Here is a 144,179-nt window from a genome sequence, read left to right on the forward strand (position 1 = left end):
CAGGCCTTCAGATCGCCCCAAGGGCCCCACCGCCGCTCTGGCGCCTCGAAGCTTCTGCCGCCTCTCCTCAGCCACCGCCATGACGACCGCCTCCCGCTCGCGGGTGCGCCATCAACTGCCGGATCAACCTGGGGCTCTATGCCTCCCTCCTACGTCTACTCACTTGTCCTTGTCTTATTACTTTGACCGCGATGTGGCTTTGAAGAATTTTGCCAAATACTTTCTTCACCAATCTCATGAGGAGAGGGAACGTGCTGAGAAACTGATGAAGCTGCAGAACCGACGAGGTGGCCGAATCTTCCTTCAGGACATCCGGAAACGAGGCCATGATGACTGGAAGAGTGCGCTGTACGTGATGGAGTGTGTGTTACACTTGGAAAAAAAGTATGAATCAGTCACTACTGGAGCCATACAAAATTGATAAAAAATGACCCTCACTTGTGTGACTTCATGGAGACTTTACTTGAATAAGCAGGTGAAATCCTTGAAAGAATTGGGTGACCATGTAACCAACCTGAACAAGATGGGAGGGCCTGAGGGTGACCATGTAACCAACCTGAACAAGATGGGAGGGCATAGTGGAGTATCTCTTTGACAAGCACACCCTGGGAGACAGTGGTAATAAGAGCTAAGCCTTAGGCTAACTTCCCCATAGCCAGGGGGTGACTTCCATTGTCCCCCAGGCATTGCATGTATGTTGGAGTTTCCTTTACCTTTTCTATTAGTTGTACCTAAACATCCACTTAAGTTCTTTCATTTGTACCATTCCTTCAAATAAAGAAATTTGGTACCTCCCCAAAAAGAGAATATTTAACTCCTACAGTTATTTACCATATTATTTATCAGTTACCATATTATTTATCATATTATTTAGCAGTTACATTGCAGAAAATATTTAAATCTCTCATGTGCTATTGAGCCAGTACTCAGGAACTTAACCATTGCAGTTCTGTGAACTGTTGTCAGAAACATATCCCAATTTGCCCTTCCATACAGCAATTCTGTAACTACACAGTGGTACAGGGTATTTTTGTTTTATGTATGATTTTTGATCTCAGGGCTGAGACAGAATTATTTTTGATCAAGAAAAATCTCTGTCAACTATCACTATTGAACACTAAATGGCTTTGGAAATTAGCTCTTGTTATAAGTTTGATAATGCTTCTTGATGAATTCAACCTAAAATTACAAGGTGAACAGTGCTTACATATGAAACTTCTACTGTGGCAAAGTCATTTCAATGGCAACTATTTAATAACATTGCTTGAATCAAAGCCATGTTAGGCTGCTTTATGTGCTAACAATGCTGTCAAAAGATAAAATAAGGAGAGTCTCCACTCTTGCAGAAACGTGCAGTAGATGTGTTATCTGAGCTCAAACTAAAGTTCTACCAGCTTTTTTCCCAGAACTCTATGCAATTGCACAGGAAATGTTTACATTTCAAACTCACTTATTAATTGTGCATTTGAGGAGCTTCCACCTAAACTTTAACTGGAAGTAATTAATCTGCAATGTAATAACATGCTAAAAGGCAAAGACCAAGAGAAGACTCTAATTGAATTCTACAAATGCCTTCCAAGAGATGAATATGCTCAATTAAAATCATATGCTTGTGGATTGATATCAGTATATAGAAGTACCTATCTCAGAGATTGATAACAGTATTTGCCCATATCTATATGTGTGTAAAGATATTTTCAAAGATGAACTATGTAAAACCTTATAACAGATCAACAGATGAACATTTAAAATCAATTTTGATGACAGAGAACACTAACATTGGAATACTAATTAAACAAAATGTTATCTTCCCCAAAGAGCACTATTTTTCTCATTAATAGACTTATATTATTAAAAATTATATGTATTTATTATATTTTTAGTTTCAATAATAAAATATCTGTGGAGATTTGGTTTTTCTCTTTGTTATGTACTTAAATAATAGCCTTGATATTGCCAGTTGTCTGCACAGAACCTAAAATGTTTACTCTTTGTCCTTTATAGAAGAAGTTTCCCCAGCCCAGCTTGCCTTCACATTGGGCCTCTATACTTTTGCCAATAATCGTAAAATTAAAATGGTAGGACTTGCATGGACCTTAAGGGTAGTGCTGGTCACTACGGCCTCACAGAAAAGGTAGGTGAATCTGGATTCTAAGTAGTTCTTTGTGTTAGGTTTATTCCAGGTGGGAACTCAAAAAGTATGTATGTGGTTGATAGAAAACTGAGGTTTGTGAAACAATAGCCTCAGGAGTCTGAGAGTCCCAGGAGACTGTGAAATCTAGCAGACAGCTGGGACACTCCTATCCCCACTGATAAGGAGGGAACTACCCCCCTCCCTTACCTCTACAGGATGAGACTGAGGCAGGGGTCCCAGTAATTGGTTGTTTAAAAAAAATTTTATTGCAGCTAGCTGTTCTGGCCCAGGTACTCTCTCCCCCTTGAGAAACCCCCTATACAACCCAAGGCTTTCCCCTCCCTCAGGGTGGATGCTCTTTTGCCTCCACCCATCTATATCCAGATGCTCAAAATAAATAGCATTTTGCTACACATGAGGCTTCGTGTGTGTCTCTCTCTCAGCTCCAGACCTAACACCTTGATCATTCATTGGAAATTCAGAAGAGTGGAGGGTGGGAGGGGGTTTAGCGATGAAAAATTACCTATTGAGTACAATGCAAACTATTCAGGTGAGGGGTACACTAAAACCCCAACTTCACCACTATAAAATTCATCCATGTAACCAAAAACCACTTGTAACCCTAAAACCACTGAAATAAAAAATTTCTACATTGCCTTCCAGATTCAAATCAATGATATATGACAACACCATGCTCTATCCTTGAGGTGAGACCAGAAGAAAAATAAAAGCATTGAAATTTGATTGAGTTTAGGAAAGGGAAAAAATCCTTGCCTAACTTGAGGGAGTTAATGGTATATTTTTTCTAAATGTAATAATCTGAAATATGTTATTTGAAAATTTTTTTCAAAACTAGTTTTAGTGTGCCAAAACATTTTTTATAGAATGAATGTAAACTGGCAGTTGATTTCTCCAAAATTTTCAGAATTAGTTACACTTGTCGTCTTGATTAAGAGGGTCTTGAAACAAAGTCTTGGGCTGTTGCCTCAGAAGCGTCCTCGGAGGCGGCCGTGTTGTCTGTCGCCGCCGGCGCCATGCTTAGCTCTTAGGGGGCGACCTCATCCGTTATGAAAAAGTCTTTTTTTCCTTCTTGGGGGCTTGTGGTGAATTTGGCAGGGCTCATTAAACACCTTCCAACGCCTGTCATTTACCACCCATTTAACACTCACATCTGAATGCAGCCAATTCAACTTTGCCCATTGTTTTCTAAATAGTTCTAACCAAGTTTAATTGTCAAAATTCTTCTCTCTTCTGGGGAGGTTTTACTAGTGCTTAGCTCTGAGCTGTATCACCTTTTGATGACCCTATCTCTACTTGCATGAGCCACTACCAGAGGGAAATCAGTAAACTCTGAACTCCTTGCAGTTCGCACACCCCAGGGGAACGCCACAGTGGCCCCGATACTTCTGTCAACAATCCTGACATTAAAAGGGCACGACATGCTTGGACCTAAAGGGTAGGGCGGGTCACCAGGGGCTCCTAGGTGATCCCGGATTCCGTGGAGTGCCTTGATCATTCCTTGGACGTGGGGCATGTCAATCTCCACCTTTCAGCAAATGAGCTTAGAGCTCGCTACTAGGGGACACGGCCCTTAGTTGACCCTTCCGGTCCACCTCCCGTCAACGGTCACAACGGAATCTTTCCCGACTCGTCGGAGCCATCTCAGGTGCGGTCTGGGTGGCGGGCCACCCCTGGGATTAGACCCCTGCCCTTCCTGTCGCGGGACCTCCTCAGGCTCCACTATAGACTCTTGTCCCCTCAACAGCTGTCCCTCGGCCACCCCTCTGCCTTTCCTCAGGCCGCTCTGCCAACGGCCTCCCCTCAGCTGCAGCCGCCTCAGAGGCCACCATCTTGGCCGTCGACGCCCCAGCGCGATCGCCGCCCGCTGAGGTACCAGCTGTTGTCATGTCCGCCTCAGGGGATCGAGACGCGACCCCAGAGGGCCAGGAAGGCCCCGTGAGCCGGGCGGGAGCGTGGGCAGGAGCCGATGACGGGGTGGGCGGCCACTCCGGCCCCCACTACGGCGGCGTCATGGCGCCTGTGGTGGAGGCGGCCGGAGTCGCACGGTCCGCGGGAGGCCTCGGGGAGGAGGAGGGTGGCCAGGCGGCGGCCATGGCCGTGGCCGGAGCCCCGGAGATCGGCATAGCTGAGGAAGATTCCGACATCGGGCCGGCGGAGGAGGAGGAGGAGGAGAACGTGCCGCTGGTGGGCCTGGATCGGGTGGTGGACGCCCGTCATTTCCCCATGGCGGGCTTTCGCTTCATGTTCCTGGATCTGGTCCACTCGCTTCTGCACCGCATCTACTACAACCACCACATCCTGACCCGGCCCAGTGGCCGCCGCGTCCTGGTGGCACACCGCCGGCTGTCACCCAACCGCGACGGCGGCGAAGGCGGGAGCGAGGACGTCCCGGTGGTGCTCCAGGTGCCCGAGAGGCCCCGCGCGAGGGTCGCGGCCCTGGAGGGCGAGGGCCTTGGCGAAGGCTTCGGCCAGGGCCCCGACGTCCTCCCGGCGGGCGCGGCAGGCGGAGGGCCCGAGCTGCCCGGGGAGCCGGCGGGCGGGGCCGCAGCGCAGGTAGAAGCAGCCCAGGAGATCATCGTGACGGCCCACGGTGAGGAGCGGGCCTGGGGGCGACCCCGGGCGGGCGGGCGGGCTCGGCGGGTCCCGGGGATGGAGCGCGGGGGGGTGGCGGCTCTGGCGGGGTGAAGCGGGTCCCCCTCTCCCCGCCTGGGGCCCAGCGTGTGCGAGAGAACAGGACAGAAGCCCAGTTCCTAGTGACCTTTAGTGTCGCACAGGCATATTCTGCCCTCCACCACCTGTGTTTGCCGGGAGATCCGAGGTCATCCAGGCCTTTCGTGAGCCCACAGAGGAGTGTCAGGGCAGGCAGGTGTCAGGGCAGGCAGGTGTCGGGGCAGGCAGGTGTGTGTGTGGGAGGAGCCTGGGAAGACGTGGAAGGGAAGCCTGAAGGAAGGCAGCCAGCAAATGGCACACCTCATTTTCGGCTCACAGCTTTTAAAAGTGTAAAGATTCTTAGAAAGTTGATCCCTCCCAGATGATGAACCGAGACAGGAGCCTTTGGTAAAATGAAATATTCAGGGGGTTGAGGATCCAATGAGCATCTACATACAACTTGTCTTTGAAGCAAACAACCATTTTCCCAACAAAGTTCTGACCAAAACATGTAGAATGGATCAGACCTGATGATTCTGATCTCTTCTTCTCCAAAGGACTAGAAGTAATTGGCAGCTTTGGGTGGGGGAGTTACTAGGAAAAGGGAAATAGTGTCACTGTGGAAACCATTAAGCAGCAGAAATTTGAGAACCATGGAAGTGTTGTATCAACCAGTAGGAAGGTGCCCAGCTATTCTTTTCTTAGTGCCCAGCTATTCTTATTCTTTTCTATCCTCCTACTTCTCCTGAGGGTAGAGGACTAGATGTCATTATTGTTTCTAAATTGGGCTATTTTTCCATGAATGAATTTTCCCAAAGTCTGTGTTATTTTTCACTAAAGAAGTAACTAGATATCAGTATGAAAACTGGGAAGACGAAGACACCATAGATTATGTAGGGGGGGTAGAAAAAGAAGCAGCAGAAGAAAACGAGAATGAAAACAAAGAAGAGGAAGGACCTCCAATGGACGTGGACCTGGACCCAGGAGAGGCGAAGCCCACAAAATCCAGGTATCCGTGTATAGCTTTGAGTATCTCTCGGCTATTCCTGGCATTTACTTCTTACTGACAGTTTGTTTTTTTAATTCTTCCAGTAAATTAATTAAGAAAAATGTTGTTCAAAATTAGTTTAAAAAATCGATTTAACTTACTTAGAATCCTACTGGAATATTCATGTACCTAATAATATAAAAATGCAGTATGTACTTCATGGCTACTCATTTGTTCTTGTGAAGTCTTTTGTCCTCTAGCCGTAAGACTACTAACAAGTGTTAAATGTACAGACCTAGTACCTGAGACCAATATTTGTGTGGAAAACAGTTACCAGAAGCAGCAGCTAACATGGCCTGGGTCATGCACTAGTTGGGCCTTCATTACTTGGCCACGGAAATACAGTCTCCTGTACTAACTAGAAGACAACACAACACCTTTTAGAATGTTATTACTTACAAATAGCAAAAACTTAGGATTTTCAAGTAGGACCACATTTAGTGATGAGTACCTAAATATTTGTTTAGTTGTAGATTTTTGTATTTTATGTGACAGGCAAAAGTAAAGAAACTTAGTCATAGTATAATTATCAATTGATAATTAAGTCTTAAGGTATATCTTTGAGTATGTTGAAATGGTAAACTAATGTTTTTCTTTTTTCTTTTCCTTTTTTCCCCCTGCATTTCATGGCTGTGTATTTCATAATAACATCCTCATAACCACATGGTAGATATGGAAATCCAGGGACCAGGAGGGAGGGAGTATTATCTGTGGAAGGAGCACAGGCTTTTAAGTTAGAGAGATTTATTCAAATCTCTCCAGAATGGCCTCTCGAGAAAAAAAGAAAAACAACAAGCATTTCTGGTGTTAGGCAAGAGGGAAACAAGGTTGGTGTGATCACATGATTGAAGCCATTGGTCATCAGCACCTTGATATCCAAGGATATAAGTTACAAAAGGAAAATATATTGTTCTCTACATGTTCAGATATAACACACAAATGCAGCAGATATACAAAGGGACTGACAATTTTCTTAGTTTTAGAAAGCAGGTTAATATTCTGTAAGTGTTAATTTTCTCTCATTTTATTCCATAGTTTGGAGGAATAGAAAGAAAAGAATGGAGAGAGAAGAAAGAATCTGTTTTTCACTCTTTTTAGGGTGCTCATTTTTCAGAAGCCCAAGGGATTTTCATCAATACTGATTTCATTCCAAAGTTCATCACTCAAAAAGTGATACCTGAGTTTTCTCTTACCTTTTACAGATATATTTGACAGAATTTGCTCAAGTTAAAAATAAAAGTTTGTTTTAGATGAATAAGTTGAAATATATACAGATGTTTTCAAGATAAATAACACTCAAATCTCTGTTTTACCTCTTTTTGTTTTGGCTCACTTTAACTTCAGTTGAAAGGGATCATTTGTCACCATTTGTAAACTTATTTTAAATGATTTTATTGCAGCCAAAATAATTAAAATATCAACTTTAAAACAGTTTTTGTAAAGAGAGAGATGAGTTGGAGTTCAAGCTTTTAGTTAATGCTGCGCTGTCTGCTACGTTAGTCACTAGCCATGTGTGGCTACTGACCACTTGAAATGTGGCTAGTTCGATCTGGATGTGCTGTAAATGAAAACTAATGTAAAATAGCTCTGTAATAACTAATTACATGTTGAAATGATAATATATTGGTTTAAACAAAATATGATATTAAAATTACTTTCACCAGTGCCTTTTCTCTTTTTTAATTCGGTCACTAGAACATTTAGATTACACATGTGACTCATGTTATGTATTTATTGGCCAGCACTAATCTAGAGAATGGTTTCAAAGGAAACCTCATAGATGGCCCAGCTTGCCTGGAGGTCAAGTGGTGCTGCTGAGCCCGGGCCAGACTTTAACTTAGGGCAGTGGTTCCAAAGCGTAGTCTCTGCACCAGCAGCACCTGAGAACTTGTTAGAGATGCAAATTCTCAGGCCACAGCCCTGACCTCTGAATCAGAAACTGATTCTCTGGGGTGGGGCCAGCAATCTGTTTTAACAAGCCCTCCAGGGGCTTCTGATGCACGCCAAGGTTTAAGAACCACAGGTTTAGAGCAGTAGGGGAAGATGAGTTTCACCCACTGTCAGACCAGCCTTAATTCCCTGGCTTGGGACTGTTGCAGGTAAACTGAATGGGACAGCAAGGACTAGGCTGGGGAGGGGACTAGAACTCACAGGGGCTGAGACACAGAGGGGCAAAGACAGGGTGATGACAGCATAAAAATGCATAAAGGAAAAAGCTGGTTCCAGAAGGATACAAACATGATACCATGTATATGAAGTCTAAGAAAACATACAAATGATTGCCACATTTGTGGGTACATACAGAGAGACTAAAAGGCATGCATGTGAGAAATGTATACAAATGTAGCATGTGTAAAGGTGTGATTGGGAAAGATAAACACATCATTTAGGATGGTGGTTACCTCTCAGGGAAAGAAAGGGAGGGGGATTCTATTAGAGAGGGATCCACAGAGGGCTTCTACTGTTTGTAATGTTATATTTCTTAAGCTGGGTGGTGGATACATGGATGTTTATAGCAGTATTCTCTATACCTTTGTGTAGATCTGAAATATTTCCTAATGCCCAATGAGACAAGTAAAAAGAGGAAAGGGAGACAATGGGCTTGATCTCTAGACTCTGTTTAAGGGGGGGGGGGGAATGTGAAGTCATATGTGACCAGAGGAGAGGATCAGAGAAGGGGAGGGGTGCAGAGGTTGAGGCTAGACAGCTTCATTTCTGCATGTAGTGAAGGCTTCCTAGGTGTTCTCTTGGTAGCACTGATACCTTCTCTTATATTCTGTGGTAGCACACCTTATATTCAAATTTATACTACCATTTTTTAAATTGAGGTGAAAGTCATAAAGCAAAATTAACGATTTTAAAGTGAACATTTCAGTAACATTTAGTGCATTCATAATTTTGTGCAACCACTTCTATTTAGTTCCAAAACACCCCAGGGTTTTTGTCACCCCAAAACCCGGTATCCAGCAAGCAGTCACTTTCCCATTTTCCCCTCCAACTGATGGCAACCACCAATTTGCTTTCCATCTCTATGGATTGACCTATTCTAGACATCTCACATAAACAGAATTTGTGTCAGGCTTCTTCACTTAACATAATATTTTCGAGATTCATCCACATGTTAGCATGTATCCATACTTCATTCTTCTTGAAGGCTGAATAATATTCCATTGTATGTATATACCACAATTTGTTTATTCATTTTTCTGTTGATGGACACTTGGTTGCTTCCACCTTGCAGCTATTGTAAATAGTGCTACTATGAACATTTGTGTCCAAGTATTTCTTTGTGTATGATTTATATATGTGTGTATTTACTCCCCCTCCCCTACTGTCTGCATTGTGAACTTCTGATTTGTTGGGACATTAAAGAGTTTTATTTATCTTCCTTTCTCAAAGCCCTGGGCACTGAGTTTTCCACATAGTAGGTGCTCAATTAAAGTCTGTTAAAGTGAAGTAAACTTACCACTTCCACAACCTTCTTTTTTGCACCAGTATTAATGTTTCAACATGTACTATCACATAGTATTCCTTATGGCTAGAACCACATCGTGAGATGGAGGCCCAGGGCCCCTTGTTACCATTACCTAAACTGAAAGGGCAAGCTAATACAGATTTCCATATAGTGTGATTTGAGGGGCTTCAAACTGGATCTGATTTGTTAGTGTTTATGTTGCATAAGTTGTTAATATAGTACTGCTCTTAGATTCGGGCAAGAAGGACCTCTGTCCTGAGATCTATGCTTCAGAGGCCCTACTTTGGCCCTCTTCCAGCCACACTTCTCCCTAAAGGACCAGGAACCTGTAGGAACAAGGGGTAGCTCCCTGCTAGGCCATGTTCCAGGTACCTGGGACCCCTGAACAGTCCCAAGTCTGCTGCAAGGGCCTGCATGCTCCTCTTGGGGCTGTCCTCAAGAGGGCTGTCCTTGGACGGGCTGACTGTCCTACCAGGATAGGTGATCCCAGGCCTAAGGGGTAGTTGTATGGCCAGGACAGGGCACGAGGCCTGGTATAGGAGCCAGGCCAGGGCCAGGGGGAGGGAAGAAGAGGTTCAGCTCTTTTCACACCATTCGGACAGGACTTAGAGAAGTCTGAGAATTCTAAATTCTAACCTTGTCTTTCAGGTCATTTTGGAGGTGCATTTGTCATGGAAGAACATAAACCAGTAAACAAAACATGTTGTATGAGTTCATTTAAATATGTCAAATATTTGGACATAAATGTCCCCAACTGAACTCTTATTCTGAACCCTACAAATGTTACAAATGTCACAGGAAGGCCAGGCTACATATCTGGTCTATAACCCCTTTCTCTTCCTCTCTCTGTGTCACACTGTGTTACCTGAGCACAGGGGAGCCTCTTGCTTCTGAAAAGGCCTTATTCTGGCGGCCCATCTTGCTATAGGACTTGGACCCAGTCCCTGAGCCAGGCTGGAGTACAACCACCAACCACCTCTTCACTTCTATTCACCCCCAGGTGCACCCCTCCACCCAGATGTCTTTGCTGCCACAAACCTCTTCAATACCGCTTCTGGTACCAATGCCCACCTGGAGGCCATCAGCTCGGCCAGGCACACCTGTGCGGAGGCCCTGCCTGAGCAGCACAACCACTTAAGAACATTCTGCTTCTCTGACACCCTTCAGGTCTGAGTTGTCGATAGCCTGTTTGATGTCCCTGCGCAGGTCACAGACTGAGACAGACTACAGAACAGGCTTTATTCAATTTATTTGCTTTGCATATATCAAAAATCAAGAAAGTGAAAAGAAGCAAAAAACTTGTCAGAATGTGCCTTTAGGCATTTAAAAAGAAGTTAACCTCTTCATTTAAAAAGCTTTATTGTTAACTGTGGAAAAGAAATTATTAATGGAGAGTTCTCAGAGTGAGAATAACCTAATAGAAGTCCACTGTGAGAAAAGGGGGAAGGGAGGTGTAGCAGTTAATCTACCAGGATTACCTGGGTATAGGGCATCTACCTAAATGAACTGTTCACTATGGGAATACAAAGGAAATAAAATTCAGTCAATTGAAAATCTAGCATTATCAAAAAGACTAAAATACTATATCAGGAAAAATAAATGTTTTATAGAGAAAATGGAAAATCCAGCATGCGATTGTACAGTGTCACATTATACCATCATCAGCAAAGCCCAGCACCAAGTGTTTAGCTCCAGCCCCTCACTGCCTCTCTGGGCGTTTTTGCGTGTGGCGGCACCCCACTCAGAACACAAAGGCACAGTTAGGTGCCCAGGCCTGTGTTTCTGTTTTAGCAAAGTAGCCCCGAGGAAACAGAGGCAGACACAGGGATAACTACACTGAGAAATCACCCTGGGTCTCCTAGGAAAATGAGCTAGTTTTACTGCCCAGGCATCCAAAGGGAGCCTGCCCTTAGTGTTTGGTGGGTTTAGGGAATGGAATAAAGGGGAGGACACAGAAAGGAAGATTTAAGTCACTTCCAGTGAACCTAGATGAGAATCTCTGGTGGTCTGCACCTCGGAAAGCCAGCCAATTGAGGAACTGACTCTGGGGGTAAAGGTGCCTATGTGATCACTCCACAGCCTGGGGGTTTCACTGGAGGCAGTGCTACAAAAGAAAAAGACTGCGCGGCAGGATGGAAAGGAAGGAGTCAACATTTCCTGGGACTTGCCCTCTCCCCTCACAGCTGATCATCCCTCTCATCCTGAATCTTCCCCTCCCACTCTCCCTTTTTGGCCTTCCCTCTTCCCATGGTTGGGGGTGAGTGGGTCACAGAGAGGTGGGGGCTCTCCAGCCTCTAGGAATGAGGGCGGGGAAAGACTGACTTGATCACTGCAGGCTTCCAGTTAGCAAAAAGTTCATTTCTCTGTGGCTGTGGGACTGCGGTCTTACTTTGGGCTAAAACTTGATGAAGCAGAGACCTGAGGGGAAGGGACTAGAAGATGGGCCACATGGAGTTCCCCACCTGAAGGCGGGAGCCAGAGGGAAAGGGCGCTCCCTAGTGGCTCCAGACTTGCATCAGGGCGGTGAGCTTGCCATCTGCCCGATGGAAAGGACAGCTTTTGGTGTCTGTAGAACAACAGGATATGTTCAACAAGGAGTGATTTCTGGGCAATTGGAGAGGGTCACAGTAGTGTTGGACCAAGAGGCCAAACACTGATGGACCATCCGTAGGAGTACAATCATGCCCAGGAAGCATTCTGTCTCACAGGGAGGTGCTCACTGCTGCCAGGCCAGCAGCAGGTTGTCATGGGGCATGTGCAAAGAGGGCACTCTGTATAAGTGCTGTGTGTTATTGTCACCCAAGGTGAAAACATTGGAGGGGGGGGGAGGCTCCCAGGGACTCAGGGAAGGTATTTCAAGCAGTAGTGAACTGATTGGGGAAATGGCTGTGCAAAATTTTTCTTGGAGACCCAGAATTTTCACTTGCACCACCTCTTTTAGGAGCCTTTGCAAAGCTTGGAGCAACAACTGAATAACTGAAGCATTTATCTAGGCTTATAAAACTTAAAAGCCAATCCTTGAGCCAAATCATCTGGATGTTTCCATCAGAACTGCATCATTTGGTCAAGGGAAATGACAACCTTTTAGTTGCTCTGACAAAATGTTTTTTGATTTCTCCTTTCTAAAGCACATTATCCAAAGCTGAAGATTTTGCAATTCTACAGCAGTGCAAACACTTGCCATGGTTTTTTATCGAGGAAATGCTGGGTTTCCTGATGGTGGTAGTGACTGTACTGAAGGTTAGGCATTATAGCATTTATTTCATTCAAATAATTATGTTTTAATTCCCATTTCTAAGGCTTTTTTGCTTAATAAAAAATGGTAACAGTAAAGAGATCACTATTAATACAGCTATTGGCAATTATCATTTAAAATGCTGAGACTACACCCAGGAACTACTTATTGCATGATATCTGCCATGTGGCTCCATGCTTTGGCTTTCTTCTTGGCCATGGAGAACCAGACAGGTTCAATCGGCTCAACAGACTTATCCAGCTTAACCAGCTGTTGGAATGTAGTTGGGAGAGTTGAAGATCGTTTGGTTTCTTTCCCCATGGTAGGTACTTGTGGTATCTTCTGATCTTCAAACTCAACTGGAACCACAGCAAATAACACACAAGCAGTGAGAAACCGCAGATATACTGGGATATGTTGTTTATGGGATGCAATAAAATGTTTCCTCCTCTCAGCTTTCCTCTGATCCCTCTACTCTTAGAGATTTCCAACTCCTTTTCCCTTCATTGCCAGGCTTCTAAAAGTCAGTGCATGGGCAATGTCAAATGGGTAAAATCAACACAGCTATGGCCATAGGGACCTGAACAGAGGAAGGCCTGAGAGGTAATACCTATAGCTGGAACTGCCAATCTTTGGGTAATTACTACTGGATTGTCTTACACTTTTGAACTGAGACCAGAGGGGAAACATATTGTATCTGCTCATTTTCTAAAATTTCAAATAAAGCAATATTATTTTTGCTTTGCCAATCCATAATGTCATGTGAAATGAAATGACCAAGTGACTGAGTGAAATGAAATGACTCAATAGACACACCCAGTAAAAGTCGATGCTAAACAATATTGTACCAACTACCTCGGCCAAGTTGACTACCATCCTATTCCCCAATTCCACTCCCTCCCCCTCATCCTGCTTTATGGTTGATTTACTCAGTGGCTCATACTCAACCAATGGTTCTCAATCCTGGCTATGCATTAGAAACACCTAGGGCTCTTTTAAAAATAACATGTCCCCTACATTTCCTGAAGCAACTGAATTAGAATCTCTAGGGATGGAGCCAGGGCCATAGGCACTTTTTAAAAAGCTCTAATTGCTTTTAAAATCACTGTGATTCTAATGCACACTGAGAGTTGAAAAACAACAGGAGTAGAGTGCCTATGAGGCCATTAATAGTTGTAAGCAGGTCAGCTGCTGCTATTTCATATAATGGGTTCCTGAATTCCTAGTCTAATTTCTTCCTGAGAGGGATAAAGGGGGAGGGAAAAGATGATTCAATATAAATCCATCCTGCCCTCATCACTGCTCTGGGTGAAAAATGTCCCTCTGGCCCACAACTCTTACTGATAAGATCATATTCTATTATATCTCAGCACAGTATTTTTTCAGCCATCAACATTTCCCCACCTCTCCACATCCCTGCTCAGAATACAGAGGGGCTAAAACAAGCTTTTTAAATAATTAAATACAATTCAATACCATTGGGACTTTAGAGTGAATTATTTTCAACAGCTTCATTGGGGATGTAGAAGGTGAGAAAATACTGCTTTGCTATGAACTGGAAAGTGACTTGGTATTTTCCTCTTGCTTACCCAGGCATAAGAATGTTTTAGTGAGTGACCACGGTTTTGTGCCTAGACAGCTTCTTTGATGAAGTGAAAGACTAGAAAACCCTCCGAAGGCTACACACTAGACACTTAAATTAGTCATAATAATTGGATTTTCCTAAAACAAGCTGATATCTGTAGCTAATGAATGAGCCATTAGAGATTAGTGAAGCTGATTTGAGGGGTAAGAGACATGTATTACCTTAGCTTGAAAGTGCTAAAGTTTCATAACATTATGCCAGGGCTGTCCTTTTTTCTGTGTGTGTGTGTGTGGGGGGGGTGTCAGGGTGTGTGCTTTTACCTGATTTGGTAGACTTAGGTAGCTTCATCTCTGCTGCTTTCCCCTGTTTACGGACATCAGCAGTTAAAATCATTTTTGGTTGGTTTTCATTGGCAGGGCCAGTTCCCTTTAACACAAAAATGAAAACAGAAAGCTTGTAAGTCCTGACATTAAAACAGCAAATTGGCCGGGCGCTGTGGCTCACGCCTGTAATCCTAGCTCTTGGGAGGCCGAGGCGGGTGGATTGCTCAAGGTCAGGAGTTCAAAACCAGCCTGAGCAAGAGCGAGACCCCGTCTCTACTATAAATAGAAAGAAATTAATTGGCCAACTGATATATATATAAAAAAATTAGCCGGGCATGGTGGCGCATGCCTGTAGTCCCAGCTACTCGGGAGGCTGAGGCAGGAGGATCGCTTGAGCCCAGGAGTTTGAGGTTGCTGTGAGCTAGGCTGACGCCACGGCACTCACTCTAGCCTGGAAAACAAAGCGAGACTCTGTCTCAAAAAAAAAAAAAAAAAAAAAAAAAAAAAAAAAAAAAAAAAAAAATAAATAAAACAGCAAATTATTCAGAAGACCATAGGTTGTAAGCCCTGTCCTGGGTATTATGAGTTCAACAGCAACCAAAAGGAAAGAGATTAGATACAGATATAGTAAAGGAAAGAAATAGCACTGAGCCCCTTGGTTGGGAATTTAGGTTCACAAAACCTAAGCTAGCTCAAGTTTATCACTTTTCAGGCCTGAAAGAAAAAGTTGTCTAATTATACAAACAGTGTAAGCAGGTTAACATGACAATTAGTTAACTTGAAAACAATCTTTTCCCTAGCACTTTACCAGCACTTAATAGCAAGCTAACAGAACGTGGTGGTAATAAACAAATCTGATAAGCTCATTGATGTGAGTTCTATGGGGTTTCTACTTTTCAAAACTTTCAAAACATACGATTTGAAGCACTGCCTATATTAGAAAGTGATATAACTGTAGGTCTTTTCAAAGTTTTAGTTTAGGCTTTTTCAAATTAACCTCTCCATAACTGGTCTGAATTCATGAGTTTATGTACACTAGTGTATTTCCTCCTGACGAAAGCTTTAACCAAGGTGGACCTTATCCCTGTATGATCCTGCTCCCATGTAGATACTAATGATGAAAAAGAAAAGATCTTTGGCTGGGTGCGGTGGCTCACACCTACAATCCTAGCACTCTGGGAGGCCGAGGAAGGAGAATTGCTGGAGCTTAGGAGTTCGAGAACAGCCTGTGCAAGAGCAAGACCCCCATCTCTACTGAAAATAGAAAAATTAGTTGGGCACAGTGGCGCGTGCCTGTAGTCCCAGCTACTCTAGAGGCTGAGGCAGGAGGATTGCTTGAGCCCAGGAGTTTGAGGTTGCTGTGAGCTAGGCTGACGCCATAGCACTCTAGCCAGGGAACAGAGCGAGACTATCTCAAGAAAAGAAAAGAAAAAAAAAAAAGAAAGAAGGAAAAGATCTTTAAAAGCAAAGAATTAAACAGGTCCTCACAACAAACGGAGGTCCCTCAACAAATTTAGTAAGCACTTAAAAGTACAGGAACTTAGACATATCTCTTGATATGTATATGTCATGTTTTCTTGAGTCAATTTTCTGCAGTTTTGGTAAGAGGGGAGCAAGGTATCATCCCATCATCCCTGACCTACGTGTGGTACTATTAGCCTAGTTCACCACGGAACATCTTTTTAACCTATAGGTAGGTGCCACTCCAAACCAAATCCAAACATCAAACAGAGAAAGGGATATTGTTATGTACTGAAATGGAAAGGTGACTCCTTATTTCTCAACCAATATCATGAAAGCCTTCCCTAGAATATTTAGGACAGGCTTCGATTTACAGACTCTCCATATTCACTACTTTTTACAAACCCTTTAAGAGCATAAAGTGGGGCACATTTGTATAAGTACAAAGCAAGTCTTTTCCCCCGAAGAGTCCTCCTGCCTTGATAAATGCTCCCAAAGAGAGGGGGAGCTGCATGTCTCGTAAATTTCCCAATGGAAGCTTAATCAGTGGCTCCAGCAACCTTTGGGAGTGTTTTCTGCACTGCCCCAGGTCCTACCCCATGTTTAGGCTCCTTAGTCTCAGCCTTGGCTCCAGCTGTGCTCTTGGTTTTTGGCTCTTTCATAGGAATATGGGCCTGGAAACTCCTCTGCTTCTGCATTGCCATGGTTATCCAAGCTGGCTCTGAGATGGCATCATCTGGCTGACCAGGATGGTTTTCTGAGAAAGGAATAAAAGGAGATAGAACTGAAGCAAGGTAGGCAGGGTCTTTTTGTTGTTGTTGTTGTATTTGACTATTGTTTAATTCCTATGGTAGTCGAAAGAAACATGCTCTTCAAACACACTTTGGGAGGAGGTAGGCAGGGTCCTGAGCCTGGCTGGGGCTTACCAATAATAATGTCCCAAATGGAATCCTTGTTAATTGCCAAATGAAAATAAACAGATATTAAGTAGAGAAGGGCCCCCTTCTTTTGTGCTCCTCCCACACACCTTGGAAAGGTAGGGGTTCCTTGAGTAGTTAAGAAGCTGTACTTTAAAGTGAGTATACCATCCCCTTACTGGCCTTTTCCTTTCCTTGTCCATCCCTCCTCCCACTCCCAAATCAGGGTAGGACAAAGGTTGCTAGGTGGCTGGAAAAATTCCTAGGAGGTCAGAGGCTCAGTCCGTTGATGTCATTCCTCTAACTCCAAAGAAAATCTTGGAGTATTTTTAACATCGCAGTGTCTCATGCAGGTGTGTGGCTACAGAGTGTGGTTACAGGCATATATACAAGACTATGTGATGGTGAGTGTGAAGGTAGAAAGGTTTTGGAAGGGATTAGTGCCCCAAAGATCACCTAGCTCTGGACTCTTAGATATTTCAGGTAAATGAAGAAACTTGAGAGTACAAACATTTACAGTAAATTAAGATTTGAGGCTGAGAGTCTGAACATAATGCTCTACTAATGAGTTGGCTTTAAAAATCCACATAGTATTGGGTAGGAGCACAATACTTGTAAAAGTATTTTGAGAAAAGCATAAAATTCCATCCAAACGTAAGGTGTACACACAGTGGGAGAAGAGGGAATGGGGAGATGGTCATGTGTCCATTATGGAATGTGGATGTGTGTTTAGAGGGGAAGACTCAAAATTAACTACTTCCAAATCTATTAACCTAGAATGGGGCATTATCTTGCCCCCAAATCCACAAGCTAGCCCTATCAAAGCATCAACTTACTAGGCGAGGCTAGAGCAAATGTTAAGGCCTGTTTAAGGCTTTGTTTCTAGTTCTTCCTTCCACTTGGTACCTACTTGCCATCTGCAAAGATAAAAGTCTCACCTGAGGTCTTATAAGCAGGTTTCTTCTTGGCCATGCCTTCAGATTTGGAGCTGCTATTTTGCTTCTCTGCAGAGTCAGATATTGCGGTGAGGTTCTCTGCAGTGTTCAGGAGCCCCTGGGAAGTGCTTCTTTTGATTTGAGGTTCTCTACCTGCATAGGGTGAGATTGGGCCCAAGGGCAAGGAAGGAAGCTGGGTAAAGTAATCTTGTTGCTCACTCTTATACTTCTGTGAGGAAGAGATTCTCTTCAGTCGAACTCCAAAAAGGTTTTCAACATCACCCTCATTGCGTAAATCTGAATGCCAGTTATTCTTTTTACCATCACTCTCAAGAACTTCTTCCTTAGTGTAAGTGCCCCCAGAAATGGATGTTTGCCCTGCAGGATCAGTGGTAAACTTCCCAGGTTTGGTAGCAGGCGTCAGGCTGCTCTTAATGAGGTCTTCAGAACCTTGACTGTGCTTCTTGGTTTTGTTTGGAGCAGCTGGGACTCTTGGTGGGGACCAGCTGTCAGCATTGCTCTCGAAAATGGTTCCCTCAGCAGGAGCAGAACTTGAATAAATGTGTTGCTGATATTCAGGGTCTCCAAAAGCCTGGAAAGGGTCACTGGGAGGCAGGTGCCCCGCAGGACTGCTCCACTGTATAGGTATGTTCGCTGAGCGCATTGGGACAACCTGTGGCTGTAATTCAGACTCATCCAAGGCTTGGGAAGGACATCTGGAAGGCATCCGTTCTTCAAATTTCTTGCCCTCTTCAGACAAGCTGTCAGAAACTGAGGAGACTTCTCGCTGGTACTCAAGCTTCCCCAAGTCCTGGGAAAGCTGTTGCAGAGGTGGCTGCTTTTTAGAATCGCTCCACTTCTCAGGAGCACTCTCTGAATATGAGAAACCTTCTTGTGGTTCTTCAGACTTCCCTGCAGGCTGTAAAGGATGCTTCATAGGCAGCCTCTTCACAGAAATGCCTCCCTCAGGGTCAGCACTCTCCCATTCTGAGAACACTTGGTGCTCGACTTTAGGCCTGGTGGAAGATTTAAAAGGATCTTGAGGCAGAGGATCCACGTTGCCTCCCTCAACAGCAGGGCTCTCTGAAAAGATTTGCTGCGCCATAAACTTCACAAACGACTGGGAAGGACGCCTGGGACCCTGTGATTTCTTAGAAATGCTTTCTTCAGTACCAGTGTTGTTTTCTAGACGTGAGGACATTTCCTGAACTCTAGACTTCACCAATAACTGGGTAGGATATTTGGGAGGCAGTGGCCTCCCAGAACTGGTCATCTCACCAGCAGCATTAAAACTTGAGGACATTTGCTGGATTTTCTGTTTCACAGTGGACCGGGATTGACGTCTGAGAATTGGCAGCTCTGAAGAAATGCTCTTCTCAGTGGCAACATTCTCTGAACCTGCAGAGACTTGTTGCTTGAATTTAGGGTTCACCCAAGGCTGCACAGCGTATCTGGAAGGTCTTGGCTCCACAGGATCGGTGCTCTTTCCTGTAGAAGTGCTCATTGAGCCTGAGGAGGCTTCTTGCTCAAACACTGATCTCATCCGGGGCTGAGAATGATGTCTGGGAGGCCTCGACTCCATAGAAATGCTCCCCTCAGCGGCAGAGCTCTCTGAACCTGCAGAGATTTGTTGTTTGGATTTTGGGTTTGCCCAGGGCTGGAATGGGCATCCGGGAGGCATGGGCTCCATAGAACCGCTCCATTCTGCAGAAGCACTCACTGAACCTGCAGAGACTGGTTGGTTGACTACTGATCTCGCCTGGGGCTGAGCAGGCATTCTGGAAGGCAGTAGATCCATAGAAATGCCCCACTCAACAGCAGTGTTCTCCGAACCTGCAGAGACATGTTGCTCAAATGTAGGGATCACCCATGGCTGGAAAGGGTGTCTGGCAGACATTGGCTCCATAGAAATGCTCCCCTCAGCTACAGCACTCTCTGGACTTGCAGGGACTTGTTGCTCAAATGTAGGGTGCACGCATGGTTGGAAGGTGTGTCTGGAAGGCACTGGCTCCACAAGACCACTCCATCCTGTAGCAGTGCCTGCTGAGTTTAGGGTAATCACCTGTGGTTGCAATTTGGACCTCCCCAAAGGCTGGGAAGGGCATCCAGGAGGCAGCAGCTCCACAAAAATGGCTTCCTCGATGGCAGTGCTTTCTGACATTTGCTGGACTTGAGGATTTGTGAAGTGCTGGGTAGAATATTTGGAGAGAAGAGGCTCCCCAGCAGCACCTTCTGAACCTAAGAACATGTTTTGTTGAACGTTAGGGTTTATCATGGGCTGGGAAAGAAGATTAGGAGACAGAGGCTTCATAGAAATGCTCCCTTCAACAGCCATACTGTCTGGAAATGAGGAAACATTTTGCTGCACTTTAGGGCTCACCCATGGCTGGAAAGGGTGTCCAGGAGGGCTCAATGCCATAGAAATGCTTCCCTCAACAGCGGCACTCTCTGCTTCTTCAGAGACTTGTTGCTTGACCATTGGTCTCACCAAGGGCTGGGAAGGACATTTAGGAGACAGCAGCTCCATAGAAACAGCCCCTTCTATACTTGTAATTTCTGGACCTGTGGAGACTTTTTGCTCAACTTTAGATCTCATCAGGCGCTTAGAAGACATTCTAGGAGGCAGTGGCTCCACATAAATGCCCCACTCCAGAGCAGCGCTCTCTGGACCTGCAGAGACTTGTTGCTCACATGTAGGGCTCACCCATGGCTGGAAAGGGTGTCTAGAAGGCATAGGCCCCGCAGAACTGCTCCATTCTGCAGCAGTGCTCACTAAGCTGGTGGAGACTTGTTGCTGAACAGTAAGCCTCACAGTGGGCTGAGAAGGGCATATGGGAGCCAGTTGCTGCACAGAAACATTCCCCTCTTTGGAAGGGTTCTTTGAAACTGAAGAGACTTCTTGTTGGTCTTCGGGCTTCTCTAAGGCCTGGGCAGGGTGTTTGAGGGGCAGATCTTCCTCCGAGCTGCTCCAATCCTCAGCACTGTTGTACTTTTCAACATAACTATCAGATTCTGTGGAGATTTCTTCATCTTCAGGCTCTTGTAAGGACTGGGAAATGCATCTGGGGACCAGCTGCTCCTCAGAGCTGTTGAAGCCCATAACAAATTTTTGTGATTCTGACAAGATTGCTTGTTCATCTTCAAGCTTCTCCAAGGAGTGAGAAGAGTGACTGTGAGCCAGTTCCTCAGAACCGCTCTCCTCCTTGGGGCTACTCTCTGAATCTGAGGAGACTTCTTTAGCTTCAGGCTTCCCCAAAGACTGGGGAGAGTATCCAGGAGACACCTGCTTCTCAAAATGGCTTAATCTGACAGCTAAACCTTCTGATTCTGGGAAGACTTCTTCTTCATCTTCAAGCTTCCACGAGGACTGGAAAGTGTGTCCAGGAGCCAGCTGCTCCTCAGAACCACTCTCCTCCTCTGAAGCACTCTCCGAATCGGAGGGGACATCTTCAGCTTCAGGCTTCCTCAAGGACTTGGCAAGGCTTTTGCGAGGTAGCCTGTGGGCAAAAATGCCTCCCTCGGCCGTATTACTAGTACCACCCATCATACCCCAAACGCTTGCTGCAAAGGCCTGGAGAGCATTTTTAGGAAGCTTTCCTTTGTGGGTAGTTGTGACACTGTGGGCTGACTCCATTTTGGATTGGACATTTTGTGAACAAACACTGAAAGCTTCTTTCTCTTCCAACTGGATATGAGAAGGATCTATAAACATCTGAGCCTCTGCTGCCACTGAGAGAATGGACTCTTTTTGGGTTGTAGAAAGGCTTTTCACCATTGGTAAATGAGAAGCTCTGGTTTCTGTCTTCACAGCTCCAGAAGCCTCCTCTTCATGGCATGGTAGTGGACCACTAGCCATGGACTCTTCCCCATCTTCAGGTATGGGTTGTGCTGATGCTTTTCTGGCTTCGAAATCTATGCCAGCATTTCTCTTGCCTGTGTCACCTTTATCTGAAAGAAACTCCTGAGAAGTGGTGGTTTCTGCTTGTATGGTTGTTTGCTGCTCCATGACTTGCTTCTCCAAGGACAGGTGCCAGAAATTTCTGTCAGTCTTATCAGTAGGTGAGTACCCAGCTCTGTCGCCCAGGCCACGCCCTCGACTGGATTGTTTAAAGCTTCTTCCTTTGGATCCAGACTCACTCGTCCCGGAAGTACTTGATCCTTTTCTTCTCCGTCTTCTTCCATGTGATGCTAATGCTGGATAGCCCAGACGTGCAGCAGCATTCGTGTTTAGAGCCTGATCTGTTGTCTTCTTATCATAAATCTCAGTTTTGCTGTTCTGTTCCTGGCTTGAGAAACCTGTACCAAAGACAAATAAGGAAAGGAAAAACATGTGTGCTTTTGACTTCCTAAAATAAGAGTACTATGCCCTGGCCTAATGGGTACCTATTTGCTACTGAATTCCCTAGTATGGAGAACTGGCTGTTCAGAAGACAGAGAGCAACTTGGTCACCATTAGCTTTCTGCAGTTCAGACATTTTTAAATCAGAAGGAAATGCCAGTTTTATGAACTGATTCCTAGGTTGGCTCATCACCATTTCATTAATAGTCTGGTCCACCATTGGGTGTGAGACATATCAAAAGGCGAAATTTGAACTTATAACAATGATTACCTTTGAGGAAACTGGGGCAGGGGGAAGGGAAATTTTTACTTTCTAGGTAGCTTTTCTATTTTCTACTTAATATTTATCTGAACTGCTTGAAATTTCATATCGTATACATGTATTGCTTTTATTTTGTTTTTTTATAAAGGTATCAATAGGAGTTATCTGGGAGGTTGAGTTATGGCCCTCTTTTCTTCTAATTTCTCCTCTCTTATATTAAAACAATCCTATGCAATATACATGCAAAGCAATTCTTGGAACACCTTAACAGGCCTCTGGTCAAGCACAAGGTAGTAGTTATATAGATTGCTCCTCTCCTTTCCAGTACTTTCTAGTACTTTCCAGTACTTTGTCTAAGTAACTTAATTTGATCCCCAGGTGAAAGGACTCCTTGCTGCCTTTCTTCCCTCACCATCTGTTGTATCCCTAGCTCCATCTAGTGGCTTCATATCACATCCAGCTCACATCTCACATCCAGCATACAGTGCTGGAATTGCTGATTGTGCTCCAAACCACTCCCATTATATGGAAAACCAACCAAAGTATCTGCCCCCAAGGGTATTGACTTGGTTCTAGCCTCTGTGTTTAAAAGAGACAACTATTAAAAAAATAAATCTGAAAACAACATAAAAGATTACTCATTTAATCTTTCTATTTTTTTGCAGGATAGTTTTGTGGTTTTGTTAGTTTTCATGGGAAAATGTATTTAGGAATATCCTGTCTTTGAACCCACATGTGAAATCCTTTGTGGCAAAAACATGAATAACTGTGCCACTTAATTTGTGGAACTGCATTTTGTTTTATCAAATATTGCTTGAAATTAGCTTGCCTTCAGCTGGAGCCAACATCCACATATGCACACACACAAACACACAGAGAGATTTTCACTCGGATGATATTTGTTGTTTGGGAATTTGACAGATGTTGGCTGCCAAGGACAGCTGTTTGCAGCTGCCTGAGTTCTCTCTGCCCATTGATATGGGAAATGGTCTCACTGTTAACACAAGATCTTTTCTCTCTATTGGAAGAGAAAGGCTACTTTAAAAAATGATTTTAGGGGCCAATTCTATTATTCTTGTCTGGTTTTGCTGTTGAAGATGAATGCTAAAGGGCAAGCACTTTCCTATCTGGGCTCATTGAGGAACTCAGCATGTACATTAGCCTCAGAGAGGATTAAACACATTTACAAATGAAACACCTCTTTGGCTGGAAATTCATTTAGATAAAATAGGAATCCAGCTATGACCCTTTAACCTAAATCCCACCCAAGTGGCAACTGCACTAATCTGGCAGTTTAGATGGAAAAACCTGGACCACTTTTATCTGTATCTTAAACGGAAAGCTCTGAAGACTGAGGGTAGCAGTCCTGGCTACTTCTTGTGTATAGCTCCTGTCACATAGCATTGTACAATGAAGCCTGTCACACGTGTTTCTGGGTGAAAGTGAAGATGTGCCAACCTGCACTGCTTTTTTTCAGCTTCTTTCGGGTGGCTTCTTTTGGTTTGGTTGTAATCTTTTCTTCTTCAGACTCCTCCTGCTTCAGTTTCCCCTAAAACATGGAAAGAAAGAGCTTGAATCTGGCTGACGTGCCCTTCGCCTATCCCTTCGTGGTTGTGAAAGGGAAAGAAAAAAAGTAGGAAAAAGGTACTTGATGCTGGGTGCCTAATAATACCAATAAAGATGGAAGTTATTTCCAATGGCATCCATCATTGACACATCCCTGGGAATCATTCTACTGATTGGAAGTTGTTCATCCCCATTTGGGGTTTCTAATCTCTGTGAACTAAAATCCTCAACCCCTACCAGCTGACTGAATGGACCCCCTCTTGGCCAGAGGAATATTCAAGGGCAAAGTTGCCTGCCAGGAGGAGGGAGGTCAGACAGGCCTTATCATGCCCCCCTCCCTTCTTGGAGACTTCCTTTGTAACCCATTAATAGGCCTGAGGGTATGCAAGACAAACCTGCAGGCCTTCTATTTGCAACAAATGGTGGCTTACCTCTGGTAAACAGTTTATGTTAAAACATTCCACCTCTTTAGACAAAGCTTCATGTCTTTAGCCAATTACAATCTAAAGAATCTTTAAACCCACCTATAACCTGTAAGCCCCCGCTTCGAGATGGCCCTCCTTTTTGGGCCAAACCAATGTATACCTCCCACACATTGATTGATGGCTTTACCCATAACCCTTGTCTCTAAACTGTATAAAAACCAAACTGTAACCCAGCCACAGCGAGTCCACTTTCCCAAGGCCTCTTGGCAGTGGCTCCGGGTCATGGTCCTCAAATTTGGCTCAGAATAAATCTCTTTAAGAGATTTTACAGAGTTTGGATTTTTTTACATTAACATCTCTGAGTGACAGGCTGCAGAGATCTCTCTGAAACACCCCAGAAACTACTGAACCACACTGGAAGGCCAGAAATCTGAAAATAGGGTTGCTGGGCCTGATGGCAATCCTGCCCTTGGCGACATTGGAATTCTCAGATTTGCTTCACCGGCCCTGGAGCCAAATTCAAATCCTGTCTGGCTTCTTTTCAGGGACTTTAAAGAAAGCATAAATTATGTCTTTCCAGCTCAAAAGAAGAAAGAGGATTGGGGTTTTGTTGGGAGGGAAGAAAGGAAAAGATGAAGGGCTCAGCCCTTACAGTGAATGAGTTGAAATTGGTTTAGTCTAAACAAGGTTTTTAGATAATTGCAGTGCAGCTCTGGAAATGTCAGAGGAACGCTGCACTGAACAGTGTCTGGAATTTGCTTAGTGTGATCCCTCTATGGCACACATATAAAGAAACACATACAACTCTATACTCCCACTTGAAGTGCCTGTGCAAACAGACTTAGCTCAAAATCATTTGCTTTTGAGTAAATGAGGTCAGATAGACCTGGGTTCAAATCTCTTCATCATTTACTTGCCGTGTGACCTTGGACAAGTTATTCTTTGAATCTCTGTGTCCACATCTATAAATGTGAGATGAGGAGAAGCCACCTGTGGGACTTGCAGATCTAAGAAATTCCAGAGCAGGAAAAAAGTGGTAGAAGCCCCTGTGTCATAAATTATCTCAGACCTTTTTCTATTCACCTATGTGGCAGGGAGAGAGCGACAGGGAAGAAGTAGCTGTCTCAGCCTTCTCAGAGGATGCTGCCCAGGCCTTTTCTCAACTAGGCCATGCATAAGGGAGAAAGTCAACATTCCCCATCTCTTAGGCTTGCAGTGAGGTGTCCAGGAGATAATGCATGTATAAGCTTTGGCACCTAGTAATTGGTCACCCCTTCCTTGACACCAAACTAAGGAGATCTTCCCAGGACCACCAGAGGGCTTCCCTCAGCCTCCCTTGCTTCTCCAACTATTCAACTTGTATTTTGCTCACTTTCCAAAGTGAAATTGAGATGTGCAAGCTAGAGGCAATGTGGTGGAGTGAAAAAAGTACTGGGCTAGAAGTCAGAAGACTGGATTCTGACCCTAGACCTGCCACCACCTGGGTGTTTGACTTTGGGGATGTACTTGAATTATTTGTGCTTTAACATCCTCCCCTGCAAAATGCTTGTACTACACAGTCATTTATTCTCTACCTGCTCTGATTTACAGCCTCTTCCTTTTAGCCCAGAATCACTGGAGAACTGGAGAACTGGATGTTTTTGTTTTTTAGATCACTCCTTGATAAGCTAGGGAATTGGGTGTTTGACCAAAGTGAACTCTCCAGCTGACACATCCTTTTCAACACCAGCATCTTTTAATTCTTAACTTTTAGTAAAAACCTTTTTCAAAAGCATTACTTCTCTATCTTCTTAAACGGGGATCAGGGAACATAATCCACCTTTTCTTGACTCAGACAAATAATGAACATGATCCTTTACATTGAATTATGATATAGTGAGGCCCTGAGGGACCTATCGAGGTGGGCAAAGTTCTTGAGCCCCAATACTAAATGGCCCCAGATTGTTCCTGTCTTCTCTCTCTGTTATCATATGTCACTTGTCTTTACTGTCGAGTCTCTGAGTGTGATATGTGGCCATGCTTTATTTGTTCATTCGTTTGTTTTGAGACAGGGTTTTGCTCTGTTGCCCAGGCTGGAGTACAGTGGCATGATCATAGCTCACTGTAGCCTCAAACTCCTGGGCTTAAGTAATCCTCCTGCCTCAGCCTCCTGAGTAGCTAGGACTACAGGTGCACACCATCACACCCTGCTAATTTTAAACATTTTTGGTAGAGATAGGGTCTCACTATGTCGCCCAGGCTGGTCTCAAACTCTTGACCTCAAATGATTCTCCTGCCTTAGCCTCTCAGAGTGTTAGGATTACAGGCATCAGTTACCACACCTGGCAGTAGGTCTGGTTGCTAGAAAGTCATATGGCAGAACTTTGTGACATCTATTTGGAGATCTCTGGAGGGGCTAACAACTGAGCTTTGAATGTTTGCAGTTGCTGGAAGCCTGACCTCCAAATGAGTAGAAAAGTGCTACAATTCATCAATAATGGGTCTCATCTGATTAATAACGAAAAGAATCCTGATCTGGGGTGAGGGTTGAATATCCTCTACAAAGAGGGCTGAGTGAATTCCCAGATGCTAAGCCAATTGGCAATTTCTGGAGGTTTAAGTGACTCACTGTTTCTGCTGTCTTTAGTCTCTTTTATAGAAGTTCCAAATGGATAGGACACCCCACTCGATGGATGCAAGCTTGCTCACCCTTCTGAGGGTGTCAAGCCCAGGATGCTGCCCTCGACTTTGCCATCTCTAGTTAGGGTATGGGTCTCCTAAACCATACCATTTCCCTAGGAACAGTTTGCAAAGGCTGGAATTCATCTTTATTTTTTTATATATAGGAGTTTATTCCTGGGTCTCTCAAGGACTTATACTCACTTGAAGGTTCTTTTTCTTCTTTTGTTTCCGAGGATTTAAAGCCATCTTGTGTCGAGCAGCCGAAGAATCCAAACAGCCCTTGGTGGTGGGTGGGGTGCTGAAACCCATGGGCAGCTGGGTGCTGCCGGTAGAGGCAAGCATGGCAAATGCAGTGAAGGACTGGGAGTCATCAGGTCCGGATGGTGGCTCAGAGCTCTGCAGAGGGGAGGAGAAAATAAACAAGTCAACCCATATGCCATATGCAACCACTGCTCTCAAACTTTGGAAATTCTTCTGGCTGAAGAATTCCTAGATAAGAAATCCTTCCTGAACCACTGTTCCCTTTTCCTGCATTCCCAGTCAACAGGCTCATACATTAGAGGCAAGCTCCACACTTTTACTGGTTCCCTTGCAGATGAAAACAAGAAACAGGAAGAAGGCCGTGTTACTCTACTGCTTAGAAAGCATTCAGGGGCATCCCATTGCCCTTGGGACAGGATCACAACCACTTAATGGAGTTTACAAGGTCAGAGGGAACCCCGCATGTTCTCTTGTCCTACACCCCCTTCTTATTGACAGGAAGACATCTGGTTGAGGTGAGAGGCACAATCTGTGTCAGTGGAACCCAGCACGGCTCTGCGATTTCTACATGGAAGGGTTGGGTGAAGAGAAGAAAATCAGGTTGGAAGAGGGCCTATGTGCAAGCTGCATTTTCATAGAGAGCACACGGCCTTTATTTATAATTACTATTCCTGAGAGCAAAGCTGGTGGGAGGCCCCTCAGAAGCTGGGTGCTCCCACCTCAGTGGGGTGGGGATGGAGCCTGGAACCTTGCCCTCCTTATGGCTGGCCTCCATCTCTCCAAACTATTTGGTTCTGGGATATCTAGTTGAATTCCTCTGCAGGAACTTCAAAATAGTCTCCTCTGGGATTCTGGGCAGAACACTTTCCACATCTCAGAAAGCCTTCTCAGAGCTCCTTCCATCCCTAAGAAGCTTCAGAATTCTGTTAACAGAAGCCCCTTTGAAGACCAGGTGATAAATGTCTCTCTCCTGGATGCCAGTAGCAAATGATGTAATTTAGTAGGTAGACAGAATTTCCATTTGTGTTTACCCACTAAGTTCTTTTCAAACTGGCTTTGCAAAGTGCCAGGGATCCCTCTGGTACTTACAGCTTTCACATTTCCCACCACCACTGTATGCTGATCCAATGATTAACATACAATGGAACTTTAGCTACTATCATAGTTCCAAACACGTCCTTTTATGACCTGTGATTCCAATGCCTGGGGACTTAACATAGTGTTAATGGGTCAGGCTGATGATAAATCCAGCTCACCATTCTTTTCTTGATTCTTGGAAAAGTTAGAAATGCTACAGTTGTCTTTTGTGGGGTCAATCATACAAAATTAGGAGTAGTCCCAAACCTTCCTTAACTTCTTTATGTAACTATCATCCATGAATTTTTATACCACCTCTTCCTGATATTGTTTATTTGACTTGTGTTATCTATTGCAATTGTAAATTTAGCCTTAGAGTAAAAGCTCTCGTTTTATTGTTCTGAACCTCTTTCGTGCTTCAGGGTAGTCTGGTCTTTTGGGACTGGATGATGGCATCTATACTCCCACTAACCTCATATGCTTTGTCTCCCTATTGTCTCTGACCATATCACCTGCCATTTTCTGCTCCAGACACACTGCTAGTTTGCTGTTGTTCAAACACTCTAGGTATGATCTCGCCTCAGGGCCTTTGCACTTGCTGTTTCCTCTGCTGGCCATGCTCTTCCTCCATGTCCATGCAGCTCCCTCACTTCCTCAGGGTCTTGATTCAAAACCTACCGTTCTCAGCGATGCCTTCCATGGCCAACCTATTTAAAATGTGTAGCTCTGACACTTCATTATCCCCTTCCCTGCATTGCTTTTCTCCTGGTCACTTTTGTCACTATCTAACATACTTTATGTTTTCCTTATTTATCTTGTTTATTGTCCGTATCCCCCACTACAATATAAACTCCAAAAAGAAGGGTTTCCATCTGTTCTGTTTAGCACTATATCCCCACCACCTCAAACTGTGTTTGGTACACAGTGGTTGCTCAATAAATGCTTTTGAACTCGTGAATTACTTATGTTAAAAGCTTCCAACAGATGTTGTCTTTCTGAAGGGTCATCCAAACAAGCCCCTCTATTCCCTGTATCATTTTAGTTATTCCTTCTAAGCCCTCACAAGCTCCAGCCAAAGGTCAAAGGAGAAGGAAAAGGAGGTCTTTGGATCTGGAAATCCTAAGAGGAACCACCCAATCTGCTTTGCATGAAAGCTAACTTATGATGCCTACACAGCAAGGAAATATGCATTTAATAAATAAACATTTTCAATTCAGCTGGCACCTCAAATCTTGTGGTATGAACACTATAGACAATAGCATTGTTTACTTTAGTGAAACTCATTCTATAGTATAATAGAAAAATCAGGCTCAGCAAATATCCGGCAATTTCTAGATAGGATATGTGCAGGAGAGGTCTTATCTGTTTCCAATCCCAGCCTAAGCCATGAGTCCCATCAGACTTAATAATGGCCACTAGTCCCCCTGCGTTAGCTTGACCCTCACTAGGGAATCTCTAGACAACAATCTAAACACAAACCCACAGCTACCCTCAAACCTGGGCTAAAAATTAGAGAGCAAAGTCATCAAGCAATATCCCCACCTGACTATGGAGCTCAAGCTTTGATGTGTGATTTTAAAACAGCCCCAAGAGGATCTCTGTTCCTGGGTTTAAAGTATTTTGTGTGGGTAAAGAGCACATGTATATTTTATGACTTTCCTTAAACTTATCAGTGAATTAAATAAACTATACACTCTCTGGAACTCTGGGTACTATTTCTCAATGTATTGTCTAGGAAGGCCCCAGCATCAAAATCACCTGGAATGAGTGTTCAAAAAGTGAGTCTGCCAGGGGCTAGGGTTGAGAACTACTGCTTAGACCTCAAGCATGAAGAGAAAGCTTCCTATTTTCAAACAGTGCAGAAAGATGCTAAATAATCCCATCAATTCCCTTAGAAGAGGAGCCAGAAATACATAGATTCCCTCTGGGAAGTGGGGCTCCCTCTTAGGCCCTGCTCTTTCCCTCAGCCCTATTTGTTAGGAGCAACCTAGAAAAGTTACCACTGAGCCAACCACAGGATTTTATGGGTTACCCAGAAAAAGCAAATCAAATCCCTTCCTGGCAAGATTCTGTAAGAAAAGTGAGTGGAGGAAACGGGACTCTTTCTCTATATCTGCTTCCTCACCCCCTCCAAGCCCACTCCTCCTTCTTGCACTCTGAGAGTCAACATGCCCTCTCTGAACCCAGTGTGCATATTATTAAGGAAGGCTGAGATGTTTTCATTTCTTCTCCTGTGTTTTAGAGGGAGTTTTAGCATAGTTTCTGATTAACACCTGGAGTTAAATGGGCTCCTTTTGCCTCAACATCTGGGAGATACACCAGGCCTGGTACCTACTAACCTAGAATCTTCCTGGGGAAGGATCCTGGTTTGGGCCTTGGGCCAGAGAAGGATCCTTTAGCATTTGTTAGTAGGGAACTAGACATGCCTTTGCTGTTAGCAGGGTTAAGGGGTGCTCTTTGGAAAATTAAAACACATTTTAGGTTCTTTTTTTTCCTCCTCTCAAGTTTCTAGATCCAGTGCAAAGTAGTTTAGTCAAAAATGCACCTTTTCAGCCGGGCTCGGTGGCTCACGCCTGTAATCCTAACACTCTGGGAGGCTGAGGCGGGTGGATTGCTCGAGGTCAGGAGTTCGAAACCAGCCTGAGCAAGAGCAAGACCCCGTCTCTACTACAAATAGAAAGAAATTATTTGGCTAACTAATATATATAGAAAATTAGCCGGACATGGTGGCGCATGCCTGTAGTCCCAGCTACTCGGGAGGCTGAGGCAGAAGGATTGCTTGAGCCCAGGAGTTTGAGGTTGCTGTGAGCTAGGCTGACGCCACGGCACTCACTCTAGCCTGGTCAACAAGCGAGACTCTGTCTCAAAAAAAAAAAAAAAATGCACCTTTTGATCACCTTTTTGATGATTTCTTTTTCTGTTGTTTGATGCTAGGGTTTCCCACTTTTGAGTAGGAACAGAGCAGTTTGGCTGCTGATTTAGAGCAAAGGAAAGCCCTGATTGTTATGTCTTAAATAAGAGTAGGACCTGGTGGCTGTTTAGGCCTAGATTTCATCAAGCATTTGGCCTGGAAAGCTGTCACCCTGGGGAAATAATACACTCGGAAAGTGTCTGGGAGGCTTTGACACTGAGATGCTAGGGAGTTGGGCTCTGTGTGAGCCATTCGGTCTAAAGCTAGAAAGGCATGCAGTCTTTAGAATGTCTCCAGAAGTAGAAGCAACTCTTGGTGGGAAAAGGGGATCTTGGTGGGAGACTTCTGTACCAAGAGGTATTGGCACAGGGTGTGAGACCCCATAATGGCTGTTAGAATTTTAATTTCCCGGGTGTGCCAAAGTGGCTTATGTGCCCATTCCTGAGAGTTCCTGCACAGCTGCTGCTTCACTCAGAATCCTTGTTACATAAAAACTCTTGCAGCCAGCATTTTTGCCAATTTGAAAGTTCTAGGAGATAGAATTTCAGATATTCCCTGCAGCCCCTACACCCCCATCACAATCTCTTCAATTTCTTAACTAGCAGAGAGAATATGAACATGGGCTTTGGAATGAAATAGGCCTGAATTTGAGGTCCTAGCCAAGCCATTTATTGGCTATTTTCCTTGAACAAGTCCCCCAACCTCTTTGAGTCTTGGTTTTATGTCTGTAAAAGGAGGATAATATTAGTATATACTTTGGTTTGTTGTTTTGAAGATTAAATAAAATGATACTAAAGTTCTTAGTTAGCACTCTGCCGTTCACATAAGAAAGTCTCCATAAATGTTAGCTGCTGTCGCTATTGCTGGGCATCAGTTGTACAAAGTTAGAGAACTGCTAGAAGCCACATGCTCCAGTGAAAAGTGCTACGGATTTGGTCAAGAGTCCCGGGATCAAGTCCCAGCTCTATCTGTGATTGCCCATGTCGTCTTGGCAAAGCCACTAAACCTCAAGCTTTTTCATCTAAATTGGGAGTAACGGTATCTTTCCTATCTACCTTACATAGTCATTGAGAGAATCAAATGCACCTATATATGCAAAATCACTTTGTAAGTTGCAAATCTCTGTGCAACAATGGGGAGGGGGACATTATGCCCTCCTTTGACAGAGGATTTATTTATTTTTAGAGACAGGGTCTCACTCTGTCTCCCAGGCTCATGTGGCATAATCATAGTTCACTGCAGCCTTGAACTCCTGGGCTCAAGCAATACTACTGCCTCAGCATCCCAAGTAGCTGGAACTACAGGCATGCTTGTAGAGGCAGATGATTTAAAAAAACAAAACAAAACAAAACAAAACAAAACAACATTGCTCTGGGCTTCAGAGACTTATTCACGAAACTCTAATGGTGAATTATGGAGTAAGCTACAGGGTAAATCTAGAGACACGATAAGAAAGAAACAACCTTGCAGCAATCTAAATTAACTCTTCATTAGCCAATATAACGGAATAATTGACAGCTACTTAGCCCCCAACATGTTAAATACCAACATTTGTCCTACAATGGGACTAAGGCCAGGACATTTCATCAGCTCAAACTCAGGAGTGAAAACTGATTTGGTGGTGTGTTTATGACTTTTTTTCTATACTGTTATTTTTACCCTTAAAAGCAATATTGAAGAAGAATGTTCTACAGATTCATTATGGAATATAGATGGAATGACCTAGGTTGTGGAGGATATGGGGTCAGACAAGCACTCAACAGGAGAATCCTCTGGTCCAAGGGTGGGTGGATTAGTCAGGCCCTGCTAGGACAGTGCCTACAGGGGAGGCTTGGGCTTGTCCCTCTGAATGGTGAAAGCTGGGGACAGACAGAGAGTCACAGTGGCTCATTATGTCACAGGTGCCATGCAGAGATACCTGTTCATCCACACTGCCTGTCTCACCTATATCCAAAGAACTGAAGCCACTGAACCAGGTCAGAGGGCTATGAGACCTAAAGAGGAAGATCACTCAGGGAAGAAGTAAGCTTTGCTAACTGGAACTGAAAGAGACAAAGCACCCAACTCTTTACCCAAGGAAATGTGGAAGGAATAGGCTGAGGCAGCAATTTCTTAAAGCAGCCCTTCCAATTTTGTCCCAGGGGATTTTGAGGAGAAAACAAGCCTAGAGTAAAAGTTCTACCAGGTCCATAAAGGATAATATGTGTTTCCCCCTTCTACCAGTAGGAGGCAGCAGCTCAGAGAAGAAAAAATAAAACAGCAAACTTGTGAAGACTCCTCTGAAAAGGTAGAGATTTAGTCATCTTTTAGCCTGACTTCTCTGTTTGGATGCATCAGTTCTCTGCATAGCTACCTATTTGCTGCTCAATGAAAAGGCAGTAGGAGCTGGGTTTGTGGGGAGGCATATGGGAATATATGATTTGGGGGTCATAATTTATAAGCATCTCAGAGAATCACCCAGGCCAGCACATCTGGCTGGGATGGTGATTCTAGCTGCTTCCTGGGATGCTGCTAACTGCTCCTATAGCTCTGCAACTGCCACGTGCTGGCGTTGTGTTCATCACAGTGAACTAATAGGTCTGGAAGCATGGCACAAATAGCTAAGAAACACTCATGCCTGAGGAAGGTAGGAAATTGAATGTACCACCCAAAACTAGACTTTATATCTGCCAGCCCAACATTTAACCTATATTAACATGACTCAATTCTTAAATTTACTAATAGTTTATATTCAAGCAGGACAAATGTTTAGATATGTGCTTTGAAATGTTGACTATAAATAATTTAACGTTATTTATTAACCTAGAATATACATAGTTAGCCTACACAAATTAATAGAAAGAGAAAACTACATGTCTTAAAATGTTATCTAATTTTTTTAATTATAACATCCAAGGTAACCACTAAAAAATAAGTTTTAAATGTACAGAAAAGGAAATAAGAAGGGAATGAGAACAGTATGTTAAAAAAATCAATTAAAACCAGCCGGGCGCAGTGTCTCACGCCTATAATCCTAGCACTCTGAGAGGCCGAGGTGGGCGGATTGCTCAAGGTCAGGAGTTCGAAACCATCCTGAGCAAGAGCGAGACCCCATCTCTACTATAAATTGAAAGAAATTAGTTGGCCAACAAATATATATAGAAAAAATTAGCCGGGCATGGTGGCTCATGCCTGTAGTCCCAGCTACTCGGGAGGCTGGGGCAGGAGGATTGCTTGAGCCCAGGAGTTTGAGGTTGCTGTGAGCTAGGCTGATGCCACAGCACTCACTCTAGCCTGGGCAACAAAGTGAGACTCTGTCTAAAAAAAATCAATTAAACCCAAAAGAAGGTAGTAATGAAGGAGCTAAGGAACAAAAGTTATGTAAGATATACAGGGGAAAAAAAGAGCAAAATGGCAGAAATATTTGCTTACTAGTAATAACATGAATATAAGTGAATTAAACTCTTTAATTAAAAGGCCAAGATTGGCAGGATGGATAAACAAATATGATATAGCTATATGCTGTCTAAAAAAGACTCACTTTAGATCCAAAGACATAAATAAATTGAAAGTGAAAGGACAGTAAAAGATACTCCAGGAAAATAGTAAGCAAAAGAGAGCTGGGGCGGCTATAATAATAACAAACAAAATAGACTTTTTTTTTTTGAGACAGGATCTAACTCTGTGACTCAAGTTGGAGTGCAGTGGCACGATCAAAGCTCACTGCAGCCTCAAACTCCTAGGCTCAATGAATCATTCCGCCTTAGCTTCCCAAGTAGCTGGGACTACAGGTGCATACTACCATGCTCAGCTATTTTTTTTTTTTAATTTTGTAGAGATGGGGTCTCTCTTTGTTGTAGAGCCTGGTCCTGGACTCCCAGCCTCAAGCAATCCTCCTGGTTTGGTCTCCCAAAGTTCTGGGATCGTAGGCATGAGCCACTACACGCAGCCAAAATAGACATTTTAAGTCAAAAATTGTTACAGGAGATAGAGATGAACATTATATATTGATAAAAGAGTCACTCTATCAGGAATATATAACAATCATAAACATATACATATCTAACCACAGACCTACTCCCAAAACAAGAAGCAAAAATTGATAGAACTGAAGGGGAAATAGGCAGTTCTACAATAAGAGTTGGAGAATTCAGTACCCCATTTTCAATAATGAATAAACAACTAGACAGAATGTCAGTAAAGAAATAGAGGACTTGACACAATACTATAAACCAAGTAGACCTAAAAGACATACACAGAACACTCCATCCAACTGCAGAATACACATTATTCTGAAGTGCACATGGAACATTCTCCTGAATAAACCATACGTTAGACCCGAAAATAAGTCTTAATAAATTTAAAAAGACTGAAATCATACAAAGTATCTTCTCTGATCACAATGAAACTAGAAATCAGTAACAGAGGAAAAAGTGGAAAATTCACAAATTGGTGACCATTAAATAGCACACTCTTAAGAAACCAATGAGTCACAGAAGAAATCAAAAGGAAAGTTAGAAAATACTTTAACATGAATGAAAACTAAAACAAAATATAACAAAACTTATAGGATAGAAAAAGCAATCCTCAAAGAGAAATATATGTTGTATATGTCTATGTTAAAAAAGATGAAAGACCTCAAATCAATAACTGAACTCTCTACCTTAAGGAACTAGAAAAGGAAGAGCAAATGAAACCCAAAGCTAGCAGAAAGAAGGAAATAATAGAGATTAAAGCAGCAATAACTGAAATGGGAAACAGAAAAACAACAGAGAAAAGCAACAAAACCAAAAGTTGTTTCTTTGAAAACATCAAGAAAATTGACAAACCTTTACCTAGACTGGCTAATAAAAAAGATAAGATACAAATTATTAAAATCAGAAATGAAAGTGGGAACATTATATTACCATACAGAAATAAAAGGGATTATAAGACAGTACTATAAATAATTATATGCCAACAAATTAGATAATCTAGATGAAATAGATAAATTCCCAGAAACACTCAAATTACCAAAACTGACTCAAGGAGAAATAGAAAATTTGGATAAAACTATAACAAGTAAAGAGATTGAATCAGTATCAAAACCTCTCAACAAAGAAAAAATCAGGACCAGATGGCTTCACTGATGAATTCTACCAGATTTTTAAGGAAGAATTAATACCCATATTTACAAATATTTCCCCAAAATAGAAGGAACATTTCCTGATTGATTCTAGGAGGCCAGCATTAACATCATACCAAAGCCAGATAAAGGGATCACAAGAAAAAAATGTTATAGGACAACATCTTTATGAATACACATGCAAAAATACTAGCAAACCACATCCAACAGCATATTAAGGTAATTATACACCATGACCAATTGAGATTTATCCCAGGATTGCAAGAGCTCAACATATGAAAATCATTCAGTGTAATACAGCATACTAATCGAATAAGGGTAAATATTACATGATATTCCCAATTTATGCAGAAAAAGCATTTGATGAAATCCAACACCCTTTCATGGTAAAAAAAAAAAAAAACACTTAATAAACTAGGGATAGAATGTATATATGAAAAATCCACAGCTAATATTATCTTAATGGCAAAAGACTGAAAGCTTCCCCCAAGATCAGGAACAACACAAGGATGTCTGTTTTCGCCACTTCTATTCAATATTCTACTGGAGATTCTAGCCAGAGCAATTAGGTAAGAAAAAGAAACAAAAGGCATCCACATTGTAAAGCAACAAGTAAAACTATCTCTATTTACAAATAATACAATCTTATGTAGAGAAAATTTTAAATAATCCCCATAAATCTATTAGAGCTAATAAATGAATTCATCAAAGTTGAAGGACATATGACCAACACACAAAAATCCATTGTATTTCTATACACCAAAATAAACAATCCCACAAGGAAATCAAGAAAACATTTCTATTTACAATAGCAACAAAAAGAATAAAATACTTAAGAAAAAATTTAAGCAAGGAAGTACAAGACTTGTATACTATAAACTACACAAAATTGCTGAAAGTAACTTAAAAAGACCTAAATAAATAGAAAGACATCTTAAGTTCATAGATTTAAAAAATTAATGTTAAGATGATGATACTCCTCAAAGTGATTAACAAATTCAGTGTAATCCCTATCAAAATCCCCATGGGCCTTTTCGAAAATATAGAAAAATTGATTGTAAAATTCATATGTAATTGCAAGGGACCCCAAATAGCCAAAACATCTTGAAAAAGAAGAACAAAATTGGAGGTGTCATACTTCCTAATTTCAAAACTTATTATAAAACTATAGTAACCAAAACATCATAGTACTGATATTAGGATAGGCATATAAATCAATGGAATAGAATTAAGAGTCCAGAAATAAACCCCTTTATCTATGGCCAACAGATTTTCAACAAGAGTGCTAAGATAATTCAATAGAAAAAGAATAGTCTTTTCAACAAATGGTGCTAGGACAACTGTATCCACATGCAAAAGAATGAAGTTGGACCCTTATCTCACATCACATACAAAAATTAACTCAAAATGAACAAAGACCTAAATATAAGACCTAAAACTCTAAAACTTTTAGAAGGAAATACAGAAGAAAATCTTCATGATCTTAGATTTGACAATTAGATATGATATCAGAAGTACATATACCAAAAGAAAAAATGGAAAAATTAGACTTCATCAAATTTTCAAAAAAATGTGTTCATCAAAAGATCAAGAGAGTTAAAAGACAACTCACAGAATGGGAGAAAATATTTACAAATCATGTATCCTATAAGGGTCTAGTATCCTGAATATATAAAGATCTCTTACAACTCAACAACAAAAAGACAAACATCCCATTAATAAATGGGCAAAGGACTTGAATAGACACTTTTCCAAAGAAGATACACAAATGGCTAATAAGAACATGAAAAGATGCTTAACATCATTCAATAGGGAAATGCATATCAAAATCACAATGAGATACTACTTCAAACAGACTAGCATGACCATAACTTTTGAAAAAAAGGAAAATAACAAGTGTGGCCAGGATGTGGAGAGATTGGAACACTCATACATTGCTGGTGGGAATGTAACATAAAGTGGTGTAGCTGAAGAAAACAGTTTGGCAGTTCTTCAAAGTTTAACATAGAATTACCACATGACCCAGCAATTCCACCCCTAGGTATAAACCCAGGAGAAGTAAAAATGGATATTCAAATAAAAACTTGTACTTGAATGTTCATAATAGCACTATTCCCAATAGCTAAAAGGTAGATAGGACACAAATGTCTGTCAATGAATGAATGGCTAAACAAAATGTGGTACATCCATACAATGGAGTATTGTTCAGCCATAAATAGAAATGAAATACTAATACATGCTACAACATGGATGAACCTCAAAAACATTATGCTAAGCAAAAGAAGCCAGACACAAAGGCCACATATTATATGATTCCATTTATATGAAATATCCAGAATAGGCAAATACAGAAATCGAAAGCAGTAGTTGTCAGAGGCTGATGGGAGATAGGAACGGTGAATGACTGTTTAATAGGCTCTGGGTTTCCATTTGGGAGAAGCAAAGAAGTTCTGAAACTAGATACTGGTGATGGTTGCATAACATTGTGAATGTACACAATGCCACTGAATTGTACACTTTAAAATGGTTAAGATGGCAAATTTTATGCTATCTGTATTTTACCACAATAAAAAATGTTTTCTAATTCAATCATTCTACCAAATCAGACTATTCATCCCAATTCATCTGATTTAGTAGGATTCTGCAGAAAATATAGTCACGGCCCAAATTCTTAAATCAATGAGCATCCATCCATGTACTACCAGCCTGTGCTTTAACTTGGTCCTAACCTAATGGTATTTTTGTTGATGTATCCAACTGAAGGCTGCTTCCCTTTATAGGGTTTTTTAACATTAAAACAGGGTTTTGTTCTGACTGGTCAATTATCTTCACTATAAATTATGTTTCTATTTACTTTTTAGTTCCAAAGGTTAATTGTTCCCAGCTCTACTTCACTCTAAGAGCCCTTTCAAGTTCAATAACAACCAATTAAATTAAACACACATTAGTTTGAGAATGAAAGTGTTGATATGGGCACAATCTACTAATTTACCAGTTGTTGATGGATATTATTTGGTTGACAAACCTAGACATATGAAATACACACACATGCCCTCTCACATGTCAACTGATTTTTCACATGGATATGTGTCTATCAAATAATACTATATGCCCTAACCTTTGAGATTTTTCAATTTCAAAGTGTAGAAGTTTTCCTTCAGTACAAATCTCTATTTTTATCTTCATGAAATAAGTCAAAACATCTGGAAACTATTTTTTTCTAAAATATTATCTTCTATTGCTTATAAATTAAAATGGGAATTATTTGGCTTGTAGAATGGGATGAAAAATGTGAACCACCACACCAAGAATGTCAGCTCCTTCCCTAAATACCCCTCTAGTGTTGAGCTACAGCAGGAGAAAGGAGAATATAAGAAGAAATTATGCCACTGAACTCTGATGATCCCTCCAACTAGCCCTTAGCATGGAGCTAATACCTTCTTTGCTGTTAAGAGCTTGTGTGGCAAAGCCTTCTTTTGTGGGCTCTTAGGTGACTCATCATCAATAGGGATTTCTATCAAGTCCTTATAAAGTGTGTCAGATTGGATAAGAGGTGGGCTGATTTGGGGTTGGCATGGGCAATATGGTGGGATCTGTCAAAAGGGAGGATAGAAGGAACAAGTTAAAACCTATGTGCTTTCCCCCAAGTTGCTGGTGTTCACTTGTTCCTTAATGGTTGAAAGACTATGAACCAAAAGTGAGAAAAACAGGCCCAGGAAAGAATCTCCTACCTCCCTGTCTTCACTTTTAGTACCTACTCAAACCAAAGATTAATAGCCGTGTTTGGTTGCTGCGTGCTTTTGTCAATCCCCAAACACAGAAACTTCAAATTGCTTGTTTGAGCAAAAGCAGAACTCTAGTGTTATTTCCCTATTTTGTTTAATTCTCATCTTTGTTTTAATTTTATCCATGTCTTTGGAAGTCCAATTCTTGTAGAGGTGAATCTTTGTGTCATGATCTGGAATTGTCATCTAAACTTCAATCTTTGCTCCTATGATTCCAGGGATTATCTGAGTTAGATCTTGTCTTTGATGTTTTCTTATCTTAATCTTGTCAAGATTGATTTTCTGGGATTTTTAAGAAAATCGACAGAACTAGTCCTGGTTTCCTAAATGGATAAAATTGATCATTTTGGTTTTCCTTGGGGTTCAGCAGACTAATTTAGTTAATTCCAATTTGAAGAACATGGTGCACTTGAATTTGAGACACTGGTCCATACCATGGTCCTCTTGATATGGATCAGAATTCCTGATTTTAACTTTAACAAATACTGGTTAAGCATCTATAATGAATTACATCCTATTACAGGGACTGGGCCTACAACGATGAACAAAACAAATTACTTGCTGTCATGGAGCTGACATGCTTGTGTCTGTCATAGGCCTTGCTCAGTCTATGGCCATACCACCCTGAATGTGCCCAATCTCATCTAGGACCTGCTCAGCTCAGAACAGATAGCCTTCAAGCACTTTAACCAAAGAAAGGGGCCACAATGCAGGCTTGCCAAGCTTTTGCTCCTGGAGTCCTCCTGGCCAGGGTCTCCAGTATCCTCTTATAACTACCAGACCCCATTCGAGGCTTTCGGGAAGAAGCCAGATCAACCATCCCCAAGCCCAGCTCTAATAATAATTATAATAATGACAACTAACATTTACTGAGGGCTTATAGTGTGCCAGGTAGGGAGTGCTCTCCATATATGTCTCTCATTTAAACCTCACAACAATTCTCTGAAGCATTTGCTATTGTGGTCTCCATTTTACAGATGAGGAAAACAAAGTTTGAGAGATGATGTAACTGGCTCTAATTCTTCCAGTGGCAGAGCAAGCATTTAAAAGGTCTGTCCAGCTTGATGGCCCATGTTCTTAACCACCGTGCATTCCTATCTCCCAAGAAGGGGAGGCCCCATACCGAAGGCCAAGTTCAGGAAATACAAGGCAATAACCAGAACAGATGGTGTACCTGCTCCCTTAAGAAAGGCCACAGAGGGACAGTTGGGCCTGTGAGCAGTAAGCAAAACTGTTTTGCAGTCTCAGTTTATTAAATGATTAAATTCAACTTGATTCAACAACAGAAAGATGCTAATAACCTTCTGTCACAGCTTCTTAAATATTTGCGCTCAAATAAAAAGAACATAAAATGTCTTGGAAAGCAATCTAGGCGCTCTCATTTCTAACACTTCAGATAGGACATGAAAATCTGTCAGGGAATAAAATTGGCTCCGTCTCAGTAATGACACAACTAGGTACCTGGATTTCTTCTCACAATCTCCTAGCTGTCACTTAATCCATTAGAATCCTGCCCCTTCAAAGGACCCAGCCACTGGCCAATTTCATACTTACCCCAGCTCCTAGGTAGCATTGAGTGTCAGGACCTTTGACTTAATGCTATCAACTACCCTGACATTTAGAGTTGTTACCTTGGTACTCAGGGGAAGTTTCCCATGCAAAGGTCAATCTGGTTGTAGATGACTCAGTTCCTATTAACACCCTATGCTGTCGCCAGTGCTGTTTTCCAGGGTAAGGACTAAGGAATCAGGCCAAAGATGTGAGGTTTAGGGCCAAACCAAACACGAATACTGGCCTTTGGGCTGTTGTGGCTTTCCTCACCTCCTTCCTTGTGAGAAGCAATGCCCCTAGAATATTTTCCTTTAATTTTCACAAAAAATTAATCTTTATTAAAAAATAGAATATCTCTCCTTTAAGTCTCTGTGTTGCTGGCACTAAAAGAGAAGGCAAAGAGGGATGACTCCTGAAAGTAGGTTTCCTTTTCCTGGATGTGCGAAATAACCCTGTGGCACTCAGTCACAGTCATGAGTTGGCAGAGAGTGTAGCTATGGAGGCAAGTGAAAGCTGGTGTTGATGTTTAAAATTGAAGACTGAAAAGTTCACAGAAGTGACTTTGCCTGCTGTCGTGCAAGAGGGCAACAGTCTGCTGACGCTAGGGGCTGCTTTACAGCTAAAGGGTCAGAACCACTGGTGACTATCTTGCTGTTTTCTCCTCCACCCCTCATGGCTAATGGACCCAGCAGAATGTAAATCAGGGTGAGAGATGTTGGGTCCTAGGCAGACATGTCAGAAACTAGCACCTCTTACCTTTTGCCAAATGCAAAATAACCAGCTCTCCAGTGGAAAAGGGTCTCCTCCTTATGTGGACTTTCCATTTACACAGGGACCTCTGGGCATAATCCCACCCACTGGCTGAAGAGAAGGCAAAGAGGAATGAGTCCTGAAAGCAGCTATTAAGGTTGAAGGCACTGCTGATGGAAATGTACTATCTGGCTGGTGGTATCTCCAGCTCCCCTTAGAGCATTTCTGGATCAGAGCTCTAGAAGAGTCTGCTGAGCAAGGGATACCTCCGATAAGTTTAGGAATATCAGGAAGTAAGAGACTGTCCTGTGTATATGCTCTATTTTATGGGGGCTAAGTTGTACCCTTCTCCCTGTCCTGGCAGGTACAAAGAGGTTGAGTATCTTAGAGACTAGGGTAATGGAAAGACCATGGGTTTTGAGGTCAACACATCTGGATCAGATTTCCAAGTCTAGAACTTACTACCTGGTTGAACTTGAGCAATTTTTTTAATCTGTCTGAATCTTCATTCAATCCTTATAAGCAACCCTTTAAGGTAGATATTAATATAATACCCACTGTAGAGGAGGAAAAGAAGACTCAGAGAAGTTAAGCAACTAGCCCAGGGTCACACAGCCAGTAAGTAGCAGAGCAAGATTTCAAGCATAGATGTCTGTCTGACTCAGCTCTGAACAATTCCACTCTATTACCTCAGTCATCTTTGAATCCTCAGTCGAGACTTCACTTCTTGGCTCATCTCTAAACATGGCCTCAGACACAACTCCATGCACATTATTGCTCCCAGTTCTAGGCAGGGTTCTGGAAACATGAGATCTCTATGGAAGAGAGAGAAAAACTTGGGAGTTGGTAAGCCAGCACATAAAAAGTGGAATGTCATTGTCAAAGTAATTCAGGTATTCTTGAGGTGTGTTAAGAAAAGGGAATATGTGCTACTAGTTATTTGCCTTGAAAAGAAAAAAGCAAAAAAAATAAAAAAAAAATAAAAAAAAAAAAAGAAAAGGGAATATGGTAATATTGGCCAACACTGTGTGCGGGCAAAAGGTAGGCATGTCATATATCTATATGTTCTCTCATTCAATGCTTACAACAGCCCTGTGGGGTAGAATTAGCTGAGAAGCAGGGCCAAGTTCCTCCCTCCATTTTTTCAGCAGGGTTGGAGTAGGAAACAGAAGAAGAATAGTCCAATTAAGCATTGATGCTCAAGTCTACTATTACCTGCAGAGTTCTGCCTCTCTGGTGCTCTGTAGAGAGACACATTGTATTTGTTGATCTTTCAGGCTCAGATTCCAACATGAAGATGCTATCATGGGATAGGGCTTTGTTCCCCATACCGCTCTTGGGCCTAAACAGAAAGAAAAGTTCCTGTAAAAGCAGCCCAAGGGCCATAGTAATTGAAGACAAATATATATTCATAATGTGGCCTATCATAGATACCTAAGAAGGAGGGTGGCAATGCATATGTGCTGACACAGAAAGCTGTTCATAAGATATTAAATGAAAAAAATAAAGAATAATATGGTTCCATTTAATATATGCACACATATTACATACTTATACAGTTTATACTCAAAGAAAATTCAGGAAGAATATCCACCAAATTGTTAGTGATGGTTCCCTCTGAGGAATGACACTAGGGACAGGAAGGGGATTTTCATTTTCTACTTTATGTACTTCTGTATAATATTGATTCTTGAAATTATGAACATATATCTTTTCATATAACATTCTTATCGAGATATGGTTTATATACCATACAGTTCACCCATTTAATCTAATAGTGGCAACCCTGGGGAATGGGAGGGAAGGAAGGCCCTGCCTGAGTCTATTATTATGGTGAGAATTATAAAAGATCTTCCACACTCAAATTTGTCTTTTTGTGTTTTTGTTTTGATTTGTTTTAAAATATCAAAGACCTTCCCAGATGTAGGAGGCTTTCATTCACCAGGTCTTCTATTTCACACAAGGGCTCTGTGAGACATCTATCCTATTTTCAAAGTCATCTTGTATACTACCTGCCCATTCCATCCCTCAGCTTGCTAACCCCAGATGAAAATATCTGCTGATTAGGAATGGAGCCAGGTTGATGAAAATTATGTGTTAATACAAATCAGGGGAAAGTTGGAAGGGCTAAAGGCATGAAACACTCCTTTGGGGATATGGTAATGTATTTTACCTTTTAAAATTTTCAACAAAAGACATCACAAGAAGAGAAAACTACAGTCCAATAGTTCTTATGAATATAAATGTAAAAATCCTCAAAAAAATACTAGCAAACTGAATCCAGCAGCATGTAAAAAGAATTATACACCATGACAAAGTAGGATTTGTAAGGAATGCAAGTTTAACATATGAAAATCAATGAATGTAATAGACTATGTCAACAGAATAAAGCAAAAACCATATGGCCGTTTCAATAGATGCAGCAAAAACATTTGTAAAATCCAACACCCTTTCATGATAAATGCACTCAACCTTGATAGAAGGCATCTGTGACAAACTCACAGCTACTATCATATTAATGGTGAAAGACTGGATGCTTTCCCCCTAAGATCAGGAACAAGATAAGGATGACTGCTTTTACCATTTCTATTCAACATTGAATTGGATGCTACAGCCAAGGAGATTAGGTAAGAAAATGAAATAAAAGACATCCAGAATGGAAAGGAAGAAGAGAAATTATTTCTATTCAAAGATGACATGCTTTTGTATACAAAACTCCTAAGGAATCCACTAAAAACTATGAGAACTAATAAATGAATTCATCAAAGTTGAAGGATACAAGATCAATATATAAAAATCGTATTTCTATACACTTGAAATGAATGACCTGAAAATGAAATTAAGGAAATACTTCCATTTACAATAGCAACAAAAATAATAAAATACTTAGGAATAAATTTAACAAAAGATGTATAAAACTTACACTTTGAAAACTATAAAATACTAACGAAAAAAATTAAAGATGGCTTAAATAAATGGAAGGACATTCCATTTTCATGAATTGGAAGACTTGATCTTGTCAAGATAGCAATATTCCACAAAGTGGTCTACAGAATTAATGTAATAATCCCTATTGAAATTCTAGCTGCCTTTTTCCCACAGAAATGAACAAGGTAACCTTAAAATTCATAATGAAATGCAAAGAACCACAAACAGCCAAAACAATCTTGAAAAAAAAACATACTTGGAAAACTCCTATTTCCTGATTTCAAAGCTTACTACAAACCACATTAATCAAGATGGTGTTGAACTGGCATAAAGATAAACATAGATCAGTGGAATAGAGTTGAGAGTCCATAAATCTATGGTTAACTGTTTTGCAACAAGGATGCCAAGACCATTTAATGGGGAAAGAATAGTCTTTTCAACAAATGGTGCTGGGGCAACTGAGTATCCACACACAAAAGAATGAAGTTGGACCCTTATCTCATACCATAAATAAAAATTAACTCAAAACAGATCAAAGACCTAAATATAAAAGCTAAAACTACAAGACTCAGGAGAAGACATAGGGATAAATCTTCAAAATTCTGGATTTGGCAATGAATTCTTAGATATGACACCAAAAGCTTAAGCAACAAAAGAAAAAAATAGATAAATGAATTTCCTCACAATTAAAAACAGTTGTGCTTCAAAGGTTAGTAGCAAGAAAATGAAAAAACAACCTACAAAATGGAAGTATCTATTTGCAAATTATATATGTGATAAGGGACTTGTATCTAAACTATATGGAGAATTCTCAGCTGGGTGCGGTGGCTGTAATCCTAGCACTCTGGGAGGCCGAGGCAGGTGGATCGTTTGAGGTCAGGAGTTGGAGACCAGCCTGAGCAAGAGTGAGACCCCGTCTCTACCAAAAATAGAAAAAGAATTAGCTGGGTGTGGTGGCGCATGCCTGTAGTCCCAGCTACCTGGGAGGCTAAGGCAGGAGGATCGCTTGAGCCCAGGAGTTTGAGGTTTCTGTGAGCTAGGCTGACACCATGGCACTCTAGCCCAGGCAACAGAGTGAGACTCTATCTCAAAAACAAAACAAAACAAAACAAAACAAAACAAAACAAAACAAAACAAAGAACTCTTACCATTAAGAACTCATATTATTGAATTCAATAATAAAAAGATAAATAACCCAATTAAAAATGAACAAAGGCCCTAAATAGACATTGCTCCAAAGAAGATACACAAATGGCCAACAAGCACATGAAAATATCCTCCAGCATCATTAGTCAGCTGGGAAATACAAATCAAAACCATAATGAGATGCCATTTCACACCTACTAGAGTGGCTAGAATCAAAAATTCATATAATAACACGTGTTGGCAAGTTTGGGGAGAAATTGGAATACCCATACCCTGCTGGTGGGAATGTAAAATGGTACAGTGACTTTGAAAAACAGTCTGGAGGTTTCTCAAAAGGTTAAGTATATAATCAACATTTGACTCAGCAATTCCACTCCTAGGTATACAGCCAAGAGAAATAAAAACATATCTATCAAAAAATCTGTACACAAATCTTCATAGCAGCATTATTCATAATAGCCCAAAGGTGGAAAGAATCCAAATATCCATCAATTGATGAATGGATAAAATGTGGTATATCATGCAATAGAACACTATTCAGTAGAATAAAGGAAGTTCTGAAACATGCTACAATATGGATGAACCTTGAAAACATTATGTTAAGTGAAAGATGCCAGTCACAAAAGACCACATTCTATTTATATGAAATGTCCAGAAGAGGTAGCCGTAGAAACAGAAAGCAGATTAATGGTTTCCAAGAGCTGAAAGGAGGGGTTAATAGGGAGGACTGTTCAATGGATACAGTGATGAAAATGCTCTCAAATAGTGGTGATGATTTCACAACTTTGTGGACATACAAAAAAAAAAAACCTCCATTGAATTGTACAATTTGAATGGGTGAATTGCATTTTGTGTGAATTATACCTCAATAAAGCTGTTACCAAAAAAGAAATGATGGCCGGGCATAGTGGCTCATGCCTGTAATCCTAGCACTCTGGGAGGCCGAGGCAGCAGGATTGCTCGAGGTCAGGTGTTCGAAACCAGCCTGAGCAAGAGCAAGACCCCGTCTCTACTATAAATAGAAAGAAATTAATTGGCCAACTAATATATATAGAAAAAATTAGCCGGGCATGGTGGTGCATGCCTGTAGTCCCAGCTACTCGGGAGGCTGAGGCAGGAGGATCGCTTGAACCCAGGAGTTCGAGGTTGCTGTGAGCTAGGCTGATGCCACGGCACTCACTCTAGCCTGGGCAACAAAGTGAGACTCTGTCTCACAAAAAAAAAAGAAATGAGTGCTTAATGCATGATTTTACATGGATGATACTTGAAAACATTATACTAAGTGAAAGAAGCCAGTAAAAAAGGGCCACATGTTATATGATTCCATTTATGTGAAATGTCCACAATAAGCAAATCCACAGAGACAGAAAGCAGATTAGTGGTGGGCAAGAGGAGGGGAGAAATGGACAATGACTGATAATGAGTACAAGGTTTCCTTTTAGGGTTATGAAATGTTCTAGAATTGGGTAATAGTGATGACTGCATACCCTAAAAAGTAAAATTTTATAGTATATAAATTAAATTTCAATAAAGCTGTTATATAAAAACAAAGACACAAAAATATAAAGCTATTCCTATTAGGTAGGAAAAATGTGTCTATAAAAGATGTGACTAACATGAAAGAAAAAAAGAAAGAGAGAAAGAAAAGGAAAGGACCAGCAGGCTGATACACGCTACTACATGGATGACCCTTCAAAACATGCTAAGTGAAACACGCACGACCTTTGTATGATTCTACTTACATGAAATGTCCAGAATAAGCAAATTTATAGATGCAAAAAGTAGATTGGTGGTTACTTAGCAGGTAGAGGGGAATGGGGATTGACTGATAATGGGTACAGTGTTTCTTTTCGGGATGGATGAAAATGTTCTAAAATTAGATTAAATAAATTTTTAAATTTTTAAATACTTTTTTTTGCATGTATTACCTTTATTACAAAACAATACACACATGTTGACACTTTAAAAAAACAAAACAATCTTTAAATGGTAACTAGAGTAGCAGATTGGGCATTGTAGGGCTAGAGCTTGCCCTGTCATTATGAGTATGTCTGGCTGCAGGGCCTGTGCATGGGTGTATTCAATCATGACACACTCCAAGGACAATCTCATGTTATGAGGAATAAAATGGAACCACTCTAAGGTGGCTGTGACCAGTAAGAGAGGAGAGGAGGCAGATGTCTGCTACTTTATACTAAACTCCTACCTACCTTTTCCCTATAAAATTCTGCTATCCAGGTGGCCCTGGTGGTGAAGGCAACACACTGCTTTACTATTAATAAAAGAGCAGTCCAGCAGAAACTTAATGTGATTCTCTAGATAAACACTTAATGGGCATAAATGATTGACCCAGCTTTGAGAAAGCAATGTTTCCAGACATCTTTATGTACACACATATGCTCATTATGCATACACACACACTTTCATTCATTGCTGCTCTCTGACCTGCTGGCTCAAACCATCCTTGGAACCAATATAGCATCTGGGACTACCTTGCCTTCCCTGCTTTGCACAGAAAAACTAAGAGGAAACATTGGGCTATGAGTGGGCTTAAAAATCTCTCTCATTTCCACACTGTGCATTGGCCAGAGAACAGCTGAATTGGCCCTATAGTGCCAAGCCTTCCCTGATCAAAGGATTACATTAGCACCAGTTGTGGCCAACTTTGCCAGAAATCAAAATTCTTGCCCACTGAACATATCTAACACTCATTGATCTGCTCCCTGGAGGCAAATTTTTTTAAAAAAATCCAAAACTCCAAACAGAATCTCAGCCTTAAGGGCAATAAAGTACATTACAACAGTACCCATTAAGAAATCAAATGAAGGAATGGGATTTGTCTGTTCATCAGATACAGTTTAATACAGTCCTGGGAACAGATACTGGTCCCACTGTACAGGCAAGGGGAGGGCTGGCTATAAGTTTGGTTATGATTGATTGCTTTAGTGGATGAAAAAAGCTGATCTCCTTTCCTAACTCCTCAGTGACATCCTCCAGGGGCGATCTTCAGACCCCCTAAGATACAGTCTTTCAATTAATCTATGCTCCTTGCAAAATAAATAAATAAATAAATAAATAAAGACCTACCCCCCTACCCCCACTCTTTGCCAGGTGAGCAGGCACACACATTTCTTAGTATGGAGAATATATCAGAGTAAATGGACTATTGTGGAGGGGGAGGAACAAGAGAGGGAAAGAGGGAAATATAGAACTGTAGTAGAGATGGGCCTTGCCAATTAGTAGAGAAAATGCAGCATAAATCTAAACAACACTTCCCTGTGGTTTTTAACAGGGCTAGTCTTAGTCTTACTTAGAGCTCTAAGGCTATGGGTTATAAGGGTCCAAAACCATCTTCCCTCCACCCCTGCAAGCCTATCTGAAATTCCTCACACTGAACGCACTCATTAAGGTTGACCTTAAGGAGCCATAGGTGATAATTATCAGGCCATTCGGTTACAGGGAGTGAGGTATTGGGGACAGCATAACATGTCAGCTAACTGTCTCATTCCCATCAGGCAAAGCCTTGAGGGAATGGGTAGCAGCATGGGGGAGCTCTGTGGGGAGTCCAGATAAGTCTGGAGTTTTTAAGGCCAGGAGAACAGGCCCAGGCAGAATTCCACAGAAGGAAATCTGACTGATCTGGGGACAGCTGGGGGTATTTGGTGTCCAGATAGCACAATAGAATGTGGAAACCGGGGCATTGCTGATGAAAACTTGTGTCCAGTGGGGGCTGGAAACAGTCTTCCCCATCCCTTCTGTAAGCAGTTCTAGCATTTTCCCCAGTCTCCTGGGGGGGGAGGAAGAAAGGGATTTGGGTTGCTTGCTTGCTTGCTTGTGTGTTTTTATAACAACACGGTGATTTCATGCTTACGTCCTGCCCCACTCCACCCCCGGCTAGATGGCTCTAGTATCTGAAGCTTTAATCATTCATTATGAGATCTGGCTCCCCGTGGCTAGATCTGTAGTCTGATGGTCAGGCAAGCAAACCAGACCAAGCCTCCTGAATGACACAGGCCCTTCTTACCATATGAAACAAGTGTCCAACTTTTCATTAGCAATAGGCCCCATATCTTAAGTTATTTTAGCTGTGACAGGAAGGGTTTCTCTGATCCATCTGCGCCCTCTCACCTAGTGCTCTTGGGGAATAGGATGTGCATTTGCCATGCTCCAACCCACTGAGCTATGCAGCCCAGACAACAAGCACACATATATACACAGAAAAAGGGCCCTGGACACAGCTGCATTGGCAGTGGCTGCCAGCCCAGTCCCGACAGGCAGGGAAGCTAAGAGTCCCTGGGACCAAAGGTCCATTGGTTATTTGGCTGCCAAAGGGGGACCTAGGTCTAGCTGCCTACCCTTGCCCTGTCGCCATCCCCCTCCACCCCATCAGAGCTTACCTAGGCTCAGTTTGTTGATCTTCTGGAACTGGCTGCAGAGAAGAGATGCTAAGGTTGCTGGTGGACAAGCTTGACTTCAGCATAGTCCCTCCGTGGGCATCTTCAGGATCTTTTTTCTTCTTCTTGCCAAAAAAGCTCTTGAAGGCTTTAAATTTGAATTTCTTCTTTCCTGGGGTGAGAAATGGAAATGAGGCAGAGTGTGATGGTAGAAGGGAAAACAGGACAGGATACAGAGCCTTCATGGCAGGAACGAGCACTGTGATCCCAGGTGCCCTGCAGAACCTGGCCCTCACCCCCACAGCACCATCCATTTGGTTTGCTCCCCTCTTAGTCACTCAGTAACAAAGGGTCTGAGTTGCTGGTGAGAGCAGAAGCCCAGGCCACAGCTTGTGATCTTTGGGCAGCCTCTATTCAGGCCGAACTCACTGGGCATTCGTTTGCCTCTCAATTTCAACTATCAACATACACACCTCTTTCCTTATCCTGAGAAGTTCATTCCTGCGAAGCAATTATTGAGTCAATGTAAACACTTGGTTCTCCCCTGACCCCACCCCAGGGGCTGGAGTCATTGCAATAGAGTGGGAGAACCGAGCTTCCACATGTGGAAAGCACTGCAGAACCCTTAGAAATCCAAGTCCAAGTGGGAGTTGATACTTCCCAGCCTGGCGCTGAAAGGATGCAGACCCAAAGAGTGAGTGCAGGTGGTCGGTGCAGTCAGGGAACACTTCCTTGAGGACAGAATTTATGAGCAAGGGAGAGGGCTGGGAATCGGAAAGAAGAAAGGGCTGCCCACGTAAAGAATCTGCCTGTGCAAAAGGCGTGTCAAAATCAGATAGCAAAGGGCTTTTCAAGGTGTGTGTGTGCGTGCGTGTGTGTGTGTGTGTGTGTGTGTGTGTGTGTGTGTGTGTGTGTGATGAATTCTGTGTGTGTTCTTCAACTATTGCCAATTAGTTTGGATTATCCACAGGGCTGCTGCCCTCTGCACATGCAAGTAAATGAAAGTTTGCTCTATCTATAATAATTACCAGGGCACTGGTGAGGAATGTGAGCTTTAAATGCTCCTAAGGCTCTGTCTATTTCTGCCTTCTTTAGTTTCCTAATAAGCACATATGTCTTTATTGGGGCTCAGTAGAAGAGAAAGGGGTAGCGGGCTTATGCTGCATTCTTCGGAGGGAAAGAATTAGCTCTTATTGATTTCACATGCAGTAAGTTACCAACTCAGGTGTTGCATTCCAATTCTCAACTGTCTGGTCTCCAGAAAGGCCTTGCCAGCACAGCAATGCTATGCTGGCAATGAAGGGCCCAGCCAAGGGAGTTGTCAATGCAGCAGCCATTATGAAAGGCTAAATGGTGAGATGGAAAGCACCACCCAAGTATCAAAAAATTCTGGAATCTTAGGCTTGAATCTGCTATCAGGTAGCTCTGTGACTGTGGGTAAGTCACTCAACCTCTCTGGGGTTCAACAGAAAAATGAGGGGATTACACCTGATCAGCATCTCCCAAAGTATGTTCAGAGGGATGCTTACAAGGTTTGTTGCACAAAAAAGGGATCATCAGTCCAGTTAATCTGGAAAATGCTGGATTAGACAAAGTTTTGTGATCTGCTTTCGAATAAGACTTTTCTGAAACTTCAAAATTCTTATGTGCATCATGAAGTTTCAAGAAACTGCCAACAATATTGTCTCCCAGTGCATGTAAGTGGAATCTCTGGCAAAACATACCTTGGGAAATGCTGAACTAGGGTTCCTTCTAGCTCTGAAATGCCATGACCTATGTGTATACCGATTACTCCTTGGCCTGCCTGTTAGAAAGCCAGTGCAATTCATGCTTCTCTCCTTTCTCCGAACACCTAAAACTTGACGATTAGCAGCACATGTTTTGCATCTGAATATTCTCTAGTTTGCTCACTCATTCATTCATCTATTCAACAAATCTTTGCTAAGGTCAAGCATTTACTATGAGAAAGGAACAAGGTATAGTCCCCGGGTCTTAGCTACTGCCCCCACATCAAGGCTGTAGGCAGGCCCTTTTTAGCATCCTCCTTAGCAACTAGCACAGTGCAAGGTGTGCAGTAACATTTGAGAAACAACTGAGTCCATTGAGGGGTGCAGAATGCCAACACAGCTTGTCACTTCCCTTGAATAGTGACCACTGAGCAGAGCCATCCTTCAGCATCCTATAATTTAAACACTGACCCTTATAGGAGTTGAGGTAAGTTATAAATACCATAGGTAAAGAGCTTAGCATAGGATCTGGCATATAGTAAGTGCTCAATAAATGTGAGGTAGCATTAGGGACTCAATAATTACTTATTAGGGACAGATTCAATTCCATCTGTGTTTATTAGAAGCAGCCTCACATCTATAACTGAATAGTGAACTCTAAAATATGCATGACTAGAAGCCAAAGTGAGCATGGGGTAGGTCCATGAAAGATCATAGGACTGTTTGCTTCACCGCTTCCGGACCGCGCTCACGGGCCGCGAAGCCTTGCCCACAGCGGGCACTCATAGTCCGCATGGTAGTTTGTGCTGTGCATTGACGACGAATCCGTTTTGCTCTTGTGTGATGAAGAAACCTTTAAAGCACTGAAAGCTTGTTTTACTTTTCAGGCAGCTTTACTTGTAATGTAAATCAGAATAGGTAACATATACATATATGTTTTCATTATGTTATTTTTAAATGTTCACAATTTTATTTTGATAAATGAAAAATTAGAAAAGTCATATCACGGCTGTCGGCTAAAGTTGCTGTGTGCGTTCATCTGTGGCTATCGACTATAGTCGACACTGGTCCCAAAGTGGTTAATAATTGCTGCTTAAGTAATTTCTGTTTTGGATGACTTGGGCAATTTCTTATCTACTAGGATGTACCTATGTAGGGTCATGGCTGGGAAAACTTGGCAATTCTACCTAAAGATAGAATAGAAAATGACAATGTAATAGGAAACATATGTTTTCCCCAAGCTCCCTTTTTAAATTTTTCAGAGAAAAATTAAACTAATTTCTATGATAATAAATTAAAATATTTGAAATGATGTTTGACCTCATGGAACTACCATAAGGATTCAATATGAAAGTTCTGAGAAATATACACTACAGAGTAGGCTGGCTCTAAAATCATCTTTATTTTGCTCTTTGGCCTTCTCAATCTCCCCACGCCCAAATGATTTCTGAAATCTATTAAATTGTGAGATTTTTGAATGTAAAATCCTGATTGCTATAACCATTTTTGTGCTAGAAAATGTTTAACAACTGGTTCTCTGGGGGAAATGCCTTGATCTGTAGCATTTGCCTATTTTTGTGGTGTAAATACAGCCACCATGGCCAGTTTGAAGCTACCAACATGATGTTTGGGAAGAGATGTGCCCAGCCTCCCAAGCCAGTGTGAGTCAGCTCCAACATACCACGAAATAATTCCCACCCAGGGAGGACAAATTGGGCAGAATCCTCCCACAAACAGGAAGGAGCAAGATTTTTGGACTTTGGAAACATTGCTATTTTCCAAACAGAAGGAAAAACATGTATTGATTCTTGACAGATGGATCTCCTTCTGGCCTTCTGAAAGGGGAACAACTTCATGCTCAGAAAGTTTACAAACATAGTGATTGTTGCTCCTTTTGCTTCAAAATCCCATAATGGAAGGGAGAAAGGCAAAGCTAGAGAATTTGGAATTGCAAACCTGTTCCTCATAAACCAGCAAAGACAAAGAGAAGAGACAGTCGGCAGCTGGTAGCTCCATTTGTGACACAATTTATAAACACTGAAGAGCTGAATAAAAACACAACTAATAATCCCTTCAGGCTGTAAAACTGAATTTAACAAATATAATCATTCCATGAGCAGACAAAATTATGCATTACCATATTTTAATGTTCTGAAATTAACAAAATGACTAGCAACTTTGGAACTGTAACAGGTGCTAAAAATTAAGTATGCATATATTCCAATTTTCCCCCAATTTTCCTGGGCAGAAACAACTTATTTTCCTACAGGGATTGAAAATAGCCTAAGCAATGTGTGCCTCTTTCAACCATGGTCACTGGAAGGAAAAGAATGTTTACATTCCACCATGTGGGGTGAGTCTGAGTGTGGCAGCAGTATAGCTTTGCTAGCAGGGAGCTGGGGACATACCAAGAAATGGTAATTGCCAAAGATGGTGGGCTGGCTGCTTATTGAACTAGAGCAGTGACTTGGAAGCTGGACATGGCTCTAGTGAGCAACCCATTGCCAGACATACAATGTCAGTGACAACTTAGTCTTCAGCCTACTTTGGATTAGGAGATTTCCCTACCCCCTATGTATGGAGAGAAGCCTTGGTCTCACCCCTGGGAGTGAGATACAAAGCCAAGTACTGCCCACGTGCTATGTTACTTTTGAAACCCTAATGGAATCTTAGATGATTGCCATGTATTCAAGTGTATAAATTGGCCTTTCAAGCATTCCTTTTTTAAAGGGGTGCCTTTAACTTGCCAGCAGCTGAGCCCTCCACAGGCTGGTTTTCAAAAGCTACTAAAAGCACAAAGGGTATCGAGACCTAGACAGCAGGTATGGGTCAAACCCCACATTTGTACCTGGCAATGTTTATATAGGTCACCTATATGCTGGGTAACTTATGCCATCACAAGTTACAGCAGTTGTGGTCAGTGAGCTGACAGCTGAGAGCTGACAGTTGTCTGGACTTACAAAGTCACTGATTTCCCCGTCCAAGCCCAAGGACTACGCATTTCCAAACAGCAAGTAGCTTTCAAAATTTTCACCCAATGAGGGGCTGCAGTGTGTCACATACCAGAAAACAGCCCATTGAAGGCAGCTCCCCCCCTCCCCCAGAAGAAAACACAGCTAAATCCAATGAAGAAATTGTCGCTTCTGGGTTGTATATTTACTTATGCACCATGCACACAGCCCATCTGGGTTGAACTTAATGAGCTTTAAAAATCCATCTCATAATGATGACCTTGTTCTCTTGCATTGCTGCTTGGAAGGAAAACATTTCTAACTACCCTTTCTTCCATTCAGCCTCCCAACAGCCACTTTATTCTCTGGCTAGCACTGACTAGTTCTAAAAACATACCCAAATATTTGGTCTTAAAAAAAAAAAAACCAAAACCTTGAGAAAAGTCATTTCTTTATCTCCAGTCTTCATCAAAATGCTCTGCATTGCCAGCTTCTTCTGTAGGCATCTGACTAGCTCATATCCAAAAAAGATTAAGTCAGTTGGTTTGGTAGGTGTATCTGCCTTGGTGACAAGGCCTTTCATTCCTTCATTCATTCATTTGTTAAATATTTTGGAGTGTCTAATCACTGTCTCTGAGATCCAATACTAAACAGTGGTAAAGAAAAAGATGCAAGTGCTACCACCAAGGATCCATGAGCAGGTTCAGCATCTCCATCTCTTCATCATCAGTGAGGTCAGGCCCTCAGGAAGCCACAAGGAGGTCCCCCTCTCTCTGTCCTTCCAGACCGAGTCTTCTGTACCATACACCACTAAAGAAATCTCAGCAAAACAACTGAGGAACAGCCCAATTACCTGTTAAATTCTGTTCTGTCTTTGAGCTCAATGTCTCACTTCATGTCTTATGATTCCTTTTTGTTTTGTTTTGTTTTTTTTGAGACAGAGTCTCACTCTGTTGCCCAGGCTAGAGTGCCGTTGCATCAGCCTAGCTCACAGCAACCTCAAACTCTTGGGTTCAAGCGATACTCCTGCCTCAGCCTCCTCCTGAGTAGCTGGGACTACAGGCATGTGCCACCATGCCCGGCTAATTTTATATATATATATTAGTTGGCCAATTAATTTATTTCTATTTATAGTAGAGACGGGGGTCTCACTCTTGCTCAGGCTGGTTTCAAACTCCTGACCTTGAGCGATCCGCCCGCCTCGGCCTCCCAGAGTGCTAGGATTATAGGCGTGAGCCACCGCGCCCGGCCTTATGATTCCTTTTTATTGTGTGTCAATAAAGCTTATTATTGTTAGTGACTTTTGCCTCCCTTACTATTATTCCATTCATGATCACCTGTAACTCACAGATGGCACCACAATTTAGGCAATGGACACACATCTGAGTGAGTTTTGCAAAAGAGAATTTTTGTAAATTGAATCCTATTTAACAGAACCCTATGGTGGCATCTTTTGATTCTATCCTCCCCTTTGCCCCTCAAATTACAAATTCACCTGTTGGTTAGATCTGGATTACTATCTCCAGTAAAACCTCATTTGAATCTGTCAGATCATGGTCTGTTCTTATTGTATTTTTTTCTGATTAAACAGAAATACTTCTCCTGCCTTAGTCAGTAGAACCTGGTAACCATGTCCAAAGAAGATCTCAAAGCCTCAGACAAAACCTTTTCACTGTCAGAGTTGGAGATGACAGAAAAGAAGTTAGAAACCTGAAAAGTAAACGTGCACTGAGTCTAATGTTATTAGAAATTTGATCTTGACTTGTTTTCTTATGCCTTGCTTCTTTTTCCTAGGGGTTAAACACAGTAAATAAATCTAGGTTCCATTGGGTTACTTACCCTCATCACTGGTCTCCAGAATTTCCAGACTGCCAGAAGCTTCATTCATAAATTCAGCCATGGTAGGATCACTAAAATCAAATACAGAGCAAAAAATCAAAAGATCATCATTCGATTGCCAGGGGATAATGCAATCATTTTACCCTATCCCTTATCCTTCAGCTAGATTCTTAAACTATTCAACAAAAGCTATACAAATGGAATTGCCATTAGGGAGAATTATCCTTCCTTAAAAACTACATTGGTCCCACGATAGGAAATATCCAGAATAGGCAAATACATAGACATAGAGAATATCTTGTTTAGGACTGGTACAGATGGGTGTTTTGGGGGCGTGGGTGATAAAGAGTACAGGGTTTCTTTTTGAAGTGATAAAAATGTTCTAAAATTGTGATGGTCACACTAATCTATGAACATATTAAAAAGAATTGTATACTTTAAACAGATGAACTGTACACCATGTGAATTATATCTCAATAAAATTGTTATCAGAAAAAGAGAGACAAATGTAAAACAGCTGATCTATTGTTTTGTGTTTGAACCCGTTACTTTTTTTTTTTTTTTTTTTTTGAGACAGAGTCTTGCTTTGTTGCCCAGGCTAGAGTGAGTGCCGTTGCCTCAGCCTAACTCACAGCAACCTCAAACTCCTGGGCTCAAGCAATCCTCCTGCCTCAGCCTCCCACGTAGCTGGGACTACAGGCATGCACCACCATGCCCGGCTAATTTTTTCCATATATATTAGTTGGCCAATTAATTTCTTTCTATTTATAGTAGAGACGGGGTCTCGCTCTTGCAGAGCTGGTTTCAAACTCCTGACCTCGAGCAATCCTGCTGCTTCGGCCTCCCAGAGTGCTAGGATTACAGGCGTGAGCCACCGCGCCCGGCCGGAGCCTGTTACTTTTGGAGGGCTGTTACCATTCATGGTGTGCCCAGGGAGACAAAATTGCTTTGATACACATCTAGAGCCATAGAGGAAGAGATTGACATAGTTGACTACATAAAAATTTAAAACTTTTGGCCAAAAAAATGAGTCAACAAAATAATGACAAACTAGGAAACAATACTTGCAACAAATATGACTGATATAGAGGCCAATTTTCTTAATTTGTCAAGAGCTCACATAAATCAACAAAAGTCAAACAATTCAGTATAAATGGGTCAAAGAGTACAAAGGCAGTCTGCAGAAAAAAATATGAACAGGTAATAACCACATAAGGAGAAGTTCAGTCTGACTCATAATTAAAGAAATATAAATCAAAATATCAAATTAACATTTTCATTTATCAGATTATCAAAACAGGGTTACCACTGATAATATCCCATTGCTGACCAAGGTGGGGAAAATATGGACTCTCATACACTATGAAGTAAGTAGCTCTAACTCTTTGAAAAGAAATTTGGCAATATCCATCAAAATGTAAAATACATATACCTTTTAATCCGGTAACATCACTGTTGGAACTTCACCCCATAGATATCCTCACATTTGCATGCAAAAATATACATGCAAGAATGAATGTTTGTCACAGCATTGTTTTAAATCAACTGTACTTTTTGGCACCAGGGACTGGTTTCATGGAAGACAATATTTTCAAGGACAGAGGTGGGGGAGGGGTGGAAGGAGGAGGACAGTGGGGGCGGGTGGGAGAGGTGGGGGGAGGTGTAGGTCAGGCGGTAGATGCCGGCCATGTTTTCCTAACAGGCCAGGGACCAGTGCACAGCCAGCAGCCACCCAGGGTTCGGGGACCACAGTTTTAAATAGCTAAAAATGGAAAACAACCAAAGTGATCATGAATAGGATAATTGTCTCATGACTCTATGTCATGCTTCTAGGGAAGTATGCCAGTCGATAATCAAACCTTTAAAATCAATGCTGACATTCTTGATGGGAGTTTGCGTATGTGGGGAGGGGCAGGTATCTGATGAGCACCATAACCCAGAGAAAGGGTGCTCTACTCACACATATCAAGAAGGCTGTAGAGAGACAAGCAGAGACTTTGCCCCCATGATACCCCCTCCCCCAAGTCTGGAGATGACTGGCTATATCATCAAGTGGAATTAAGTTCTGGAGCCAACTTGCCCGTCCCAGGTCTGCTCTCCTCCGGATATAGCCAAGCTGCTCTTGCTGTTTCATGGATGGACTCCAGGACCATCCCGTCCTGCTCTCTAGTGCAAATCCCCAAGACATCTCCAGAGGTAGAAAGGGATGACCACAGGCTCTCAGGCTAAGAACTTGAGAGTTCACATAGCCAGAGTGACTGAGGCCTTGGAGAGCGAAAGGTTCCAAACCACAATGAGAGCTGACAAGGCCATGGTATCAAGATGGCTTCAGACCCACTTACCAAGATGCCCTATGGTTCCCCACGATATGTCTTCTCCCTCACTGCCATGAGTAATAAACGCAACTTGTTCAACTACAGGTACATTCCTGGCTGAAAGGCATTGATACTTTGTTCAAGTCATTCAACCTCTATAAGCCAATATATCACAATTCTGCCTAAAGGTGACTGAGTCCTGGCCCATACTGTGCTCAATAAGGGGCACATACGCACACATACCCTTTCTACTTCGCACAACTACACCCCCTTTCGTCAGGAGAGCCCACACATATCACACCATCTAGAAAGAATAGATTTCCCCTTGACATTCCTGCCTCTACTATTTTTTCCAAGTTCCATCTAGAGATTTCCAGGAGCAAAGATGGAGGGAAATTCACAAGCCCCTCAGAAATTCACAGGGAGAATAGGAAACATTCATGTCACTGGTAAGTTCCTGGCCAACTCAATACACATGTTTAGGAGGGGAGACAGTTTCACACGTCCTGATAAATTGACTGACAGTGGTGCTGGCCTCAGGGCCTTTAGGATTCGGTTGGGGAAATAAGGCAAGTATGCCAGAAAGCACTTCGGCCAGTATACACTCAAGGGTTAAACTGGTTCTGTGGTGCTCTAGGGATTCAGATGCTGCCAAGATGCCCTCGTTCTTTGTTCGGACAGCTCGTTTAAACATGGTAATGGCACAGCAAGGCCAACTATTTAGGAACAGACTTGGGTGAGGGAGAAAGCCTGCGGCTCTAGAGTAGTCACTATTATCGTTCATGAGGAGCCTGAGCAACCTCACCAGGGCTTGGGAGCTCCCCTAAAGAAGTCACCTCACTCTGTGTGCCCAGAGAGAGGCTTTCTGGGGACAGTGGGTTTCCCAGGAGTCTGGAATTTAAACTCAAGCCATGTCTGTGGTCTGTTGATCCAGTGGCGGCTAATGAACCACGGCACAGGTTGGATCCAGTTGGCTCTACCCTCACACAGCCACGGGCCTCAGACCTCAGTGCAGGTCACCATTTCACAAACCTGCTGGTCACCATCGGGCTGCTGGAAAGAGTATGGATAACTGCAGGAAAAACACACAAACCTCCCCTTGATTTCAAATCCTCTTCCAGTTCCCACCCCATTCCTCTGCATTTCAAAAGCGTTATCTATACTCACAGTCTTGATGTCCTGGCTGCCTGCTCTCTTGCGCTCTGCAATCAGGCTTCCAAACCCAACTGCTTCCAAGCCTCTCCACCAAAACTGCTTTTGTTGAATCCACCAGTTACTTGACCTTCCAGCAGCGTCTGACACCATTGATCACACGCTCTTTGGGGATAATTATATCACTTGACTTTCAGAACACCACACCCCCCTAATTTTCCTCCTACCTTATTGGCTGTTCCTTCCGGGTGTCCTTTGCTGGATCTTTCTCTTCTCCCTGAATTTGAAATGTTGTAGCACCACAGGGCTCTGTCCTTGGCCCTCTTCTTTATCTACAATCACTTGCTAGACCTGCGCCATTACATAGAAATGTTAACGTGAGCACAATTGCAAGTCGCGTATATAATTTCAAATTTTCTAGTAGCTACGTTTTAAAAAGAAACAGGTGAAATTGCATTTAATAATATATTTTATTTAACCCAATATAACCAAAGTATTATTTCAACATTTAACCACTATAAAAAATAATACTAATGATATATTTGACGTTCTTGTTTTTCCCCACACTAAGTTGCCACATCAGTCACACCAGCCCCCAGCTCCGAACCCCTCAGTGGCTTGCCATCAAGCTCAGAGAAAAATTCCAGCCCCTTACCATGGGCCTTGTGTGATTTGGCTCCACTCCCACACCCCACTGACCGCCAATCCTGCTATCCTCCCCTCTGCCCAGCCACAGTGGCCTTCTTGGCAATCCCCGACACACCAAGCCCCTTTCAATCTCGGGACCATTGCATTTGTCACTCTCTCTGCCTGGTGGGCTTTTTCCCCAGATAGTTGCATGGCTGACTCCTTTGTGGCATTGGAACATCCAGTGTTAGTTCCCCCAGAAAGCATTTCCATGATCATCCTAGCTAAGGCACTCCTAGTCTCTCTCTCCAGCCCATTATTCTTTATTAACATCTTCCTAGCCCTCATCGCTACCTAAACTTACATTCTATATTAATTTAATTACTAGTTTCTTGTCTGTCTCCTCTACTAGAATGTAAATTCCATGAGGGCAGGGGCCTGTCTATTTTGTTCATCAATGGATCTCCCAGAACCTAGAATGAAAGAGTCACAGGAGTTACTACTGTTGGATTAGATGTGGCATGTGAGGGGTGTATCAGGCACTCAATGAATTGAATGAATGTGTAAATTGCTTAAAAGAAGAGGACGTAATCTAAAAACCATCTTTGTGATCAGAAATTTCTTAGAAGTAGAGGCATGCTATAGGAGGCAGAGGAAGACTTGTCCTGGGAGAGGACCCCTTGTTTCCCAATTTGGCAGGACCAGCCTTCCCTTCCAGCAAGGTGGCCCCACCCCTGGCTTATTAACCTGTGCAGAAGCAAACACTCTTGGGCCCCTCTAGTCCATAGAGTCCATTCCCAGGTGTCCCAGCCATGTGAACCCTGCATGTGGCACCCCATTCAGCTGGGCTAGGCCTGGACCCTCATGGAGGAGGAGGTTTCAGTAATAGAAAGCCTGCCTCTTCCTACTTTCCTGCCACCACTGACATAATTTCTGTTCTCTTGCCCTCAGGCTGACCTTATTAAACAGACCTTTGCTTCCCAAGTATCTCCTTATAAAGGCATCACTGTGTTTCTTTCATGTGTCTCATTATGGCCAATATAAATTTAAAATGAATGTGTTCCTTAATTATACCGTGACTCAATGATAGTGACCTTCGGGCTGCGTCTTCCGGTCTATGCTCTTATTTATGGTATTTAGTAAAAACTACTGTCCCCTCATTGGTATCCCAAAAAAAGTTACAAAGTCACAATGTTCTCGCTAAAATACCAATGCAACCATGACGCTCCCCTGCCTAAACTCGGTCACCAACTTCCTGCTGCCTGCAGGATAAAAGCCAAATTCTTAACATTCAAGGCCCTCTGCAATCTGGTGCTCTCTGCCCCTTGGAGGGGGTCCAGTCTCTTAGCAGCTCACCCCTACTCACACGCCCACACCCTGGTCTCCCAGAATCACCAATCACTCCCTAAACACACCATGTTCCTGTGCTTTCTCTGTGCACTGCACAGGTTGTCCACTTGGCCTGGAACACCATCCCCCTAATCCCCACATCCTTAAAATCCTACACATTCTTCAAGGCCCAGATCAAAGGTAACCCCCCCATGCCCTTTGCACATACCTCTGTCATAGATGATTATCACCGTGAGAACAGGGACCACTTTTTGATTGTTTGAATATCGTCAGTACCTAGTATAATACCAGGCACACAAAAAGTGCTCACTGTAATACATGTGCTTATGGATGGATGAATGCAGGAGTTGGGTGCATGGTCCTATAGGACTCAGTGAGGAAAATGGTCCCCTTCTTTAAACATATGGAGACACTCTTAGATACCCTTTCAGTAAAGGACCCCGCTGCATGAAATCCCATGCAAAAGCTAGCAAGCCAAGTAAGGAAAGGAAATAGAAATTTTTATCCAGTAAATGATGAGAGGCCCTCAGAACCACTTCCAAGGAGCATAAATAGTCATGTAATAATGGTCATCAGGAAGTCTGGCCTAGTGGAGATATAAAGTTTTGTTATCAAGTCATATCAAGTCATTATTAAAATGTTTTCTTGCTTCTCCAGGCCAACCCCAGATGCTTAGGCCCCACAGCTGCCTTTTCCTTCTCAGACGGCCTCATTTCAGGGATGAACAAGGGATCTAGGGGGTAAAAAAGGAAGAAAAAAAAGAAGGGAAAAAGCACTGTCTTCCAAGGTTGTTGAAATTTTTAACTACAGCCTGATTCAACTTCAAAAATTCAGAAGACTTTGCTTGACAGATTTGCTATCTTTCCAGAATGGGGAATGCTAATGGAAAGCAGCTGGTCTCATGTTTTTGCTTTTTAAAAAACAATCTGCTAGGATGAAATGCTTTTCACATTGTGGTAGATAGAATTCTAAGATGGCCCCTGAGATTTTCACCCCCAGGTATGCATGCCCTATAAACCCCTTCTCCCTGAGTGTGGGTGGACCTCAGCTACTCACGTGTGACTTTTAAAAAAACATATAGAGGTCAGATACAGAAGTCATGCTCTCCTGTTGGCCTTGAAAGAACAAACTGCCATGTTGTGGAGGGCCACAGGGCAGAGAACGGCAGGTGGCCTCTAGGAGCTGAGAGCACCCTTCGGTTAACAGCTATCGAGAAACCAGGGATTTCAGCCCTGCAGCCTCAAAAAACTGAATTCTGCCAACAGTCTGCCAGTTTGGAAGACAACCTTGAACGTCAGAGACCTTGGCCTTGGCCGATACATTGATTGCAGCCTTGTGAGACCCTGAGCAGAGAACCCAGTGAAGCCATGCCTGGATTCTTGACTCATGGAAACTGAGAGTGAATTTGTATTGTCATAAGACACTAATTATTTTGTCATTTGTAACACAGCAACAGAAAACTAATGGAGTCCTACAAGCCCCAGGTCCAGTTGAGGAAGAAGCCAAAAGTGGGGTAGGTTTGGAGCCATGTCAGCTGCAACACAGAACTGTGTTCAGAAGCCCACGAAGGGACCGTCTGCTCCCTTCTCCCAGCCCACCCTACCACAGACACTTCTTTACAAAGAACTTAAGTTGCTATTCTCTCAAGTGAGTTGTCAGCTGGACCTATTCCAGGGGTCCTCAAACTTTTTAAACAGGAGGCCAGTTCACTGTCCCTCAGACCGTTGGACAGTGCGCACTGTGGGCCTGGGATGAGTCAGCTGCTAAGCAGGCCAGGCAGCCGGCAAAAACACCCGGAGGCCGGATAAATGTGCTAGGCGGCCCTCAGGCCGTAGTTTGAGGACACCTGTATTAGACCCTGCCAAAATGTTAGAACATGCAAAAGCCCCTTAAAGTCTAACCTTGTTTGAGATGGCTTTCCCTACCTCCAAGAGAATGCCTTTAATCCCTTTCAAACTATTGCTGTACTGTGTATATTCAACCAGAGGTGTGAAATCTGCCAAGCAGTGACTGAAGAGCCCTGGAGTCGATCATTCTGAGGCATGGCAAGGAGAGAGAATGGTGGTGATTGGCTCCTCTTTGCAAGTGCTCAGCTAGTTCTAGAGGGAGTGTCTGATGCCAAGATAGCAACTTGTGCAGGAACCTGGGATCCTCTGAAGTGAAAGTATCAGAAACGGCCCTTATGCCCCTTATTAAGTGGAAAGTAACCTAACCCCCAGGGTAGAGAAGCCTATGATCACTCTCCTTCCTCTTCTCCTTGCATGAGGTTGGCAGGAGGGCACCAGACATTCAATGAGCTCTTGAAATGCAACACTTGCACACCCATAATGAAGACAGCTGCCCCTCAACCCACACAATGAGCTCTAGAAGTCCCACTCTAGGAGTCCCACCATAGTCAGGATGGCTTCATTGTGGACAGTCACCCCACGGATTAGTAGAGTTCATTTGGTGGGATAGGGGTTTGATACCAAATTCCACCCAGGATATAACTACATCCAAGCAAAACTCAGAGACTTGGCAGGTAGTCAGCATGATTAGCATTTGCCTAGCAGGGACCAAGTGCAGCAGCAGCTATGAGTAGGCTCAGGACCAGGAAGCCAGCCGTGAACTTCTGTTTGTTTATGCTCCTAGGAGCAGGTGTGAGCACCCTCATGGGAATCTGACTAGAGGAGAGCAATCTTGATGGCCATTTATCCTGGATCTGAGAGCCCTGGGTAGATATCTGCCCAAAGCAGAAACTGCTGCCTGGCTTTAGTGGTACAGTATTATATTCTTTAACTTCGGAATTTTTTATTGATACATAATATTTTACATATGTATGGGGTACATGTGATATTTTGTTACATGCATAGACTGTGCAATGACCAAGTCAGGGTATTTAGGATATCCATCACTTCAAGTATTTATCATTTCTACGTGTTAGGGACATTTCAAGTCCTCTCTTCTAGCTACGTTGAAATATACAATGCATTGTTGTAACCACAGTCACCCTCCTCTGCTATCAGACATTAGAACTTATACCTTCTATCTACCTGTATGTTTGTACCCATTAACTGACCTGTCTTAATCTCCCATTTATCTACACTCCCTTTCCAGCCTCTGGTGTCTATCATTCTACTCTCTACCCCCATGACATCAACTTTTTTGGTCCCCACATATAAGTGAGAACATGTGAGATTTGTCTTCCTGTGCCTGGCTTATTTCACTTAACATAATGTCCTCCACTTTCATACATGTTGCTGCAAATGACAGGATTTCACTCTTTTTTATGGCTCTATAGTATTCCATTGTGTTCATATACACCTTTTTCTTTATCCATTCATCCATTGATGGGCACTTAGGTTGATTCCATATCTTGGACACTGTGGTGGCACATTATTTGAAATGACATCTCTGGGAGGGCGAGGAGGGCGGATCCTTTGAGCTCAGGAGTTCGAAACCAACCTGAGCAAGAGCGAGACCCTATCTCTACTATAAATAAAAAGAAATTAATTGGCCAACTAATATATATAGAAAAAAAAATTAGCCGGGCATGGTGGTGCATGCCTGTAGTCCCAGCTGCTCCAGAGGCTGAGGCAGAAGGATCGCTTGAGCCCAGGAGTTTGAGGTTGTTATGAGCCAGGCTGACGCCACGGCACTCACTCTAGCCTGGGCAACAAAGTGAGACTCTGTCTCAAAAAAAAAAAAAAGAAAAAGAAAAAAGAAATGACATCTGCAGCAACTTTTGCAAAGTCAACCCTCAAAATGTCCATGGGTGTCAATAATAAGATATACCAGGGAGAGAGGGTCACTACTTTACATTCCACACCTTCACCTGTGGGCATCTGTCCACCTGGACCATCAAGCAGATGCTCAAACATGCTCTAGGGGACTCCTGCCTCAGATACCTGCTATAGAATAATTGTCCCTCCGACCTTTCTTCTACTCTATAGGTCATAGAATAATGGAAGCTACCTCCTCCACTTCCCTGCCACAAGCAAGCCCATTTCAGGAACACCACTGAGCACCCTGATCATCATCCAGGGAGCATGTCCTTGTCCTGGAGTCTAGAGGCAGCCTCAAAAGAATAGGTTGTCTCATCTGGAAGACCACTTAAAATTTCTCTGGAGATACATTCCACTACTAGGAGAGAGCAACAGGAAAGACCCACTCCTTATCCAAGAGAAGCACTACAATAGCCACACTGGCTGCATCTTCTCCTTTATCTTCTCTTCCTCCTTTTCCTCCTCTTCTTCTTCCTTCTTTGCACCTTTTCTTCCTCTACCACTTATATTTAAAAGGCCTACAGCTTCTCCTCCAGCTCTGCCTTCCCTTCCTCCCCACCACAACTCACCCCCAGAGTAATCCAGTAGAAGCTTAGGAAGACCCACCTTGTTCCCCTCCTAACACCTTAGATCTGTGGGGTGGGAGCAGTTGAAAGTGCAAAGAATGCCATCTCTCTAGTATAGTGGCCTGGAAGCCTGGCTGACAGGGAGTCCTGTTCTGTCTTTCAATCCACAAATGCTATGATCAAAGTCTCTGTTCTTGTGCAGTCGGGGGCAATTAATATCATACAATTAATGAAATCGCTGAGTCCTTGCTCTGTGCCAGGCAGGGACTATGAAAAATGATTTTATTTGTATTATATCATTGAATCCTCACAAGAAGCCCTTATGAGGTAGACATTGCTATTTTGTTATTATCATTTTCACCCCCATTTTCCAGATGAGGAAACTGAGTCTCACTGAAATTAGGCAATCTGCACAAGGTCATCCAAGTTGTGAGTAATAGAACTGAGACTCAAACCCAGTTCTGGATGATTTCAAAGCCCATGATTTGACCACTATGCTCTTCTCCCACCTCACTTGGCAAATTCTGGTCAGTATGAAATGCCTACCCACTCCCGCCCCAAAGAATCTTCCATACTGGTCTGTTACAGGGCCTGAAAATAGGATAGCTCACCAGACCACTATGAGCCTCTAACATCTTTGCAGAGATTTGCTGGTCGTTTTTAACAATGGAGTGAGTCCTGCCAAAAATGGCTCACCGGACACATATATTGTGACAAGGCATCTTCACTTAAAGGCAATAGGTCTATAGTGTGGGGACCCTCGGGTGGTCAGGCTGGGGTGAGGAACAGGAGAGCATGAGGACACTGGAGGGACATCAGGAGAAAAGCCAGAATTGAGGAGCCCTAAGGATGGATTTCACAACTTTAAGTGCACGTTGGGTGCTAAGAGCTCTGTCCCCAAACTTTCTGCCAGTTCTCAGGTGCATCCCAAGTGGAGTGTGTCTAAGGCTCTTTATTTTATTATTTATTTGTTGTGGTGGCTGTTATTACTGCCCCTAGCAGTCAATAATACATCAGCTGGGAAAGGGGTGAAAATCCCCAAAAAGGAAACAAAAAAGCAAAAGTAGAAGAAAAGGAGGGTGCTGGTACAGGGTGTGAATTTTATAAAACTCATCAGCTCCTGTGGTATTTGATACAGCTATCTCCTGCCCTTAGAATTCACAAGGTATCAAGGAAAGGAGATACCAGGAGTCTTTTCCCAGCCAGGGGAGGCAGGGAAGATAAAAGAGAAAGAACAACTAGGCCTCAATAATGTGCCTCCATCTCAAGATGAACTCTCTGGGCCTTTTGTGAAAACAACTTGTACCTTTCTAGTTTCATCTTGAGGCCTTTTAGCCCACAGGGTGAGGGTCAGGGAGAGCAATCTCAGCATCCTCCCCTGGCTATGATACATAGCCTTTGGCCTCCCAGTTCTGGAATGAAAGAGAAGTCTCTGAGTAAACTTCGTTTTAACAAGGAGGGAATGGGCATAAGGAGGGGTGATGCTGTTGTCCCCAAAGGTTGCATGCCCACAAAAATAAAAATGCCTCCAAGAATCTGAGAGCCCCAGACATTCTCAGTCAAGGCCTTTAGGACCTCAGATTTCCTTAGCCCTTAGCCCCATAGACAGCGCTGCAGCTAGGCAAAGAGGCATCTGCCTGCCTGGAGTTGTGGGAAGAGTTATTCAAAGCTTCTCTGGCCCCAAATCTCTCCTTTTACCCCAGACATGGATCATCCTCTCTTTCTACCTGGCCTAAAATATGCACCATCAAAATCATTTCCCTTGAACCAGACAACAAAGTCAGAACATTGTTTCCCAGGACCTCTCTCTTTAGTACCCCAGAATCTTTATGCACACTTAATATGTGCTCAGACCTACTTTAGGTGCTATGGAGGCAATGACAAAATCAAATAGTTACCATTTACTAGACAGCGAATGTGTGCAGAGCCTGTTTGAAGTGCCTTGGATCCATCATCTCATTTAATCGTCAGAGCAATCCTATGAGGTAGGTACTATTTATTCTTGCTCCTCCTCCATTTTTGTAGATGAGGAAACTGAAAGGTTAAGTAACTGTTCAGGGTCACACAGCAAGTTCAAATTCTGAAGGTAGGATTTGAGTCCAAGCAATATGACTTCGGAGGCCATAAGTGCTACATAAAATGACCCACTCCCTGATGACAAAGAAAGAGAATACACATGAAAAAGTTGAGAAAATTGCAAAGATGTGGAAACAATGCAAGTGCCCATCAGTACATGAGTGGATTAATAAAATGTGGTATATGTATACCGTGGAGTACCATTCAGCCACAAAAAACAATGGTGATCTAGCACCCCTTATGATATCCTGGATAGAGCTGGAGCCCATCCTTCGAAGTGAGGTATCACAAGAATGGAAAAACAAGCACCACATGTACTCACCATCAAATTGGCACTAACTGATCAGCACCTAAGTGCACATATAGGAATAACATTCATCGGGTGTTGGGCAGATGGGATGGGGGGGAGGGGATGGGTATCTACACACATAATGAGTGCGATGCACACCGTCTGGGGGATGGACACGCTTGAAGCTCTGACTTGGGTGGGGCAAAGGCAATATATGTAACCGAAACATTTGTACCCCCGTAATATGCTGAAATAAAAAAAAAATTAAAAAAATAAAAAGTTGAGAATAGCACTACATTAGGAATCAGAAGGTCTGGGTCCAGATTCTGCTCTTCCAACAAATTGTCCTTGTAACCTCGACCAAATCATAACACCTCTTTGGGCCTCAGTTCCCACATTTGTGAAATAAGGAGATGATTATCATGTGTTCCCTTATGACATTTTGTGAAAATTATCATGTGCTCCCTTATGACGTTTTGTGACACAGATTCTCAAAGTTGGACTCCAGGGCACTGACTAGATGTAGAAGAGATCTGTAGACCCCAAGAGTTGTGGAACAGGAAGATGAAGTGCTGTATGAGTGGTTCAGGGGCCAAAGCAGAAACGAGGCACAGAACGAAGGTTAAGCCAGGGAAGAGTGTCGAAACACATTGCAGAGTCCAGGCTGGCAGGGAGTAGCAAAGCAAGGCAAAGATGCTGAGATTTAGATATAGATAAGGTCAAATAACATAGGAAGCTGAGGGCAAAGGGGAAGAGCAGATGGGAAAACCAAGGGATGGGAGGCAGGCAAGCCACAGGAGGCCCTAGAGGGTGCTTTTGTAGATGGCTGCATTTAAAGAAGCAGAAGGGACTAAAAGGGACCTCAGTGCAGGGTCTAGTCATCACGAAAGGCCCAATAGAGGAGGCAGAACTTAAGATAGGCCATGTGCTGGGCAGAGAGGTTTGTTGGCAGCTTGGGCACAAAGGCACTGAGGGTAGATATTGATAAGCTAGAGATTGGGACCAAGAAAGCAGGTGTCAGCCACAAACCCTGAGTGACCAGGAAGAGCCTGAGGACTCTGGCCTGAAATGATGTGCTTGAGATAAGGAGGCACTGGGGTGGCACCTGGCTCATTTATATCCCTTTTGCCCATGATCAAGGCTGTTCTCACGTCTGACTCTTGTACTTCTTTCCTCCTGGGCCTGGAGCCAAAGCCAGAAGCTTCTGGAGCAACACTGCCAGACCACAGAAGGAGGTTTCAGGGCAAGAGACACCAGATAGCAATGGACTGGAAAATGGAGTGCCCCAGGGCCTGAGGCTAGATGGGACACCAAGAGGGCAGGAAAAAGGAGCCACCTGCAAGAGAGCCCGGAGCTAGGCCAGGCTAGAAGGCAGCTAATGGAGGAGGAGAGAAAGGCCCAGATAGCCGAGGGCAGACAGGAGAGTCCTGGTTCCCTTCTCCTATGTTCTCTTCAGGCCACAGAAGCAGAGAGGATCCCAAGTGCCAGTGTGCCAAGTATTTTCACACTCATTCCCACATGCAAGTCCCAGCATCCCTAGGCAGGGAAAGGGTTAGGATTGCTACTTTTAAGAAGTAAATGATATCCCTCAAGCTCTTTCCACTTGAGAATGCTACCTGGAGGGAAAAGAAAAGTGGCAGCGAGCCCCAGGACAGCAGAAATCTATCTGGCTTCTTTAGACTTTAGGCATAAGAATCCCTAGTCACAATGGCCTAGGAAAAGGAAAAGCCCCACTGGGAGAAGTGTCCCCGCTGTCCTCACAGTGCCTGGGAACAGGGCTTAAATGGGGGTGGGAGGTGGCTGGCCCCTGCCCCAGCGGGACACTGCTCTGTTGGTCACTTGACAGTGAGAGGGAAGCACACCCCAGCATGTGAGGAATAAATGAGACAACGTGTGGAAAGCAGCTCGGTGCCTGGCACAAAGGAAGTTCTTAAACAGTAGGGTTTTCTAGACTACCATTATAGACAAGGGCAAGGTGTGAGTAAAGGGTTCAAGGAGGAAGGCCACGAGTCAAGGGCATGCAGGACAATCACTAATTCCTTGGCCCTCACCCCCAGAGATTCTGATTCTTCAGTAAGGGTGGGGCCCAGGAACCTGCGTGTTCCAGAAGCTCCCAGATGACTCTGACGTAGGGACTCCAAACAGCACACTTTAAAGAAACACTGATGTAGATCATGTTAGGTACTGAGCGTAGTTGAACCAGAAAAAACTGAATGGGGAAGCCATCAGAAATGATGGCAGGGAGGTGAATAAAAAGCAATTTGAATGATATCTAGAGAGAATTGTGACCAAAGGAATGTATTTTTTTTCCTAAGAAACATCTCCAGTGAGGCCTCTAGCAATTTTTGGAGAGTTCAAACCCCAGCTTTGCTATTAATTAGCTGTGAGGCCTAGGATACATGGAGTCCTTTCTCTGAGCCTCAGTTTCCTCACCTAAGAACTAAGGGGTTGAGCTGGACTTAGAGTCTAGAGTTCCTTTTAGCCCAGGCATTCTCTGATTCTATGATTCACTGAGATGATCTTTCAAAGCTCCCAGTTCATCCTAGAGTAGCCGGATTTTGCAGAAGCTCGAGCCCTGACTGAGTTGGCCAATGATAGCCCAGCCTTCAGAGCAGGCCCTTCAGAAGCCTGTCAATATTTTCAGAATACTCTCCTACTTCCAGATTATTTAGAAAACTAAGCTATTATTTCCATTTAAAAAATTCACAGGGTTGCAGATTTAACTTAAAATGCCCCCCATTCATTCTTCCCTCCACTTGTAAAGAGATTATTTTTCAAAAAATATTTTCAAATAAGGAGTTCATCCCTATTGGAACACTATTAATAAATACTCTATCCCAAAGAATTTCCCTCTTCCTCCAACATTGAATAAGCAAACATAAGCCATTTCTGTATGAAATAAGGTCTTGGATCATTCATGTTTGTTTTCTGGAGCCACAGGGACAGAAGAAACAAACTTGTCTCACATGTAAAAATAAAATTATGTCCTTCAAAAATAGGGTATGGAGGTTTAATGGGGACTCTTCCCCTCCTCCTCTCCTTAAAAGCAGTCTGGAGACCCTTGCAACTATCACCGTGAACTAATGCAGAAACCTCTCTGCTCATATGCTTGATGGCAAACTCAAGAAGGGAGACATTCTCCACCTAATTTACTAGGCTCTGCTCAAAATGTGGGCAGGCAGATATGTCTGGGCTCCCGGTACCCTTTCCTTTTCCTAACCCCCATGGGCTCAGGCTCAGAAAAGTCCCCCTTTGACTTACCATCCTCTCCATTTTCCCAGGACAGTTGGGTTTACGGAAAGGGGAGATCTAAATGCAATCAGGAAGGACAAGTAACATGACCCTCGGCTCCCAGGATGGGCCTGTCCTTGGCCCATGAAGTCCACAGAATGTGAAACAAGAAATGAAGACTTTGTTAATGTAAAAATGCAACAGGACTTTATCAATCTTTAGTTGCAATGTTTTTTTCTGAAATACACTGCCTACTCTGTTGTTGCTCTTTTCTTATCCATATCTGGACTTTCCCATGTTTGTATCTCTTCTGTCCCTCTTCTCTCATTTCTAGCCCTCGTTTTGCACATCTCCTTTGTATGTTATAGTAGATAACTGAATTATATTGTTATAATTTGTTGTGTTTATAACAAGGAATGCAACGCTAAATGTTGTAATTAGATGAGCAAAGTATTTTATGTTTCTGCTTTTGAAGGTTCAAGTAAGTTGCTTTAACAATATGGGGCCCTTTGTTAATTTTTTTTTCCCATCAAGCCTTGGCCCCATTAGATGAAACTCTCTTTCTACCTATCAGGCTGGGAATTTTTTCAGGACCATAACCTCAAACTATGCAGATTCTGACAAGCTGTGTGACCTAGGATACATCATGTAATGTCTTCATGCCTCAGTTTCCCAATGAATAAAATGAAAATGATATTAGAATGTGTCTAGGGACAGAATTAGGGAGATGGAGGAGGGAGTAGGTGGAAGGAAGGAGGTACAGATATCGTAATATCACACCTTTTTTGCAGTGCTCTTGATTCTCTGATCCAGTAGTTTCTAAGCAGACGTGCTTTTGTCACAGAAAGAGAAATTTGACATGTTGACCTGAAGAGGAAGCATCATATAGCTGCAAAAGGGTTAGGCTATGGAGTTGGACAAACCTGGCTTTGAATCCTGGCTCTGGTCCAATACTAGGTGTGTGATCTTGGGCAAGACACTAAACTATTCAAAACCTAAATTTCCTTATCTGTTAAATGGAGCTAAATGTAGTACCTTTATCATGGGCTGTGAGGATTCGGTCATTTAATAACTGTTTATTGAGCACCTACTATGTGCTAAGAAGAGCTCAGAATGGTGCTCAGAAAAGAGAAGGGCCCTGTTCTCATAAACAATTTGGTGACCTAACTGAGACAAAGCTCTTGGCATGTGGAGTAACACATAGCAAGCACTCGATGCATGTTAGCTATTATTGGTAGTACTCTCCCTTTTCCATGGGAAGACTGTCCTCCCTGTGGTGTTAATGACCTATGTCTCCTGCTCTTCATCAATTTCCCAGTAGTAGGGGATGGGACTTCCTGCAGTTATCCATACTCTTTCCAGCAGCCCCCTGGTGACCAGCAGGTTTGTAAAATAGTGACCTGCATTGGGGGCTGGGGCCCATGGCTGTGTGAGGGTAGAGCCAACTGGATCCAACCTGTGCCGTGGTTCATTAGCCACCACTGGATCAACAGGCCACAGACATGGCTTGAGTTTAAATTCCAGACTCCTGGGAAACCCACTGTCCCCAGAAAGCCTCTCTCTGGGCACACAGAGTGGGGTGACTTCTTCAGGGGAACTCACAAGCCCAGGTAAGGCTGCTCAGGCTCCTCATTAACTGTATTATCTGTATTTGTGACTACACCAGAGCCTCAGGCTTTCTCCCTCATCCGAGACTGTTCATAAACAGTTCAGATTGGCCAAGGCGGGCGTATTGCTCAAGGTCAGGAGTTAGAAAGCAGTCTGAGCAAGAGCAAAACCCCATCTCTACTAAAAATAGAAATAAATCAATTGGTCAACTAAAAATATATAGAAAGAATTAGCCGGACATGGTGGCACATGCCTGTAGTCCCAGCTACTCGAGAGGCCGAGGCAGAAGGATCACTTGAGCCCAGGAGTTTGAGGTTGCTGTGAGCTAGGCTGATGCCATGGCACTCTAGCCCAGGCAAGAGAGTGAGACTGTGTCTCAAAAAAACAAACAAACCAAAAACAAACAAACAAACAAAAAAAAACAGTTCAGACTGCTCTTTTAAACATGGTAGTAACCCAGCAAGAAGAATCCTTCTCCCTTTCCTCTTCTCAAGAAAGGACTAAACAGTTTTCCCATGTCGATAGCAGAAACTTTCATTTCCTTTTTTTTTTTTTATGCTAGAGAAACAGAAATGGGATCATGAGTAATTAGTTGGTTAATGGTTGCTCTTCGTTTATCAACATTAGGTGACAGGGGTGGGGGAGCTCGTGTTTACTGAGGGCAACCTATATGTGCCTACCAGTTACCTGATTTAATCCTTGTGACGACCCTGTGAGGTAAAAATCATCTCTCCATTTTATAAATGAGAAAACTAAGGCTCAGAAAGGTTAAGGCATTCACCCATTGCCACACAGCTACTAATAAGAAGCATCCTGAGAATTCAAACCCACGTCTGACTCCAGAGCCCCGTTCACTTTCCATTATATGGTCCCCAAATATTTTCAGAGTGTATAAGTGTGTATCTCTTGGTCCAGACACTCTGCCATGGTGGCTGAGCCTTTGGGCAGTATGGCCTTTAATGGCACACTGGAAGCTGCTGTGGATGGCCCTCTTCTCTCCCCTCGGGCCAGATGCCTCGCTCCTCCATTAGGAGCCTGGGAGACAGGCTGATCCATACAGCACTCTGGTTTCCTAACCCCAAATGCCAAGCTTCAATGCATCCTTAAAGTGGTGCCTGGGTTCTCCTGCCACACTACTGGCCAAGTGACCAACAGAGCAGGGCCCGACATCACGAGGAGGAGCTCCTTGCTTCCTGCTGCTCCCCAGTCCAACCTCTCCAATTCAGACACCCTCATCCCAAATTTAAGACAATTCTACCAAGGCAGGACTTTTGCACTGAATCTCGCCGAAAGCACTGCCGTGGTGAACAAACTCATAACTCACAGAGGGCTTTGTGCTCTTCAAAGCACTTCTGCATCCCAACAATTCTGGGTTGTCACAACGAGGAAAATGGCATTATTATTATTATTATCATCTTTTCTTATTCCCACTCTACAGATGAAAAAAACCAAGGTCCAAAGAGGCATGAGGACAGGCCTATAGTAATGCTGTGCGGGCTGAGAGTTAAGGGCTTGGCCTCTGAAGTGGCCTTTGAACAATATCCCAGGAGAGGTCTCATTTTTAAGCCCCACAGAAGCCCCATTTCCACAATGACAATTACTATCCTAATCACAAATTCCTGGCCATAATTGCCGATATCTCTCAAATGCTCATTGTGCTGGGCCCTGTGCTACATGCTTTATTTCTCATACATTATTTTGTTTGATACAGTCCTAAAGAGTAGGTTCCATTATTACTTCCTATTTTACAACTGAGGAAACTGAGGCTCAGAAGGCTTAGATGACACCCTCAAAGCCATAAAGCTCAGAAGTGGTAGACTGTAGACACAAAGCAAGGACTATGTTCCACTGTAGTGCCTCTAAAATTGAGTCCAATATGAAAGCCAGTAGCCATTTAAGTAAAATAAAATTACTCAGTTCATCAGTCACGCTAGCCACCTGCAAGCACTCATAGGTGCACGTGACCAGTGGCTATCATGGACATCACAGATAGAGGTCACTTCCACTATCACAGAAATTTCTATTGAACAGTGCTGGTCTAAACACTCTTAAGGGCCAGGTGCGGTGACTCACACCTATAATAACGGCACTTTGGGAGGCTGGGGCAAGAGGATTGCTTGAGGCCAGGAGTTCGAGGCTACAGTGAGCTATGATCTTAAAGTTGGTCCTTATCAGATCTCTACCTTGGTAAAATGTTATTTATTAGTTTAAGGCAGGGTTTCACAATCTCTGGGTACTACTGACATTTGAGGCTAGAAAATTCTTTGTTGGGAGATGAGGGCAGCTCTTCCAGTGCATTCTTCAGTATTTAGCAGCATTCCTGGCCTCTACCCACTATATCAGTAGCTCACTCCGTCCCTAGTTTTAACAACAAAAAATGTCCCCAGACATTGCCAATGTCACCTTGGGGGCAAAATTGCCCCCCACCCCCAAGTTGACAACCCCTGAGTTAAGGTTAGTCCCATATATGTATTTGAAGTAATCAAATAGCAAGTCTTTTTTTTTTATTTTTTTTGAGTCAGAGTCTCACTTTGTTGCCTTGGCTAGAGTGAGTGCCATGGCATCAGCCTAGCTCACAGCAACCTCAAACTCCTGGGCTCAAGCAATCCTGCTGCCTCAGCCTCCCGAGTAGCTGGGACTACAGGCATGCACCACCATGCCCGGCTAATTTTTTTTCTATATATATTAGTTGGCCAATTAATTTCTTTTTATTTATAGTAGAGACGGGTCCTGCTCTTGCTCAGGCTGGTTTCAAACTCCTGACCTTGAGCAGTCCGCCCGCCTCGGCCTCCCAGAGTGCTAGGATTACAGGCGTGAGCCACCGCGCAGGCCTAAATGGCAAGCCTTCACTAACTCAACCTGGCCTTCTGAAAGCAGGCCAATGGGCTGAAACTCATTTCTTCTAGCAAATTGTAAAGCTTATAGCAATTTGTATTGATGAGTGGCTTTAATAGCTATTGAAGATTTCATGAAGAATTAAAACCATTTAAAACAGCAGGACGAAGAGTGAAGATGCCAGGAAGGGATTACTATAATGTATTGTAGGATTCGTTCCTCAAATTTGCTATCTGTTAACCACAACTATGAAAGTGTGAAGGAAGGATAAGAAATAGATTGGTTTAAAAAAGCTAAAAGAATGTTAACATAGAAAATCAATTAGGAAATGACAGGAGTAATTACATCATATGCTACATTTTGGCTACTAATTTCCAGAAATAACAAACAACAAAACATTGTGCTATTTGAGAAATTGGTGACAGAATCCCCAAAATGCTCAAGTTGGCATAACAGAAAATACGCTTTCAAAGGATTCAGAAAAACTAGTGCACAAAAAAATAAGTATTTCAGGTTATGGATATGTTAATTAATTCAATTTGGTCATCCCACAGTGTATACATATATCACAACATCCTGTTCTACACCATAAATATATACAAATACTCATTTGTCAATTTAAAAAATAATAAAAATTTTTAAAAGAAGCTAGTATAAGAATTTCCATATAATATGCTGAAATTTTGGCCCTGATGAAACAATATACTTTATAATATGCATGCTTAATATATTCCCACTGAAACTAAACCACCCTACAACAAGTGGAACACTCCTTAGAATGCTGCTAAAGACCAAATGAAACCTGTCAACTGCATCCTCTGAGAAATCTCTGAAAGCTTTTCAAACCGTTTTCTCCTAAATGAATTTTTGTAAAGACTTAAATATTTTAACTACGTTGTAAATAGTCAAAAGAAAGAAACTTTAAGTAAATCGGTAAATATGGCAAATAGTTTATTCAAGAAATTGCCAGATAGGCCGGGCGCGGTGGCTCACGCCTGTAATCCTAGCTCTTGGGAGGCCGAGGCAGGCAGATTGCTCAAGGTCAGGAGTTCAAAACCAGCCTGAGCAAGAGCGAGACCCCGTCTCTACTATAAATAGAAAGAAATTAATTGGCCAACTGATATATATATATAAAAAAAAAATTAGCCGGGCATGGTGGCTCATGCCTGTAGTCCCAGCTACTCGGGAGGCTGAGGCAGAAGGATCGCTCGAGCCCAGGAGTTTGAGGTTGCTGTGAGCTAGGCTGACGCCACGGCACTCACTCTAGCCTGGACAACAAAGCGAGACTCTGTCTCAAAAAAAAAAAAAAAAAAGAAATTGCCAGAGAGCCAGCCTTCCCCACACCTCCTCAGAGGGTGACGCTGGGGGCCTGGATCACTACCTGCCACTCCTTCAGCACCCACCGATTAATTCTCCTATTGCTCTCATGAATGAAAACTGAGACAGGCAGATGCCACAGGGTGAATGCAGCTTAGCAAAATGCAATGCCCAAACTGGGCCCCTTGCCAGGGAATTTGAGTTAATATAAGCCTTTCTTCTAAAACTAAGGGAAAAGAAAAAGAAATAAATAAATAAATAAATAAATAAATAAATAAATAAATAAATAAATAAAATAAAGCATGCTGGACACATGAAACAAAAAAAAGAAAAAAGAAAAAAAGCAGGTTCCAGAATGAGTGTCTAAGAAGGAAGAGAGGGAGGGAGGGAGGGAGAGAGGAGGGGAGGGAGGGAGGGGGGAAAGAAGGGGGGAGGGAGGGAAGGAAGGAGGAAGGAAGACAGGGAGGGAGGGAGGGAAGGACAAACAGGGAAGAAGGAAGGGAGAAAAGGAAGCCAAGTGCCAAAGGGATCTATAATGGCCACATTAGACACTCTTAATTACAGTGAGGAGTAGAAATTGGGTCTGAGCTGGCAGGCTGACAAGCTGCAGCTACACATTTCTGGTGCTTTCTGACAGCTGAAATTTGCCTTACAGATTTCATGTCCATCACGGTTCCCTGGGCACAGCTAGGTATGCAACTAGACCTTGTGCTCAGGCGAACTGCTTGCAGATGCGATGGGGAGATGGCCCCGAGACTGTCAGCCACTGGAGAGACATGCAGGGTTGCATCTTCTCTAGCATCTGGGTTCTAGGGAGCTACCCAGGGCCAAGAAAGAATGCATGGACCTTCTAAATATCAGCAACTGGGGCTTATTAAAAGTCAATATTTGTGGCCTCTAATCTCAAATAGCAACCCATACTGCTTTCAGGGGCATCAGGGAAGTTTTATAGCCAAGGGGAGTAGGCTGGCACATAATTTGTAATAGTTATTTCCTGCTAAGGTGTCAGGTGCCTGTTGCAAAAGTTCTCAGCTTCACCTTCCTGAATCCTGTTCTTACAGTAAGAGAAGCTGACTAGCATGGTGTGCAGGGCCCACCAAGCTGGCCAGTGCCCCTAGATGACCATAGAATCCTCTGAGCGACACAAAAGCATCCAGGTCCTATTGAGATGCACACTGTCAGGAGTTAATCCCTTAACGCCCACAAACCTACCATGGCAGGTCAGTTGGTCAAGAGCTAGGCCCTGGGGCACAGGAGGCAACGTGTTAGCTGGGGGGGGGGGGCACAGCCTAGGGGGCCAGAATAGGTACACACTATTTTTTGATGTTTACCAAGTCTCCTATTCCTTGAAGGCCTCCATGTCACTTCTGTATAGAGGCCCTGGCTCTTTATTCTCCTCAAATACCCTCTTATTATTTCTCCTGGTCCTTCAGCCCAGATTCAATAAACCATCACTTGAACTCAGGCCAAGACTTCTGGACCTGAGACCATGAAAAGAAGCCCTTTGGTCCACTGTGTCTCCCTTTCCCACCCCAAAGACCTTAGGCTGCCCCAGATGTCCTCCACAGAAAGCAGACATTAGGATGAAGGGGACCTAAGAAAGGCTCCTTGTTCGTTTGTAAGTATGGAATCTAACACAAACCGGCACAGCACTGAGCCCCAGGGAGGAAGGATCTGGAATACCTGGAATCAAGGAGGTTGCCATTATCATCTCCCCTCATGCTCCCAAAGCATTCACCTTCAACCTCTCTGTCATCTGGTGCTACTGTGAATTACACAGAGAAAGCCTTGTCATTTCCACGGCACCCATACAAGGCCATAGATTGAGGGCACAACAGTGAGGTGACAGCCATGGAGACAAGGTTTTAAAATTAGTTGCCAATGACACTTTTGTATGAGGATCAGTGCTGTTTCAAGAGTCCAGGCCCACTCACCACCAGAAGAGTGCGAGCATGCTGTGGTGCTGATCCTGAGAAAGAAGCAGAAAGGGACAGTCTACCCACACCTCCATGCTGGGACCACCAGGTGGAGTGCCCCTAAAAATCCCACGGAATGCCACTTTGGGCCTGCAGGCCAGAGGCTGCCAGCCCTGGTCCATACAGTGTGTTTCCGTGGTGGGAGGGAACTGCAGGGCCAGGAGAACCCATGCAACCCTCAGCTACTGGAGACCTGCATTGTGTGTGTGGTGGGGGGTAGGTTCTGGCTGTGATTCCAGGTTGGAATAGCTAAAGGAGATGAAGAGTGTCAGCTCCATGAATGAAGATGGGAAATAATCATGTACACTTGCATACCCACTAATTAACCATATCACTAAATCCATTTGGGTTAATATCTTCTTCCTGTCGGCACTGCTTTAAATAGACACACATATGCACACACATTCAAAAACAACACTGCAGAAGCATAGTAAGAATACACCTTTTGGAGGTAATACCCCATCAAGTGACTGGGAGACTGCAGGTACAGCATAGGTTGAAATAAATTCAGAAAACGAAGACAACTCAAAAAATTTAAGGTGATTTTCTCCACTCATCCAAACTCCCCTCTCTCTGCTCCCCTCCCTTGTGTCTCTCTACAAGGTCATTCTCAGTCACGTGGCTGCAGGACTAGGGCCAGAACACCATGTCCCAGTGTAATGGAACTACATTATTTGACATTATTATTACTGCGACAGTTATTTTAATGTTGTTATTAGCCAATGAAATTAGCCTTGCAAAATCCAGGTTTGTAGGGTGCTTTATTTTAAGTCAACGTTGGCTAGGTTTCTTGACATATGCAAGTCAGAACCTATAGCTTTGCCCCGTTTCTCCCCTTAGCCTGTTTTATAAACATCCTCCTCGTGCAGCTCTCCCTTCTCAGACTCTTGAGCCATTTCCTACAAACTCTGGCCAAGCTAAGGCTACAGGAGTGCCACAAAGTACCCTTGCACCAAGAGGTCGGGAATCAGAAGCACACGACTGGAAACCCCAGGAATAACTCCAGTATTTCCACACCAGTCACTGTGGCTCGGCCAAGCTTCCCCTTCTTCGGTGCTTCCCTACTTCTGGCCTTTGCAAGTAATCTACAAGAACTGCAGCAGCCCCGGGAATCCGCCGCCTTCCCGGCCAGGCCCCTCGCTCCCTGAGGCTCAGGCGAGCCAGGCAGGGGCGCCGGCGGGAAGGAGAGGCGGCCTGAAAGGCAGAGAAGGCTCGCGGCGTCCACCTGCCGGCGCTGCCCCACGCGGGGTGCACCGGTCTGTGCCCCCAACCCGCTGAGTCCTGCAAGCAGGGCTGAGGGCGCCCCCGCCACCGAGCTTTCCCACGCACACGCACACCTGCGCGAGCCCTCCCGGGAGCTCACCGCCTCCAACTGGTGGATGCACACCAGCCGCGAGGCAGCAAGTTCGAGCCCCGAGGCAGCGGCGGTGCCCGCCACCCAGCCCTGGGTTGCTCCTCTCTGCCTCTCTTGGGGCGAGAGCCCCACTTAGGCGAGTAGAGGGCCCCCCGGCACAGGCAGCCGGCGCTCTGCCACCCTTCACTCCGTGGTGTCTAGTGGGAGCAGGTCGGCTGCATCCGCCACTTACTCTGGTCTCCAGGCAAGCATAAAAGCCAGCCATAGTGCTTCGGAGGGAGCTGCTGCCAGTTGCGCGCCTTGCCTGTTGGGGTGCAGGGAGCCCGCGCTGCGGGCAAGCCCTTGGTGGCTGCCACGTGGGGGCAGCGCTGCACTCCAAGCGCCCACACGCAGGCAGCCCCAGACCCGCGGCCTAAAGAAATAACCAGCCAAATAAAGTTTCTTCTCCAAGGCCTCTCGCTGTCTTCTGATCTGGGTCCAAAAAGGGCTGGCCTTGTTCCTTACATGGTTAGGCACTAACTCCCCTTTTTCCTCTGCCTCCAACTTCCCGCGACCACAGCATCCTTAGTGCAAAATACCAGATGCTCTTTCTTAGCCTCTCTGTGTCCCTGCAGGGCTAGTGAGAGTGAGGAGTAATTTGGAGGGGAAACTCTAAAGAGAAAGTAGAGGCTTTCATCCGGGCGGGGAAGGACACTCAAGGGCTTTGGAAAGGAAATGTAAATAAATTGCCTTTTGGCATTCAGATTGAGCAGGATGTGCAGAGCAGGTAGCAGAGGGGGAAAGAGAGAGGCTGGGGCAGAAAGGACATTTAAATGGCAAGGCTGCAAGCATTCCCACCTCGATCTGAACACTGTTTTTAACAGCGTTCTAAATTGTTCTTGTTCCATCCTAAGGAAAACAATTTACTCCCTAAACCAGCTGGGGGCCACAAACCAAAAAATCAAGAATTTCTTTAAAGTTGTGAAATCTTTCCTGCCCTGAGATGAAAGTCCCTACCAAAGACTGTGTATACAAAGTGGACCCCAGTTATAACATGGCTTAAGTTACCTGGATTCACAGATGTTGCTGATCAGATTGTGTCTGCAGGAAACCTAAAGAAATGGAGAGAGAGAAAATGCAAGATGTGACCTAATATCTGCTGCCTGGAGGGCCCAGTTGGGACTCTTTCTCACTCCCAGTTCTGTAAAGGGGTGTGTGTCTCTACCCTGGCCTCTGAGACACACAGATTTGCAGTATTTTGATTTTTGAAGTGTCTAGTGGAAGTGTGAAAAGCAAAGCAAATGCAGATGAAGGCTTTTGGCTTTTTAGAATGACTTTGAGGAATCAAGTGTTTAAAAAGGTTAAGATTTCTCCTGTGAATACATGGGTGGGAGCTATTAAACACCACCCATCCAGGCCCAATCTAACAGGTTTTCTTAATCAGGCTGACCCAAATAAGAATAAGAAGAAAGAAAAAAATCCAGGCTGGGGGCCTTTCAGGGGGTCTTGGCCAGTCTGGTAGCATAGGGCCAGCTTTTTCCTTCCATCTAAAATAGGCAACACCCTGTTTCTAGAATTTCACTGGGTAAGTAGACCAGGGTCTCTGGAACAGGGCAGTGCATGGGACCCTCTCTTCTTAACTTTGGGGAGGGGGGACGTAGCTGAAAAAAGACTGTAGATGCTGAATCCTGGCTTGTGCCTAGAAATTCTAGCTAGAATTTGTGATTTGTTGTCCATGATTCATATGTGGCTGTGGCTTACCCACTTAGTGGATTTGCTGAAATTATGTTTTTAATCAAAGAGTAACTCCTGGAGTACCTACCCCAGTTGTAATGTCAGTGGGTGGTTAAGGAAAGACCAATTTTAATGTTGATCAGAGAAGAAGCTAATTAGGAAGGCAAATCTGTATCATTCCCCTCCCACCCAAATAGAACACACTCTGAAAACCATGGAATTTTGTTGTTTGATTATGCACGCTTTGTGATTATTTGCCAAATCCCTTCCTTCCATCACTTCGAATAATCAAGAGTAGGGTCCACAGAAAATCCATCCTATAATTCCCAGACTGCACTGTTGGTTCCTTCTACTGAACTCTCACAGCGCTTGTGGTTAGGGCTCTGGAGTCAGCGTTGGGTTCAAATCCTGCCTCTGATTACATTTTTGAGGTGTGATAACTGCATTGTGATTTTTGTAAGAAAATGTCTTTTTTCTTAGGAGATATATGCTGAAGTATTTTTTTTTTTTTTTTGAGACAGAGTCTTGCTTTGATGCTCATGCTAGAGTGAGTGCCGTGGCGTCAGCCTAGCTTACAGCAACCTCAAACTCCTGGGCTCAAGCAATCCTGCTGCCTCAGCCTCCCGAGTAGCTGGGACTACAGGCATGCACCACTATGCCTGGCTAATTTTTTCTATATATATTAGTCGGCCAATTAATTTCTTTCTATTTATAGTAGAGACAGGGTCTCGCACTTGCTCAGGCTGGTTTCAAACTCCTGACCTCAAGCAATCCGCCTGCCTCGGCCTCCCAGAGTGCCAGGATTACAGGCGTGAGCCACCGCGCCCGGCCTATGCTGAAGTATTTAGAGGGGAAATGTAATGATGTTTGCAATTTATGCTCAAATAGGTCCAAAAATAGATATGAGTGTGTGTGTATGTATGTGTTTGTATATATAGAGAGAGCGAGAAAGAGAATGATAAAGCAAATGTGGTAAAATGTTAATAGTTGGTGAATATACGTAAGGCATGTATGGGTCTTCATTATGGTATTTTTTTTCACCTTACCTATAGTTTTGAAGTGTTTTAAAAATAAAACAGTTGATGATAAAATCTTAGCTCTGCCTGCCCTTATCAACTGTGCTGCAGCAAATGATTTACTCTTTGCAAACCTGAGTTCCCTTGGCTCCAAAATGGAGATATGAACAAAACCTATCCCAAAGGGTTGTTATGAAGATTAAAATGGGATTATAAGTGTGATGCCTTTAGCACGGTGCCTGTCCCGTAGGAAGGCCTCAATAACTCATAGGAATTGCTACTATGCCATTTTCATTTCACATTTGATGATGCACTATCTCTTACTGTTCTCAAGATATTTCAAATGCATATATCTTGTCTCCTTAACTTAGATTTTAAGCCTCCGGAGGGCAAGACACATTTCTTACATTTTTTCTTGTATCTACAATAGTACCTGGCACAGTGCCGAGTGAATCATAGGTAGTGAATAGAATACTTTGTTGAGTGACTTTGTGGTTACTGCTCTGTGGAATCTGTAATCATAGCATTGACTTGAAAATAATCACATGTCATTATGACGGACCAGTAGAAGAAAATATTAGCATAACATGGTGGAAGCTGGATAAGAGGATAAAACTATAAAAACAACTATTTGAGAAATAGATTTCTTTTTAATTCTTAAAACTGAAGGTGGATACTTCCATGCATACCCAGGATTTGGGAAAGTGTCCATCTTTTATGAATCCTAAAAGGGCATACATTCCATTACTTGACATTTAGGATGTGAATGACCTCTACTAAGCAATTTGGGCACATCCTTAGGATGCCAGGCCAATAAGCCAGATTTCCAGGGGTAGCAGAACTCAGCTGCTCCCTCCCAACAAAAGGTACAAACCTTGTGAGTGACACCTCCCCACACCCAGCTCCTAGATAAATGCTACTGGAGGGACTCTTATCTTCCTGGCTTTAACCAACGATTCCAGTGAGTCTAAAACATGCAGGGTAAATTCAACTGGAATCTTCAGGACTGACTCAAAAACTGCCAGGACTTTTAAACATCTGGCTCTTGAAAAATCTCTGTAGTCAGTAGATCCCAAAATGGAGACTGGTGAAATTCCCTCACTTCTGAGCAGGCACAAACCATTTCGGAACATTCCTCTCAGTCTCTGTCTCTCTTCTCTTTCCTTTTGGCTTCTGTATCCCCGCTCCCTCTTTTCTTCTCCCCTCAGCCTATCTCCTGGGGGGGGGGAGGTCACTGAAGGAGCTCCCACTAAAGGCTGGCCAAGGAGCAGATGGGTTTAGGGGTGAGAAATGAAACAAAGCAGTTTAGTGTCTGAATCCACGTGACCCTGATGATCAGAGCGTCTCAGATGGAGTGACATCTCACAAAGCCTAGGACAATAAGCCAGAGAGCTGAGTTCTGGCTTCTATGGAGCCATTCTGCCAGGCACCTCAGAATGCCTTCCAAATATCCACCCTTGCAACACCCTAGGGAGTCTAGGGCGAGTAGGATCACCAGATCCAGAGCCACCCCTAAGGGAGCTGGACTGGAGAAAAGTCCTATTGCTGGGGCAGGGACCTCCCCTGACCTCCAATGTTTGGAAACAGGTCAGATCTGATATAAATTCACAGTATGGGCAGAGGAGGTAGGAATGTGGAGGGGGAAGCCAATAAGATACCATGGTGGAGGTGAGTAGGGAGGAGGGAAAGGTTGCCTCCCTGGGGTTGGAGGGCTGGAAGGGGATGCGGATATAAGCATTTACTAATAGTAGTTCTCAGTCCTGACTACTTCTTCCTCCTCCTCCTCCTCTTCCCACCCCTCCTCCTCCTCCATCAGGCAGTCTTCATAGTCATTAAGCATCTCCTTCTGCCTGGACACCTTAGCTGGGGTAAGGGGGGGGGTGGACAACCAGGAAAGTCGCCATCACTTACTGTATGCCAGGCCTGTCTTTGTAGTACAGGACAGCAATCAGATTTGGAGGAAGTCTGTATTACATAGAATGTTTTAAATGCAGTTTTATTACTCTCAGGCTATATATACAATAACACGGACTTGGCTCCAGGTGTGGTCCTAAGGGACCCACCTGACTGAACAGAGATGAGAAGAGCTTGTAGCTAGACATTGTGAAATGTTTCTAAATGTGCACGCATTCATCTGCCTGCCAGTTTGATTTGTCTGTATCTCAGATTGTCCCTTTTCTAAGTGGAAACTGGAGTGTAGATGGGGTCAGTGGCATTGGGAGTAAAGGTCCTTGCCAGTTTCTTGCTGAATGCCCTAATTTCCTTTCTCCTGGCTGTGTGAAACTCTGAGATAATTCCCTCCACTCCTGCCCACTCCCTGGCCCTCAAGAGCCTGGGGTTAGAAGAGTGCTCAGGAAGGAAGGGGAATCCAATTTTCTTTTCCTTCACCTCCAGCCTTGGCCAAAATAATGATCTCCAACCTGAAAATCACCAGGAAAGAGAAAGTACACACATGTATCACTCACACATCACTCAGCCCTGAGCTTGGAAAGGTGGCCCCGCAGCTGCCACCTCTGGGTCGGAAACAGCCAAGCTGCACTCCCCCCACAAGCAGCCCTATCCAAAGCCTGCACAACCCTCAGCCCAGGGGGCAAGGGCCCAGCCAGGAATGCCTCCCCCACTGGAGAAAGGAGACTTGCTTGGCACAGTAAATGGGATTTTTTTTAACTACCTAGCCAGGAAGAGAATTGTTCTGGCTTCCTTGCCCTAGCAGCTGAGAGGAAAATGACCCCCTGGGTCTAGAATCAGTGATTCACGCCAGCCTACCCAAAAAGCCTCCTGCTGTCGTTTTTCTTTCTTTCCTTCCTTCCTTAACATCCTGGAGAAGGAGTTCCTAGTCCTTCCTCCTGGGTCACTGCATCCTGAGTTGGATAATTGGTCAGTGGGACAAGTAAAGGCATGTAGCCAGGGCAGCTGGCCTCCAAGAACTTCAAAAAAAAAGAAAGAAAAAAATTGGTCGGAAAATTGTAACAGTACACAAAGACACAAAATGATGAAACATGCAAGCCCATCTCTACCCTTCACCACCACCTTGGGTTCCTTCCAGGAGAGACAGACAGACACACACACACACAAACACACACACACACATTTTTCTTTGCCCTCTTGGCAATCTCTTCCTCACAGGCCAAAAAGATGCCCCTCATCCTTGTGCACAGCCACAGGCTCTCAAATGATCCTTGGGAATGGAAATTTGAGAACTGATACACTGGCCTCTCTCTTACACTCAACCAGAAGGTCTCTGTCCTGTTCCCTCAGCACCTCAGAGCCTTGCTGTGCACCTGGTGACAACAGCTGGTAATAGTAATCAAGCCAACAAACCAATGGGTTACCTGTCTCAAGTCACAAAGAGCATAAGCCTGCTACAAGAGAGTCCCAAAGAATGATGTGAATAGTCGGAGGAGGTTCAAGTATCATGGTGGGTGCGGTGTCGAGGCTATTTGAACTGGAGTGGTATAGAGGAAACGTGTAGATTTTCAGGCCACCTCCTGTATGCTACCTACTCAACTGCTGAATTTCACTGCTCTGCTGAGTTACTGCCAGCCTCAAGAAGACTTAGCATTTATACTTCAATCCTTACTCACACAAGAGCCCCAAAGAAGGGGATAAACCGAGGAATAGAGAGGTCTTTTCTTTTTCAATTAAACTTTTTATTTTGAGATAGGTTCAAATGCAGCTGTGAGAAATAATACAGAGAGATCCCATGTACCCTTTACCCAGTTTCCCCCAATGATAACATATTGTAAAACCATAGTATATTAAAACTAGACTATTGACATTAATACCATTAAGATGCAAAATATGAACACTCATACACTGCTGGTGGGACTGCAAACCTGTATGGAAAGTTATATGGAGATACCTGAAAGAACTAAAAGTAGAACTCCCATTTGAACCAGCAATCCCACTACTGGACATCTACCCAAAGGAAAAAAAGACATTCTATAAAAAAGACATCTGCACTAGAATGTTTACAGCAGCACAATTCACAATTGCAAAGATGTGGAAACAACCTAAGTGCCCATCAATACATGAGTGGATTAATAAAATGTGGTATATGTATACTATGGAGTACTACTCAGCCACAAAAAACAATGGTGAACTAACACTTCTTGTATTATCCTGGATGGAGCTGGAGCTCATTCTACTAAGTGAAGTATCACAAGAATGGAAAAACAAGCACCACATGTACTCACCATCAAACTGGTACCAATTGATCAACACTTACATGCACATATGGAAGTAATATTCATCAGGTGCCGGGCAGGAGGGAGGGGATGGGTATATTCACACCTAATGGGTGTGGTGCACACTGTCTGGGGGATGGACATACTTGTAGCTCTGACTCAGGCAGTGCAAAGGCAATATAGGTAACCTAAATGTTTGTATCTCTGTAATATTCTGAAATTTAAAAAAAAAAACTGAGCAATAAAAAAAGATGCAGAATATGGCCGGGCATGGTGGCTCATGCCTGCAATCCTAGCATTTTGGGAGGCTGAGGCAGTAGGATTGCTTGAGGCCAGGAGTTTAAGAACAGCCTGGGCAACCTAGCAAGACCTCATCTCTACAAAAAATAAGAAAAATTAGTGGGATGTGGTGGTGTATACCTGTACTCCCAGCTACTCAGGAAGCTGAGGCAGAAGGATCACTTGAGCCCAGGAGTTGGAGGCTGTGGTGAGCTATGATGATGCAGAACATTTCATCATTACAAAGATCCCTCGCTCATGTTGCCCTTTTATAGCCATACCCACTTCCCTCCCACCTAACCCCCTCCTTAACCACCGGAAACCACTAACCTGTTCCTCATTTCTATAATTTTGTCATTTCAATAATGTTCCATAATAGAATCATATAACATGTAACCTTTTGGGACTGCTTTTTTCACTTAACATAATTCTCTGAAAATTCATTCAGGTCATTGCATGTCTCAATACTTCATTCTTTTTTGTTGGTGAGTAGTAATCCATGGTATGGATGTATTACCGTGTGTTCAACTGTTCACCCATTGAAGCATAGATGAATTCTTTCCAGCCAAGCTCCATCCAGAGGGGAGAGAAAATTTCCTTGAAAATTCACGAAAAGAACGTCAAACCTGTCAGTTTCCGAGGTGGAAGCAGAGTCCAAAAGCACACATCCCAGCTATATCCCCACAAACTACCGAGGCTCAGAAACTGGCAGTTCACCCAAAACTCTGGCCACTGCCTCTGCCCATCAGGGTAATGAGGCTAACAGATGCTTTCATAAGAGGGTGTGGGAGGGAGGCAATAAGTCTTGTTCAGAAACTCTAATCTGGACTCTAAAGCAACCAAAGAAATGAAATGGCAACCATGTTTCAGGGCAGGGGAACTTCTACCAAATCTGAAACCTCTAGCACATTTTTTCTGACTTTTTGGGCAAGATGGGGGAGGAGGATTCACTTCTAAGTGACTTCCCATTTAAAGATAGCTGGTTTCAACAGTGGTTACCTCTGAGGTGGGAATAGGGGGTGGACAGTATCTTTCCTTTTTAAATTAATATAATTCCTTTTTTAAAAATTGTTTTGTTTAGAGAAGGGGTCTTACTATGTTGCCCAGGCTAGCCTTGAAGTCCTAGGTTCAAGAGATCTTTCTGCCTCAGCCTCCTGTGTAGAAATTAATGTACTTCTGGATCTGATTCCACCAATGAGCATGTATTCTGCTTTTGTCATTAAAAAAACTAATTTTAGGCCGGGCGCGGTGGCTCACGCCTGTAATCCTAGCTCTCTGGGAGGCTGAGGCGGGTGGATTGCTCGAGGTCGGGAGTTTGAAACCAGCCTGAGCAAGAGCGAGACCCCGTCTCTACTATAAACAGAAAGAAACTAATTGGCCAACTAATATATATAAAAAAATTAGCCGGGCATGGTGGCTCATGCCTGTAGTCCCAGCTACTTGGGAGGCTGAGACAGAAGGATCGCTTGAGCCCAGGAGTTTGAGGTTGCTGTGAGCTAGGCTGACGCCATGGCACTCACTCTAGCCTAGGCAACAAAGCGAGACTCTGTCTCAAAAAAAAAAAAAAAAAAAAACTAATTTTAAAAAGTCACAGTGGGGGGATGGAAGGGGGAATGAAAACAACTGAGTGGCTGCATAGGTGTTCTGAATGGAGACCCCCAGTTGAAAAATGTCTTGGACACTCAACTCCTGCCCCATTTAAATTTGGGGAGCACCTACTTTTGATTGCCCTCCTCCAACCACTGCTTAGTCTCAGTAGACTGAGCATAGCTTCAGGACCCCAGATGCTGCACCCCTTATCCTGCCAAACACAACTTTTTACCTGCACGCTCTTCTCCCGCACATAGGAAACTTCTTTGTGATGTGTGATGATGAAAGGCACATGTGCTCAATCATAATCAGTCAGATAATGAAAACTCTGTTGGGGTTGATGTTCAAAATCTTCAGAATCACAGTACCATAAACCCGTGGGGAAAGACATAAGGTCCCCAGGAAATCCTTTCATTTTTTTTTTTCTTTTAATGCTGATAACGAACATTTTAGCCACTGCAGTAGATTTTTCAGTTGGGGCAATTTTGTAACTCCTTATATTAAGAGACTGAATGTACAAACGGACAATGGCCAGACCATGTATGATAAAAGAGCTCTGACCTACATCTATAGCCATCAGCCAGGAAGCCAAACCACAACCTCTCAGCAATTGCCCCAGAACAGTTGGGATGTGGTCAATCTCACGAGCCAGATTTCCTATTTTTGTCACTATCCCATTTTCTCCCCACTTCCAATTCAGGCATAACCAGAAAAAGCCAAATATGCCTCCAATACCAATCACATAGGATGCCCGGTTCTAATTAGCCCACCTCCAGCTTCCCAAGCTCAACAGCTTATAATCAGGGCAAACGTGAAGCCTTCCTTTTTTTGCACTATAAAGCTTTGCCACTCCCCTGCCTGTATTTGAGTCTCTGCCAACTCAAATCATGGTGGCTGACTCTTTTGTTATAGCAATCCCTGAATAAATAGCCTCTTTTTGTTCTCATCTGAGTTGTCTTCATTTATTTCACAATACCCTACCACATACCTGTCACTGGCCAGGGCTGCCCACAATATTCATATCAGCACACTTGAACTATCCCAAGCACATTGGAATACAGCACTTTCATGGTTAAGTACTCCCTGCTCCCTGCCTTTTGGAGACCTGGTAGCTTGGCACAGTGAATATTACTGAAGCCAGAAGCTCCAGCACTTACTATCTGCAAACTTCAGACATGTTGCTGTAATTCAGTTTCTACATCTGTCAGGTGGAGGTTATAATGTCCTCTGGGCCTCTTTCCTAGAATTGTTAGTGCATCTCTGGAGGGATGCAATGTTGACCTAGAGACCTATCTAAATGTTTAGGTCCCTGTCCCTCAGAGCAATGGTCCTAGCCAAGTGCCCACTGCTGACTAGGGAACACTTAATGACTCACAAAGCTTTCATGTGGGAACCATGGGTAAGGCTCTGGCCCAGGTCACTAAGAGGTTAGCACACCTGGCTTTTTTTGCTTCATCTGGCCCACAGCCGGGAGAAAGAATACTTATTCCTTTGATGGTGTTGATCCAAACTAAGTGACTGAGGCAAAAGTCTCAATCAATGGAGGTTTATTAAGCCAAAGCTGAGAACATGCCCAGTAAAAACACAAACCACAGAAAAAACTGTGGCAATTTTTCCAAAAGGGAATTTGGGAGTTTCAGTATTTAACTGGGGATAGGGCATACAGAAAGGAAAAAAAAAGGCAGGGGCAAGTGAGACAAAATGGTCACATTCTTGTGAGACCTAGGAAAATCTACATTTTATATAAGATAAGGTGAATGTTCAAGAGAAAAAGGGAGTGAAGGTAGCATCAATTATGTAGATGTCTCTGGGAAGGTGGATGAATGTCTGCTCCTATCTTGTCTCTGTTCTGCACCTGGGAAGACAAATTTGTAATTCATTAGTGTGGAATTGAACAGACTTTAGTTTTAGGAATTAGATGTAGCCTGCAAACCTAAAGTTACAATTTGCATTTCCTTGCTTATGGGAGGCCAGCAAGGAATTTCCTTAATGAATGATCTGTGGGGCCAGTTCTTCACAGGTGCCTGTGGCCTTTACCTTCCCTTTTTCATAAGGAATTGCGGGGACGGGGCAGTCCTGAGATTTTTATTTTCTTTTACATTGGGTATGCAAAAAAGATTTGTAGAGGAATGAATAGAAAGGTCCAAGAATCTCTGTTTTCTTCTGACTTAGCCACACACGGGGGCTTTTGGTAAACCACTTAAGCTTCCTGAGCCTCAGTTTCCCCATCTGTAAAATAACCTCCACCTTTCCTGGATGACTGGATCATTATGAAAATCTGATGGAATAATGTATATGAAGTTATATTTTATTTTGTAAGTGTTATACAGTTGCAAAAAACTATTCTTCAGGAACATATGTTTGCAATGGGAGTCCTGACAGAACCCAAATGAGAAGGGACACGGTTCTCTGTTGTTGTAGCTATTCCCCAAAGCTTACAGTTCACCCCAAGGGCCCTGCCCCTTGCTAAGGCCACTCCCTGAGTCCTCACGATCCTAGTGTTTCCCTGAAGTTGTTCTTCCATGTCAATGATCTCTCATTCTCCTCTGAATATGCTCAGAAATGAAAGCCCTCTCTTGTTTATATACAGCATTAAACAGTCTATAGGCCTTTGTCCTACCTTGCCTCCTCACAAGAGCAGAGTAAGGGCTGGTATGATGAATGGATGAGTGTGTGGGGTTTTTTCTTATTTCAGCATATTATGGGGGTACAGATTTTAAGGTTTCAATAAATGCCCTTTCCCCTCCTCCCCCCACAAGTCTAAGTCTCCAGCATGACCATCCCCCAGATGGTGCACATCTCACTCATTATGTATGTACATACCCGTCCCCCTCCCCCCTGCCCAATACCCTATTACTGTACTACCTATGTGTTCACTTAGGTGCTACTCAGTTAATACCAGTTTGCTGGTGAGTATATGTAGTGCTTGCTTTTCCATTCTTGGAATACTTCACTTAGTAGTATGGGTTCCAGCTCTAACCAGGAAAATATAAGATGTGCTATATCACCGTTGTTTCTTAGAGCTGAATGATACTCCGTGGTATACATATACCACATTTTATTAATCCATTCTTGGATTGATGGGCACTTGGGCTGTTTCCACAGCCTTGCAATTATGAATTGTGCTGCTATAAACATTCGAGTGTGCATGTCTGTTTTGTAGAGTGTCACTGGATCTTTTGGGTAGATGCCCAGTAATGGGATTGCTGGATCAAATGGTAGATTCACTTGTATCGCTTTAAGGTATCTCCATATTGCTTTCCACAGAGGTTGAACTAGTTTGCAGTCCCACCAGCAGTGTAGGACTGTTCCTCTCTCTCTGCATCCACACCAGCATTTGTTATTTGGAGACTTTTTGATAAAGGCCATTCTCACTGCAGTTAAGTGATATTTCATTGTGGTTTTGATTTGCATTTCCCTGATGATTAGAGATGTGGAGCATTTTTTCATATGTTTGTTGGCCATTCTTCTGTCTTCTTTTGAGAAGTTTCTGTTCAAGTCCTTTGCCCATGTTTTAACAGGGTTATTTGATTTTTTCTTGCTGATTTTCGTGAGTTCTAAGTATATTCTAGTTATCAGCCCCTTATCAGATGCGTAGGATGCAAAAATTTTCTCCCATTCTGTAGGTTGTCTGTTTACTTTCATGACTGTTTCTTTGGCTCTGCAGAAGCCTTTTAGTTTAATCATGTCCCATTTATTTATTTTTGTTGCTGCTGTGATTGCCTTTGGGGACGTCTTCATAAACTCTTTGCCTAGGCCGATGTCTAGGAGAGTGTTTCCAACATTTTCCTCTAGAATTCTAATAGTCCCATACCTTAGGTTTAAGTCTATTATCCAGCGTGAGTTGATTTTTGTGAGAGGTGAAAGGTGTGGGTCCTGCTTTAGCCTTCTACAAGTGGCTATCCAGTTTTCCCAGCACCATTTACTGAAAAGGGATTCTTTTCCCCAGCATATGTTTTTGTCTGCTTTGTCAAAGATTAGATGGATATATGAGGATGGTTTTATATCGGGATTCTCAGATCTGTTCCACTGGTCAATATTCCTATTTTTATGCCAATACTAGATTGTTTTAATTACTACAGCTTTGTAGTATAGTTTGATATCTGGCATATTAATACCTCCTATTTTGCTTTTGTTCCCTAGAATTGCTCTTGATATTCGGGGTCTTGTTTGGTTCCATACGAAGCGTAAAATTATTTTTTCTATATCTGTGAAGAATGCTGATGGGATTTTAATAGGTATTGCATTGAATCTGTAGATCAGTTTGGGTAGTATAGACATTTTAATGATGTTGAGTCTGCCGATCCACGAGCATGGAATGGATTTCCATCTGTTTACATCCTCTGCTATTTACTTCCTCAGTGTTTCATAGTTCTCCCTGTAGAGGTCTTTTACCTCTTGGTTAAGTATATTCCTAGGTACTTTAATATCTTTGTTGCTATTGTGAAGGGAATTGAGTCTTTGATTTGGTTCCCAATTTGATTGTTGTTGGTGTATATGAATGCCTCTGATTTCTGTGTATTGATTTTGTATCCTGAGACTTTACTAAATTCATTGATCAGTTCCAGGAGTTTCTTAGTTGAATCTTTAGGGTTTTCTAAATATAATATCATATCATCATCCAACAGTGAAAGTTTGATCTCTTCTGCCCCTATTTGGTTACCTTTAATTCCACTTTCCTGTCTGATTGCTGTAGCCAGGACTTCCAGCACTATGTTGAATAGAAGTGGAGATAGTGGGCAGCCTTGTCTGGTTCCAGTTCTAAGTGGGAATGCTTTCAGTTTTTCCTCATTCAGTATGATGTTGGCTATGGGTCTATCATATATGGCTTCTATCATTTTTAGGTATGTTCCTTCTATGCCTATTTTATTAAGTGTTCATATCATGAAAGGGTGTTGAATTTTGTAGAAAGCTTTTTCTGCATCTATTGAAAGAATCATGTGATCTTTGTTTTTGCTTCTGTTTATGTGGTGAATTGCATTTATAGATTTACGTATGTTGAACCATCCCTGCATCCCTGGGATGAAGCCCACTTGGTCGTGGTGGATTATTTTTTTGATAAGCATCTGGATTCGGTTAGCTAAGATTTTATTGAAAATTTTTGCATCTATATCCATAAGAGATATTGGTCTGTAGTTTTCTTTTTTTGTTGCATCCTTTCCTGGTTTTGGTATCAGAGTAAGATTCGCTTCATAAAAGGTGTTGGGGAGGTTTCCCTTCTTCTCGATGTTGTGGAATAGTTTCTGCAAGATAGGTACTAGTTCTTCTTTGTAAGTGTGGTAAAATTCAGGTGTGAAACCATCTGGACCGGGACTTTTCTTTTTAGGGAGATTTTTAATTGCTGTTTCTTTTTCAGCTGTTGAGATTGGTCTGTTCAGGGAATCTATTTCTTCCTGGTTGAGCCTAGGGAGGCTGTGTGTTTCTAGAAATTTGTCCATTTCCTCCATATTTTCCAGTTTGTGTGAATAAAGATTTTTGTACTACTCATAAATTATATCTTGTATCTCTTTGGGATCAGTTGTGATATCCCCTTTTTTGTTCCTGATGGAGCTTATTAGAGATTTCTCTTTTCTGCTTTTCCTTAGCTTAGCCAGTGGCGTGTCAATTTTGTTTATTTTTTCAAAGAACCAACTTTTTGCTTTATTAATCTCCTGAATAGCTTCCCTGTTTTCAATTTCATTTAGTTCTGATTTGATATTGTTGGTTTCATTTCTTCTGCTGGGTTTGGGGCTGGTCTGTTCTTCTTTTTCCAGCTCTTTGAGTCATTTTGTTAGATTGTCTATTTGTGATCTTTTTGACTTTGGGTTATAGGCATTTATGGAGATAAACTTTCCTCTCAGGACTGCTTTAGCTATGTCCCAGAGGATTTGATAACTTGTCTCTCCATTGTCATTTTCTTCATAGAATTTTTTAATTTCCATCTTGATTTCTTCATTAATGAAGTAATCATTTAGTAGGAGGTTGTTTAATTTCCACATTTTTGTGTAGAAATGTGAGTTTCTGTTACAGTTGATTTCTACTTTTATTCCACTGTGATCTGAGAAGATACATGGTATGATTCCTATTTTTTTAAATTTCTTGAGGTTTACTTTGTGTCCTAGGATATGGTCAATCTTAGAGAATATCCCGTGAGCTGATGAGAAGAACGTATATTCAATGGATTTTGGGCAGAATGTTCTGTAAATGTCAGTCAGACCCAATTGTTCTAGAGTTTTGTTTAAGTCCATTATTTCTTTATTAATTTTCTGTTTGGAGGATCTGTCTTGTGCCGTCAGTGGGGTGTTGAAATCTCCAGTGATTATGGAGTTGCTATTAATCCATTTGCTTAGCTCCAGTAGGTTTGCTTTATGAATCTGGGTGCACCTAAGTTGGGTGCATATATATTTAAAATTATTTTCTCCTCTTGTTGAATTGTGCCCTTCACCATTATATAATGACCCTTTTTGTCTTTCACTACTTTTGTTGGTTTAAAAACTAAATCGTCTGAAATTAGAACTACCACGCCAGCCTTCTTTTGGCTTCCATTTGCTTGATATACTGATATCCACCCTTTTATTTTTAGTCTATATGCATCCTTGGAGGTTAGATGTGTTTCCTGAAGACAGCATATACTTGGCCTGTATTTTCTTATCCATTCAGCCAGCCTATGTCTCTTGAGTGGAGAGTTTAAGTCATTCACATTTATTGAGAGAACTGATAGGTAAGGTAGATTATTGTTTATTCTGTTGGGTTAGATGTTGTTGCTTTGATTTCTCTCTTGAGGCATTGTATTATCTGGCCTTTAATATTTGGGTTTTGGTTGTTTTTATATTCGTGAGTTTTTATTATGGTGTTCTGTGCGTAACACTGTTTTGAGTACTTCTTGTAGGGCTGGTCTTGTCTTGGTGAATTCTCTGAGACTTTGCTTGTCTGAGAATGTCTTTATTTCTCCTTCATATATGAAGCTTAGTTTTGCAGGGAATAAGATTCTAGGCTGGGCATTGTTTTGTTTCAGTAGAGTGAGAATGGGGCCCCAGTCTCTCTTTGCTTGTAAAGTCTCATTAGAGAAGTCTGGTGTTATTTGAATTGGCTTTCCCTTGTATGTTACTTGCTTCTTCCGTCTTACAGCTCTTAGAAGGGCCTCTTTAGTTGATATTTTGGTCAGTCTGATGACTGCATGTCGTGACGTCTTCCTGTTTGCATTGAATCTCCCAGGGGTCCTCTGAGCTTCTTGAACTTGTATATCGAGATTTTGAGCAAGGCCTGGGAAATTTTACTTTATTATATCTTCAAATAGCTTGTCTAACCCTTGAGTGTTGTCTTCTTCCCCTTCTGGTAACCCTATGACCCTCACATTAGGTTTCTTCACATAATCCCACATCTCTTGTAGGCTTTGCTCTTTTCTCTTGTTTCTCTGCTCTATCTCTGTGACTGTTTTATTTAGTTGGAGGGTGTTATCTTCAATCTCAGATTCTTTCTTCTGTTTGATCTACCCTGTTCTTGAGACTTTCCACTGTATTTTGTAATTCTCTGAATTGATTCTGCATATCCAGGAGTTTGGTTAAACTCTTCTTCATTATGTTGATTTCTTTAGTAAACTTTTGTTCTAGGTCCTGGAGGCTTTTTGTGGTTTCTTTGTGTTGGTTATTGAGATGTTCTTGCAGGTCAGTGAGTTTTCCATGATCCACATACGAAATTCCTCTTCTGTCATTTTGTTTGCCTGATTTTGGTTGGTGTCTGTTTCTAGGGGGCTGGTGCTCCCCTTTGGGGGTGTGTTTTCCATTTGGTTCTTCATATTTCCAGAGTTCTTTCGGTGATTTCTTCCCATGTCGATCAGTTGTTGTTTCCTTTCTTTAGGTTTTTGTTTGGGTATACACATGCCTTGTTTAGTTTCTGAACCGGTAGGTGGTGTCTGTGGGTGAGATTTCACCAATCCCTGTATAATGAGTCAGTAGGTGCTGTGAAAAGGGTGTGCAGGATGTCCTCCCTGTCAGTAGGTGGCGCTTGCTTGCAGGAACAGGCTACGCTGTTGTTTTTGTGTCCTCTTATCAGCTCTTATTCTTGTAGAGAGAACTCTAGTGCCTCAGGTGGTCGGTGGGGCCCTGGGACTTCCAGGTGTGTCCTGTTCTCCCCCTCAGTGAGGTCTGGTCTAGGAGAGAGTCTGGGCAGAGCTGGGTTGGGTAAGCCTGCCCTCAGGCACCACCAATGCCGTTAGCCAGGGTCAAAGTTCTGTTCTCTGCTTCCAGGAAAAGCTGTCAGGGGGGGGCTGGAATGGCCCCGCTGGGTCAGAGAGTCTCCCTGTGGGGGTGGGGTTGTCTGAGACCTGCAGTCTGGCTCGGGCCTTGCTTCTTTCCACCCTCCCCAACTCCGCAGCTACTCCTGGGCCTCTGCCAGCAGGCCAGGCCACACACCACCAGGCCTCCCCTGCCTGTGATGCCGGTGGGGAGGTTCCCTGTGCAGGAATGCCACCTGGGCTGGGTGTATGGCCTCCTTTTGGGAGGAGGGTTGCCCTCTAGGATGCTGATCTGCCCCTGAAGGCACACACACTTCAGTAGGCTGTTCAGGTATATCCCTTCTGTGCCCCAGGCAATGTGAGACCTCCGTGCATGGGATCTGGTCTGCAGGTGTGACCTCTGGGTCCCAGAGTTCAAACTATATCCCCACCAGGGAGAGGAGTGCCGGTCCCAATTCACCCACAGGGAGCTCAAGCTGGGTCTATGTCTCTCAGCCTCAGAGTCTGCACTGTTCTCTTGGGATCACTGTGCCAGCAGCACCTGGGAGGGCTGGCAGGTAGAGAGCTCACAGTCTGAGTTCCCCTTAGTCAGCTGTAGGGCCCCAAAAAGGAAGGTCCCGTTCCCTGTAGGTGCCTCCGGCTGGTGGCTGTTTTGTCTCTCTGGGCAGCCTCGGGTAGGGTCAGGGGAGGGGAGGAGGAGGCAATATGGCGCCTGCCGCGCGGCTCAGGACCATGTACACGGAGGTGCCCCGAGGGAGTTGGGAGCCTGGTACCGCGTCCGCTACTGGCTTACCACTCACTGGTGACGGCCGTCTCTGGGCTGGTGTCTGCAGGTCTCTCCACCCGCTGGGGAGCCCACCAGCAGTCCCAGATGCAGGGGAGGGGAAATGGTTGATCCACCTACCCCTCTGGCTCGTCTCAGGGCTGCTCCAGCATTCCCAGCTTCCAGTTCTCCTCCGCAACCTCCTCCTGTGGAGTCTCCCGTGGTCTCAGGTACCCATCCTTCCGACCCTTGTCCGATGTAGGCTCGTCTTCTTCCTTTTTTCTTCTAATTTCTGCTAGAATCTGACTTTTCTGCAGAGACACTCTGTCTGGCGGTGTTTCTCATCCGCCATCTTGATTCCCTGAGTGTGTGGGTTTTAAAGCCCGCTATTTGGTCATGTCTCAGCTCAGGCACCTGCTGCCTGTATGGCCTTAGGCAAATCACATGCTCTCTATAACCCAGTTTCCTTATTTGTAAAATAAGTATGAAAGTAAAATAGTACATACTTCATAGTATTATTGGGAAGATTAAATGAGTTAGTATGTGTAAACACTTAAACAGTACCGGGCACTTAATAAGTACTTGATAAATGTTTGTTATTGTTATTTTCAGGCAGAGCAGGGTATGTTATCCCCATTTTAGTCAATTGTAAGAAGGGGAACAGACATGGGACCCTTATTCTAAGAAAAATCATTCCACAAAAATGAGTATACCCATGGAATAGAGAAAATATTTGCAATATCATGAATCTGATAAGGGATTAATATCCAGAATATAAAAAGAACTCTTATAATTCAACAACAAAACAACTCAATTTAAAAATGGGCAAAGGAACTGAATAGACATTTCTCCAAAGAATATACAATATGGCCAACAAGCATGAGGAAAGATGCTCATCACTAATTATTAGGGAAATGTAAATGAAAGCCACAATTACATATCACTTTTTACCCATTATAATGGCTACGATTAACATTTAAAAACCAGGAAATAATACGTATTTATCAGGATGTGTAAAAATCAGACCCTTTGTTCACTGTTAGTGGGAATGTAAAGTGGTGAAACCACTATGAAGAACAATATGGAAGTTCGTCAAAAAGTTAAAAATAGAATTACCTTATGATCCAGTAATTCAACTGGCTGGACACAGTTGCTCATGTCTGTAATCCTAGCACTCTGGAAGACTGGGGCAGGAGGATTGCTTGAGGCCAGGAGTTGGAGACCAGCCTGAGCAAAAGCAAGACCCTGTCTCAACTAAACATAGAAAAATTAGCTGGGTGTGGTGGTGTGCACCTGTAGTCCCAGTTACTTGGGAGGCTGAGACAGGTGGATGGCCTAAGCCCAGGAGTTTGAGGTTGCAGTGGGCTATGATAATGCCATTGTACTCTTGTCCAAGGAGACACAGCAAGACCTTGTCTCAAAAAAACAAACAAACAAACAAACAAATGAAGGAATTGAAAGCAGAGACTTGAAGAGTTATTTGTACACTCATATAGTGTTATTCACAATAGGTATAGCATTATTCATACTAGCAACCCAAATGTCGATCAATGAATAAACGGGTAAACAAAATGTGGTATATACATGCTATAGAATACTATTCACCCTTAAAAAGGAAGAAAATTCTCACACATGCTACAACATGGATGAACCTTGAGGACATTATGCTGAGTAAAATAAACCAGTCACAAAAAGACAAATATTGTACAAATGTACTTATTTGAGGTAACTAGAGTGGTGAAATTCATAGACTCAGCAAATAGAATGGTGGTTGTCAAGGGCTTGGCAGAAGGAGGAATGCGACTTACTGTTTGATGGTTACAAGGTTCCCGTTTTGCAATATGAAATGAGTTCCATGGATGGATGGTGGTGATAGTAGTCCAGGAATGTGAATGTAGTTAATGCCACTAAACTGTACACTTAAAAGTGGTTAAGATGGTAAACATTGTTATATGTATTTTACCACAAGTTAAAATTTTTTCTTTAATTTTAAAATTAGTACAGTGGCTGGAGGGGAGATAGAGACATGGTCCAGAGTATAAAAGGGAGATCAGAATTGGGAAAATGCTGTTAAAGGAACAGTGCCAGACCCACATTTCCCAGCATGCCACAGTTCTCATCATCTTGTTAGACTTTCCCCAGCCTAAAGATTTCTAATCAATTTCAGAAAGACTTTTCTCCTTGGAACCCAAAGCAGCAGGAAATGAGATTTACTTACATGTTAATACACCCACGTATGTTCAAAGAAAGAAAACAACCCTTTCCTAAGTAGTAAATTGCCCCTCCAACAGTCTGATGTTTTCAAAAGGAACCTGACCAAGAATTTCCCATGGCTCTTAAGGGTAAGATCAAGCTCCTTAGCAAAACACCTTCAAGACCCCTCATGGTCTGGCCTTGGAAGCCTGATGACTTTGCCAGGTTCAACTCCCACACTGCTTTCCCTTGATCCTCTGTTCTGACACACTGGTCTCCTTGCATGCCCTCCATGGGGCCTTGGTGCTTCCTGTTCCCTCTGCTAGAAATACCCTTCCCTCCACTCTTTGCCTACTTAGAATCTACTCATCCCTTGGGTCTCAGCAATATCTTCACTACCTCAAGGAAGCCCTCCTTGAGCTCCTGAAAAGTCTGAACCCCCCTATTATGTGCTCTTATAGCATATACTTCTCCTTTCTAGAACTTTTCACAATTATATTTTAAAATTCATCTCTGTAATTATGTGATTAATGTCTGGCTTGCCAACTAGGCTGTAAGTTCCATGAGGGCTGGGGCCATGTGTGGCTTTTCTCATTATTATAGCCAGCACACTGCCTGGGCATAGTAGAGTGCTTAGTAAATATTTATTGAATATAAATGAAAGAATGAATGGCAAACAAAATGAAATATTTACCAAAAAATAAACTGGTATATGGTCAAGTTTCCAAAGTACAGACTTCTGATCTTAAAAATCCCTAATAAAATCAGTGGGGTGTTTCCCTGTATCTTGAAGCTCCTCTAAGTCCTTTCTCTTAAGATGACATTAGGTGGGACAGGTTTATAGGAAATATATCTTATTCCCTCCCTCTGTATCCCAACTTGCCTCCCAATTTTATGGCCCTTAAGTGCTTCCACCACATTCATCAGGGGCGTTCATGCCCAATCAGAGTCCAGCAAACTCTTAGCCCAGTAGACAAAACTCATGATCCAGAATCAGTGTAGCTACAGCAAGAGGATGGCATTTCCTTTGAGCTCCCCACTTAGGGCTGAGAGGCCAAGGCTGCAATGGCAAAGTCCTGGGTGTCTGGCAAGTAAAAAGTTCAAGGTGAGGGACAAAGCTTCAGGACTTGGGAGGAGAGAAGGAGGCACCCAGAATACTCACTCTGGATTCAAGGAATATACATCCCCTGCTACCCACCCATCCTCTAAGCCCTGTCTAACTGGAGGCAGGAGGGAACTGCCAACAGATACCAGATGAGAGTCAGAAAGAGATTTTTTCCTCCATAACTTGGCACCTCTGTTCATCTGCAAAGGTTAATATAGACCTAGCAAAAAGGGTTGCCTTCTGATTTATGAGGGCTGTATGACAAGGTAGTCTGGGAGCCAGGCAAGATGGGATTCCAACCCCCATGTCTTTATATCTGCAGAGCTACATTTTTGTGGGAGGAAATGGGAAGTCGATTAATTTTTGACACTATGTAAAAAACTGGTATTTCCTGACCAAACACCAGGGCAGCCAGAAGTTCATAAACTAAGACTCTATGGTTTCTTTGTTTGAAAATATGCAAGTTGTTGTTGGAATAAAACAGTTTTAGTTATTTATTGGAAATATTTTGTGTTGGGTAAATAGAACCCAGAAACATGTTCCACTGACAGTGTGGCTCAGCGTGGGCAGGTCAATGAAATGTACACTGTAAGCCTGGGCTGCATGTTAAGAGCAAGCTGCGTGTTGCCAGAGTCAAAGGAAGCCCACCTAATAGATTGAAATTAAAACAAAACTTCCCAAGCTTTGCTGAAATGTACTCTGAACAAGGTGGGTTTGTGGCTATGCCTGGCCTGATTCTTCCCTGGACTTGACCTTTTAGTAAGACTTCTAGGACTTCGCTCTTGCTGGCTTCCTGCCTCTCCTGTCTCACAGAGAGCGCAATGGCTGGGATGTCAAGACCCATAACCCAGGCAGCTCACCACCTTTCTTTTGCTACGTTTCTTCATCTAGAAAGTGAGAAGTTTGGGCCAGAATCTAGTAACCAGGTATACTCTCTGGACTCTCCAAGCTCTCATGACTTCTGAATTATCCTAATAGAAGCTTAGAATGCTTCACCACATCTGTCTCTCTCCCTTCTAGGTAGGCAAGCAGCTAGCACTCACCTCCTACAGGAAGCCGTGCCTTATTATAAATTCCACCGGATCCTAGCTCTGGACTACATAATCGCATTCAAGTCACTTCATGCATGCCTTTTGCTAGGTAGGTCCTTGAGTACAGGAACCATGCCTTCTAGTTCTTTTGTCTCACATCCCACCCTCAACATATAGGAGAGTTTTCCTTGTAAAACTAGTATGCAATCCACACTACTGATTCACTAGCTGACTAATCAGGCAGCTACTTACTGAAGATGAAAGAAATCTAGAAGACTTTCTGAAAGAAAAACAACAGCTATTACAGTTAAACTGCTTTCCTAAGCAGATAAAGCATCATTAAGAATAAGGATTCTTTGTTTTTCCATTTGTTTGTATTCTCTGCGAATTCTTTCCTCAGAGTTTTGTAGTTCTCCTTGTACAGATCTTTCATCTCCTTGAAAAAGTATATTCCTAGGTATTTTATTTTCTTTGGGGCTATTGTGAATGGTATTGAGCCTTTGATTTGACTCTTGGCTTGGCTGTTACTGGTATATAGAAATGCAATTGATTTATGTACATTGATTTTGTATCCTGAGACTCTGCTGAATTTATTTATCAAATCCAGGAGACTCTTGGTGGAATCTTTGGGGTTTTCTAGATACAACGTCATATCATCAGTGAAGAGCAATAGTTTGACCTCCTCTTTCCTAATTTGGATACCCTTTGTTTCTTTCTCTTGTCTGATTGCTCTGGCTAGGACTTCCAACACTATGTTGGACAGAAGTGGTAACAGTGAGCATCCTTGTCTTGTTCCATTTCCTAGGGGAAATGTTTTAAATTTTTCCTTATTCAGTATGATATTGGCTGTGGGTTTGTCATATATGGTTTTGCTAATCCTGAGATATATTCCTTCTATGCCTAGTTTATTGATGGTTTTCATTATGAAAGGGTGCTGGATTTTGTCGAATGCTTTTTCTGCATCTAGTGAGATGATCATTTGGTCTTTGTTTTGTTTATGTGTGAATCACATTTATTGATTTAAATATGTTAAACCATCCTTGCATCCCTGGGATGAAGCCCACTTGGTCCTGGTGTATTATTTTTTTATGTGCTATTGAATTCAGTTTGCTAGTATTTTATTGAGGATTTTTGCATCTATATTCATTAGGGATATTGGTCTGTAGTTTTTTTTTTTTTTCTTTGTTGGGTCCTTTCCTGGATTTGGTATCCAGGTGACACTGGCTTTGAGAATGAGTTGGGGAGGATTCACTCCTCAATATTATAGAATAATTTCTGTATTATGGGTACCAGGTCTTCTTTGTAGGTCTGATAGAATTTGGCTGTGAATCCATCTGGTCCAGAGCTATTTTTGTTGGGAGCTTTTTATTACTGTTTCGATGTCACTGTTTGTGATTGGTGAGTTATTATTATTGCCGAAAGGTAGCTATGCTCCCAGCAAAAACAGGTCCCCAGGCAGGATCGTTGCAAGAAAGTTGGAAATAATAGTTCATGGGTTCTATTTCTTCTTGGTTGAGTTTTGGGTGGTTGTGTGTTTCTAGAAACTGGTCCATTTCTTCACATTCTCTAGTTTATGCGTGTAGAGATTTACATAGTATTTGTGGATGAGGTTTTCTATTTCTGTGGTATCAGTTGCAATGTCACCTTTTTCATTTCTGATTGAGCTTATTTGGATCCTTTATCTTCTGTTCTTGGTTAATCTAGGAAGAGGTCTGTCAATTTTGTTTATCTTTTCAAAGAACCAACTTTTTGTTTCATTAATTCTTTGTATTTTTTTTCCAATTCATTTAGTTCTGCTCTAACCTTCATTATTTCTTTTCTTCTACTGACTTTGGGTTTGGTTTGTTCTTCCTTTTCTAGTTCCTTGAGATGTGACATTAAGTTGTTAATTTGTGATCTTTCTGTCTTTTTGATATAAGCATTTATGGCTATGAATTTTCCCCTGAGGAGTGTTTTTGCTGTATCCCACAGATTTTGATTGTTTGTGTCCCCTTTGTCATTCAGTTTGAGGAATCTCTTGATTTCCATCTTAATTTCATTCTTGACCGAAGGATTGTTCAGCAGCAGGTCATTTAATTTTCATGACTTTGTGTAGATTTGAGTGTTTCTCTTGTGATTAATTTCTAGTTTTATTCCACTGTGGTCTTAGAAAGTACATGCTATGATTTTTATTTTTTTGAATTTATTGAAACCTGTTCTGTGGCCCAAGATATGATCAATCTTGGAGAATGTCCATCTGCTGCTGAGAAGAATGTGTATTCTGTAGTTTTGGTGTAGAATGTTCTGTAAATGTCTGCTAGGTCTATTTGATTTAGAGTTTAGTTTAAGTCCATTGTTTATTTATTTTCTATTTTAATGATTTATCAAGCTCCGACAGTAGGGTGTTAAGGTCTCTGGCAGTTACAATGGTGCTATTTGTTTCTTTGCTTACCTCTAGTAAAATTTGCTTCACATATATGGGAGCTCCTGTGTTGGGTGCATATATATTTTGGATTGTTGTGTCTTCTTGTTGAGTTGCTCCCTTTACCATTATATAATGATCATCTTTATTTTTCTTTATGTTTGTCAACTTAAGGTCAATTTTTTCTGATACCAGAATGGCTGTGCCTGCTCTCTTTTGATTTCCATTTGCATGGAGTACTTTTTTCCATCCTTTTACATTGAGCCTGTGTGCATCCTTGTGGTTTAGATGTGTTTCCTGGCAATAGCAGATACTTTGGTTGTGTTTTTTCATCCATTCAGACAGCCTATGTCTTTTGAGAGGAGCATTCAGTCCGTTAATGTTAATTGATAGCATTGATATTTTGGATGTTGGTCTGTTCATCCTGTTCGGTAGTTCCTTATGGCTGTGAGTTAGCCACACTCCCAGCAAAAACAGGTCCCCAGGAAGGATGGTCGCAAGAGATTTGGAAATAATAGGAATAGAGAAATAATAGAGAATAGAGAAATAACAGAGACACAGAGACAAAAGTATAGTTTAAAAAGATGAAGGAGTCAGGGGTCCTCCAGCATTCCCATGAGCTGTGAGGCCCTGAGTGAAGTCCTACATCAGTATTTATTGGTACAGCAATTAGTTGCCAGTGGTTACAGATTTACATAATAACAGATAGTTCATTTAGGTTTAAGTCTCCCCAAAAGCTTCTAGAGATCCCTTAATTAACTCTATCTACGTGAGCAAATGGTTACAAAATTTTTCTAAGATAAACTTCTAAGTCCTAAGATAAAATGATCAATTAGCAGAAAGGCTAAACAAAAATATAGAGGCTATATATTTCTTTATCTAGTTTCTTGTTGATTGAGACAAGTGGTCAGCAGTGAAGCAGGAACTGTCCCCGAGGCCAATTGTCTCTAGCTGCAGGTGACTGCCAGGCGGGCATTCTTTGATCAGTTCTCAACCTGTGGCCCCATACCAAGCCTTGTCTTACAGAAGCGTCAGACGCAAGCCTTCAGGTCTGAGATGAGTGTCGTCGCCATGCAAATGCTCCTGATCTGTGATATGTCCTCCTGAGGCAAGGCAGCTTTTGATCTGTGAACTAACACGTTCACATATTCCTTCAAAGCAAAGCCCTGCAAAACTCCTGAAATCTTTTATATCTTTATCTGCCAACATCTTATTGCTTTGTTTTACCTTTTGTTCTATCATTTTATAACAGTTGTGAGTTTGGGGGTTTTTTTAGGTGATTTTACACTGGTGGATATCTGTTGTGCTGATTTGTATATAATGCTGTTCTGAGCATTTCATGCAGGGCAGATCTGGTCATGGCAAATTCCCTCAGTGTTTGCTTGTCTGGAAAAGACTTAATTTCTCCATTGATTGTCAAACTTAGTTTTGCAGTATATAAAATTCTAGACTGGCAGCTGTTCTGTTTAAGCTGATTGAAGATTAGGCACCAGTCCTTTCTGGCTTGTAAAATTTCCACTAAGAAGACTGTAGTTAGCCTGATGGGTTTTCCTTGTAGGTTATTTGATGCTTTTGTCTTGCTGCTTGCAGAATTTTCTCCTTCATTTTGACTTTGGCCAGGTTGATTACTATGTGTTTTAGGGCTGACTTATTTGCTATGAATCTTATACTTTGTTGGTTTCTATCCCCAGCCTGGGAAGTAATCCTAGATAATCAAGATCATCCACCACATAAAGGTTCACTGCTGTCACTTGACTGAGCTCCTTAAGGTAGAAAGGTAGCCTCAGACATTTTGGTAACTCTTCCAGTAAGTAGGATGACAAAATAAGCTTTCTAATTAAGCCTCAGTTTCTCAGAAGTTCACACTAAGATTCTTCCCCAAGATTCTGACCAGCTATGGTTCTCCTCCACTGAAAAGACCAGAGATACCTATACATCAGGCCTAACTCCCCACTGAGTCCACTGCCCCTGCAACCAAAGGCCTCTGGAAAGAAAGGTGGCCTTCATGCTTGTCACCTATCAGAGAACAAACACAGGATCAGCCCCAGCCTGGCCCTCAACGTTCTTTCTGATACTGAAAGACTTCTTCCCTGTCCCCGAATCTTTGAGCTCAGTTGGACAGGCAGGAGCCCCAGTTAGAGGAAGGAAGGGTAAGTTGCTCACTCACTCACTTGTGTCACTAGTCATTCCATTCACAGAGACCTGGACAGCAAGTCCTCTGTAGAGCCCATTAATACTCATTTGCATCCATAGCTTGTCCTTTCACCCCTCTGGGGGTCAAAGCAACCAGGCAAGCTGCCCTGAGCAGGATGCCTGGGGGCTGGATATACTCAGGCAGAACAGTTACCTGAAGTCCCCCCAAAAGTACAAGCTGTTTCCTAGGAAGCCAGAAGGTCAGTGTGGGGAAGGCCACACTTGGTTGTTAATTTCCAAGGGTTAGTGCAGAGCCAGACAAAAGGGATAAGTCCTGAAAAGTCAGATACCAGGTAGACACTAGAATGGAGGTAGGATTCAAAAACAAGGGTGGGAGCAAAGTGAGAAACTCCAATTACCTTGAGGGTTGAAGGGTGAGGGGTGGGGGGCTGAGGCATAACCACAGGCCTCAGGGTCATGGGCAGATCATTCTGAGTTAAAACCACAGGGCCCTGGAGGAATGCTACAATTTTCTGGTGGGGCCTCAACAGAACCTTCCCCTCAGGGAGTTTGTAGTCTAGCAGGGCCTTTCCCTCACATAAAGAAGGAAACCCAGACCTAACACCAGTGTCTCCCAGTCTTGGGTCCTCAAAGGCCATCATAGTGTTGAAGCTAGGAAAGATCATTGCATTACAATGGGCCCTTCTGTATGTGGGAAGGTGTCACTGCTCCCTATTCTCCCATTGGCTGGATATGAGCTTTGAGTTGTTTTCCTGCACGTGAGATGTACTGACCCTGAGTTAGCTACATTCTCTCATCAAGTCTTCAGTGTGGCTAAGGAAACATATTTGCTAAATCAGTCTGGCTTCACTATCAAGAGTTTCCAGACTGATGCACCGTGTTCCAAACAACTGATATAACTTGACTGCCAACGCCTGATGGCACCTAAGGAAAGAAACATTCCAGTTTCATCCCAGCCTATACAGCTTAATGATAGGATCTAAGCCCATCAGTTTTCTGAGCTTTATTCCTGTTAGCTGAAGTCAGTGGAGCCCGGAGAGTCCATGAGTCATATTTAACTTACTGATACTTTAAAAATCTCTACAATTCCATGAGAAGGACAATAAACTTTTATAATCCTGGAGGAAAGGAAGTGGAGCCCTTCCATGGTCTGTCACCCTGGGACATTTTTTTTTTTTTTTTTTTTGAGACAGAGTCTCACTTTGTTGTCCAGGCTAGAGTGAGTGCCGTGGCGTCAGCCTAGCTCACAGCAACCTCAAACTCCTGGGCTCGAGCGATCCTTCTGCCTCAGCCTCCCGAGTAGTTGGGACTACAGGCATGCGCCACTATGCCCGGCTAATTTTTTTTTTTATATATATATCAGTTGGCCAATTAATTTCTTTCTGTTTATAGTAGAGACGGGGTCTCGCTCTTGCTCAGGCTGGTTTTGAACTCCTGACCTTGAGCAATCCACCCGCCTCGGCCTCCCAAGAGCTAGGATTACAGGCGTGAGCCACAGCGCCCGGCCTGGACATTTTTAATAAGAGTAAAAGAACTACCATCCTATTGAGTGTTATTCTTCATACAAGGCATGATGTATGTGTTTTACCTAAACTGCCTAACTTAATTCTTACAACAACCCTAAGGCAGAGTTGCTATAAGGAAGCCCACTTCACAGAGAGGTTTAATGACTTGCCTGATGTCATACAGCTAATGTGACACAGAGCCTAGATTCAAACTCAAAGCCCACGCTCTCAACCACTGCACCTGTGTTTCTTAAAGCAGGATTTTGGTAAACACGAGTAGAATCCCAGGCCCCACCTGAGAATCCTGAAGGGTGGGGCCCTGGAATCCACATGCTTAACACCACATCAGGGAGTTCTGTGGCACTCAGAAATTTTAGGGCCCTGGACACTGTGTGGCCTACTGAGTTTAGCATACAGTGCAAGCTAGAATGGCTAAAGCTTCCATGGCAGGCCTGACACTGCTCAGCAATTTTCCCAGCAAATCTGCCACCTGGGACTAGTCCTTGAAAATCAGGACTCTTTTAGCAGAACCAGGACAGCTGAGTTCCTTCATCTAAACCAAGAACTCTTAGCCTTTATGGGGTCGGGATTTGTTTAAAGCTCTGGATCTTCCCTCTCCACCACACAGACACATACACATAGAGGCTCACACTCACTTGGTGGCCTCCCCTCACAAATACACATACAACCCTTTGAATATATTTTCAGGGAGTACGTAGATCCTCTGAAGCTCCTTCATGAACTAGCCCTCCCCCCAGTTCAAGAACCCCAAATTACAAAGACTTCTGATCTAGAACTGTGAGCGCAAATGAGGTTAGGTGGTTATGTTGTTTCCTAATCTTTTCCATGTTAAAGATGCATACTGGTCTGGGCAGGGTGGCTCATGCCTATAATCCTAGCACTATGGGAGGCCAAGGCAGGAAGATCACTTGAAGTCAGGAGTTGGAGATCAGCCTGAGGAATAACAAGACCTCCCATCTCTACATATGATAGAAAAATTAGCCGGGTATGGTGGCACATGCCTATAGTCCCAGCTACTCTGGAGGCTGAGGCAGGAGGATTGCTTGAGTCCAGCAGTTTGAGTTTGCAGTGATCTTTGGTAATGCCCCTGCACTCTACCGGGGGTGAGGGAGCAAGACTGTCTCAAAAAAAAAAATGCAGGCCGGGCGCTGTGGCTCACGCCTGTAATCCTAGCTCTTGGGAGGCCGAGGCGGGCGGATTGCTCAAGGTCAGGAGTTCAAAACCAGCCTGAGCAAGAGCAAGACCCCGTCTCTACTATAAATAGAAAGAAATTAATTGGCCAACTGATATATATATATAAAATTAGCCGGGCACGGTGGCGCATGCCTGTAGTCCCAGCTACTCGGGAGGCTGAGGCAGCAGGATCACTGGAGCCCAGGAGTCTGAGGTTGCTGTGAGCTAGGCTGACGCCACGGCACTCACTCTAGCCTGGGCAACAAAGCGAGACTCTGTCTCAAAAAAAAAAAAAAAAAATGCATACTGGAGTATTATAAATGAAATGATATATTGTCTTGGATTTGTTTGCAAATACTCCCAGATATGAGGGGATGAGGGGCATTGGGAGCAGCAGTATACAAATGATAAGATTAGCCATGCATTGATCATTGTTGAAGCTGGGAGATGGGTACATGGGAATCCATTCTACTGTTTTCTTTGCTTTTGTGTATGTTTGGAAATGTCCATAATTCAAAGTTATAAAAAAAATTGAGGTGAGTGCACGGTATATGAATTGTGAGTTATATCTGTCAAAAGACAAAATTACTACAAATTTAGCTTAAAGATCTTAATTGGCTTTTATTTGCAATTCTAGAATTAGGTAGCACCTCTATAAAATACAATGAGTGTTCCAGTGAGCTGAGCAGAGGAGGGTGGTTTATAGACAGAAAAGGGCTGAGGAGGCCGGGCGCGGTGGCTCATGCCTGTAATCCTAGCTCTCTGGGAGGCCGAGCCGGGCGGATCGTTTGAGTTCAGGAGTTCGAAACCAACCTGAGCAAGAGCGAGACCCCGTCTCTACTATAAATAGAAAAATTAATTGGCCAACTAATATATATAGAAAAAATTAGCCGGGCATGGTGGCTCATGCCTGTAGTCCCAGCTACTCGGGAGGCTGAGGCAGGAGGATTGCTTGAGCCCAGGAGTTTGAGGTTGCTGTGAGCTAGGCTGATGCCATGGCACTCACTCTACCCTGGGCAACAAAGCGAGACTCTGTCTCAAAAAAAAAAAAAAAAAAAAAAAAAAGAAAAGGGCTGAGGAAAGCAGAAACAGAGAACAAAAGCAGATTTCAAAGTTATTTTCCTTGTAAAGGTGAAAGCAGAAGAGACTTCTTTATCATTCCAGCTAACACTGGCCAGTCTGGGAATGTGGCCATTATCTCTCTCTCCTGATTTCTCAGAAGGTAAGAAACAACTTAGTTTCTTCTTGATGACATGGAACTTTAGCATGAGTGACTCCATTTTGGTTTGGTCTGTTGGGCCTAGTGCAGGAGCTCAGTCCAAACTAACAGCCTCCTATATATTTTATTTAACATCTCAATAAGGTTACTTTTTAAAAAAATTAACCTCATTATCTAGACCTGCCTAAATCTGCCAATGAACATATACTAAAGGCCAAGAGAGAACCATTTACTGTCCCACCTGCTGTTCCTCAAAGTCACAACAGTTAGTCAAAACCTCTTACTCTTGCTAAGATGGCAGAATCACTTCATTAGGGAGTTGAGAAGACTAGTTGCTGTATATGAAAGGCCCCATGCACAAGGTCTAATTGCCTCTAATAATAGGCTTTACTCAGCTAATAGCACAATAATGATAATTATCGCTTACATTCCATGTTCAGAGCACTTTACAAAGAGACACTTAACTGAGAGCTACCAGTACCCTGTCAAGAAGCAAAAAAAAAAAGTATCAGAGATCCCATTAACAGGCCTACTTCCCTGCTGTTTAAAGCTTAGAATTTAAAAAGATGTTTCCTGAATGGATTTTAAAGGGAACAGTTCTTAAAATTAGCAATTGGTGATGAGGTTCATTAGCAAGACAGACTCTGGAATAATCAAACAGATTTTCTATAGGGAAGGATATGGAGGTGGAGGGTGAAGAGTGACATCCCTGCTTGTGTGCAAACATTTCCAAAGAGGCCCCTTATTCTCCCTCTTGCCCTGAAGGGCCTCCCATGAGCCCTCAGAACACTGTGACTCTTGCTTGCAAAGTGACTAAACCTATAGTCATCTGCAGGATTGGCCTAATCACACCTTCATTGTTTTACAGTTTATGTCCCTCTGCCACTATAACTTCTTTGTAAAATGGCAATAACACTGGTCCTTGCTTCAGAGGGTTGATGTGAGGTTTAAATGAGACTTTCCAGATAAAGAACTCAGAACAGGGCCTGGGAACACAGTGAGCTCTCAGTAACTGTTACTCTTATTTGTGTGTGTTTTTTTTTTTTTTTTTTTTGGATCATTGCAGTACCAGCCAGGCCATTCCTTGGAATATAGCAGAGCGATAGCCAACAGCATCCATCTGGCCTCTTCCTTTCCTACTGGGCTTACATGGGACTAGACTGCTAAAGCCATCTAGGGGGCAGAAGGTTGGGAGGGGAAAGTAGAAAGGAGGTGGAGATAAAAAGGCAGTGGAGATTTAGCTGGGTTTAGAAAGACCTAGAAGTCTGCTCTGTCCAATTGTACACACTAGTGTGGGTTCCCCAGCCTCTTTCTCTTCCTTGATTCCCATTAGTGACATCTCCATGCCTTCTTTTTCCACTCTATGACTGTCCTTGATGTGCATTCTCCCCAGATTTAATCTGGATGTGCACTAGGCCAGAGGGGAAGTGACCACAGAGTGTGATGCTCCCCTCCAGTCTGCACCCAGGGCTGGCCATTGATTTGTCAACACTAAGAGGAATGACTTCACCTCTAATGGATTATACTGAATTAGCACCTCAATACACAAGGGGTAATTGTTCTCCAAATGGAAGTCCTACTTTTAGCACTATGTTAGCAGCAAATGGAGAATTTGTGGCCATCCTTCCCAATACCTATTCATCTATTCTCTTGTTTTAATTAATTTTGTTTATAATAACTTTGGTTATTTTTTTTAATTTTTTTTAATCCCAGAAGGGCATGAAGCCATTTTTAACCAGTCCGACCCTCTAAAGGATGCTTTCTGAAGTCCAGCCAGTTTACAACACTATAAGGGGAGCCCTGTAATCTGCTCGTAGGCACACACCCTGCTCCTTATTTTGGTATTCTGTAAGTGGTACTTAATAAGGATGCCAGCTGAGTAGCACCTAAACCAACAAGACCAAAAGAAAGCTCCACAACTCCTGGTAAATAAGCAACATGGAAAATTTGATTTTCACTAAATAGAATCTTGAGTGTCTCTTGGATGAATTTTTTAAAATAAAAACAAATCCTTCTTTATTGGATATGACAAAAACCATAAGGAGAGTAACTAGCAAGCTCAAGGAGAGTACAGCTACTCAATAAAACAAACCTCCAGTGCCATCGGTCACAGCCACATTCCTCCAGGACCCTGGGGACCACATCTGCAAAGAGCCTCAGGTTTTGGGGGCCTGGTAAGCAGGGGTCAATAGATAACCAATGTGTGGGGCCCAGAGCCCAACGAGCCTGTTAATATCTCTCCAACAATGGCCCTTCTGGCCAACACTGGCTCCATTTTTCTACTGGTCCCATTGTTCTGCCCAGGGCCAGGGTTTCAGATGCAGGCTCTGGCTCACAAGAGTTAGTTGTGAGAAACCACAAATGGGAAATGGTGGCATATGCACTCTGGGCCACACTTATGGAGGCCATCACAGCAGGCTTATTCAGCACCCAGCCATCTGATCACTGCAGGAGCAGAGCAGGACCCTGCCTTTTGAGCAATTATCCAAGGAGCCCTCTGCCACCAACTTACCACTGAGCAGTCCAATGCCTCTGGGTCCCTTTTGATGTCACAGCCTCTCTATCTTCAGCCTGATGCCAGATGCCAAAGCACTAGCCACAGTTGTGGGACAGAACCTGGAATCCACATGTTAGCAAAGCAGCTCGTTCCTCTGGGCAATCTGGATCCAACTATGAATGCAGGGGTCATGAGGGAGGGCACAGAGCTGGACAAGAAATGCAGCAAAGTCCATTTTTCCTTAGGCATGTGGGAATTATATGCTTTGCTGATTGCTGTGATGAATTTTAAAAACAACAATTCTAGATTGGCTTCACTCGGATTCCCAAATCTTTACCGCTAACTGCTGTGCACACAGGGAGATCACACTGGTTTTTGTTATGAATGTGTCAGAAATGGATTGAAAAGGCATAGATAGATGTGCTGCAATACCCTTTAATACTGAAATGTAAAAATATTTAAATTCCCATGGAACTAGCCCTGAACCTCAATGAACTTGAACCTTCTTGATAGGTGACTTCAAATAACCAGTAATTTTCTTCTGCCTTGCTTCAGTCCCTTATAGGAAAATGAGCCAAATCACAAGAGAGTGGGAAATATTTTGAAGTGGGAACATTTCGAGCACATCATGTTCAACCCAGGCTCTACTTCTCTATCTCTGACTCTTGATCATTGGGTGTCAAACTTTAGTTGGCAAAAGAATCATCTGGGGTGCTTACTTAACAGGAATAGTCCCAAGCTCATTTCCAGTCCCTCAACTATCTAGTCAACTAATATTCAGGGGACACCTACTATGTTCCAGGCACTTTGTAGGCACTAGGGTTCCAATAGTGATGAAGACAGGGTTCCTGTCCACAAGAAGCTTACAATTTAGTGGACAAGATAGGAAAGAAAGAAAGAAGGTAATTGCAGGTATCCATGAGTGCTATAAATAGATACAATACCGAGAGACCAGGGTGAGGTTGTGATTGTAGAGAGGGTGATCAGGGCAGGCCTCTTGGAGGAGGTGACATTCAGCTGAGGCCTGAATGGACAAAAGGAGCCAGTCATGGGAAAGGCATTATATCCAAAGAAAAAGCAAGTGCAGAGACCCTGCTGAGATAAAAATGTACTTGGTTCATTCAAGAGCAGAAGGACAGATGAACAGAAGGCCCAAAGAGTCAGTTTTAGTAGATCTTGGATAAAGGCCAGGAAACTGCATTTTTAACAAGTATTCCCCTCCCCAAGGGATTCTGAAACATAGGCCTAGTTGAAAACCCCTATATTACAGCCATTCAGAACCCCCACCCTGAGGCCTGTAACATCGCCCCAACCAGCAAACCTATTCTAAGTGCTATTCATTGGGAAGCGAAAGATCCCCCAAAATAATCCCACTAGAAAGTTCCTTGGGAGGAGGGATTTTGTATCCATGGTTCCTAGAACTATACCTGGTCCACAATAATATCTGATGAGTAAATGAATGGCAGCCAGCACCAAAAAGCTCCTGACGCTCCATAAGTTACTTTTCAATGAACCAGAATATTCCTCATACAAACCTTCATAGAAAGTGAAATAAAAAGCTGTTTCTTCTTGCCCACTAGTGACCCAAGAAAGTTTCATGAGAACCTCCCACTTCCTAAACACCCATGCCCAGGGGAGTCACTGCATTCTGAGATGGGGACTCAGTCTCGCCATGGAGCCCTGTGGGCTTAGAGGAATAAGAACCGGTTGGATCAGCTGAGCTCACCCTTGGGATCATCCAGCCTTGGCCATAGCTACTGAGCTGCCTGGAAGGCCCACATCTGAATTTGTTGATGCCAGGTGCCACCTACTGGCTGCTGGGAGTTGGGCTGATGCACTCAGGAATCCTGGCCAAGGCTGCTACAGGGCCTGCCCAAGCCTCCTGGAGCCTCATTGTAATCTAAATGGGTGACCAGGTTCTGGGCCATGTTTTGGGGCCTCCCACCTGCTCCTTTATGCATCTCTCTTAACACCTCTTACCTCAGGCAGGCAAGACCCATGGGATGACTTTAACTTGGACCAGTGGTGGTACCTGGTGGTACCTGATGCCATACATAGGCAGGGTTGTAAAATCTGCACTCTGGATCTTTTCCTCTCTCTCCTGCCTCCCTTCCCAAACAAAGCCTTCCTGTGAAGGCCTCCATTTCCAGGAAGATGGAAGAGATGTACTTTTCCCCATTCTTTCCACTAAATACAAATAAGAATGCTGGACAGTATATATATTATCTATTTTTTTAAAAAAGATAAGAGAAAGGAAAAAGAAGATTCAAAGGTAGAGAGAAGAAGGCAGACTAGGGACCTCAGGACACAAGGAACAACAATAGTGATGAGTTCCCTTGATTTTCTTTTTGCCTCATATATCTCAGGCTTTGAGCTAAAGAAGCCAACAACTGAGAAAGGACAAGAGATGCAGTCACAAAAAGCCCTGAGAAAAGCCTGCTCTCTCTAGCCAAACGACCAAAAAAGAGGAAGTCTATAAGACAGAAGTTTTAAAATAACTGCTCTACTTTAGCCAAACACCACGTAAAAATTGTGGCTCCAACCCTTACCCATGCCAGCAGAGGTCTAGAGGGGTGCCTCAACTTCCACCCTCATGAAGCTGTAAGAGGTTCTCCTACCTCTCACCAGGGTGGTGTCAGGGGAGTCCTACTGGAAAATGAGGAATTTCACTTCAGGCCAGCAGTAATGAGGTCCCTCTGTCCCAAGGTGTCAATGGAGGCCACGTGGAAAGGCATACGGATCTACAAGGAAGAAGAAAAACTGTCCCTATTTGTAGATGACATGATCATCTACATAGAAAATCCCAAGGAAGTTACAAAAAATATCTCCTAGAACTAATAAGTGAGTTCAGCAAGGTGACAGGATACAAGAACACAGAAAAATCAATTCTATTTCTATATATAAAAGCATGAGAACATATGAATAAAGCTTGGTAATTTAGGATTTAATAAATTGAAGGTAATACTGTATATTAAAGATCAAATAGGCTGGGTGTGGTGGCTCACGCCTGTAATCCTAACACTCTGGGAGGCCAAGGCAGAAGGATTGCTTGAACTCAGGAGTTCGAGACCAGCCTGAGCAAGAGCGAGACCCCGTCTCTACTATAAATAGAAAGAAATTAGCCAAACAACTAAAAATAGAAAAACATTAGCTGGGCATGGTGGTGCGTGCCTGTAGTTCCAGCTACCTGGGAGGCTGAGGCAAGAGGATCACTTGAGCTCAGGAATTGGAGGCCATCTTGAACGAGAGCAAGACCCTGTCTGTACCAAAAATAGAAAAAAAATTAGCCAGGCATGGTGGCGCATGCCTGTAGTCCTGCTACTCAGGAGGCTGAGGCAGAAGGATTGCTTGAGCCCAGGAGTTTGAGGTTGCTGTAAGCTAGACTGACGCCACAGGCAAGAGAGTGAGACTCTCTCTCAAAAAAAAAATCAAATAAAGATGTTCTTTAAGTGAAAAAACAAAGAAAGTATCGACAGTGCTTAGAAAATTGGCTTACTTTTACCTTCGAATTCATTTTAAATGCTTTACATCTAATTTAGTACTTTAAAAAGGCTGTAGCTAAATTATTTAATAATATGTATAGGGTGTTACTTCTCTGGGTAGATGTGTTTCACACAACAGTTTTCAATGAATGAGCAGGTGAAATGATTTGATAATTTTAATCACAATTTATGATTGATTAATGAATTAGTAATCTATTCAGAAATGTAGATGCCATAAGGACCAATAAAAGGAATATTCTGCCCATTAGCAATACTGAGCTAAGAATTTGATAGACATTCCACTCAATTGGATTACATGCTTCCATGTGTGATTGATTAACAAAAAAAATAGGCACACAATGTCAAGCTTTTTCCTTTACCTTTTTTTTTTAAAGCAGCTCAATGATTTGGTTAGTGCAGACAGTCTAGAGAACATGGGGCAAAGTACAAAATGTCACAACACCAGTGCCTGTACTTGTCTCATTATGGTTATAACTAAAGATATTATTAATTTGTGTTATTTGCTTTTCTTTAGGACATAAATCACAGCCACTAACTTGAACTTGAGGCATATACACAATACATACACAACTGTATGCAAAATACTTTTCATAAGTAACATTGCATTTTAAAATACTGGCAACGGAGTATCTGTGTCGATTGTATTTTGACTTAATGATGGAATAAGAAGAGAACAACATTCAACTAGTGAGGGTAATACATCTCTTAAAGTTCAAATGTCTTCCTCTCCCTTTGTATTTAACAGGCTACAGTGTCCTGAGAGGGTTCACTATGAGAGTAATGTTATTGACAGCTTTAATAACTTACTTTGGAGGGGACTAAGGAGAAAGCAAAATTTCACCTTTGTTTTCAAATAAGTGGTCTTAATTTTTCTTCTTACAGAAAAAGTTTAAATCAGTTTGTATAAATACACCTAGACCATTAATTTTTGAAGCTTTCAGGTCAAGTGTAGCACTTCGTTTATATAAAGTCTATGAGGTCAGTAGAGATCACCTAATCTGAAATTGTAGCATCATCCATTCAAGCCTCGGCACAATCCCTCACCAGGAAGAGCACAGCAGGCCTGTCTATGCCACTAATAATCTTTAATGGCAGTTAGCTTCAAAAACTGGGAGATTTCTGCTACAGTCATGCATTCCTTAACATCTTGTTTATTAACAAAACTCAGCAATCCAGTTTTCCTTAAGTCCTCATGTGCTAACGTTATATAGAGTTCTTCTCTAGTTACAGAAATGTTCTCTCTGTACCGTCCACTTACAAACTCCCTGTTAGCATAGTAAGTATTCCAGGAAGGACAAAGAGATTCTTGGCCACCAATATTTCACATTGAGAGACGTGTATTATTAATCATTAACTCTTCTATATTACTTCCTATTATCGCAAATGTATCTACAACTTTATTCATAGCAAATTGGAAAAGGGTGGTAGTTTTCTCTGCGTTATCCAGCCCTACAGTGATATCTCCGTGTTCCTGGTGATTGAAGAGTCTCCATGTTGCTGTTCTCAGGCAGCGAACTCCCCAAACCACCAGCCACCAGGGCCACCCAGCCTCCCCTGGCTCAGGCTGAGGGGGAGGAGAGAGACATGCTGGCCATATCCTCCCCTAGCTTGTCTCTGATAGCTCCAGTTTGGCCATTTCTTTTCTTTTTTTTTTTTTTTTTTTTTTTTTTTTTGAGACAGAGTCTCACTTTGTTGCCCAGGCTAGAGTGAGTGCCGTGGCGTCAGCCTAGCTCACAGCAACCTCAAACTCCTGGGCTCAGGCGATCCTTCTGCCTCAGCCTCCCAAGTAGCTGGGACTACAGGCATGTGCCACCATGCCCGGCTAATTTTTTTGTATATATATTTTTAATTGTCCAATTAATTTCTTTCTATTTTTAGTAGAGACGGGGTCTTGCTCAGGCTGGTTTTGAACTCCTGACCTCGAGCAATCTGCCCGCCTCGGCCTCCCAGAGTGCTAGGATTACAGGTGTGAGCCACCGGGCCCAGCCTGGCCATTTCTTTAAAAGGCCAAACATGGACTGAGGCGGGAGGATTCCTTGGGCCTAGTAGTTCGAGTCTGCAGTGAGCTATGATCCCACCACTGCACTCCAGCCTGGGGAACAGAGGGAGACCTTGTCTCTAAAAATAAAATTTTAAAAAGGCCAAATGTGTTTCTTAAAACATATAACTACCATATGATCCAGCAATTACACTCTTGGGCATCTATCCCAGAGAAGTGAAAACTTATGTCCACACAAAAATCTGTGCTCAAATGTTCATAGCAGCTTTGTTCATAATAGCCAAAAACTAGAATCAGGCCAGATGTTCCTCAACAGGTGAATAGTTAAGCAAACTGTGATACATCCATACCACGGACTAGTACTCAGCAACAACAACAAAAAGGAAGCATTGATACATGCAACAACCTGAATGAATTTCCAGGGTATTATGCTGAGTGAAAAAAGGCCAATCCCAAAAGGTTACATACGTTTCTATTCATATAGCATTCTTGAAATGACAAAATTATAAAAATGGAGATCAGATTAGTAGTTGCCAAGGGTTAAAGAGGGGACGGGGTAGGAGAGAAGTAGGTGTGGCTATTGAAAGGGCAACAGCAGAGACCCTAGTAGTGATGGAATGTTCTGCATCTGATTGTATTAACGTCAATATCCTAGTTGTGATAGTGTGCTATAGTTTTATAAGATTTTATTATTGGGGGAAACTGGGATCTCTCTTACAACTGCATGTGAACCTGTCTCAAAATAAAAGTTTTAATTAAAAAATAAATGGTCTTTCTGTTCCTCTGGTTATCCCCTTCTCTTGGCCCCTGCGATAGTAATCCTTGCTGAGGTGTCAGAAATAGTGGAGACACTGATATTATTCCACCTTTCACTTATATCTCAACAGGGGCTTCCTAGAAATTGTAGAAGGCCAACTTTTTCATAGAAGAAACTGCCTGAAATTTAAAATAAAGATAGCTTGAGGCCTGGCCTTAATATGCTTTGTGACCTTGGACAAATTGCTTAGCCTCTCTGAGATTTCATTTTATCATCCACCTGTAAAAAACTTGGAGGGTTAAGTGAAAACACTCGGTAAATTGTAAAGCAGTACACGAAACAAAGGTCTTCTTCCCTCTCTTCCTCCTTTCCTGTCCTCAGTCATTTGGGTGAAGGAAGGGATTGTGTCCTAGGCCTTCTTGTAACCCCAGGGCTTAGCCCAAGTCTCAGTCCCAGGAGGTGCTTACTAACAGTGCTTGTTAATAGTGGTAATGGCAGAAGGTTTAAAGCCAGGGCTTGGCTCTAAGAGAAGGAAGGTTCAGCCCCTAGTGGTGAGACTTTGAAGAGCCCTTCGTAGCACCCGGTGTAGACAGCTCCTTGCCCTGTGCATAACTTCACTCAGAAACATCATGGAATGGAGAGCCAGGGGCCATGGAACAGGCCAGCTGACAGTTTGGGGGACCAGACAGGAATGGCGAGAAGAAAAAAGCTTCTCACCTTGACCGAGAATGTTCGTATCCATTATCTCCTTTGTTCATCACCATCCTCCCAAGGCAGTCACAGCATGCATGGATCATCCCCTTTCTACGTCTGCAAACACTGATGCTCAATGGGGCTGCCACTTGCCCAAGGTTCACACAGTAAATGAATCAACGGCACAGCTAGGGCCAGACTCACAGGCCAGATATTTCCCACAGCGTGGACGGTGTCCAAATGGAAAAGCTCAGACTAAGAAAATGCAGCCCTCCACCGCCCCTACTCGAAGCCTCTCCCCAGGGAATTGTGGCCAGCCCTCTCCACACAAGCTGCTGTCTGAAAGGGCTGCTATCACAGCAGGCCTAGAAGTATTGGGGTGCTGCCTGAGATGGCTTCTCTCCCTCCCAGTTCTGAGCTTTCAGTGACCTACTTAACAGCAGAGAGACAAGTTTGGAATTTGGGTCTCTCCAGAACAGGCACTCCAGGGCCTTCCCAGGCACCTCTTCCAGCCTTTCCTCAGTAGTGGCAGCTGGGGGTGGGGTGGGAGGGCAGTTCTTCTTCTCACCTGTCCCTGGAGGCCTAGAATGTTCTAGGAGGCTCTCCAAAGACTGAAGAGAGCCAAGTCAGGGCCTCCCTGAAAGGCAGGCTGAAGAGGAGGTAGCATCACTCTGCTCCTCCCCACCCGGTCCCCACGAGGGCCCGGATGCTTTCCCCAAGGGCCCCATCTTTCCACTTCTGCCCCTACCAGAGCTCTGGGATAAACCGGAAATGAGAAAATGCAAATGACGCTTGGCAGGGAGAGTATAAGGAGCCATTTGCTTGGATTAGTTCATCCATTTGTAGGTTCCAATTTGGAAAGCAGAGAGGAGCTCTGAGGCCAGGACGGTTTGAATGAGGGAGGGGGGTTGAGGCTGCTGCGAGGGGTCAGGAGCATCGAGCCTTTCAGTCAGCAAGTCATTCGGCAATCCCTTACTGACGCCTGCCCTGTGTCTGGCCCCGTGCTGTGTCCCTGGGGCCACTGCTCCTGCCCTCCAGTTGCTCTCAGATAAGGGGACAGAGCTCCCAGAGGAGACATGATGCAAAAGGTATGAGGACAAGAGCATATACTCATGCCTGTTAGTTTTGGCTTCCAGTCAATTTGTGGGACCTTCTGCAGCTGGAATAACCATTCATTTGTTCATTCATTCATTCACCCATAGACAATTCCTTCACTTGATAAATATTTATGGAGTGCCTATTATGTGCTGGGCACTGGAGATACAGTGGTACGCTTCTGGAGCTTACAGCCTAAAGGGGGAGAAGACCCAGGTAAGGGGGGCGGGGGCTCCTTTAGACAGGGAGCAAGCCTCTCATTCCTATGAAGCCACACTGTAAGAGTTTCCTCTTAAAGATCCACAGCTGCTTTCCAGTTAGCGCTGCCAAACCTGAAATGGAACAGCATCCTGAAGAAACTGCCAAGATTTTGCAGACATGCAAGACTCAAAAATGGGTCCCTAGCACCTCGTAAAAACCTTCCCCCCTTGCAAGGCCTCTCACCAGCACACAGGGAGGTTTGAAGAGGGAAAGAGGAGGGACGTTGCAGGGAGGCCTCTGGAACACCCGGCTGTTCTGTCAGTGAGTCAGACAGTAATCCCTTACTCCCTACAGCTCCGAGAGTTCCTCCCTGTCTTAAAGGCACAGCGACTTAGGATCAGTAGGCTTTACTTTCCGTCATTCGTGTGCTCAGAAAGAATCCACTGAGCAGCTGCAAAGAGCTGACACTTCTCTGGAAGCTGGAGATTCAAGGGTGAACTAGATAGCCATGGCCTCTTGAGAACTTACGGTCTAGTCAATGGGACAGACAGAGATTAATTAATTGCATGAATAACTAATTAATTACAATTGTGTTAACTACTTTGAAAGAGACTATGATAGGGAGGACCTCACTCAATGGAGGGGCCAGGGAAGGCTTTCCTGAGGAGGTGACATCTAAAGCTGAGACGAGGCCATGTGTGGTGGGTGGCTCATGCCCATAATCCCAGCAGTTTGGGAGGCTGAGTGGGGAGGATCACTTGAGGCTAGGAGTTCAAGACCAACCTGGGCAACATAGCAAGACCCCGTATCTACAAAAAAATATTGCCCAAGCATAGTGGCATGTGCCTGTCCCGGCTATTCAGGAGGCTAAGGCAAGAGGATTGCTTGAGCCCAGGAGTTCAAGGCTGCAGTGGGCTATAATTGCACCACTGCACTCCAGCCTGGGCAACAGAGTGAGACTCTATCTCTAAAACAAAATAAAAATTTAAATAAGAAATAAAGCTGAGATGTGAAAGATGAGCAGGATGTGGCCAGGTGAGGAGGTAGGATGTGGAAAGTACTGTCTCACAGAGGACAAACCATGTGGAAGCCCAGAGGCCAGATGGTGTGATACTTGGAAAGAACTTGGAGCAGGCCAGGGGTTGGGGCTGAATGGGGTAGGAGGAGAGAGGCTCAAGATGTGTTCTGGGAGATAGGCAGGGAAGAGCCAGATAAGACAGCGCCTCACGTGCCATAATAAGAATTTGGGTTACATGCTAAGAACTTTGGGGTGCCACTGAAGGGCTTGGGACAGGAGGCCAGTTCAGGTTTGCATTGACTTTGGGAGGCAGGCCAGAGTGGGGATAGGGAGACGGCTGGGAAGCTGCCACCGTTATCCAGGTGGGAGATAATGACAGAAGCTTCAACTAGTGTAGCATGGTGAAGATGGAGAGCAGTGGACAGAGTCCAGACACATTTAGGAAATGGAGTCAACAGGACATTGAAATGGATTCCCTGTGGAGCTTCAGGGAAAGGAGGATTCATTCCCATTCTCTAGAGTGGGGCTGAGAACACATAGGAGAAAATCTTCTGAACTGAGGGCCTGATAAAGACTTGGATGGCTGTCATGGGTGTTATGCTGAGTGAAAAAACCTGACCTCCAAAGGTTATGTACTGTGTGATTTCACTTATGCAACAATCTTGAAGTGACAAAATTGTAGAGATGGAGAACAGATTAGTGGTTACCAGGGGTCAGGGATTAGGGTGAAGGGAGGAGGTGGATGTGACTATACGGGAGTTGCTCAAGGGAGATCTTAGTAGTGATGGAATAGTTCTAGGTAGTGATTGTGGTGGTAGTTACATATGTGATGAAATGTTATAGAACTACACACACACATTAAACTAATGTCAATTTCCTTCTTTCGATATTGTACTATATGAGGGGTCTTCAAAAAGTTCATGGAAAAATGCATATTTTGAAAAAAACTATGCATAGAGTTCAAAAATTTTCTGTACCCAAATAAACTTGTTATAATACATCTGAACAGGATCCAGTTTGAGGCACTAAGAAGGATAAAGCATCAATTCAACAAGAGCCCCTTTCAGAGCAACGTGAATTCTGCTCAAATTGAAGGAAGAACAAATATCAAATTTATGGCAAAGCTTGGGTGGAAGAATGGTGAAATCATTGATGCTTTATGAAAAGTTTATAGAGACATTAACCCCAAAGAAATCAGCAGTTTACAAATTGCTAAGTTGTTTTAAGAAGGGACGACATGATGTTGAAGAGGCAGCCTGCAGCAGCAGACCATCCACATCAATTTGCAAGGAAAAGATTAATCTTCTTTGTTCCCTAATTGAAGAGAACCAATTATTAACAGCAGAAACAAGAGCCAACACAATAGACATATCAATTGGTTCAGCTTACACAATTCTGGATGAAAAATTAAAGTTGAGCAAACTTTCCACTTGATGGGTGCCAACACTGTTGCACCCAGATTAGTTGCAGACAAGAGCAGAGCTTTCAGTGGAAATTATAAACAAGTGAGATCAAGATCCTGAAGCATTTCTTAGAAGAATGGTAACAGGAGATGAAACCAGGCTTTACCAGTAGGATCCTGAAGACAAAGCACAAGACATGATCCAGTCAAACCAAAAGAAGACAGGCCAAGAGCAAAAGTTAGGACAACAGTTTTGGGGGATTCTCAAGGCATTTACTTGACTTTCTGGAAGGCCAAAGAATGATAATATCTGCTTATTATGAAAGTGTTTTGAGAAAGCTAGTGAAAGCTTTAGCAGAAAAATTCAGGAAAGCTTCACCAGAGTCCTTCCCCACAACAAAAATGTTCCTGCTCATTCCTCTTATCAAAAAAAAGGGCAATTGGCCAGGCGTGGTGGCTCACGCCTGTAATTCTAGCACTCTGGGAGGCCGAGGTGGACGGACTGCTCAAGGTCAGGAGTTCGAAGCCAGCCTGAGCAGGAGCGAGACCCCGTCTCTACTATAAATTGAAAGAAATTAATTGGCCAACTAATATATATATATGTATATATATATATAAAATTAGCTGGGCATGGTGGCACATGCCTGTAGTCCCAGCTACTCGGGAGGCTGAAGCAGGAGGATCGCTTGAACCCAGGAGTTTGAGGTTGCTGTGAGCTAGGCTGATGCCATGGCACTCACTCTAGCCTGGGCAACAAAGCGAGACGCTGTCTCAAAAACAAAAAAAAAAGGGCAATTCTGCAAGAGTTTCCATGGGAAATCATTAGCCATCTACCTTATAGTCCTGATTTGGCTCCTTCTGACTTCTTTCTGTTTCCTAATCTTAAAAAACTTGTTTAAAGGGCATCCATTTTTCTTGTTAATAATGTAGAAAAGACTGTATTAACATGATTAATCCCCAGGAACCTCAGTTATTTAGGGATGGACTAAATGGCTGGTATCATTTACAAAAGTGTCTTCAACTTGATGGAGAAATAAAGTTTATATTTTTTATTTTTATGTTTTAATTCCATTTTTTCCATGAACTTTTTTTTTTTTTTTTTTGAGACAGAGTCTCACTTTGTTGCCCAGGCTAGAGTGAGTGCCGTGGCATCAGCCTAGCTCACAGCAACCTCAAACTCCTGGGCTCAAGCGATCCTCCTGCCTCAGCCTCCCGAGTAGCTGGGACTACAGGCATGTGCCACCATGCCCGGCTAATTTTTTACATATATAAATCAGTTGGCCAATTAATTTCTTTCTATTTTATAGTAGAGACGGGGTCTTGCTCAGGCTGGTTTTGAACTCCTGACCTTGAGCAATCCGCCCGCCTCAGCCTCCCAGAGAGCTAGGATTACAGGCGTGAGCCACCGCGCCCGGCTTTTCCATGAACTTTTTAAAGTCCCCTTATAGTTTCATAAGATTTAGCCATCAGGGCAAACTGGGTGAAGGGTACATGGGAATTCTCTGTATTATCTTCAAAATTTCCTGTGAACCTATACTTTTTCCAAAATTTTTTCAAAATCTGAAAATAAAAAAAAAAAGATTAAACACAGTGCCTGGTATGCAGAAAACATTCAATGAAATGTTGCTACTATTAAAACCAGGTACTGCCCCCTGCTTTCAGGAAGCCACCAGTTCAGCCCTATGGGCAAGGAAATAAAGGTTCCTGTGCCAAGGGTGACATTCGTGAGTCTGGGAGACTTATGCTGTGATAAGCAGAGGGGGTGGGAGAAGGACAGAGAGGATAAGGGAATCCATGAGGACATTTTTAAGAAAAAATTAAGACTACAAATTAGGCAAATTAGAAATTGGGGTTACAGAAGGAATACCCTTATCTTTGAAAAACCAGCCTGCATTTATGAATTTGTTTACAAATTATTAACTCTTTAACTCAAGGTCTGAGGGGTGAATGTCAGGGAAACCTCAGCATTGGGAGCCCCCTTAGTGGCAAGTCAGTGGAAATAACTGTGTCCTACTAGGAGCATGTTATTTCTTTAATAACTTCCTCCTAACCAAAACTCACCGTTTTGAAAATAGATTTTTTTTAGAGCAGTCTTAGATTCACATCAAAATTGTACAGAGGGTACTGATATTTCTCATATACCACCTGTTCCCACATATGCACAACCTCCCCACAATCAACATCCCCCACCAGAGTGGCATGTTTGTTATAATTAATGACCCTACATTGGCACATCATCATCACCCAAAGTCCATAGTTTATGTTAAGGTTCACTCTTGGTGTTGTACATTCTACTGGTTTGGGCAAATGTATAATGACAGGTATTCACCATTATAGTATCATACACAGTAGTTTCACTGCCCTGCAAATCCCCTGGGCTCAACCTATTCATCCCTTCCTTTCCCCTAACCCCTGGCAACCAGTGACATTTTTACTGTCTCCATGGTTTTGCCTTGTCCAGAATGATATATAGTTGGTATCACACAGCATGTAGCCTTTTCAGACTGTCTTCTTTCACTTATGCATTTAAGCAATATGCATTTAAGGTTCCCTCATGTCTTTTCATGGCCTGGTTGCTCATTTCTTTTTAGCATTGAATAATATTTCATTGTCTGGATGTACCACAATTTATTTATCCATTCACCTACTGAAGGACATTTGGTTGCTTCCAAATTTTGGCAATTATGAACAAAGCTGCTATAAATATCCATGTGCAGGATTTTGTGTGCATATAAGTTTTCAATTCACTTGGGTAAGTACCGAGGTGTAATGATAGTTGGATAATATGGTCAGAGTATATTTAGTTTTTAAGAAACTACCAGACTATCTTCCAAAGTAGCTGTACCATCTCGCATTCCCACCAGCAATGAATCAGAGTTCCTGTTGTTCCACATCCTCACCAGCATTTGGTGTTGTCAGTGTTTGGGATTTTCACCATTCTAACAGGTGTGTAGTGATATCCCATTGTTTTTAATTTGGAATTCCTTAATGACATATGATGTTGAACACCTTTCCATATGCTTACTTGCCATCAGTATCTTTTTGGTGAGGTGTCTATTAAGATCTTGGGCACATTTTAAAATTGTATTGTTCCTTCTATTGTTGTATTTTAAGAATTCTTGTTATATTTTGGATAACAGTCTTTTAGCAGATGTGTCTTTTGAAAATATTTTTCTCCCAGTCTGTGGCTTGTCTTCTCATTTTCTTAAGTATATCTTGCCCTGAGCAGAAGTTTTAAATTTTAATGAAGTCCAGTTTATTACTTATTTCTTTCATGGATCATGCCTTTGGTGTTGTATCTAAAAAGTCATTGCTAAACTCAAGGTCATCAAGATTTTATTCTATGTAATGTTCTGGGAGTTTTATAGTTTTGTATTTTATATGCAGGTCTGTGATCTGTTTTGAGTTAATTTTTGTGAAAGGGTATAAAGTTTGTGTCTAGATTCATTTTTTTTTTTGCATGTGAATGTTCAGTTGTTTGAGCATCATTTGTTGAAAAGATTATTTTTTTGCTCCATTGTATTGCCTTTACTCTTCTGTCAAAGACCAGTTATCTATATTTATTATGGGTCTATTTCTGGCCTCTCTACTCTAGTCCATTGATCTATTTGTCCCAAATGTTCACTTTGAAAGAGACCATAATAGGGAGGACCTCATCCAACAGAGGGGTCAGGAAAGGCAACCCCTCCTTCCTCAAGAGTCAGCAGCTCTTGCTCACACATGGCTGTTAGGCTCCCATTTCTCTGGTGACAGGCAGTAAGATGAAGACCAGATAAAGATCTTCCAGGGGATGATCAGAACCCCAATTTGGTCACATGTTTAGATTCAAACCTGTTCCTTCACATTGGGCACCCCCACCCCTCACCCACAAACACAGGAGGCCTAAAATCTGCACAGTGTATATTCAAAGTGACTACCCCTCTCCTCATTTGCTATACCGGAACTTCCATCCTTCCTTTAGCTTAAGGCTCTCTCGTCTCCTGTTCGGGGTAGGGACCCGCTAGGTCCTCCAAGCTGCCCAAATGCAAACCTCTCCAGGGGAGACTGCATGCCATGATGTTCTTATAGTCAATCTCAAGTAGTACAGAAGCTTCTGATGGATGTGGACATAAAGAGAGGTGGGCAAGTTGGCAGGGAGACAGACCATAATAGGATGAGGGCAGGCATGAAAAACGATGGAGGGGGGATGTAGTTGAATGCACTAATTTTGTGGATGTTTCAGAGGGAAAAATCAGTGTTTCCTAAGGTAGCCAAAGAATAGGCTTAAAGTTTTGTTGCAAAGAAAACCAATAAATGAGAACCTGGCACTGAAAAATGAATAGGAAGGAAGAACATTAAGTTAATTGTAGTTGATTCTGGGTTATGGGAATATGACTGTATATGTGTGTATATATGCATATACAAATATAATATAGTACAGTAATATATATATAGAGAGAGAGAAAGAAAGAGAGGCATCCCTTGACATCCAGGAGGTGGCCTGGTGCTATCATTTAGGCTTTGATGTTGTTAGAAGTCGGCCCTGCACTTACAGCTGGGCCATGGTGATCTCCTGTTGAGCATGAACAACCTCACGGAACAGCAACATCAGACAGGGCCACTCTGTGACAATGATCAACGAAGGGGAAAACAAGATCACAGAGTCTGTCCAACATTGGACTGATGCCACCCTGGTATTGATCCTTATAGCTAAGGATGATTTTTACACTACAATTTACATAATCCTCCTCATTTCTCCTTTCAAAACCCTTGTCTGCCTTTACCTCCCTGAAAATGCCCACGTGTATTCCCTTTGCATTGCTCATTTCATAATAGATATTATTCTTTAGAAAGTCTCTTTCTCTGCCTAGACAATGTATTTTGTTGCCACACAAGATGAATGACCCAGTTTCATTGAGATAAAGAATCAAAAGGATCCCATTACCCACCAGTTTGGGGTGATATAAGTGCCCTGGTTTTTGCTTTGTCCTATTTGCATCTGCGGATTGCCAGTGATAATCCTGTAATCAAGTTTTAACAAAGACTAAACATGGACATTGTCCAAACATAAATAAACAAATATCTCCCTCTCCTGGCAAATAAGAGTCACTGCTGCCTCTTTGCTGCTTTTTTTTTTTTTTTTTTTTTTTTTTGGCCAATTACAGGTTTAGCCTCATTACTTGCCCTCTCTCTAGATAAGATTTATTGAAATAAATACTCAATCACAGAATTGGTTCTGCTTCCTAACAGCATCCAGTCTAGAGCAAACCCCAGCTTCCTTAAACCCTTCCAAAACTACAAAACACAAGCCTCAATCCTATAATAAGTGCTTTCTAACACTCTGCTTGAGATGCCCATGGTTCCCCATGGTGTGTATTATTCTTTGCTGCTGGAGAGTATTGAGCATGTGTGTGTGATAGGTAGATAGATAGATGTATTTCACACACACACACATATATTTTTTTTCTACACGATTTGGTCTTAGTTGTAAACTTTTCACTTAACATTCAAATGGATCCTTGGTTGGACTTCTGAAAGACAGAGTGAAGTCTCATTAACTGAAAGAGCCATAATTCACAATATTTGCCAAGTATCATTACAGGCAGCTGAAAGTTTACCTTTGCCCCAACTATAAAAAAAAGAGCAAGCTATGAAGATTAATCACCAGAATAAAATGGCTGACAGCTCAACTAGTTTAAATGAAGCATCAATTTGCGTGCTAATTGTGTGCTAATTACTTTACCTTATCTATTCATTAACAAAGGTCAAGGGATCCTCCACTTAGTTACATCCTGTTAGGCATTAGTTGAGGTTACTGTTTTACTTGAAAATAACTTATTTTTAAGGAACCTATGAATCAGATTTCTTACTATTGTAGAGGGCCTTTACCTGTTAATTGTTTAGAAAGAGCAAGACCCACTACCCGTCACAGACCATCAGAGGTCTCCAGTTGATTCATGATGCAAAGGCACATGAGTCAATACAGTTATTCAGGCCATCTTATTAATAGCAAAGTAATTTACCACTTTGTCTTAGTCTGTTTGTGCTACTGTAACAAAATATCTGAGACTGGGTAATTTATAAAGAAAAGAAATTTATTTTCTCACAGTTCCAGAGATTGGGAATTCCAAGATCATGATGCCAGCATGGTGTCTGGTGAGGGCATCTCACATGGTGGAAAAGGCAAATGCTGTATCCTCACATGGCAGAAGGGCAAAGGGGGGAAATGGGAGCTAGGGCTCTCCCTTTAACCTCATTGATAAGGCTAACCCCATTCATGAGGCTCTGCTCTCATGAATTAGTCAACTCCTAAAGGCCCCACCTCTTAATATTATCACATTGGGGATTAGCTTTCAATGCATGATTTTTGGGGAATGCATTCAGACTATAGCACACCTTTTCACCATTCAGGGCAGTTCTGGGCCCCACCCTTCTCACGTCTCTAATCCAGGATTTCTCAACCTTGGCATTATTGATACTCTGACCTGGATGATTCTTTGCTATGGGAAGGGTTGTTCTGTTCATTGTAGGATGTTGAGAGGTGTCCTTGGCCCTCTACTAATTAGATACCTGTAGCACAACCCCTCTCCCAGTCATAATAGTCAAAATTGTCTCCAGACTTTGCCAAATGTCCTGGGGGGAAGGGCAAAAACAACCAGTTGAGAATCACTGCTCTAATCCCCCAGTTTTGCTGAATGGCTTGCACTTCTAATCGCTCTTGCTTCCCCTCCCCCACTTCCTTAAAATAGATAATAGAGAGTCATCTGGAATATATTGCTGCCTCCATGCAGATGAAAGGGCAGCATAAAACCAAGGCATGATTGGAAGTCAGAATAAACCTCCAATCAGCCTCCTACAATGGAGGAAAGGGGTCTGGAACAGATAGATGGGATAGCATTATCTGTGTGTGGAGGGCAGTGGTAACCCAAGCTGTTGAGTATTTCTCTAGCTTCAGGACAAGAACAATAAGCAATGGGGAAAGAGTGGTAGGCTGAGGCCTGCTCGTGAAAGCTTTATATGCCAAGTTAAGAATGGCATTCTTTATCTTGAAGTGTTATGGGTCTTGAAGCACCCCTAGAAACTTCACTGAATAAACTTCACTTTTTCATGGTGTATTATTCCTTTTATAAGTTGCTGAACTCTATCTGATAATATACTGTTGAGGACTTCTGAGTCTATTTTCATGAAGTATAGTGGTCTGTAGTTTAATTCACTGATTTTTGGACTGGTTTTGTCGGCTTTGGGTTATCAGGGTTCTGGTTTCTGAAAGAAATTATGTAGCACTGGTGTTATTTCTTCTTTAAATGTTTGATAGAATTTACCAATGAAGCCATCTGGGCCTGGGCTTTTCTTTGTGGAATGTTTCAAATGACTAATTTGATGTCATTGGTAATTACAGGACTATTCAAGTTATGTAATTCATCTTGGGTGAGTTTTAGTAGTTTATGGTTTTAAGAAATTGGTCCATGTCATCTAAATTGTCAAATTTATGTGTAGAGTTGTTGGAAATATTCCCTTATAATTTTTTTAATGTCTATAATATCTGTAGTGATATCCCATTTCATTCCTGATATTGATCATTTGCGTCTTTTTTTCTTTGTCAGTATTAATAGAAATTTGTTATTTTCATTGATCTTTATCAAAGAACCTGCTTTTGTTTTCATTGTTTTTTCCATTATTTTCTGTTTTCAATTTCATTGATTTCTGCTCTTTATTGTTTCCTTCTTTCTGTTTGCTTTAGGTTTATTTTACTCTTCTTTCTGTAGTTTTTGAGGTAGAAGCTTAGATTTTATTTATTTATTTATTATTTCGGCATATTACGGGAGTACAAATGTTTAGGTTACATATATTGCCTTTGCCCCACCCGAGTCACAGCTTCAAGCACGTCCATCCCCCAGACGGTGCACACCACACCCATTAGATATGTATGTACCCATCCGCTTCTCCCCCTCCCACCTGCCCAACACCTGATGAATGTTACTACTATATGTGCACATAAGTGTTGATCAGTTGATACCAATTTCATGGTGAGTACATGTGGCACTTGGTTTTTCATTCTTGTGATACTTCACAATGGGCTCTAGCTATATCCAGGATAATACAAGAGCTGCTAGATCATCATTTTTGTGTGTGTGTGGCTAAGTAGAACTCCATGGTATACATATAGCATATTTTATTAATCCACTGATGTATTGATGGGCACTTGGGTTGTTTCCACATCTTTGCAATTGTGAATTGTGCTGCTATAAACATTAGAGTGCAGATGTCTTTTTTATAGAAAGTCTTTTGTTCTTTTGGTAGATGCCTAGTAATGGAATTGCTGGATCAAATGGTAGTTCTACTTTTAGGTCTTTGAGATATCTCCATATTACTTTCCACAGAGATTGTACTAGTTTACAGTTCCACCAGCAGTGTATGAGTGTTCCTATCTCATCCATGCCAACATTTATTGTTTTGGGACTTTTTGATAAAGGCAACACTGAGGAAGGAAATAGCAGAGGACGTAAATAAGTGGAAAACCATACTATGCTCATGGGTTGACATAATAAACATTGTTAAAATGTCTATACTACCCAAAGTGATCTATAGATTCAATGCAATCCCTATTAAAATAACAACATCATTTTTCACAGATCTAGAAAAAATAATTCTGCACTTCGTTTGGCACCAGAGAATACCCCATATAGCAAAAGCAATCTTAAGCAAAAAGAACATATTGGGAGACATCAATTTACCAGACTTCAAGCTATACTACAAGGCTATAGCAAGTAAAACAGCATAAAATTGGCACAAGAACAGAGACATAGACCAATGGAACAGGACTGAGAACTCAGAAATAAAACCATCCTCATATAGCCATCTAATCTTTGACAAAGCAGACAAAAACATCCACTGGGGAAAAGAATCCTTATTCAATAAATGGTGCTGGGAAAACTGGGTAGCCACATGTAGAAGACTGAAACAGGACCCACACCTTTCACCTCTCACAAAAATCAACTCAGGCTGGGTAACAGACTTAAACCTAAGGCATGAAACTATAAGAATTCTAGAAGAAAGTGTTGGGAAAACTCTTATAGTCATTGGCATAGGCAAAGAATTTATGAAGAAGACCCCAAAGGCAATCATAGCAACAACAAAAATAAATAAATGGGACCTGATCAAATTAAACAGCTTCTGTACAGCCAAAGAAACTATCACAAGAGCAAACAGATAACCTACAGAATGGGAGAAAATATTTGCATGTTACACATCCAATAAAGGGCTGACTACTAGAATCTACATGGAACTCAGGAAAATCAGGAAGGAAAAATCAAACAACCCTCTCAAAAAGTGGGCAAGGGACATGAACAGAAACTTTTCAAAAGAAGATAGACTAATGACCAACAAACATATGAAAAAATGTTCAACATCTCTAATCATCAGGGAAATGCAAATCAAAACCGCAATGAGATATCATGTAACTCCAGTGAGAAGCTTAGATTATTGATTTGAGGTCTTTCTTGTATAAACATTTAATGTTATTATAGGGACAGGAAGGGGGCAATCTCTTTCCTCCACCTCATAAAAGATCATGGCTGACACCCCTGTAGCAAAAAATAGGTTAACAAGGGAAAAGCATAACAAATTTATTACATGCACACATGTACGTGGGAGTCATACAAAATATGAACTCAAAGAGGGGCTAGATGATTGAGGCTTAAATGCCCTCTTCATAGGGGAGAGGATAATCAGGGAACAGATAGGTCCATTGCTCAGACAATGATTAGTAAATGATTCTCTTTGGGAAGATGAGGGGCAGAAATACACAGGAGCAAAGTTGTCTTACTATGCAGATCAAGTCCCCCAGGTAATCTCTTAGAGCTGCTCTCAGAAGAACAGAGGAAAAGTCTGTCTGGCATGGTGATGACTCCCAGTCTCTTCTCTTCTCTGGTAGTTGATCTTTCCTGGTTATTTGGTGAGATTCCTAGGGATGGGGTCTTAAAACAATTGCATTTATTTTGGAAAGAATCTTTTTTAGTCAGATAAAGAAATTCTAGAAAGAGTCCCTCCAAGTATTTTATGAAAGAGTGTTGGAGAGACATGGAGACGGTGAGGGGTGGGGAGGTTAGAGAGAGATCTTGACTCTGAGGCTTGTTTCTGAGGCCTTTAATTCTCAAAGCATTCAGCATGCCTAAGTGCCATATTGTGGGGAATTGTTTTCTGAGCCCCAACAGTATAAATTTCCATGTCAGCACTGCATGAGCTGCAGCCACAAATTTTGATATGTTGTACTTTCATTTTCATTCAAAATATTTTCTAATTTCCCTTGAATCTTCTTTTTGGCCCATGGATTACTTGGAAGTGTGTGGTTTACTTTCTAAGTGTTTGGAGATTTTCTTGTTATCTTTCTGTTACTGATTTCTAGCATGATTTCATTGTAATCAAAGAATATATTCTGTAATTTAAATTTCATATATATATATATATCATATATATATCATATATATGTATATATATATCATATATATGTATATATATATCATATATATATATCATATATATATATCATATATATATATATATATGATTATTTTTAGGGATGAGTTCTTGCTATGTTGCCCAGGCTAGACTTGAAATCCTGGGCTCAAGTGATTCTCCCCTCTCTGCCTCTTGAGTAGCTGGGACTACAGGTGCTTGCCCCTGTACCTGGCTGTCAATTCTTTTAAATTTTTTGAGGCTTGTTTTATAACTGCTACGGTTTGAATTTGTGTCCCCTCCAAAATTTATGTTGAAAAATTTTTTTGAGACAGAGTCAGAATTATAATAATTAAAAAATTCAGCAAAGTTGTAGGATACAAAAGTAACATTCAAAAATCAGTTATGTTTCTCTGCACTAACAATGAACAATCCAAACAGGAAATTCAGAAAACAAGTCCATTTACAATAGCATCAAAAAGAAGAAAATACTTATACTCAGGAATAGATTTAACCAAGGAAGTGAAAGATTTATACACTGAAAACTAAAAAAAGTGCTGAAAGAATTTAAAGAAAATATAAATAAATGAAAAGACATCCTGTGTTCATGGATTGGAGGTTTTGTTTTTTTTTTTTAGACAGGGTCTCACTCTGTCACCCTGGGTAGAGTTCCGTGGCATCATCATAGCTCACTGCAACTTCAAACTCCTGGGCTCAAGTGATTCTGCTGCCTCAGCTTCCTGAGTAGCTGGTACTGCAGGCACGCGCCACCACGCCAGGCTAATTTTTTCTATTTTTGGTAGAGACGGGGTCTCGCTTTTACTCAGGCTGTTCTCAAACTCTCAAGCTCAAGCACAGGCTGTTCTCAAGCTCTCAAGCTCAAGCGATCCTCTTGCCTTGGCCTCCTAGAGTGCTAGGATTACAGGCATGAGCAACTGCTCCTGGCCTGAAATTTAATTGTCATTATAACAGTATTAAGAGGTAGGAGGACCTTTAAGAGGTGATTAGACCATGAGGGCTCTGCCATCCTGGTGGAATTAATGCCTTTATGAAAGGACAAGTTCAGCTACCCCTTGCCCTCTCTCCTTGCTCTTCCGCTCTTCTATGTGAGTAACAGTGTTCCACCCCTCCAGAAGATGCAGAGTTCAAGGCACCATCGTTCGTGGAAGCAGAGACTAGGCCTTTACCAGACACCACACTTGCTGGTGCCTTGATCTTGGACTTCCCAGCTTCCAGAACTGTGTGAAATAAATTTCTGTTCTTTATTAATTACCCAGTCTCAGGTATTATGTCATAGCAGCACAAAACAGACTCCTACAGTGACTCAGGATATGGCCTATCTTGGTGAATGTCCCATGTATCCTTGAAAATAATATTTATTTTGCTGCAGTAGATAGTGTCCTTTCAATGTCAATTAGATCTTACTTGGTTGATGATGTTGAGTTTGCCTATAACCTTTTCTGACTCTGTCTCAGGCATCTACATTTTAAAGTAGATTTGGGGAAATGAAGTGCAGCCCTCACTTAATACCTGCTGCTCGGGGGACTGAGTAGGGGATGATGAAAATCTGATTTGGGTCCCTAACTCCAAATCTCTCCCATACACATATATAGAACTTGAGGGTTTTCACTAACCTCAAGCTCCATGTTCTCTGGGAGGAGGCACCTGGATTAAATACATTTAGCTAATTAAGTCTTTTCCGCCCACAGAGCAGGATGTTGAGATAGGTTGGCCTGCAAGACAGTTTTGATGGGGATGTGGCACAAGCAGGGGAAGCATTATAATTGTTTCTATCACGTCTTTGCCTAGGCCCAGCCCCTGGCTCTGTGGGCCTATGGGAGCCTGGCATGAAGGCTCTCAGAATGCTGGAAGTTCCTATAGGACGCATGGGAATGAAGGAAACCTTGAAGTTCCTTGACTGAGGCGGCCCACACCTTTGCCTCAGGTTGGTCCTGCCCAGCCCCACGCCCATGCTCATCTGGGTACAGTCCCTAGGGGGCAGGCAACTTTGAAGATAACTGATGTGCAGGATGGCATCTTCCTTCCTTTCTTCCCTGGGGCAGTGCCGCTAAGGACCACCATTTCTTACTAATGTTTGTTTGCTCCAGTTCCAAGGAACACACTGCCCTCTCCTCCCACCTGGGCCTGGGCCTGGGCCCTATATGCCCCCCAGCTGCACTTTCCCTTCAGAGCAACAGCGGTGGTGAGGGTGAAGGCACAAGGAATTGGGTAGGGGATTCGTAGAGAAACCCAGGTTCTCTTAGCCAGATCTCCTCATTCTTCTCTCCTGCCTCCACCTCCCAAATTATGGCTGGAGCAAAGTAGGGGGCACAGTGGGATTGGGGAAGAAAAGAAAGTAGTCAAAGGCAGTAGTTCTTAACCATCAATGGGTCCTAGAGCCCTTTGAGAATTTCATAAAATAGTTTTGGATCTTCTTCTCAGAAAAAAAACAAAAAAAGCCCTTCAGATGGGTCCACAGTTGTTATGCCTTCAGTTTTAGGAGTGTTTGTAACTCCAGAGGAGCAGTTATTGGGCCCGACTCTAAGAACCTCTGAATCAGAGGAAGTGGCAACATATCTGTCCTTCCCCTTCAAATGGCAGAAAGCCTCCTTTCTCTCTAATCTCCAAAGCATCCCCTCTGTCTTCTTTGTTTCTTGCTTTTCTTTTCTGAGACAGAGTCTCACTCTGTTGCCCCTGCTAGAGTGTTGTGGCATCAGCCTAGCTCACAGCAACCTCAAACTCCAGGATTTAAGCGATCCTTCTGCCTCAGCCTCCCGAGTAGCTGGGGCTACAGGCATGCACCACCATGCCCAGCTAATTTTTTCTATATATTTTTAGTTGACCAATTAATTTCATTCTATTTTTAGTACAGATGGGTTCTTGATATTGCTTAGGCTGGTCTCAAATTCCTGACCTTGAGAGATTCTCCGGCCTTGGCCTCCCAGAGAGCTAGGATTACAGGCATGAGCCACCATGCCTGGCCAGCCCTTTGTCTTCTTGAGTGGTTAGACTATTTCCTATTGTTATATCCAAAGACAAATGACAGAAGCCAGACATTAAGGCCATAGCACTAGATATTTACCTAGCCCTTGATCACCAAAGAATGATTCTTTCTCTTAAGTTTCATGTCCTTCAGCCCACGTTTTATCTCATTGATTTGTGCTTCTAATCCTTAGCCATATGGGCTGTTTTGGGGATTGGTTTTCTGGGTATCATTATGCCTAGAGACAGAGTATGATGACTAGGGTATCTTGTATGGCTGCAGATTTATGCAAAGTAAGATATACGGGTAAGCAGTAAGGGTGAAAGTGTACTGCACACTTGAACTTGGTTGTAGCAGCAAGGGAACTTAGAATACTTACAAGTGTATTGGGCTTGGGTGGTGAGGGAGAAAAAGAGGGCATGGTGGGCAGTCTGAATACCTGTTAAAGTAACTTATATTTACCCTACGGGGGAAATGTAGTTGACCCCAAGATCAAAATGGATTATGTTATGATGTCACTTACTTTATACACTTTAACTGATAAATCTCCAGCTGTCTCAACCAAGAAAAATCCTTTGATTGTTTTATCAGGCAAGGGAAACAAAAAAACTGAGTTGGCCCTCCTGCTCCATCTCATCTGTCAGCCTGGTAAGCATTTTTTCAGGGAGATCCCAAGGACTGTGGCTACGTGAGATCAAGGAGCTGACTTGCATTTATCTCTCCCCATTGCCATGTCCATATCATTCAGCAACTGTTGTCCCAGGCATGAGACTGCTGCTCAGAGCCAGACTCCCAGATAGTTTGACACAAGTGGTTCCAGCTCCTGGGGCTGAGGTACTTCTGAAGGTGACAGAAGAGTCCATCTTCCTGCAGATCCTTTGGGTATTACATCAGATTCCTGCCCATGTATTTCTACCACCTACAGACTTCTGTGCTGTAGTGCCTCTGAAGGATAAACAAAGACCACGGTCAAGTTCAGGGGGGATCAGTTGGATACTCTGATGCCTTGGAATGTTTGAGACATATTCTTTTCACCTTGGGGTACTGGCCTAAGATCCTGGAGCCATGTGAGGCACAATGGGATTCATTTTATATAGTAAATAAAACCATTTCAGGGCAAGAACTGAAAAACATTAACACCCTATATCTCATCCAGCTATGTACTTTTTCTTTTTAAAAATTATTTTCATTTACTTTTTAAATTGTCAGAGTATTTCCATGTTTCAAAACTCAATAAGTACAAAAATGCATTCAGGGAATATCTTCCCTCCCATGTCTGTCTTCACCCAGGTTCCCTCACCAGAGGCAAGCACTATTACCCAGTTTCTTCTATATATTTCCACTGATACTCTGTTTTATTGCCTCCTCTTAAAGTTTGGATTGGGATTTTTTTTTTTTTTGCAGCATTTCTAGTTTGTTCCTGCAAACACAGACGTTCTTGCACTTCACTTGTTATCAGAGGTCACAGAACAGGTCTTTCCTTTACAAAGCACTGTTCTGCAAGGCTTGCCATCTCTTGGACTGCATTTGAAACATTTCGATTCTATCCCACAAGAACTAATGCTTTGCATCCTGTTCTAGGCCCTGTCATGGACCCCAAGCTGAATAAAGCCTTTGTCACTTCCCTGAGAAAAACTCTTTGTTAGTTAGGGAGACAAGGCTACCCATCTGAAACAAATGACTAGAGCAGATGGAGTGCATTGAGGATTCATGGGACTGGTTTACAGGAAATTTTCAATGCCAGGAGAAGTTTGACCTCAATACTATTGGTCTTCAGTAACCTGGTGGTTAAATGTCTTTGAAGTCAGAGTAGATCTTGGCTCCGATGTCAACTCCGGTTCTTGATCAATTCTCTTAACCTCTCTGAACCTCATTCTCTTACTCTGTAATATAAGAGTATCATTTGCTACCATGGACTGGATGAGATGATGAAGATTCAGCACCTGGCATACAATGGGTGCTCAATAAGTGGGTTGATTATACTTTTTGCAGGAGAAACTATGTGAAACTTAGGGCCACAAGGATACCATGCACACATGTGCATTTGTTGGGGGGTTGTTTGTGTGTGTGTATGTGACAGGAGGAGGGGTATTGACACTTAGGTCCATGAGCTCTAAGGAACATGAGCAGGGAGGGGTCAGGGAGAGGGACGAGATGGAGGCTTTACCAACACATCTCAGCTGATGCTGAATCCATGGGTTTGAGCTTCCCAGCTGACTGCTAACGCAGGAAATGGGGGGAGGATCTTTGCCAGTTTATGAGCATGATTATGACATACGAAAAGTAAAGTCTGACATGATTCATCTGGGAGCAGTATAGGGGCTCGTATGTAAAGAGGCAGAACTAGAGGCAGGAGTCCAGTAAGGACTGTCATCAAGGTGACAGATTCTGACAACTGCCTTATTGGGTATAAAGGAAAGGATGAGTTAAAAGTGACCACAGAGCCGGGCGCGGTGGCTCACGCCTGTAATCCTAGCACTCTGGGAGGCCGAGGCGGGCGGATTGCTCAAGGTCAGGAGTTCAAAACCAGCCTGAGCAAGACCCCGTCTCTACCATAAAAATAGAAAGAAATTAATTGGCCAACTAATATATATAATATAAAAATCATCCAGGCATGGTGGCTCGTGCCTGTAGTCCCAGCTACTCGGGAGGCTGAGGCAGGAGGATCGCTTGAGCCCAGGAGTTTGAGGTTGCTGTGAGCTAGGCTGACGCCATGGCACTCACTCTAGCCTAGGCAAGAAAGTGAGACTCTGTCTCAAAAAAAAAAAAAAAAAAAAAAAAAGTGACCATAGAGTTTCCAGCCAGGGGAACTGGAGCTATGATACTGCCTTTAAGAGAAAGAACAAGAGGGAGGTCCAGTTTGGAGGGGAGAGAAAGGGAGGCATGTACCAGCTGTGTCCTTGGGACAGCAAGACACCTAAGTGAAGCAAAACACTCCACTGGAGTAGGTGGCTTGAGACTGATTCCTGTAAATAAAAGGAAAATTTGCATACCCTTAGGGGATCCTGAGATTGGGTAAATCACACTGGGCCAGCTCCCCAATGTTCTCATCCTCCAGCACTTTCTTTGTTTTTTTCTTTTGAAATCCTATATGGGAGACTCCAGCATTTTTAACAGAAGAAATCTGCTTTAAAGGAGAGAGGGTGAAGCAGAGCGTGACTTTAAATGTTTACTTGAGATTAGGCACTGTCTAGATTGCCATGGTAACCAGGAGGAACGTGATGCTTTTACCATCAACCGTATCTTCAGGTTATGTTCCTTTACACTGCCTGGTAACAAAGGGTCTGAGTAGCTCTGTTTGCTTGATAGTCTGAATTGGGTGAGGGATATATCTGCAGCTGCACCCCGATGGGATATGGGAATAGATTTGAAAGGCCTCAGTTACATGACACTGCCTGGTAATCACTAGCCCCGAGGGCCACACCATGACTCCACCATCCTAGCTCTGCCTGAGGTCTGAAGCCTGGATTAGGGGAAAGAGTGAGGAGCTTTGTGATACCAACTTCTCAGGTCCTCATTATTCTGGGTACATTCCTAACTCCCCTGTCCTGATGGCAGCTTCTCTTGTGCTTGTTGCCTAGAAGATGATGTGGACAAAAGTGCTCAGAAGATAACACAGAGGGCTCATTACTGGAACATGACACAGAGATCAAAGAGGCCACATGTTTTCCAGAATAGGTAAATTCATAGAAATGGAAAGCATATTAGTTGTTGCCAAGGGCCTGGGGAGGAGGGAATGGAGAGTGACTTCTAATGGGCACAGGGCTTCCTTTGGGAGCAATAAAAACATTCTGAAATTAGACAGACGTGATGGATGAACAACTCCGTGAATATACTAAAAATCCACTGGATTATATACTTTAAAGGAGTGAACTTAATGATATGAGGAATTATATATCAATAAAACTGTTATCTTAAAAATGATGAGGGAGAATTCTGCATTCATGTTTCATACAAAGCCCATAAATATGTATATACACTGAAGGCTAGCTGCGTTTTCACTGTCAAATATATTTAGCAATAGCTTTTAAGTTTTCCAAATTCTTTGCTGAAACTAAGAAATCTTGAGGATGGGGTAAAAGTGGGTGGGTAGAGGGCTATTTTCTCTGATGATGAAGCTACAGGGTGAGAAAAAAAGGCTTAAATTAAACCTACCAAAACAAAACCAAAAGCCCAACAAATCCCATGAAAGCGTTGGTGTGTACACATTTCAGATAACCTAAGGTGTCATTGGTTTTGGCAGTACTGCTGAGGAACCTTGACATAAAGATGAACTGTGCTCCTCTTATTTCACTGGGATTCATGAGCATGTCTTTCCTCAACATCTGGAAGACGTTGAATTCACCTCCCCATTTTGAATAAGCTATCAAGGGTGTTCTCAGTGCACAGTCCAACACACATCTTCATCCACACTGCGGTGAATATGTCCTCTCAGAGCTATATGCAATTGAGTTGAGTAAACAGTTATTGAGTACCTACCATGCACAAGGCATCACGGAAGAATAAAACAACTCTTCAAGCTGTCTTCTCCCCCGGCTGGGTAATTACTCTCCTGAGCAGTGTTTATTGGGTGCCAAAATCCTCCAGTGAAAAGGGAGAGGTGTGATGAGCACATGCCAAAATCAGGCTTCATTCCTGTCCAAGTTTAGCTGTGCTGCGGGGTCAGGCTGGGAGTCCTGAAACACCTCTGTGGGATAGTCATGGTGAGATAATAGTTCATAGTCGTGCTTGGCCGCTCTCATGACTTGGTTTTAATTTATACCCAGGAGATGTGCCTGGCCAATCTTTTCAACACTTCTGTCAACACTGGGAGCTGTCTGTCTCATGAACCTAAAGAACTCATGCGGTGCTGTATTTGCAAAGCCTCCAGGCCCTAGACAGGACTGCTACAAATTCAATGTACGACCTTGGCTAAATCAGCCCCCTCCCTTTCTGGTGCATTCTCCTTTGTAAAATGAGGGAGAGGAGTGGTGTGACTAATTGTTACGGAAGGCTCTTTCCAGTTTGGTCATCTTATAGTTTATGAAACCATAGCTAATGAGGTGTATCAACTTAGAAGAGCAGGACCAGGAGGAGGTTAATGCTGAGACCAGGAATGAGAATCAGTGGGATACT

The 144,179-nt window shown here is 42.9% G+C and overlaps 1 protein-coding gene and 1 pseudogene across 1 annotated transcript; both read right to left on the bottom strand.

Annotated features, from left to right (window-relative positions):
• Positions 1 to 10,591: 10,591 nt before the first annotated feature.
• KIAA1210 (KIAA1210 ortholog) lies at positions 10,592 to 85,772 on the bottom strand. The gene is given in 20 exon segments (XM_075999140.1): positions 10,592 to 12,921; positions 14,468 to 14,573; positions 16,528 to 16,688; positions 17,787 to 20,191; positions 20,516 to 21,030; positions 21,229 to 22,079; positions 23,843 to 23,912; positions 25,686 to 25,723; positions 27,234 to 27,432; positions 39,827 to 39,982; positions 43,165 to 43,290; positions 43,691 to 43,817; positions 50,947 to 51,115; positions 57,461 to 57,531; positions 79,629 to 79,714; positions 79,716 to 79,750; positions 81,512 to 81,697; positions 81,700 to 81,760; positions 82,153 to 82,332; positions 85,752 to 85,772. Coding segments are annotated over 20 exon segments (5,757 nt in total). The 3' UTR covers positions 10,592 to 12,727.
• Positions 85,773 to 119,471: 33,699 nt separating this feature from the next.
• On the bottom strand, positions 119,472 to 119,968 carry LOC105857346 (ADP-ribosylation factor-like protein 5A pseudogene; annotated as a pseudogene).
• Between the last annotated feature and the right edge of the window lie 24,211 nt (positions 119,969 to 144,179).

This window comes from Microcebus murinus, chromosome X (assembly GCF_040939455.1).
Source record: "Microcebus murinus isolate Inina chromosome X, M.murinus_Inina_mat1.0, whole genome shotgun sequence".
Taxonomy (NCBI): Eukaryota; Metazoa; Chordata; class Mammalia; order Primates; family Cheirogaleidae; genus Microcebus; species Microcebus murinus.